This window comes from Sorex araneus, chromosome X, assembly GCF_027595985.1.
Source record: "Sorex araneus isolate mSorAra2 chromosome X, mSorAra2.pri, whole genome shotgun sequence".
NCBI classification, from domain to species: domain Eukaryota; kingdom Metazoa; phylum Chordata; class Mammalia; order Eulipotyphla; family Soricidae; genus Sorex; species Sorex araneus.
The window spans coordinates 147,542,283-147,686,461 of NC_073313.1; the positions used below are offsets into that span (position 1 = coordinate 147,542,283).

General features: G+C 39.4%; 1 protein-coding gene across 1 annotated transcript; it reads right to left on the reverse strand.

Moving 5' to 3' along the window:
• Positions 1 to 19,553: 19,553 nt before the first annotated feature.
• MSN (moesin) lies at positions 19,554 to 113,768 on the reverse strand. Its single transcript, XM_004615746.2, has 13 exons — positions 113,538 to 113,768; positions 50,216 to 50,299; positions 45,457 to 45,552; positions 42,382 to 42,656; positions 39,876 to 39,959; positions 38,917 to 39,063; positions 37,809 to 37,905; positions 35,885 to 36,048; positions 26,367 to 26,497; positions 25,260 to 25,420; positions 23,576 to 23,668; positions 23,005 to 23,229; positions 19,554 to 21,906 (listed from the first exon to the last, which is right to left on the reverse strand). The coding sequence occupies exons 1-13, from the start codon at positions 113,547 to 113,549 to the stop codon at positions 21,742 to 21,744; spliced, it is 1,734 nt and encodes a 577-aa protein (XP_004615803.1). The 5' UTR covers positions 113,550 to 113,768; the 3' UTR covers positions 19,554 to 21,741.
• Between the last annotated feature and the right edge of the window lie 30,411 nt (positions 113,769 to 144,179).

Genomic DNA, 144,179 nt, shown 5'->3' on the forward strand with positions numbered 1-144,179 from the left:
CACTACTCCTTTGTAATAGAGTTTGAAGTTGGGGAAGGTGATGCCACCTGTGGGATGACATTGCTTTGTCCTTTCCCCCCTTGCCACAAGGAGCTTAGGTTTATCCCGTTCACACCCATCAAGGTGCTTCTTGAGTCACTCCCATTCCTTTGTTTCTCTGTAACTACTGTTCCATGCTCTCATCCCCAAACAGTTAATTAGCTTTTCTCCCTTATCACACTTTGTTAATTTGTAGGTCAGATCTTTCTAGGACACTGAATTTATATTATAAGTTAATATTGACTTACTCCTCTCCTTATATCTTTTGAATAGTTTACTTTAAACCAATGTCCTTTTTATAGACACAAGACACAATAGACACAAGAAGACAATATTATGCTTTTGTAAATTGGGCTTTAGTTGGCTTTGAATATAATTCATTCCCAGGCATCTGCTTTCTGGACTTAAGCCTCAGTTGCCCTCAGTTCCTAACACCCCAAAAGCAGGGTCCCGATGAGGGACGGGACGGACCCAGGGCAAGCGGTGAGTTATATGCTACCCTGGCATCGAGATGGGCCTGGCCACAGTGCCTAATTCTTAACTATAAGTTAAGAGCTTGATCATGGACAAATGCTGTCATGATCCAAAAGTAATGACGAGAATAGGACCCTGCTAGGGATATGAAAGACTAACCTGGCCTGAGCATGTAGTCTGAGATCGAGATGGCCCCAGGAGAGCAATTCTATAAGCATAATGCATTTTTCATTGTGTCCATACAAAATGATTAATATTATGAATGCTTATATGTTTGCTGGACGAGAGAGGAGAAACACACCCATGGTATTGTGCCTTGGGTGGGTCATCCTGCTGAAACAGAATATGTCTTAGAAGCAGCATCCCCTAACGGAAAGAACTTTACCCCTGTTAATTGTGACCACACCTATGTGTAAGCCCTAACCCCCTCATGCTGGGGAAATTTAACTAGTCTGGAAGAGTGGGTTGGGGGGCGAGATTCAGAGCCAGGAGAGAAGCGGAAAGAGAGTCAGGAGTGAATGAAATAAATGACAACATATCGAGCAACTGGTTTGGCCTTCTTCCTTCCTTTGCCTACACTTGGCCAACAGCCACACACAGTGGCCCCAGAGCACCAAACGCTCGTCGGTGAGACAGAGCCGCCCAGAGAACCAGCAAAAACTCGCCCCTTGGCTTGCTTAGTTTTTTACATCCACCCATCATCTTTTCCCCAAGGAATGCTTTAGCTATTTGTGTGGGAGTTTATTGCTCCGTATGCAGCGGAATACAGAATCAGTGAGCTTGAAGATGAGCTGCAGGAAGTCTACAGGCAACAACAAACAATGGGGAGAGACCTCAAAATAGCACTAAGGTGAATCAGGTCCAGGGGATGATTTCAAGAGAAACAACATTAGAATCATCGGAGTGCCAGAAGGACAGGGAAGCAACCCCAATGAAAAAGTCACAATCAAAGAATCCATTGCTGAAAAGTTCCCAGAACTGGAAAATGCAGACATCAAGATTCAAGGAGCCCGAAGGGTGCCAGCTAAAAGAGACCCTAACAGAAAAACTCCAAGACATATCATAGTTATAATGATGGACGTCAGGGATAGAGACACAATAATCCAAGGAGCAAGGTCGAAGAAAGAAATCACATACAAAGGAGCACCCATTAGATTCACAGCAGACCTATCAGAGGAAGCCTTCCAAGCCCAGAGACAGTGGTGGGATATAGTGAAAAAACTCAATGAAATTAAAGCTTCACCAATAATAATTTCTCCGGCTAAACTCTCATTCAAACTTGAAGGAACTATACACTATTTTGTGTATAAACAATAACACAGGAAATTCATAGACTCAAAACCAAGCCTAAAAGAAGGACTAAAGGGGCTATTGTAAGACAAGAAAACCCCTACAAGCACAACAAACCTTTACAGAAAGATGGTGTAAAATCCCATAAGAATAATCTCTCTCAATGTCAATGGTCTAAATTCACCAATTAAGAGACATAGAGAGGGAAAATGGATTCAGAGACTGAAACCAACATTCTGCTGCCTGAAAGAAACACATCTGAATAACCAGAACAAACACAGACTCAAAGTCAAAGGATGGAAAAGTATCCTGCAAGCAAACACTTCCTCATAAAAGATTGGGTGGCTTTACTAGTATGAGACAACATAAATTAGAGGTTGAAAAAGATTAGATGGGATAGCGAAGGCCATTTTGTATTAATCAAGGGATATGTAGAGCAGGAAAATATCACACTCCGAAACATGTATGGACTCAATGAGGGACCAGCTAAATACCTACAACAACTGCTAACAGGCCTTAAGATGGAAATCGCGAGCAACACATTAGTAGTTGGAAACTTCAACAAGCCCTATCACTTCTGGATATATCAAGAAGATTAAAACTCACCACGGAAATACTGGCTTTGAAGAAAGAAATGGAAGACATAGGGCTAATCTATAGATCTATACAGAGCTTTATATCCCCCCCAAAAAAGGAATACACATTCTTTTCCAGTGCACATGGAATATTTTCCAGTGTACATGGAATATTTTCCAGAATAGACCTTTTGCTGGGCCACACAACATAATTCAAGAGAATCAGGAAGATATCAGCTATCTTTTCAGACCATGATGAACTGAAGATAGAAGTTAATCGTGTACAGAAGCAGAAAACCAAATCAAACACCTGGAAATTAAACAACTCGATTTTGAACAATGAGTTGGTCAGGAAGATAATCAAGGAAGAAATCAAAGGGTACCTGGAATCAAATGAGAATGAAGACACGAGCTACCAGAACCTGTGGGAGACAGCTAAGGCCGTGTTAAGGGGAAAATCTATAGCTCTGCAAGCATTTCTCAGGAACGAAGAAAGGGCCCACATGAATAAGTTGATTTCACAGCTTAAGATTTTAGAAAAGGACCAAAGAAAGGAACCCAAACCAGGCAGAAGAAAAGTGATAATAACATTTAGAGCAGAAATCAAGGACATGGAAACCCAAAAGACAATCTGCAAGATCAATGACCAAGAGCTTGTTCTTAGAGAAAATAAACAAGATTGATAAACCACTACCAAGACTTACAAAGATAGAGAGAACCATTATAAACAAATCAGAAATGAAAAGGGGGATATCACAACAGAAACCAAAGAAATTCAAAAGATCATCAGAGACTACTTTGAAAATCTGTATGCCACGAAACAAGAGAACCTAGAAGAAATGGATAAATTCCGGAATTCCTATAACCTCCCAAAGCTGAACCAAGAAAACCTGGAGTACCTGAATAGTCATGTTAATATCAAGGAAATTGAAACTGTAATCAAACTTTTCTTTAAAACAAAAGCCCAGGTCTAGACGGATTCACTGACGAATTCTTCCAAACATTTAAAGAGGAACTATTGCCAGTTCTTCTCAAGCTTTTCCAGGAAATTGAAGAAACAGAAACCCACCCAAACAGTTTTTATGAGGCTCATATCTCCCCAATACCAAAAGCAAACAAAGACACACACACAAAAAGAAAACTACAGGCCAATATCCCTTATGAACACCGATGCGAAGATTCTCAACAAAATATTAGTAAATAGAATTCAACAACTCATCAAAAAGATCATACACCACGACCAAGTGGGATTCATCCCGGGGATGCAAGAATGGTTTAACATCCGGATATCAATCAACAGAATCCATCATATGGCCAAAAAATGTAAAAATCATATAATCATATCAATATATGTAGAGAAAGCATTTGACAAGATCTAGCACCCGTTAATGATGAAAACTCTGGCCAAAATGGGTATAGAAGGGACTTTGCTCAATATAGTCAAAGCCATTTATCACAAGCCTATGGCAAGCATCATCCTCAATGAGGAAAAACTAAGAGCCTTCCATCTGAATTCAGGGATGAGACAAGGATGCCCACTCTCTTTACTTCTGTTCAATATAGTACTGGAAGTACTATAAGCCTCCCCAACTTCAAAGTCTACTACAAAGCAGTAATAATTAAAACAGCATGGTACTGGAACAAAGGCAGAGCCCCAAACCAATGGAACAGGGTTGAATATTCTGACACACCACCCCAAATTATGACCATCTAATCTTTGATAAGGGAGCAAGAAATGTGAAGTGGAGCAAGGAAAGCATTTTTAACAAATTGTGCTGGCAAAACTGGACAGCTAAATGCAAAAAAAATGGGCTCAGAAATCCACCTATCACCATGTACAAAAGTCAGATCAAAATGGATTAAAGGCCTCAATATCAGAACAGCATCCCTAAGGTACATTGATGACAAGGTCGGAGAAACCCTCCACGACATTGACGCCAACGGTATCTTCAAAGATGACATGCCACTGGCCAAGCAAGTGAAACAGAGATAAATAAATGGGAACATCTTAAACTAAGAACTTCTGCACCTCAAAAGAAACAGTGACCAAAGTACAAAGACAGTCTAGAGAACGGGAAAGGATATTCACCCTATACCCATCTTATTAGGGGTTGATATCAAGGATATTCAAGGCACTGGTTGATCTCCACAAGAAGAAAACTGTCAACCCGATCAAAAAATGGGGTGGTGATGAAATGAACAGAAAATTTCTCAAAGAATAAATCTGAGTGGCTCAGATGCACATGAGAAAATGCTCTATATCACTAATCAGCAGGGAGATGAAGATCAAAACAACAAGGAGATATCATCTCACACCACAGAGACTGGCCACATCCAGATAGACAAAAGCACCTGGTGATGGCGCGGATGTGGGGGAAAAGGGACTCTCCTTCACTGATGGTGGGAATGCCAACTGGTTCAGCCCTTTTGGAAAACAATACGGACAATTCTTAAAAAATTAGAAATTGAGCTCACATTTGACCCAGCAATACCACTCCTTGGAATATATCCCGAAGAGGCAAAAAGGTATAGTAGAAATGACATCTGCACTTGTATGTTCATTGCAGCACTGTTTACAATAGTCAAAATCTGGAAAAGACCAGAGTGCCCCAAAACAGAATAATAGTTAAAGAAACTTTGTACATCTGTCACTGTCACTGTCACTGTCATCCCTTTGCTCGTCAATTTGCTCAAGCGGGCACCAGTAATGTCTCCATTTTGAGACTTGTTCTTACTGTTTTTGCCATATCAAATCTGCCACGGGTAGCCTGCCAGGCTCTGTTGTGTGGGCGAGATATTCTCAGAAGCTTGCCGGGCTCTCCGAGAGGAGCGGAGGAATCAAATTTGGGTTGGCTGCGTGCAAGCAAACCCCCTACCGCTGTGCTATCACTCCAGCCCTTGGTACATCCACACAATGGAATACTATGCAGCTGTTAGAAAAGACGAAGTCTTGAAATTTGCATGTAAGTGGATCAACATGGAAAGTATCATGTTGAGTGAAATGAGTCAGCAAGAAAGAGACAGGCATAGAAAGATCACACTCATATGTGGATTATAAAGTAGCAGAATGGTCCATGTCACGCCAGCGGGCAAGGGTTTCTCTCTCCAGGCTTTTCCATCTTATGAGCATCACAAAAGGGAAGTAAAAGCTTGCACTGATGCAATTTCTCGCAGAATTTTCCCTGGACTTAATACAGAAATCCAAAACCGTGTGGCCGCGATTGCAGCCCCGTGACCTAATGCCTCTTAATTGTCAGCAATGTGAAACGGTTCTTTTTTAGCAGGTCTGACTTTGGGGGGAAACTCCAAACAATAATAGTGAGTTTTTTGTTGAAATATTGAAGGTAATCAAAGTAGCAGCCATTTCTTTTTTTTAATATTTATTTAGTTTTTAATTAGTGAGTCACACTGAGAGTAGTTACAGATTCACACATTTTCGTGCTTGTTTTTCCCTCATACAATGTTTGAGAGCCCATCCCTCCACCAGTGTCCATTCTCCACCACCAATGAACCCTGTATCCCTCCCACCCCCCCAATCCCATCACCCCCACCCCCCTGCCTCTGTGGCGGAGTATTCCAATTTGATATCTCTCTTTCCTTTTGGGTGTTATGGTTTGCAATAGGGGAATTGAGTGGTCATCCTGCTCAGTCTCTAGTCTACTTTCAGCACGCATCTCCCGTCCCACACAGGAGCCATTTCTCTAGACTGTGAACTAAGCTATAGCCCCACGCCGGCCGAGGAGAGGAAATACCCTTCTTTCTTGGTTCTTTTCCCTTGTTGGGCGGCGTGGTGTCAGCCATATTATGAGGACTATTAAGCAGTCACAAACTTGGTGGAGTGGGAGGGAGGAAAAAAAAAGGTTATGTACTTGGAACAGTGGGACTTCATTCTCAGCAATGGAAAACTAATTATCAAATGCTTCCTTGGCAGTAGGGCTACCTTTTTTGGGGAGAAACTTCAACAACAATAGTGAGTTTTGTGTTGAAATATGGAATGTAATCAAGGTAAAGAGAAAATGAAGTGAAATTTATCAGTTACGCAGGCGGGGTTGTGGGGGGCAGGGGGGAAAGGTATATTGGGGTTTTTGGTGGTGGAATATGGGCACTGGTGAAGGGAAGGGTGTTTGAGTATTGTATAATTGAGACATAAGCCTGAGACCTTTGTAACTTACCATATGGTGATTCAATAAAAAAATGAAAAGGAAAAAAAATAAAGTAGCAGAATGGGACACTAACACCCAAGAGTTGTAGAGATAAGAACCTGGTGATCTGCCCCACAGCTTGGAAACTGGCCTCACATGCTGGGGGAAAAGGCAACTGAGATAGAGTAGGGAACACCAAGTAGAGGATGTTGGGAGGACCCACTCGGGTTGAAAGCTGCGTGCTGAAAGTAGACTATAGACCGAATATGATGGCCACTCAATACCTCTATTGCAAACTATAACACCCAATATGAGAGAGAACAAAAGGGAATGCCATGCTGTAGATGCAGGTTGGGGTGGTGGGGGTTAGGGTAGTGGTGGTGGGAGGGATATTGGGAACATTGGTGAAGGAGAATGGGCACTGGTGGAGGGATGTAAACGATATGCAAACATGAAAGCTCTTAAGTTTGTAACTGTACCCCACGGTGATTCACTAATAAAAAAATTTAAAAGTGGCACAGCTAAATATCCAAATCACAAATTCAACAATACTAAAAACATGAAATACAAAATATTGAAACGAAACTTCAAAATGTGCCTGCCAGCGAAGCAGGCTGAAGGTGGGAGAGAGGGAAACTGGGGAAAGCGGTAGAGACAAGGTGAAACTGATGTTCGGACTGGCGAGGAAACGTTGGATGCCTAAAACTTAACTATAAATAACAAATCACAGTGCTTTAATAAAACAATAATTATTTTCGTAAATGCAAGGCACCTTTCAGTCAGTGGGAAAGACTGCACTGATGGCAATTTGTACTTCTAGAAAGAAAACAAGACTGGCTTGCATTGTTTTAGGTTAACAGGAGGAAACGTGTTTATTCCCGCCTCTTCAACTGGAGAAAAGCATTTTGAGCCAAGATGCAGATAGAGACACTATAAGGCAAAGTGCTGGTAGGAATTGGGGACCGAGTTGGCACACGTGGAAGATGCGGATATTTCCATCTGGTCTGCTCTAGGCTAGTACCCCTCAAAACACTGTGCTCAGTCTACTAAGGTTTTTCTCTCTTCGTTTCTATCACTGCAGTTCCCTGTCATGGCCACAAAAACAGTAAATTCCAGTACTGAAGTCACAGTGCCACCTTCAGGAAAATTGAAGAAACTGACATATGCACATACATGTGGGAAAGAATGTGCTGCTACAATTCTTAGGATAGATGCAATTGTTCAAAATAACAAGTCTTCAGAGAGCACAATTTGAAGATATGTAATTGTGAAAGTAATAAATAATTAGTAGGAACAATCAATGAGAAACTTAATCGAGAATCTCAGCTAACCAAAAAGAAGAGATTCTAAGATATACAAAAAAATTACAATACGCAGAGACCAAATACAACGAAATAATAGTTGAGAATTTCCTAAATCTAAAGGAAAATCTAACTACACAACATTGAGAAATTAAAAATTTTTAAATAACACCGATATTTTTAGACCAAAACATTGACATCAGTAAAGTTAAATTATCAAAAGTATATGTATGCATGTATAAAAAGTGTTGTTGGGTGATAGCTGGAATTGATCAGTCTGTACAATAACTGAGTGCCATAGAGGCAGGCTGGAGATGTGGTGGAGGGGGAAACTGGGGACATTGGGTGGTGAGAAATATACACTGGTGAAAAGCAGGGTGTTAGAACTGAAACCCAATCATACATACACAAAAATTGTAACTGTGTATCTTATAGTGATTTAATTTTAAAAAGAACTGAGTGCTGAAAGGAGGTAAAGAGTTTTACACGATAATATCTCAATACCTATACTGCAAATCATGATGCCGAGAAAGAGAGAGAGATTGAGAGAGAGAGAGAGAGAGAGAGAGAGAGAGAGAGAGAAGAAAAGTGCTTGCCATAGAGGTAGGCTGGGGAGACATCGGGAGGGAAACTGGGGACACTGATGTTGGGAAATGTACACTGTTGAAGGGAAGAGTGTTGGAACATTGTATGACTGAAACCCAAAATCCAATCATGAACTACTTTGTAACTGTGTATCTCAAGGTGATTCATTTTTAAATAATTAGATCAAAATGTCTAAATTTGAATTTAAAAAAATCTGCCCCCAGAAGATCTAAGAAGATCTTATGAAAAACAGATGGGAAGCATCACTTTTCCCAACTATAAACTGTACTACAAAGTGGTAGTAATTAAAGCAGCATGGTACTGTAATAAAAACAGACCCTCAAATCAATGGAATAAAGTGAAATATCCTGAGACAGACCCTAAGGAATATGATCAGTTCCTCTTCAATGAAGGCTGAAAAATAAAGTGGAGCAAGTAAAGCTTTTTCATCAAGTGGTGCTGATAAAACTTGCAAGCCATATGGAAAAAATAATTAATTCAGACCTCTTTCTAACGCTATGCACCAAAAAATCAAATGGCCTAAAGATATTGATATAAAATCTGAATACATAAGGTACAGAGAAAAATGTTGGCTAAATTCCACATTATTAAAGGTAAAGGCATCATCAAGGATGAAACACCACTGACCAAGTAAGTGGAAGCAAAGATAAATAGTGGGATTACCTTAAACTAGAAGTTTCTGCACTTCAAAGGAAACAATTATCAGAATACAAAGACAGCCAAGAAATGTGAAACATTATTTACCTAGCAGTCATCTGATTAAGGGTTAATATGCAAGATATATAAGAAACTAGTAGAAATTTACAAGAAAAACAATATACAAGCCCATCCAAATATGGGAAGAAGATATAAACAGAAACTTCCTTAAAGAATAATTTAAAATGGCCATAAATTCCATGAAAAATTTCTCTACATCACTAATTATAATGGAGATGCAAATCAAAGCAATAATGAGATATCATTTTATACCACAGAAATTGGCACATATCAAAAAGCAAAAACAGGCTGGCATGAATGCGGAGTGAAAGGGACTCTCATTCACTACTGGTGGAAATGCTGATTAGTCCAGCTTTACTGGAAAACAATATGAACATTTCTCTATAAATTAGAAATCGAAATTCCATATGATCCAGTATTACATCACATGAGAATATAATCCAGCGGCTCAAAAACACAATGTAAAAAGTTATCTGCACTCCTATGTCATTGTAGCACTATTCACAATAGCTAAAATGTGGAAAAAACTCTAGTTCCCGAGAACAGATGAGTGGATAGAAAGACTATGGTACATCTACATAACGAAACATTATGTTGCTGTTAAGAAATGGAGTCATGTAATTTTTCTTATGCATGGATAGGCCTGAAGAGTAATGTGCTGAGAAAAATCAGTCAGAGGGAGAGGGAAAAACGTAGAATGATTGTACTTATTGGCAGAATATTAAAAATACATAGTACGTTAATAATACTAAATACAGTAGAAACAAGGGCAAGGAGGGCTGGCCCAATGGTTGGAAGTCTGTCACAAAGGGGTAAGAAGAGTCCATTTAGGACAGAAAAAGAACAATGATAGGCAGAAATGATCATTGGACAAAAACTGCGTGCTGAAAGAAAGTTTATATGCATGATGCTCTTTCAAAGTAACAGTGTTGCAAACCACAGTGTCTAAAAGGAAAATGAGAGAAAGAGAATAAAAATGTCTGCCATAGAGGCAGTCTGTGGAGTATACCAGATGGTGGGAGTTAAACTGGGTACATTTGTGGCAGGAAATGTGCACTGGAAAAAGGATGGGTGTTGCAACATAGTATGACTGAAACTCAGAACTGAACAGCTTTGTAACTGTATATCTCATGATTATTCAATAAACAAACTTTTAAGAAGTCTACTGTCTTCAAAATAGTGTTTGAATATATCAAATATATCAAATTTGATATATCAAATATATTTGATATATTTGATACATCAAATATATATTTGATATAAAATTTGATATATCAAATATATCTATGAATAATTCTAACAAAATTATTAAAAGACTTTTACCCCCAAAAAACCCACAAAAATTTACAAAGATGAATAGAATATGACTTTGAAAAAGAGAAATATTCTAACTTTATGAGATAATCAGCATAGTCAAAATAATCATTCTTCCTAAATCATTAAATTATTATATAGATTCAGTGCAATTCACATCAAAATTGCCAATGACTTTCTTCAGTGACTTAGAATGGTTACTAATCATATTTATATGGAATCTTAAAACATCCTGATAGTCAAAGCTATTCCAAGAAATAAGAAATTGGGGAAGTATTGTGCTATCTGACTTGAGAAACTATATAACTATGCTATAATAATCAAACTAGCATGGTACTGTTAAAACAATTGAGAAAACAAAGATAAATCCTCCAATCTATGGGCAGCTTAACGTACAAAAAATGTGCTGGTTTTAGGAGGATTGCCCCATAGCTGGAAGACTGTTTCATGAGTGGAGGGGAGAATGCAGATGGAATAGAGAAGGGATCACTAAGAAAATGATCGCTGGAGGAACCCATTGGGATGGGAGATGCATGCCAAAAGTAGATAATAGAACAAACATGGTGACTTCTCAGTGTCTGTGTTGCAAGCCATAATGCCCAAAAGTAGAGAGAGAGTATAGGGAATATTGTAAGCCATGGAGGCGGGGGAGGGTGGGAAAGGGGGAGTATAACCAGGATATTGGTGGTGGGGAATGTGCACTGGTGGAGCGCTGGGTGTTTGATCATTGTGAGATTGTAACCCAAACATGAAAGCTTGTAACTATCTCACAGTGACTTAATAATATTTTTTAATGGGCCTCATTCCCCTGAGCCTGGAAGAGCCCCCAGTACAGAAGCATTGAGAAGGATGAACAAAGAGAGCCTGCTAAAATCTCAGGGCTGAACTGGGCTGCTAAACAAAGAAGGTCTAAAATGACTGTCTGCACTTTTAATGCACATATGCTGCCATCAGAAGCATCCATAGAGGACCTGATAGTGTCAGCATAAAACATCAAGTACGACATCATTGGATTGACTGAGACAAGATGGCATCAATCACATCACTCCATTTTCAACCCTGGAGAACAGTTCCTCAGAACATGTAGAGGCATTGGTGATGTCGGTGTCCTTGTCAACACGAACTTGGCCATGAGCATTGATTTGTTCAAATACCTAACAACCCGAATCGGACGCTTATGTTTGAATAGTTGTGGCTCATTGTTGGCAGTTTCAATCATTGTCGTCTGTGCACCAACATCCAACTACGACATAGAAGAAATTGAGAAGTTCTACATGGAGCTGGAGAAGTTCTATAAAGAAGACCACACCTTCTATAAGGTCATTGTCAGTGATTTTAATGCCAAGGTAGGATCTATATTGTCACCTGAAAAACTTCATATCAGGGTCCACGCCTTGGAATGGAACAAACAGAGTGAGAGACTGTCTGAGTTCATCATGTTGACCAATATCATCTATGGTAACTCACAGTTCTAGAAGGCTGAATCTAAATGTTGGACACAGGAGTGAACTGTCAACAGTTCCACAATGAAATAGACCACATCATATTCAATCGACAGTTTTGCCTGACTGATGTCACCATTGTCCCAAAATTTCAAATGTGATCAGACCACTGTCTCCTTTATGCGAAATTCTACTTCACGGGGTTGGGAGAAAGGGCTGCAAGTTTAAGAGAACTCTCAGAACGACCACCAACTTTGAGCTTTTTGGCACTGTTGCAACAATATGGGAAGATGCCGTATTGACAACATCAACGAGGATACAATCGGCTGGTTCAGCACCTCCATGATTGTGTGAGGAATGCTGAGAGAAAGCCAGAAAAAAAATGCCTGTCTTTGGAAACTCTCAAGCTCATTGACCAACTTGGTTTGGCATGAGCCTCAGGCAATCACAAGTTAACATTTGAGCTCACAAAGCTGTGCAGAGAAGCTATAAAGGAAGCCCTTAAAAAGAGAAGAGCCGCAGTGTTGGCGGATGTGGCAGAAGCCGGTAAAAGTATTCGCAATGCCCGTCTGTCCTTTGCCAACTATAAAACCAAGATGACTGCCCTCTGACGTCTTGATGGACCTATCACATCTTCAAGAAGGGCAATGGAAAAGGTTATCCATGACTTCTACTTGGATGTCTTCAATAGCCACATCCACCTACCCTCATACCAAATTCCGCTGGATGGATATGTCATTCCCAGTGTTCTCCTTTTCGAAATCTGACACACCATCTCATTGGTAAAGAAGCGTACTGCAACCGGTCCATACAATGTCAGACCTGACCACCTGAAGAATCTGCTGCCAGTACTCGTCAATATACTGGCTCGGCTCTTCACACACTACTTATCTGAATGTAAAGTTCCATCCCAGTGGAAAACCAGCAGAACCATCCTCTTTGTAATTGACAAAAGTACATTTACACATACTTGTCTCTCCCATTGATTTCTCTGCTTTCCTTTGAAGTTTATCCACTCATGCACCTAGGTTAGAAACCACAGCATTTTGGCTGGTCGTGTCTTCTTCCTTTCCTCTCATATCCTGCCAGTAACTTCAAAAGATTTTGTCATAAGCATTAACTCTTGAAAAGATATCTCAATTTACATCCAATCACTTCTTTTATTGTTGCATTCTCCTACCTATTCATCATTGTATTCCTAATGTGTTTTGCTGCTGCCTAATTTTATCTTTCCCAAGCACATAACTGGTTGAATCCCCTATTACTACTTATTTCAGAGAGTGGCACATACTTTTAATCTCTGTGCCTGAATCGTTTCATGTTCTAGGTTAGAATCTATTAATGTAAAAATTAAATTAATTCAGTGGGTTAAATCCATCTTTAAAATTAAAGCAAAATAGGACAGAACATTTGTAACATTGACTGGGAAGCATTATTTTTAGAATTGTAGTTTTTTAAAATTTTTTAATTTTTTTTTATTGAATCACCATTGGAAAGTTGCAAAGCTTTCAGGCTTAAGTCTCAGTTACATAATGCTCAAACACCCATCCCTTCACCAGTGCACATATTCTACCACCAAAACCACAGTAAATCCCCCTACCCCCCAGATTCCCAGCTCCCCACCCCGCCTGTGTAGCTGATAAGTTTCACTTTACTTTCTCTTTACTTTGATTACATCCACACCAAAAAATCTCACTATTATTGTTTGGGGTTTCCCCCCCAGAGTCGGACCTGCTGGAAGGAAGCATTTGATAATTTGTTTTCCATTGCTGAGAATGAAGAGATATGCGGTCATGTGGCCGCAATAGCAGCTGCGAGGTTCTGTATTTCTGTATTTTAGTAACTAAGTCCAGAGGGATTTCTGCCAGAAGTTGCATCATTGCTAGCTCGTACCTCTTTGCTACTTTATATTCCACGAGTGCAGTCTTTCTATGTCTGTCTCTTTCTTTCTGAATCATTTCACTCAACATGATACTTTACATGTTGATCCACTTATATGCAAATTTCATGACTACATGTTCCATTGTGTAGATGTACCAAAGTTTCTTTAACCAGTCATCTGTTTTTGGGCAATCCGTTTTTTTTCCAGATCGTGGCTATTGTAAACAGTGCTGCAATGAACATAGAAATGCAAATGTAATTTCTACTATACCTTTTGCCTCTCTGGGGTATATTACCAGGAGTGGTATTGCTGGGTCAAATGGGAGCTAAATTTCTAATTTTTTGAGAATCGTTCATATAGTTTTCCAAAAGGGCTGAACAAGTTGGCATTCCCACCAGCAGTGCGGAAAGAGTCCCTTTCTCTCCACATCCGCGCCAACACCGGTCACTTTCATCAGGGAGATGCAGATCAAAACAACAGTGAAATACCATCTCATACCACAGAGATGGGCCCACATCCAAAAAAATAGAATTGTAGTTTTAAGGATTAATAAAGGCTTATGTTATGTAAAGATTACATGCTAATATATCATCTGCCTATGCTGGCTAATGATAAAGACATTTTTCTATTAATTTTTATTTCGACACTGTTAGTTACAATACTGTTAATAATGGTGTTTCAGGGACTGGAGAGTTAGTACAGAGGTTAAGGTGATTGCTTTGCACATTTTGATCACCGGCACCCTAGGAGTGATCCCTTAGCATAGAACCAAGAAAAAACCCTGAGTACCTCCTCATGTGACCTAAAAGAGAATGAGATGGAAGACCTTTGGAAATGGAAAAATTATTCCAGGCACATGGCTTTGAAGAATCAACATTGTCAAAATGACTATCTTACCAAAATTGTTATTAAAATATCAATGAATAAAATAAAAGCATTTCTCATCCAAATCTACATGGCACTGTTCAAGAGTCAGTAATAAAGTTTGTATGTAATCAGAAGAGATCCAAACAGTCAAAGCCACACTGGAAAATAAGAATCTACGAGGTGTCTCTGCCTAACTTTATGTTATAAAATTGAGTACTAATCGAGCACGGTACTCAAACAATGATATACTATCTAATCAATGGGTCAGAACTGAAAACCCAACGACAAATCCCCATATATATGATCACTTAATTTTCAACAAAATAGCTAAGACTATAAAATGGAGTAAATAAAGTCTTGTCAACAAAAGATGTTGGGAAAATGAAATAACCATATATTAAAAAATAAAGCTGGACCCTTTTCTCACACCTTATACAAGTTAATTCAGAGTGTCTTAGAGACCCTGAGATCAAATGAAAAACTTTAATGTATGTTGAGAAAAATATAGGCATAACACACCAAAATTTGGATTTCAAAAGTTTCAATCAATATTAAAGATATATAAAGAATTCACAAATATCATGTATTTTAACCCCATACATGTTCTTTATCTCTCTGGTACTCTGTCTGAACAAAAGAATTGCTAGTCTATAATTGACTCTATAACAGTGACTCTGTTCATGTGATCCATAAAACACTAGCAACTATGGAAATAAAGAAATGTTTTACTTCAGACATACTGAATCAGATTTTAGAGGTGAAGTATAATAATTTGTCTAAAGAAGCTCACAAAGTGATTCTGATACACAGCAAAATTGCTTTTTATTTAGTCACCTTGAATTACGAAGTTATTCATGATTGCATTTCAGGAACACAGTTTCAATACCACTTCCTTCACCAGTGTCCACTTCCCTGCACCAATGCCCCTTCCCATCCCCATTTACCTCCTGTCCATATCTGTGAGAGGCACCTTATAAAATACAGCTTTTTTACCGAAGTTTACAGTACTATTATCAGTACTATTACCAAGAAATGTCATGCATAACAATTTTCTATCTTTCAGCTTCACCTCTTCTTCCTCATTGGTCCCTCTGCAATCATTGTAGCTTCTTTTCCGTCCTCTCTCCGCACCCCCACCCTAAAGATACACAGTAAAATTTGAGAACTATTGTTCTAGATATTTGCAACAGAAAGTCTCACATTTTCATAACCATCATGTAAAGAAAAATATTTTCAAGACTCCAAGTTTCCTTATATTCCTTCCTAGTTATTTTTACACACTCCAGCTCCAGGTAGCTGATGCCCACAGTTCAACTTTATATAAATGAAATTATACACTATGGGTACTTTTTGTGTCACTTGTCCTTTTTAGTACAACTTAGTGCCTATGCACCTATAGTTATATTAATCAACAATTTATTTCTATTGTTACATAATATATACTATGTGAATGCACTATTTTTGTTCATTTTCAAGTTTGGGTTGTGTGGGTCGCAACCCCATAAGGTGTTATGTAATTCAACTTGGAAAACACACATACAGACACACACACAACTGACAATAGTAAAATGTTTTGGGTAGAAATCAACCAAAACATCCACTGTGTAACAGATCAAAGGTGTTTCTGGAAGTGCTTTCCTATGTTGCATTTATTGGGCAAAAAAGGTCATGCCCAAAAACAAAGAAACAAAGAGCGGGCTAACTGCTTCTTAGTAGGAAGATTGCCTCTGTGGCAGAAGAGTTTAGGGGAGGGACCACTAGACAAAAATAGAGGGAAGTGGTTACTCTGGACGAGATTGGGTGCTGAAAGAAGGTAAGGTGATATGCGTGATACCATATCAATAACAGAATTGTAAACCAATTGTGTAAACCAAGCCTGTAAACCAAGCCTAAAGGAAAAAAAGGGAAAAATAATGGCCTGCCATAGAGGCAGACTAGGGGGAAAGGAGGAAAACTGGTGAAGTTGGTGGAAGAAAGAAGACATTGGTGAAAGAAATAGGTGTTGCAACATTGTACACTTATAACTCAGTCATGAATAACTTTGAAACTGTGTGATTCTCAGTAGTTCAATGAAATATTTTTAAAGAGAGGCATATATGGAGAACCTCTGCTCTATTTATGGATATTTATATTGCTTTCAAAATACAGATATAATAAATAGTATTTATTGTGCCTTAAATATACCTGAAAAACAAAATTCTCACAGCGGTTGGGCTTTCGCCTTTCACGAGGCCGACCCGTGTTCGATTCCTCCGCCCCTCTTGGTAGCTTGCCGGGTAGAGAGCCCAGCAAGCTACCGAGAGCATCGTGCCCACGCGGCAGAGCCTGGCAAGCTACCCGTGCGTATTGGATATGCCAAAAACAGTAACAATAAGTCTCTCAATGAGAGACGTTACTGGTGCACGCTCGAACAAATCGATGAGCAATGGGATGACAGTGACAGTGACATTATTGATTTGCATGAAGTTATAAGAAATGTGATTCCATGTCTCCAAAAGGTACTATCTTACAAACTACAATACAGTATCACAACCCAGATATTGACATCGATGTAATTAAGAGTAGCACCACAACAGTACTTCATGTTGCTCTTAGTCGTATCTACTTCTTTTATTTATTTATTTATTTACTTACTTACTTATTTACTTATTTATTTATTTATTTATGATGTATCACTGTGAAGTACTGTTACAGACTTACAAACTTTTGTACTTATGTTTCAGTCATACAGTGATCGAGTATCTCCTTCTTGACTTTTATATTCCTTTTTTAACTACTGGGAACATGTTCTGGTCTCTATCATTTTATGCGGTGATAATTTAGAAAGTAATTCAGACAATGCCTTATGATTCTAGAGGTTAGATATAATTCAAAAAAACAGAGTAACTGAGTCTAAATCAAGATGGGTAGCAGGGATGTGTTCTTTCTTGTGGTTCATGGGGAGAATTTTTTGCCTTTTCCTGTTGTAGGGAACACCTGCATTTCTTGGCTTGAACACTTCTTCATGTTTCAAACCAGCAGCTTTGATCTTTAACTCTCTCTGACTCTGAGTCTCTTCCATTCTTTTCACTTACTTTTTGAGTGCCTGGAGTTGAACCCAGGACACAAGTGCTCCACTGATGATATCCTTTCTCATTTAAGGACACTTGTGAATGTATTGCACCCATCTGGATAATGCAGAATTATGTATTTATCTTAAAATCCTTATTTCATCTTAAAATCCAATCAGATTAGAACATGGACATCTTTGGGGGTCATTCTCCTGACTATTACATCTACACTCTTGCAGAGAAGAAGTGTACCTGACTTTCTCTTAAATAATTATTTACCCACACAGCACATAAATTCTGGTTGAAGTTGGTGGGTATGTAAACCATTTTTATTATCCAAGGCAGCAACATTTGGAACTATCTTAAGGAAAATTCCAAAAGTCTCTTCCTATGCTGATCACCTGAAATTCTAATTTCTACCTTAAAATTAAAACTGTGCAAATATCTTTTCACTCCATACATGTTTGCTTTCCCCAGAACCCTCGTAGAAATTATAAAGAGAAGATATAATGTATCATAGGCTATAAACTAGATAACCTGTGTTCATGCTGAGTATACTATTTCTCACTTCTATATTTAGAAACATTAATTGATCTTGCTGGGCCTCCATTTATATATTATAAAATAGTATAAAATGTGAAGTCTTTTGAGCAGTGATTAGCAAATTTATTTGCACTTTGGAACATTAAAGTTACTGATGCTAGTTTTACACTACCAGAGATTATAATGATCTGACAATGTGATATTAGCTTTGGAATCTTTAAAATTCTAATGTGTAGGAGCTGCAGAAATAGTACTGGAAGTGGAACATTTGCTTTGCACTCTGACCACCCGGGTTTGATCCCCAGCATGCAAAGTGTTTTCCTAAATCCAGGAGTGATCCTTGAGTAGAGAGTCAGGAGTAAGCCCTGAGCGCAGCTGCATGTAATCCCAAAACAAAAACAAACATACAAAAACATCCAAAATTCAAACATTCCAATGTGCAGACAAATTTTGGAGCCAGAGTCTGAAAAATATGTAAGAATTTAAAATTCATGCAATACATATCTCAGAGAGTCCGGCAAGCTACCGAGAGTATCGAGCCTGAGCGGAAGAGCCTGGCAAGCTACCCGTGCGTATTGGATATGCCAAAAATAGTAACAATAAGTCTCTCAATGAGAGACGTTACTGGTGCCTGCTCGAACAAAATGATGAGCAACAGGATGACAGTGATTACATATCTTAAGTTTCCTTGTAAAAATTGGGTCTCCAATGAGTGCTAGAGTTTGCCAGGTTGAAGATAGTTGGGAAGTTTTTCTTGATCTATTTTTCTCATCTGTACTATGGGGAAAATTGTATCTAGATTACAAAGGTGACATTTTCTAACCATAAATGACTGCCCAACAATTTTCACACATTTATGCATATTCTATACTCACCACATGACATTCCTTACCACCTTTTGCAACAAGTGATTTCTGATCTTCATTTGCTCTGCAATAAGTGACAGAGAGGCAGGCCAGGGCCAGACAACTCCAAAATTCCGGAAATATAAACCATTAAGTATCACTAAAGCCCCAGTGCCAAGTGAATCCAGGAGCATCATATAGTCAGTACATGCAGGGTTCATATTATATTGGAATGTTGACCTGGAGCTATGGAAATTATATAGGCCCCTGGGCAGTTACTCTTCTTTTTTGAGAGCATTATCTTATCTTTAAAAATGAGGTCAGTCATATCTATTCTCCATAGAACTGAGGTGAAAATAAAATAAGACCATAGATCAGAGGGTGATTTATAGAGCGTAAGTTATAGTTATGTATTCCTTTACAGCCCACTACTAATGCCACACAAAATATATCATCACAATAAAGTCTTCCTAAATTTTATTGGCACTGAAATATAACAAGGGTTGAACATAAACCCCTCCCAAATCAATGTTAACCCTCCCCCCTAAAATACACAAAAAATCTGAATATAAAATCTATTATTTCTACCCAGCCTCCCTGGGATTGGGAATTGCCCTTAAAGCAGCTAAATTGCCCCCAAACTCCAGGCTTCATTTTAGTCAATATGGGGCATGTCATCAAGGAAATATCAATATAATTCACAACAAAGCATATAGGACTCCCAAAAGCCAGCCAATGGATTCTGAAATCAAAACACTACTTGGAAGGATAGTATGGCCCTCAGGAGGAGAATGGATTTTAGGGACAATAAACTAGTAAATAGCAATAAAACCAAATACCTAGTGCTTTAGGAATAGATTGCATGATCTATCATAACAGGAGATATCATTAATATGGAAAGTGTCTTACATGAATGCTTTAGGCAAAGTATTCTTTTATAATATACATATGGTAAGGCCAAAATGATCCTTTCCCCCAAGAGTTAATCCAAGGGTTCAAGTAGCAAGAAATGCAGAGGTCAATAAAGAGTTAGATAGCACTATATATGTAATACTGGTAGAAAGAAATAGAGCACACATGAGACAGAGATGAAAGAGGCTATATGTGAGTTTAGGGCAAGTTTTGGTAATACTGTATTGTAGCCCAAGCTACAATACCCAACAGTTCTCTGGTTAATAGTTCCCAGGGAAAGACAAGTTAAACAGCAAGGCCTGGTTTTAAAGATTTCTCATACAGAGAAAGGATTCAGTCACCACCTTGTATGGAATGGCAGCAGTGATCTATCACTGTCACTGTATCACTGTCATCCCACTGTTCATCGATTTGCTCGAGCGGGCACCAGTAATGTCTCCATTCATCCTAGCCCTGAGACTTTAGCAGGCTCTCTTTACACGTCCTTCCCAGTGGTGCCACCTGAAGGCTATTTCAGGGTCAGGGGAATGAGACCTATCATTTTTACTGTTATTGGCGTATCAAATACGCCATGGGAAGCTTGCCAGGCTCTGCCATGCAGGCAAGATACTCTCGGTAGCTTGCCAGGTTCTCCGAGAGGGAGAACTAGACAATAGCAATGATCTATAAAGCACTTAAAGGGTTTAAGAAAATATGGGATATAAGTCATCGGATTCTCACTACACTTAGCTTCTTCAACCCACTCACCAAAATAATCAAGGGATATCACGTAACTCAATAAGAACTGTTGCCCAAATATCTCTAACTGGAGAAGTGACCTGGGACACTTGGCAGTAAAAATAAAATACCAAAATAAAATGTGAATATTTCATCCCTTAGGCAAGTATCCTGAACATGGCTGGTTGAATTTTAAAGTAAGCATCTATTTTAACCCAAGGGAATTTGAGGACTGGAATAAAAGGAGCAAATCCTAAAAAGAGGGGAGAGATCCAGAAGAGAGTCCTACATACAGACAACACTTGAAACAGTCCTAGTTTCCCATTAGGCATTAAGGCAGGATCTTTAATCCAGCTTTGGATAAACAGAAGGATCATTACCTTCTAGGATGTTGGTGAAAACACAAAAGGAACTGTCTCCTTCATCTTAATATGGAGAAAAACCTAGTCCCTAAAAATCAGGGACATGGATTATTTTAACTGAGTTATTAACAGGACCAATTCAGGATGTGGAATCACTGAATATCTATTTAGTCATCAATTATACAAGTAACTGTAATATGAATAAACACTGGGAACCTTAATCCTAGGACAGTTGACATCCTAAAGCACATATGCAAGATGCTATCTCTTTCTTCAAACTCTATGATGATCTAATTCTCAAATCAAAAAACCCTAAACATGATTGCAGTGAGAAGTAACGTAGAGGGATTAATTAACTTCATATTATGCTCCTGCAGAACAAGATTAGATATGTGTTTCCCGAATCAAGTGGGAAGTGCCTTTGAGTTGGAGAAGTGGTATCTTGTAAGAAACTAAAAAAGGGAGTTCCATTGTCACTAAAGTAGGGTTAACTCTCTACCTGGAAAAGTAAGTGAGGGCTGAGGGCTGGGTTTGGGTCCATGACTGCACTGAATGCTGGGCATGACTCCAGAACTTTAGTGGTTACAGCACAGTGATAGGCAAGAGTATAGGAGTGTGAAGGCAAGAGACAGGGGGGTGCTGTTCCTAGAGGCTGAGTGCCCTTTACATGGATTCAAATTCATCAATGCGCTGCTTGGTGTTGCCCTGTCGAATCTGACGTAGGGTCTTATATTTATCTCGACCCAGTCGCATGTTCTCAGCATGAATCATGTCGTTGGCAGTCTTCTTGGACTCATCACGGGCATTGGCCAGCTCTGAAGTCAGGGCCTGTGAAGGTGCAAGCGGATGAAGAGTTAATGGCTTTATCTCATTCTACCATTCTATACCTCGTACTCTCCCTTACCTCTTTCTACATACATACATTCACATACACACATTTCATTTTCTGTCCTGGAATATTTTATTTTATTTATTTTTTAAATTTTATTGAATCACCATGAGATAGTTACAAACTATGATGTTTGGGTTACAACCACACAATGATCAAAAACCCATCCCTCCACCAGTGCACATTCCCCACCACCAATATCCCAGGTGTACCCCCCTTTCCCACCTTCTCCCTGCCTCCATGGCAGACAAGATTCCCCAAACTCTCTCTCTACTTTTGGGTATTATGGCTTGCAACACAGACACTGAGAGGTCATCATGTTTGGTCCATTATCTACTTTTGGTACACGTCTCCAATGCCAACTGATTCCTCCAGATATCATTTTCTTAGTGATCCCTTCTCTATTCCATCTGCCTTCTCCCTTCCACTCATGAAGCAAGCTTCCAGCTATGGGGCAATCCTCGTGGCCCTTGTGTCCACTGTCCTTGGGTGTCAGCCTCATGTGATGTTATTCTACACTCCACAAATGAGTGTAGTCCTTCTATGCCTGGCCCTCTCTTTCTGACTCATTTCACTTAGCATGATACTCTCCATATCTATCTATTTATATGCAAATTTCATGACTTTATCTCTCCTAACAGCTGCATAGCATTCCATTGTGTCGATGTACCAAAGTTTCTTTACACACATTTTTGTGAGTCATTTTCAGACCTTTTAGGACTGTAGTGGGGTAAGAATGAAATAAAAACACAGGCTTTGACAGCTAATTGATAATAGGTATTCTCTGAAAGTGGGGTAATATGCCAAAATTCAAGTAGGAATTATGTTTGCTAAATATTTCCTAAATATAAGAGATGACCCTTGATCTGATTATTAAAAGAGTGGTGTTTACCCTTAAACCTTTTCTTTGAGAAAGGTGCAGGTTCCTATACAGCTCTAAGACAGACTCTTCTACCTACAGCCTTACTATGATCTAGAGGGAAAGTTATTAAGTTAATGTACAAGTATTCTCAAGCACATTGGTCCTAGCTAAATACCTTCAAGTGCTTCTGCACACGCTCGTTTTTCTCTGCTTCAGTGGTACGTTCCTCCTCACTGCGATCCTTGGCCATGGCATCAGCCCGCAGATCAGCACTGGCTTCTGCTCCATTCTCATCTTGTCCATCCTGTTCATTCTCAGAAGGCTCTGCTACATGAGGAGTACTCATGGCAGACTTCAATTCAGCACGAGTCTTCTCCAAGTCCTGTTGTACCATCTGAGCCTGTCAAGTAAAAAGAGAAGAAAAAGAACTGGAAGTCAGACCAAGCTAACTTGTGGTTAAGCTACTTGGGCCTAAAAGGGCCCAGAAAGAGCTTGGTAGGCAAAATTGCTTCATCTTTCTTATCCTAAATTTCCTCTGCTGTACAACAGAAACAACTGTACAATTTTTTCTGGGGATACTGAATTCTGCTAAGTATTGAAAGAAGTCTTTAGCTTTTTCTCCCATATTGCTCACTCAGAAATGGACAAAAGTTGGAGGGAATTACAATAAAAGAATCTAAAAAACTGGATCATATACAAGTAGCACCCCCTTCCTACAGTACTTTACTCTGGATAATGTATCTTACCTTCTGCTGCCATTCCACTGCCTCACTCTCCTTCTTCTGTCGAGCCATCTCCAGCTGGGAAATTCGTGCTGTAAGCTCTGCCATTTCTATAGCCTATGGGTAAATTGAATACTTCTGAGAATTATGCATTCAGATCCTTGGGCCCTAGGTGTCCTCAATGTTAGTTCCTTGAGAAACTAGCATCGGACCTACCACTCTCTTTTTGCATATACCTTCATAATTTCCAGATGTCCACTTCTATTCTTAAATCTACTAGAGATATTTATTAACTCTAAACCATTTGCTTATAAGAGCTCCCAAACTAGACCATACACCTTCTAATGAAAAGGCATATCATCTTTTTTTTCTTTCTTCTCTTTCTAATCCTTTTCCTCCCTCTGCCCTACTACACCTCCTTCTCTCTTCTGGTACCCTTCCTGTCTCTCTATGTTTTGACCAGTGCACACTTAAGATCTGTGTAAAACATTGGAACTCATCATGTCATTGCCCATAGTGGCAAACCCTTGCCTTATCATCCTAGAATACTCAGGAATCTACTAAGACTCTTTCCATGGATAAGCATATATTTAAATATCACAACATGAGTTTTCTCCCTAAGAATTAGATCTTAGTCCCTGTACCTCCACTCTAAATAATATAAGGTAAGATACTATGTCAAGGAATTTGAACCACAGAAGTTGAGAATCCTTTAAAATTGTGATGGATGAGAAAATAAAACAATGACATTGTAAGCAAATCCTAAGATTCTGCCAACAGAACTGAGTATCAAGCAAGGTAAATAACAAATGAGAAAGGATGATGAAAAGGATGTTGGTAGAAACATATTGGCACTCTGGTGGTGGATGTGATAAAGTAACATAATGCCTAAGATGCAAATATTAATACTATCATGAATCATAATACATCATTTTTAAAAAAGAAAACTGTACTGATAATATGCACGCTCAGTCCCCCTTCCCTGAAAAAATTGCATACACACAGCTTCTACATTATTTTAAGAAGTATGCCCTTCAATGAGAGGTAGAAATGGGTCCTCAACCTTACTTGGTCATGAGATGACCACTAGTAGGACTTGTAAAGTTCTTATCTGGGCATATTATCTTGAGTTAATATAATCTATAAATTACTAAGTTAATCTCATAAGGTTAATGGAAAGAACAAATAAGTGAGGCAAGGAAAAAGGTTGTTAGGATAGCTTTTAACACACAATAGGTAGAAAATCAAATGTGAATCTCTTCTTTTCTTTTTCCCTTTCCTTTATCTGATCCTAAGTTCAGACCAGTAAAGGCTAGAAATGTGGAATAAAGGTAAGAGTGAGGGTGCCCGAGAGAGAATGCAAAGCTTATGGCAATTTCCTTGCACATAGCTGACCCCAGTTCATCCCTGGAATTGCAGGTGCCCCAAGCACCATCAGGAGGACCCCAGAGCCCATAGTAATCCCTGGAACAGCCAGGTATGACCCCACATACCCCAAATGTAAGAGTTAGGGAAGACTTTGCAGTTTCTAGACCACACCAGTGACTTTTCAGATTGTTTTGTACAGAGGCCTGTACTGGATCCTGCTAGAAGGAGCCAGTCTGGTGGTAAGTGGTAGCTATGAAAATGTAGGCAAAAGAAGAGAAAAACCCAAGACCCACGATCTCAGCCAAATTCAGTTGTATAAATTCAGAATTTATAGCTTTACCAGCTGTTCCTGGGTCTTCTTTTGGTCTCGGGAGGCCTTCAACAGGGCCTCCTTGGCCTCTTCAGCTTCTTGACGCTCCTTGGCCAGTTTTTCAGCTTCACTCTTGGCACGTTTCTGCTCCTGTTCAAGTTCAAGAGATCTGCGGGTCTGTTCCTCCAGTTCTGAGATGAAAGGGCAAAGGGAGGCAAAAAAGTACAGATATGAAAAAAACACTAAACTGAGATTGGAGAGATAGTACAGCAGCTAAGTTGCTTGCCTTGCATGTGGTGCAACCGGGTTTGATCCCCAGCATCCCATATGGTCCGCCAAACACCACAAGGAGTGATTCCTGAGTTCAGAGCCAGAAATAATCCCTCAATACCACTGCTTGTGAGCCCCCCAAAAAAGAAAAACCACTAAACTTCCTTTCTGGAAATGTTTGTCCTGGGGCACTCCTGACAGGAAGCTCTTTGAATTCTTTTTGTTCTATTCTTCATCGATTCTGTACCACAGATAGGTTATATGACCCAAATCTACAACTGAGGCACAAAGATCTCCAACTCAGAGTCAGACGTTGGGGGAAGCCTAAACATCAAAATTACTTCAAGCTTGTGCTAAGTGAAATTAGTCAGAAAGAGAAGGACAGACATAGAATGACTGCAGTTATTTGTGAAATATAAAGTAGCATAATATGAGACTAACACCTAACGACAGTAGAGATAAGGTCGAGGAGGATCACGCCATGGTTTGGAAGCTGGACCCAGGTGCTGGGGAAAAAGGCAGTTGGGATGTAGAAGGAACCAGCAAGTAAATGATGATTGGAGGGATCGCCTGGAATGGGAGATGTGTGCTGAAAGTAGACTAAGGAACAAACATGATGACCTGTATCTGTATTGCAAATTATAATGCCCCAAATTAGAGACAGAGTAAGAAGAATTAAACCTGTCACAGAAGCAGGGCATGGGTGGGGTGGGGGTGGCGGGTTGGACACTGGGAATGATGGTGGAGGAAAATGTGCACTGGTGGAGGGATGGGTGCTAGAGCATTGTGTGACTGAAACATGCAAGTTTTTAACTGTATCTCACGGTGATCCAATAAAACTTCTTAAAATGTTATCCCAAGCCTTACCTTGCTGAGCTTTTTTAGTCTGTTCCTCAATCTGCTTTAACTTTTCCATTAGTTCCTCCTTTTCCCGTTCAATCTTCTCCTTCTCCTTTTCTGCCAGCTCACGTTTCTTCTTCTCATTTTCCAGCAGGGCACTGTTCCAGGAGAAAGAAGGAATGAAACAGGATAACAAGACCACATAAAAACCTTAAGATACCCAAGTTTTCATGGTCCGGGAAACTCAACCTACACCCATTCAATACACTTCAGGCTTGAAATTTGGAGCCATCCATGTTTATCTCTATATAATAGCCCTCTAGAGGCTCAGGGTCCTGGCAATTGTTACAAAGTCAAGAGCTCCAGCCAGGAAGTAAGCAGTGAACCATAGAAGTGACCTTAACTATGTCACCACTTGGCTTTTGTTTCTCGGTATCCTTATCTATCAAATACCCCATAAGTCTTACACTGCTTGCCCCTGAAATTATAGGTAAATTAGTTTTAGCTCTGTGCTGGGATACTGTACTTCATATCTGGCAATCTCTATGGTTAAGGCATTAAGTTAGGCACTGACACTGCCTGCCTTCTGAATGGTATTTTTTACACTAGAATTTGTTGTAAATCTAAGACTTGCTTCCTCTTAAAAGAAACCCTCTTGGGGCCAGGGCAATAGTACGTTGGGTAGGGTATTGCAGGTAGGGCATCTGCCTTGCATGTGGACGACCCAGGTTTGATTCCTATCACCCCCTACGGTCCCCTAGCATGCCAGTAGTAATACCTGAGCACAGAGCCAGAAGTGAACTCCAAGATGAAGAGCAGAAAATCTTCACACATGGCATAATATGGAAAAAGGCCTCAAATAAATGAACAGCTGACAATAGAATGTTGTGATGAACTCAAGAGAAATAACATAAGAATTATCAAGGGCCCAGAGGGTCAGGAAGGCAACCCTGGTGAAGAAGCAACAGTCAAAGATATTACTAAGAAGTTCCCAGAGCTGAAAAGTGGATGCACCCTGATCTAAGAGAAATGAACAGTACCAGATAAAAGGTATCCAAACAAAATGCTCCTAAAAATATACTAATTAGAATAATGAAAGCTATAGAGAGAGAATACTGAAAGCAGCAAGATCAAAGAAGGAAATTATATACAAATGAGTATTGAAGTATTCTTAAGATTTACTGCAGATTTATCACATGAAAACCTCCAGCCTGAAGACAGTGGGAGGATATAGTGAAAAAACTCAATGTGAAATTAATGAAATTAATGCCCCTCTAAGAATACCTTACCCAGCTAAACTCTTATTCAGAGTTGAAGAAACAATACACAGTTTCACAGATCAACAAAAACTCAGGAACTTCATAGTATTGAAGCCATCTTTACAAGAAGGACTAAAGTGGCTACATTAATACAAACATGCCAAATACCTGCATAAAGAGGGCATAGAACTTCAAAATTACTTCGCTCTATGTCAATGGACTAAATGCACAAACTAAATACCACAGAGTGGCAAGAAGCATTAGATAATTGAAATTAATTTCTGCTTCCTTAAAGAAACACATTTGATTAGTCAGAGCAAACACAAACGCAAAGTCAATGGTTCAAAGTCAAAGTCGAAGTTCAAAGTCAAAGACAATTTTTCAAGCAAACAACCTTCTCAAAGAGGCTGAAATGGTTATACTAGTATCAGACAACAGACTTCTAACTGTAAAAAGTTATAAGAGACAGTGAAAGTTATTCTTAATAATTAAGGGATACATACATCAGGTATAAATCACATTCCTAAATGTATATGCACCTAATGAGGGACCAGAAAAATTCTTCAAACAATTGCTAATAGACTTTTAAAAAGACACTGACAGCAACACAATAATAACAGGAGACTTCAATGCCACTTTTTCACATCTCAGAAGAACTAGAGTTTATCTAAGTAAGTAAATATTTGTTTTGAAAGAAGAAATGGAAGACATCTCTTTAACACAAACACACACACATACACACGCAGTTTTTCATAACCCAAAGTTGAATAACATTCTTCTCTAATGCATATGGGACATTCTCCAAGATAGACCACATGGTTAGCCACAAAACAAACTACACAAAGTCAAGATGATATATATCATACAAACTGTCTTTTCAGATCATGATGCTCTGAAAATAGAAGTAGATGCACAAATTAGATGCACAAACAGAAGCAGAGAAACAATTCGAACACCTAGAAATTAAATAGCTATTCCTGAACAACCAGTTAGAGAGGAAATTAAAAAGGAAATTAAAAGATGTGGAAACAAACAAGAATGAGGACATGACCTAGCAGAACTTGTAGGACAGAGAACAAACTTTATAAATTTTAAGAGGACAGTTTGTAAATATGCAAGCATTCATCAGGATGGAAGAAAGGTCTCACATAAATAATTTTACTGCACAATTTAAGAAACTGTAAAATACAGATACTGATTAGTTAGTGTGTATATCCCTTTACCTACTTTTAATACTCAGTTCTTGTCCAGTATGATCATTTCCAACTATTACTCTCATACTGGTCCCTTCTCTATCTTACCTACCCTTTGCCAGCCACACACTTGTGGTAGATTTCAACCATTCACCTGTCCTCCTAGATCCTGTTTTCCCTGATTGTGGATAATAGTCTTCTACTGTATATTTTTATATATCAGAAATGAATGCAATCATTCTATATTTGTCCCTCTCCTTCTGACTCATTTCACTCCTTTTATTTCACATGAAGACTATAATGCTCTCCATGTCTATCCATTTATAGGCAAATTTCATAAATTCATTTTTCCTAATAGCTCCACAGTATTCCATTGTGTAGATGTGCTACAGTTTCTTAATCCATTTGTCTGTTCTTGGGTTTCAGGTTGTTTCCAGGTTCTGGCTATTATGAATACTGCTGCAACCGACAATGCCCAGAAGGAAAGAGAGAGAGACAGATAGACAGAAAGAAGAAAAATGCCTGCCATAGAGGAAGACTGTGGGGGAGGCTATGGGAAGGAAACTAGGGGCACTGGTGCTTGGAAACATACACTGGTGGAGGGCTGGGTGTTTAATCACTAGATAATTGAAACTTACTCATGAATAGTTATGTAAGGGTATATCTCACTGTGATTCAATAGAAAAATCTTTAAAAAATAAACTGTAAATTAATCAACTAAAGGAGACCAAAGCAGGCATGAAAAAGGAAATAAAAAAAAAACTTAAGAGAAGTTAATAAACTGGAATCCCCCAAAACCACCCAAAGGTCAATGAAATTAATAGCTAGTTCTTTGAAAAAAATAAAAAACACTTTGATAAACCACTAGCAAGACTCACAAAGAAAGAGAGAAAGAAACCTAATTAATCAAATCAGAAATGAAAGATGCAACATAACAATAGATACTAGAGAAGTTCAACTGATAATCACATATTATTTTGAGAAATTTTAGGACATTAAACATGAGAACATAGAAGAAATGGATACATTTCTGAACTCCTGTAACATCTCAAGGCTGAACCAAGATGATCTGCAGTAACTGAACAGAACAATCACTATTGAGGCAACTGCTATGGTAATCAAACATCTTTCCAAAATTAAAAGCCCAGGCCCAGATCTGAATTCACTAGTGAATTCTCTCAAGCCTTTAAAGAGGACCTAACGCTAATCTTTTTCAGACTCTTTCAAGATACTTAAGAAATAGAAACACCTCCAAAAATATTTTATAAAGCAAACATCACCCTGATAACCAAAGAAGACAGAGAAACCCCAAAAAGAGAACTACGGGCCTTGATGGACACAGATGCAAAAATCCTCAAAAATATATAGCAAATAGGTTCTAACAATTCATCAAAAGATCATACAATATGGCCAAGTAGGAGTCACCTTTGGGATGCAAGGATGGTTTAACATAATATACGATATCAATAAAATAAAAAATAAAGCTCATATGATATTAATTGATGCAACTAATTAGCTCACAATATCCAGCACCCATTAATGATAAAATCTCATCAAAATGGGAATTGAAAGAACTTTCCCCAACATAGTCAAGGCTATCTACCACAAGGACCTAGCAAACATTATACTCAGTGAGGAAAAACTAAAATCATCCCTCTAAGATCAGGCACAATACAAAATTATCCACTCTCAACACTTCAATTCTATACTATACTGGAAGTACTGGCCCTAGAAATTAGGAAAATATATACATCAAGTGAATCTAGATAAGCAAGACAGAAATCAAGCTCATGCTAGTTGCAGATGACATGATAATTTATTTAGAAAATCCTAAAGACTCTGCAAAAAAAAGCTCTTAAAAATAATATATTTGTAAAGCAGCAGATTACATAATTAATAGCAAAAGTCCTTGGCATTGCTATATACAAATAATGAAAGAGAAGATAGAGATATTCAAAAAGTAATCACATTCACAAATGTGACTGAGAAAATCAAGTATATTGGAATCAATTAAACTAAAGAGGTGAAAGACCTATACAAAGAAAACTATAAAACACTAGTTAAAAAAATTAAGGACAACATGTCACTGTCACTGTCACCCTATTGCTCATTGATTTTCTTGAGCGGGCACTAGTAACGTCTCCACTGTAAGACTTGTTACTAGTTTTGGCATATCAAATATGCCACGGGTAGCTTGCCAGGCTCTGCCATGGGGGTGAGATACTCTTGGTAGGTTGCTGGGCTCTCTGAGAGGGGCAGAGGAATAGAACCCGAGTCGGCTGTGTGCAAGGCAATCACCCTACCCGCTATGGTATCGCTCCAGGCCAAAGAGGACATGAGCAAGTGTAACATATCACCTCCTCATGGATTGGGAGGATTAATATCATTAAAATGGCAATACTCCTCAAAGCATTGTACAGATTCAATGCATTTCCTATAACGATACCCATGTTACTTTTCAGAGAAAAAGATTAAGTACTCCTGAAACTCATATGGAACAATAACCTTACACCCCACCCTGAATATCTACAGCAATCCATGGGGAAATGAAGATGTGAGGCATCACTTTTCCTAACTTCAAAGTGGTAGTAATTAAAACAGCATGGAGTTGGAATAAAGACAGACCCTCAGATCAGTGAAATCATCTTGAATATCCTGAGACAAATTCTAAGGTATAAGATCAGTTAATCTTTGATAAGGGAGCAAAAATGTATAATAGAGCAAGGAAATCCCCTTCAACTAGGAGCTGGGAAAACTGGTCACCTACATGTAAAAATTTAAACTCAGGAACCATGTTGCACCACTGCCATCATGAAAGCTCCTCTACTGGCATTGTTACAGAAACATAAATGAATTATTGAAAAGATTCAACTAGCTATAAAAATTTCTTGGATACCTGGTCATGATTGAGACCTCAGGGATAGGGGCAGACAAAGTTCCTGCCCTATCAAAGCAACGGCAGCTGCACTCTTACCCCAACAGACATCACCATACCTCAGGCTGGACTCCACCACCTTAACTGAGCTCCAGGAAGATGCTAACATGTTGAAAGTACCAAGTACACACAGTTATTTTTTTGGTTGAAAACTCCATTCCTTCTCAGAGATGGGATGGGTATCCCTACCTCAACTTCAGACGACTTCCCCTCACCTCCATGTACTTCCAGAAGTCCCAAGAGTTATACCCACATCCTGCCATGTATGCTCATCTACCAGCCTGTTCCAGACATTCATAAATAAATCTTGAAAGATATCACCTACTCACAAATATTTCTCGGTTAGCTTGTCCCAGCTGGGACTTCTGGGTGATCTCAGGAGTAGAGAGAACAAATTTCCCACCTTATCAAAGCTCTGGCAGCAACTCTCACATCCCAACAACCATCACCATCCCACCGTCCAGACTGCTCGCTTAGAAATTATGGATTTTCTATAGAGTGCAGCTACATTTGTGGTTTTCCAACATCTTCAAACCCTACAATACTAACATTGCAGAAGGAGCACACCAGATTGGATAGAACATAATGTAGAAGAAAACTATTAACGAATAACAAACACATTAACACAGAAGACTTAACTTGTACCAACAACTGAGTAAACCCTCAGACAAGGAATTTAATCTCCCCATGGTGAGATGCAACACTTTCCAAAAGTTTTCCTTTACTGAAATAATTTTTGATCATCCCATTAGCCTTTTAGTGGTAACAAGCAATATAAGATAAATTTTTGTAGGCCTGCTACAAGGGCAGGCTTCAGAGGTGATTGGAAAATGTAGACATTGGTATGCAGAAGGTGACAGTGGTGGTGAGATTGGTGTTGGAATCCTGAATGCTTGTAACAAATCATCATGAACAACTTTGTAAAGCATGGTGTTAAAATAAAGTGGGGGGAAAATAAACTCAGACCTTTTTCAAACACCATGTACAAAAGTCAGATAAAAATGATTAAGGAACTCAATATCAAACCGAAACCCACAACGTACATAGAGGAAAAAGCCTGTAGACAAACTCTCCGTGAAAGTGAAGCTAAAGATATTTTCAAGGATGAAATAAAACTGACCAAGCAAGTGGAATCAAAGATAAACAGAAGGGAATACATTACATTAAGAAGCTTTTGCACTTCAAACATAAGGATGACCAGGACATAAGAATGACCAGTCACAGATGTGAAAAATTATATACCCAACACTCATGTAATAAGGGGTTAATATCAAAGATATATAAGGCACTGGTAGAACTTTACAAGAAAAAAAATTCAACACCATCAAAAATTGGGGATTTGAGATGAAAAGAAACTTTCTTAATGAAGAAATACAAATGGTCAAAGGCACAGGAAAAAATGCTCTACATCACTAATCATCAGGGACATGTAAATCAAAACAACAATGAGATATCCTCTCACACTACAGTGGCACAAGAAAAAGAGCAAGAACAACCAGTGTTACACAGATGTGAGGAAAAAGGAACTCTTATTCACTGCTGGTAGAAATATCAACTGGGCCCAGTTTTTTTTTTTTTTTTTTTTTTTTTATTTTTTTTTTTTATTTTTTTATAGTTTATTTTTAATTAGTGAGTCAACGTGAGGGTACAGTTACAGATTTATACATTTTTGTGCTCATGTTTCTCCCTTACAAAGTTTGATAACCCATCCCTTCACCAGTGCCCATTCTCCACCACCAGTAAACCCAACATCCCACCCCCCCTTCCCAGTCCCGTCTCCCCCCACCCCACACTGCCACTATGGCAGGGTATTCCCTTTTGTTCTCTCTCTCTGATTAGGTGTTGTGGTTTGCAATAAAGGTGTTGAGTGGCCATTGCGTTCAGTCTCTAGTCTATATTTGTGGGCCCAGTTTTTTGAGAAAACAATATAGACATTCCTCAAAAAAATAGAAATTAAATTTCCTCATGACTTAGCAATACTGCTCTTGAAATATAGTGTAGTGGCCAAAAACACACAGCATAAAAGCCATTTGCACTCCTATATTCACTGCAGCACTATTCACAATTGCCAGAATTTGGAAAGAACCCAAGTATCCTAGAATATATGACTGGATAATGAAACTATGGCATATCCAGCCGAGAAGGGGAAATATCCTTCTTCCTCAGTTTTTCTTCCCATTGTGGGAAGAAGCAGCGTGGCGTCCGCCATATTATGGAACTTTTAAGCAGGTATGAACTTGGTGGCGTTGGAAGGAGGAAAAAAAATGTGTTTTGAACTTGAAACAGTGGGATGCTTGGGCAGTCTCGAGCCGGGGCCGATACCGGCTCGTGCTCTGCCGAGATTCGACCCGGGTGGCCATGCCTTTGCACGGCTGCTTTACTGCTGAACGACCAAGATCCAGAGCCAGCTACACTACTTCTGGTCCCAGCAAGTGCTTGCAGCCATGTCTCCAGACTGTGAACTAAGCCTTTGACCCATGCTGCCCCAGGAAGGGAAATGATGCAATTTCCAACATAAATCTCCCTGGACTTATTTACTAAAATACAGAAATCCTAAACCAACTTCATATCCAACTTCATATCTCTTCATTCTCATCAATGGAAAACTAAATATCAAATACTTCCTTGTCAGTAGGGCTGTATTTTTTGGGGGTAAACTCCAACAACAATAGTGAGTTGTGTGTTAAAACTCCAACAATACTGAGTTTTGTGTTGAAATATGGAATGCAATCAAGGTAAATAGAAAATGAAGTGAAATTTATCAGTTATGCAGGCAGGGGTGAGGGGTGGGGGGTGGGAGGTATACTGGGTTTTTTTTGGGTTTGAATATGGGCACTGGTGAAAGGACGGGTATTTGAGCATTGTATAACTGAGACATAAGCCTGATAACTTTGTAACTTTCCACATAGTGATTCAATAAAATAAATTAAATTAAAAAATTAAAAATAAAATAAAATAATACTTTATTATGAACATATAGTCTGCATACAATTTCGTCAGCTGGTTTGTGATAATCTAAACTAATTGTCATTTTCCAACAGATGGCCACTGTAATGGTTACATTTCTAGCAGTAAATGTGAAGCAAAGAATTATGAAGATTTCAGCCAGGAAAACAGATGAAATAAAACAGAATCTTTGGGGAAAAGAAAAAAAAGAAACTATGGCATATCTACACAATGGAATACTATAAGTAAAAATGAAGTCAATAAGTAAAAATGAAGTCATAAAATTTACTAATACATGGATAGACGTGGCAAGCATCATGCTAAGTTAAATGAGTCCGAGGGAGAGGAAGAGACATAGAATGACTGCACTCATTTACCTGATATAAAAATACATAGTATGAGAATAATACCCAAAGACCATATAGATGAGGGTCAGGAAGATGGGTGCATAACAAGCAGACAGCCACAAGTTGTGGGAGAGGGTAGTTAAGGTAGAGAAGAGACCACTATGATAATGATACCTGAAATGATCACTTGGGACAAAAACTGTGCTGAAAGGAGGTAAAGTGATATCTATGATAACATTTCAGTAACAGTAGTGCAAATCACAATGCCTATGGAAAGAGAGAGATGATAGAGAGAGAGGGAGGAAAGTATCTGCCATGGAGGCAGGCAGGGTGAGGAAAACTGTAGACAACGGTGGCAGGAAATATACACTGGTGAAGGATGGGTACTGGAACATTGTATGACTGAAACTCAATCATGAGCAACTCTTGTAACTGTGTATCTCATTATGATTCAGTTTTAAAAAATGAAAAAATGCACCTGTAAAAGAGCCAGGCTTGTGGATAGAAGGTAACTTGCAGACACTAGTGGAGGGAAGGTGACACTTGTAATGGGATTGGTGCTATGATACTGTATGCCCAAAACTCTATTATGAGTGACTTTGTAAATCATGATACTTTAATAAAGAAAAATTTTAAAGTTCCTACAGAGTCCAAGATAACATGTGCTCAGAATACTTTCGTTTTTATTGAAAATTATCTACATCTTACCTGGAATGAACGTGTCTAAGATTTCATCAAATGGGTATGCATATATACCTTGCTCTCTCCACCAAGTTCTAGGATAGTTTTATGCCCTGTCACAGGAGGCTTGTGAGAAGTCTCCATGGCCTGATCCTTGCCCCTACCCTAGCTATGCAGCACATACCGCTCCATCTGCTTCTGGTGCTTCTCCTCCCGCGCTTGTGCCTTCATCTGCTGCACCTCAATTGTGTCAGGTTTGCGGCGTCGCATGTATAGCTCATGGTTCCCCATGCACAAGGCCAAGATCCGCTTGTTAATGCTCAATCGGGGAGCATAGAATACAAAGTCCTGGTGAAAATCCAGAATAAAAAAGTTTGCAAAGATAAATAAAGGTGAACTTTTGTCTTCTAAGTACTGGAATGATTATTTAACCCAGTTTCGCATGTTGCATATGGGAAGATTAATGATATGCCTTGCCAATGTCAAAAAACAGGTTCTCAGAACTAGAACTGGAGCTTCTTTTCTTTAACATCATTACTTTCTACCAATCTTTATCCTACTTAAATGTTTGCTTATTTTTAAAAAATCCTAAAATACTCTCAATCTAATTTAAAGATCCTTACTAACTTTATCTGCTAAGTAGAGTTCCCGTTGAGTGTCAGGATATAACAATAATCCCTTCATATTACTCTGGTGAAGTCAGAGAGGGGTTTAGATGCTTGTGTTGGAGTCCCCAGCACCATACTGCCCTCTGAGCACTTCTATGAGTGATCTCTGAGCAGAGAGCCAAAAATAACTACTGAGTACCACCAGGTGTGGCCCCAAAGTGACCCTTCCAAAACACTCTGGTGTATATAATATGAGTGGGTTCACCATTTATGTAATCCTTAAGGCATATCCTAGACCGAGATCCTTAAGTCTTCTGTAGAGTAAGACAGGTTTTAAGTATACATGAATATATAATTATCTCAAACATAAATGATCCTAGTTATTTTTAAGTGAGCCCTGATCTCAGATAACCTTGTTACTTTTTGATTAAAGATGAAACCAGCTGCATACACTTGGATACACATATGAAAATATGATGTCTGAATTTGTCACCCCACATACTGTTGAACCAAGGTCACCAGCTGATAGCAAACGATAAGCTTCTCTGTCACTGAACCCAAAATGCTACCATCTCCTTTTAACCTGAAGTATAAAAGAAGGAGCAAATGACCCAGGTATAAATTTGAGCTCTATCATTTTTAACTGTGTGATTTTGGGAAAACGATCTCTTTGAATCTCAGTTTCATCACTTATAACCTGGGTCTGCTCCAAACTACCTGACATTGTTGTTAAGAGTTTAAGGAAGCAACATATAAAAAGAGCATAGCAGGGAATATTGGGAGACCTCAGGACTAGAGAACAATATTTGAGACCTCATGAGAAGTGAACATTACCAGTGAGCCTTGTTGAACATGAGGTATACCAAAAAGAGAGAGAAGAACACCATTTTATTTTCTATTCTACTTCGAATCACTAGCTTTCAGAGCTTGTCAGCCACTGACAACTGAGCAGTTCTGAGTAGCGAGACTAGAATGTTAGAGGAATAACTATAATGAAACCATTTTCTTTTTCTTGGATTTTTTGTGAAAAGACTTGTAGACAGTAGCAGAGTTATACGAAAAATCAAGTTTGAAGTATTAGCTATGGATTTGGACTTCCCATAACTCTGTCATTTCTCCATAATTAGTGATAAATTAAGCACATGAAGACTCTCCACTTTCTGAAAGCTATAAGATTTAATACATAAAACATACTTTGTTTGCACTTTAGAGCTCCAGCCAAGGACAGCAAAAGGCAGCGACTAAGAAACAGTTCTTAGTTTCTGTGTCTTTCCCTCAATATGCAATTCCAAAGACAAAAGTGGCAGAGTAGCACCAGATAAAGATGCTTCCTGGACATTTCTTGACATGACCATACTTTTAATCACCAACCTTTTTGTGGCTGCTATTCTCATACACACAAAAAATAACCACAAAAAGCTAGAAAAGAGAGAGAAAATCACAAAGACAGGATTGTAACCAACTCATTTACCATATCTTTGTTAGTGGGAAGTTACTTACCGGAGCTTTTTTGTCAATGGGCTTGATGACAAATTTCTTGTCATTGAAAGAAATATTCCTGATTTCACTCCATGGGAAACCTATTTTTGGAGTCAGTCTGTAGACACAGAGGCAAATTAAATCAAATTAATAGCAAGATAAGATTAATATAGAGGGTTAATGTGTTGTTCTCCAACTTCTCTCAAGTAGAGAGAAGCAGAATCACTGCATAACATGTCACCAGGTAAATTGCCAGAATTGAGAGTATACAGTGGACCTTTGTCACTACAATCACCACAGTATCCACTGCCCTAGTCTCTGAGGTTTGTTTTATTGTATTTTAGTTAAGGAATGAACCTTCTGACAATCTCACAAGAATCCCCACTGTATTTAACTAAAACCTAGGACTGTAAAAGTTGAGGAAAGGTTGACTAATTATAAGCTTCAAGAAACAAAAGTTGCAGAGAACAATAATTTATTCATCTCCATCTTCATCAAGAGTACACTAAGTAAAGAAACAAACAAGTGAGATAAGGCTATAGCAAGAGCAATCATTGGCTGAAAGATACTTAGCAATCAGACAACAGTGAGTTTAATAAATCCTGACACAATAAATTATACGTCATTGTTGTCCAATACATATGAGACATTCATATGTGTAATTCTCAATTCCTATGAAATTGGGTATGAAAACAAGTAAAAAGAGGTAGAATTTTAATAAAAGCTGATTTAAACCAACATATATAAAATACTGTAATTTGAAAATGATAACCAATTATAATAAGTATAATTAACAAAATTTGTATTTTACTTTTAAATATGTTTACACTGAATCTTCAAAGTCCAGTGTATATTTTACACTTGCATCTCACCGTAATTCAGAGTAGGCATATTTCAAATGTATAGTGATCATGTGTGGCTACTGACGATTACCACAATGAATAGTGCAAGTCTAGTCAATACAAGATTTAAATGTGTGATGGAGGTTGTGCAATCATCAAGGCAGAACTAAGTTATATAAACAAATATAAACAATTAATGGTACAGGTAGGACACAACAGGTAATTTATGGGAAGGGTCAACTCTTCAGTTTCAGTAGCCCAAATAAACTGAGAGTTCTGAGTTATACCTGTCATTCTGCTCATAGATGTTGAGACCCAAAGCATCCACCCCAAGCCAAAGTTCTGATCCTTTCTTGTTCTTGATGCTGAAGTAGTTTACTCCATACATCTCCAGGTCCTGGGCAATCTTCAGATACTCTAGTACAGCATCTTCCCTAAACAAATGAAGGGGAATTTATAGAGGCCTGTAAACAAAACCCAAAGAGATAGCAAACCTGTCTTCTCTGTACTTCTGACAAGGATTTTGCCATTAGAGTGACGGGATGAGTACTAAATGAATTTCTATGAATAGGAAGCTAATCCCTACTTATAGAAACCTAAGGTCTTAAACTCTCAAGGAGAATAAGACACTGAGTTTACTCTTGCCAATCTCTGGCATGTTAGTTTCCTACAAGTAATTTTATTTCTCTTGTTCACTGTGACAGACTATTATACTGATACATACTTAGTAGAGCCCATATAGGGTGTTGATGACAACATCTAACTGGTCTATCATGCTCCAGGGCTAGAGCTATAGTACAATGTGAAGTCCATCTGCCATGTATGCAGCTGACCTGGGATTAATCCCCAGCAACACACCATGTGGTCCTTCAAGCCAACCAGGAGTGATCCACAAGCCAGGAGTAAATCCTGAACACAGCTGATTATGGTGCCCAAACCAAAAAAATAATTAAAGAGCACTGTTCCAATTTTTTTGGGGAAGAGCCCCTGGTGGCCTAGAAGCTTCCTAAGGATCCTTTAGTGTCTTCCATATCTCTTAGTACTATCAGTTGCCATCAATCACAAGCATAAAAAATATGGCTTTTTAATGTTTCTAATTTGCCTTCTTTTTATTTTCTTCACAAAGTGCATTTCCTTCCCTCTTCTAGAATTCTCCAGTAATCTAGTCCTGTGACTCTTTTTCCATATAGCCAGTACTTATTTACTCCAAACAGTAGCAGGGCTACAGCTACAAAACCAGGTTTACCTGAGCATGCCCCGGTGTTCCTCATGCCACACCTGGATCCGTTCCTCCCACTGGTCCTTATTCAGTTTGTGCTGCTCCAAGACTCTGGAAATAGTCATGAATAGTTTAAAGCACAATGCTTAAATGCAGTGGGGAAGAAAAATCCACTTAGCACTTTAAGGAATTTATGAAAAGAGAATGTAAAGTTAGCCCACCAAAGTCCTATTGAAAACAGACAGAAATTACAGCAGGTGGTATTAGTTAGACACAAAAAAAAACCTGAGAGCTAGGAGACACACACAAATGGATGACTAAAACAATGGTAACAACTTTCTTTGTATTTTTGTTACTTTGGGGCCATAACTGACAGTGTTCAGGGATTACTCCTGGCATCGTACATAGGAATCAATCCTGGTAGTGATCAGGGAGCCCTATGCAGTGCCAGAGATCAAATTTGGATCAGCTACATGCAAGGGAAGTATAATAACCCCTGTACAATTTTCCGGTCCATCCCTTCATGTGTTTAACAAGAAAACCCAAATATTTTGTGGTCTCTACAATTTTACTGAGGCTCCATGAACAAAGTAAAGATTTCTAGTCTAATTCAGAAGCCTATGAAAATAGCAACTGGATGTAGTAGAAAATAAATCAGGATTAATATATTAAGAGACTAGGTTTCCAGTTCTAGGATTAATATATTAAGAGACTAGGTTTCCAGTTCTAGCTCTACTTCAAATGATATGTGAGCGGTGGGATAAGTCAGAGCAAGAACCTTCAACACCTCACATTACATGAGAATAAGTTTCTGCCTTATTTACTTTGTGTGTGTGACACTTTGAATTCCCTACCTCCCTGGCTTTCATACATCTCCTCTGTGAACGTTGATATAAAAGTCTAAATTAATGAAAAGAATTATGAAAATAGAATTAGAAAGGGGAGGAAATATTTCCATCACTGGCTCTATATATAAGCACATATTTCTATGGTAATTAAGCTCTGTACTCAGGCAAATGTAGTTTTGGGAGATTATTTTGAGATCCTGAGAAACAACAACCAGGATTGGAGCTATAAGCAAATGTCTCTGAAGCAGCATAACAAGGTTTTAAGGCAACCTCTTAGTAGTTGTTGAAAGAGATGTATGAACCTTCAGCTATACACAACTCTGTTTAAGACAGATGGCTAGACCTCCTGCCGGTGCCAGATAATCTGCCATCAGATCACATGGCTTTTTATCCCAGAAGGGAGCAACATGATGCCCACCATAGCCATGCCAGGCTGTTTCACTTGGGGCACCCCAGAGGGGGACAGGAGAGAGCCCTCACCACCCCAAGGGATCCAGCCCCAGCACCCTGAAACCTCCACAACCTAACCACCGCGATGCTCAAGGCCGCTCCTCACATGCTTGGGCCTAGCCTCACACACGAGTGAAGTCCAACAAAACCCAGGTAATATGGAACTTTGTGACTTTGGACTCTGGGTTCAACAGGACTGGGAGCAAAGTTCCTCTGCCCATTTCCCTCTGTCTCCAGTGACCCAGGGGTCATGCCCATAAGCCACCTCCTGCTGGTGCCAGATAATCTCGTCATCAGCCGCCATCCAAATTGCATGGCTTTCTCTCTGTAAGGGAGCAATATGACACCCACCATAACACCATGCCACTGGATCCCACAGGAGGCTATTTCACTTGGGTGTCCCAAAGAGGGCAGGTGAGAGCCCTTCACTCCCCAAAGGACCCAGTCCTGACAGCCAAAAACCTCCACAACAAAACTGCCACCATGCTTAAGGCTGCTCCATCCATGCTCAGGCCAAGCCTCACACATGAGTGAACCTATTCCTGGACCCCATGGCCACATTTGTGGCCACGCAACACATCGCAAGACACTCCCTACCCATTCTCTAAGAGTACCACACCACATTTGATGGGGTTCAAATAGTAGGCAACCAATCACATATATATGCTTATATACATAATTTCTGATACATATATGCAAAAGCTCTCATCACTCAACTTTTAACAACGTATTAGTGATATCCTAAAGAATGTGTTAATGGACCCTGCCAAAATAGAACAATCTTCACACTGTTTCCCCTATGGATACTTTTTTGTAGCATTTTCGGCAGTATTCTACAATAGACAACACAAAATATATTATTTTGGTGTGCTGTTGGACAAGGGATTGGGGCTTGGAATGGAAACATCCCAAATATGGTGGTGGGAAGGTGTAATGCTGGTGGGATTGGTTTTAAATATTAAATGTAATCAAATATTGTAAACTACCTTATAAAATAAAAAAAAATTAAAAAGACAGATGGCTAGAAGGGGCCAGAGTGATAGTAAGTGGGCAGGGCATTTGCCTTGCATGCAGCCAACCTGAATTCAATCCCCAATGTCCCATATGGTCCCCCAAGCACTGCCAGGAGTAATTCCTGAGTGCAGAGCCAGGAGTAATGCCTGAGCATCGCTGGGTGTGATACCCCACAAAAAAAAATAAATAAATAAACACAGATGGCCAGGATACTACCTCACCTCTGTGGCAGCAACTTGTCCCCAGCCAAGTAGCCAGACTTGTGCACCTCCTTATTGAAGTCCCCATATTTGGACTGGACAGCATAGGATGCCAGCAGAACAGCAGTCTCAGGTGGACAGTAAATATCATCATTGAGAATGCCCTCCTTCACTTGCAGGAAGAACAAGCGTTGTGTGATGTCCTGGATTAATTCTTCTGATACATCCTCAGGGTAGAATTTGGCCCGGAATTTGAAGAGTAACGGGCTTTCCTTCCTTACATCCTGGGCAGTCACCTGGAAGCAGCAAGGGTTAATGGCTCAAATAACAGACTTTGGGAACAGAGAGATAGTACAGAGTTAAGGTACGTACCTTGCATAGAAAAAAACTCTAGTCTGACCCTGAGTACCCTAAGCTCCCTAAAGCATAGCTGGGTACAACCATAAAGGTCACTAAGCACTACCAGGGTGGAAGGCCCAGGTAAATCTCCAAAGCCTGAGTAGTAATGCATCCTCAAGTCCTCACACTGAATCACAAAATGTAGTTTGGGGATATGAGAGAATTTCTATAATAGCTATAAAATACTGAAATGTCATCAATTTGACTAATCTAAAAATCTGGGTATGAAACTTTGAGATTTCAAAAAAGAGACAAATAATTTTCACTAAGGACTCACCCCCATGTCCATTCAGATTATAGCTTAGCATGTCCTCCTTAGCAAATGCTTAGGAAAGCTCCTTCCTACTTAAAACTATTTGAATTTATTTTTTTTAATTTAAAGGACTATGATTTTCAAACTTATTCATAGTTGAGTTTTAGACATGCAATGCTCCAGCATCAATCCCACCACTAGTGTAAACTTCCCTCCAACAGTGTTGCTAGGTCCCCTGCCATTGTTCACCCCCATGGGGCCTGTCACCTTGACAGCATATTTTTAATTTGGTTGTTTAAGTCTAATTTTTTATTTTCAGTGTTGTTGACTCTGTGGTATGGATATTTAGCAATACCACTCCTTTATAAGACTGATACACCCAGATTCCCTTGACCTCTACCCCTGGCTGCTTCCCATATATTTCTTCTCCCCCTCCCTTCATTTCTATCTCCTCTATTCTTTCCTTCCCTATTACTTTAGAGCCCAGGGTGGATGTAGGTATTTCCATTTTCAAACATTGCATTCCCTCATCTAGTTACTCTAGATACCGCACATAAATGAGATCATCCTTTGTTTGACCATCTTCTGGCTTACTTCATTTAACATGACATCTTCCAGTTCAATCCACGTCGCAGTGAGATCCTTTTTAAAGATATCACCCAACTTCATAAATCAAAAAGATAAATACTAAGGTTTATGGTTGAGGTATGGGAATGGCTAGGCAAGAACAAAACTAGACTGCTTTTAAGCTTTGAACTGACTCTTAGCAGTTACAATTTTAAAAGTCTCCAGCGTTTGGAAAAGCAAGAAAGCAGGGCATCGATCTTCTACACATAATTCAGGAAACAAGCCACAGGGCACAATAGAGATCTACAAGGACAAAGCGAGCCAGATTGAGGGTACCAAGAATGAATGGTCCTGCAGAGCTGCTGCATAGGAGTAAAAAGTACCATACTAATTATCCCAGTTGGTATTCACTTGGAAATGAAGAAACATGAAAGCATCTGCATGGGGTTCAGGCCTCAATTGAGTCTGAGACAAAATAAGATTACAAAACCTTCAAGATTTTTTCTAATTAAATTAGAGGCTCTAATTCTTAACAAAAATCTCAAAACCCTTGAGATTGAAAAGTAACATCAATCTCCTCCTGAATGGCTGTTATTTCAAACAAGTCTTAGTTGACCATGTGGCTCAGTAGTAGAGAGTTTTCCAGGCATGAAGTTCCAAGTTGGATCCTCAGCCTTTCCTCATATCACCCAGTGTGATCCTGGTAGCACTGCCATATGACCCCTGTCACCACACAATGTCTGCAATTTCCAATGAACACTGAAATCAAAGTTTCAGAGCACTGAACATCACAATAACATCAACAGAGAAGATAGGGGAAAACAAAAAAAAACTTAAAACAAGTCTGAGTTCAAGATAAGCAGGGACTTTTTTCCTTTGGCCACCTGCCATTCTTTCTAATAGATATCAAAATGTACACAGAGCAAACTTTGTCTTGGCTGAATGCTTTGCCCTTAATCTGATCTTGTGGTAAACAGACAGCCAATGAAAAATAATACACTATGCATCTTGAGTTTTCCATCTAGTACGTGTGAACCCCCTCAGTCAAATCTGGTAAATTAATGAATCCCATAAGACTCCCATATGACATCATGATCCCACTGCTTGGTATTTACCCCCAATACACAAAATCATTCATTTGAATAAACATATGCACACCTCTGTTCACTGCAACACTTAGTAATATAGTCAGGAGATAGAAACAACCAAAGTGTCCAATAAGAGAACATTAGAAAATGAACCTGTAGTGTATATACACAATAGAATACTATGCAGCCACAAGACATTATGAAATCATGTAATTTGCTGCAACTTGGTTAAATGGGAGGATCTTATGTTAACTGAAGTCAGTAAAACAAAGAGAAATACTGAGTGTTCTTATTAATCTAGTTTATAGAATAAACTAGACATGCAAGGACATGCAAGGTATCAAAGATGGGCAAAGTATTGGTTCTAGTACACAGAAGTAAAAATGCCAAGGAAGGAGGTGATAGAGGGGTGTACAATAAAAGAAAGGCTGGAAATAATATAGTGGTATGGCCAGAGGTCTTCGGCCGCTGTACTGTATAGAGGAAGGATATCTGTATCTAGCTAAGCCACTAGATGTAACAGAACTGAAAGCATGGGACCACAACTACAATAATTAATCTTTAAAATCTATCTGTCAAGAAATCAGGGTATGGTATGGAAGGAAACTTAGGGTCACTGGTGGAGGGATGGGGTCATGAGGCAGTGGTATAATTGGAAATATTGTATGCCTGAAAATATTGTATGCCTGAAATATTGTATGCCTGAAACCCTACAGTAAGCAACTTTGTAAATTAGTGTTTAAATAAAGCTTTCATTAAGGAATCAATTTCAAACTTGAGTGATGTTACCTTCTTATTGAGTTTCAGCCAAGTGGAGAAACCCTTGGTGTCCTGGTACTGCAAACCAAAAAACCAGACTTCCCTGAGGCCAATAGTTTTCACCACCTGAAAAACAGAATACAAAACAGCCATTTATTGAAAGCCTATGCCATGTCAGACACAGAGGATAGAAAAGTAGAAACAAAACGGTTCTTGATCTTAAAGGCTTACAGAACCTAGTATCTAAAAAGGAAATAAACTGAGTGAGCAGTAAAAAAGTCATCTTTTGGATGTGAGGGCGATCTGGCTGCAACATCTGTCACCCCACTGATTGCCAGGGTTGATCTGGCTGATCTGACTGGCTAGGCAGTTGTCTCTTCCTCCCTCACCACTCCATGTGCATTCTTCCCTAAGCTGTGTGCTTGCTTGAAGAGGATGGCCTTCCCAGAATAGAGACGGATGGGTCTTCTGTCAAAGGTATACGAGTAGCTGCACTCCCCTGGTAGAACCTCCAAACAAGCTCTCAAGAAAGTCATCTTTCAGTACGTATCTGCACAAAGCACTTCTGCTAATGTAGGGATGAATCTGTTATTTATTAGTACTACCACACAGTGATAAATTTATATCCATTATCTTCTTTAATTTTAACAATGGTCCTATAATGTAAAAATTAAGCCCATTTTATAGATAACAAAAGTAAATGGCAGAGAATGAAAGAGCTGTCAAAGTTAGTTGTTTTGTTTTGTTTTGTTTGTTTTGTTTTTGTTTTATTTTGTTGGGGAGGGCACATCCAGTGATACTCCAAGGATACACCAGCGGTGCTGGTGTGGGAGATTTGAAACTAAGGTTTCTTAATTTAGCTACATGCACTCTAGTCCTCTGGGTCATATTCCTAGGCAAAGAAAACTTTTTAAAAGAATACCTTATTTCATCAGAGAGCTAATACGGCCTCAATTAAAAACTTTAATGATTTTCAACAGGACTTCATATGAATGGTGTGTTCCGGTGTAATTGGCAGAAATAACTAAGTTCCAAGAATCAATTCAGTTCTATGAGATAAAGAAACCCATTGTAGATGCTGAGCATGGGTTAGAAGGGCCATAATAATATTAGACCATGTGTGTGAGCAGCATAGAAACAAAACTAGGTATACCAAGTACTCAGCTGAACAAGCTTAAAGACATTCAAATTAAAAAGGATTGTGCTAGACTATGCAGTCAACCCTGGACAATTGAGGAATGAACTCTTTAGCCTCTTTATACCACATTACCACGTATCCTATTCTCATTTTCTTATCAGAATCCAAACACCTTAAGCCTTTTAAGATCAAGAATCATGTTGGCTCTACTTTTCTATTCTCTGTGTCTGACACAGCATAAGTATAATGAGAGGAAGTTTACGGAGCCAAAAAGTTTTGGGATCTACAGGATCTATGAGAAGTTGAACAAAGTAATCGCTAAAGCAAATACGATGTCAGAATCAGTAGGGAATTTAATTAAACTTTTGATTTTTGTTTTTGGACTATAGCTGGCAGTGTTCAGGGCTCACTTCTGATGTTGCTTGTGAGATAATATGCAGTGCTACATATCCAACCAGGTTGATTTTGTGTAAGACAAGTGCCTTAACACTTATATTTTCTTATATTTTCTGCCCCAGTAGGAAATTTTAATCAGCTTGATTAAATAATCTTCTTTTATGATCACTGAAATATCACATGCCATACAAATTTTCAAAGTGCTTAGGCTATAGGGCTTAGAGAGGTGAGCAAAAACTCTCAGTCTCCACTCACGTCCCAAAGTGAGAACACTGTTGAGGGAAGAAAACTCAGAGAATTGAAACTTTAAAAAAATCAGAAATTAAATGATCCCTGAATTCCAGGTAAAAGGAAATCACTCCAATTACATTCAAAGTCCTAAGTTTTATTAGGTAACTTTTGATCTCATTTCTAGGATCTGAAAGGAGACCACACTGTGAATGTTTCCAGCTTTGCTTTCAAATAAAACCTTCACTTTGCAGAAAGAGAAAACTCATTCTCTAATAACATATGCTATCTAGTTTTAATTTTAGGAATAAGATCTATGGCTACAGAAATTATTATTATTATTATCGTTATTATTATTATTCTTTATTATTATTCCACTCTAACAAATTTCTCCAATGCTGGTTTAAAAAATCACTTCTTAACTCTCTTTAACTCTAAACAACTAATAACTCTCTTTAATTCGAAATAACCAACCCATCTTACCCGAACTAGCTTTTCTCAAAACTGCTATGCAATAAATTCTTAAGGAACAGAAAATACTATATCATGAGGGAGGGATGTGAAGATATATATAGATGACAAGTCAGAATTTCTTTATAGACCAAGACTTAACCTAAATTATTTATATAAATTATATTGTTCACTGTCTGTATCACTGTCATCCCATTGCTCATTGATTTGCTCGAGTGGGCATCAGTAACGTCTCCATTGTGAGACTTGTTGTTACTGTTTTTGGCATATTGAATACACCACAGGTAGCTTGCCAGACTCTGCCGTGGGAGCAGGATACTCTTGGTAGCTTGCCAGGCTCTCCGAGAGGAATGGAGGAATCAAATCCGGGTCGCCCTACCTGCTGTGCTATCGCTCCTCTTTAAATATCTATATTTTAATAACAAAATATAAAAAATCTATAAGTAAAGCCCATGTTCCAAGATACTATACCACATTCATCCCACAGCTGTTTACCTTCTAGAAACTGCTGTATATACCTAGAGGGACTGGACTTCAGTTTGTAAGACAACAGTTTTCGTGGATCTTCAGCCACAAAATGCACACACCCAAAATAGACTGACTTTTAAGGTTCAGTAAAGGAAAATGATTTGTCTCTAAGAAAATTCTCACTAATAATCAGGAACATCTGGATGTAAGAAAGAACTCCCTTTGCCTCTGTCATGTACAGAGGCCACATATATCTGAGGTGTGTAGATAGAAAGGAAGATCAGGTAACTTCCAGAGTGCAGAAACTAGCTTAGCATCTTAAACATGGTTAGCAACCCTATATTGGGTCACATAATTGAATGTGGAGGTCATGAAAAATTGGCAAGAGTAAAACAGCAACAACCAACAACTAATTTATAAACAAGTATTTAATGATTCCAGGTGTTATGGTAGCACTCGTCTGCACTGTACTTCTCAGAAGAAAAAGTATTATAAGTGGGACAGTTTAATAAGTCCCACTCTACAGCATAAAACATACTTATTCTAAGTTTGAGGAACCAAACTTTCCTCAAACGCAGGAATGGGTATAGCAAAGGGGAAATTAGATGATAATAGATAAAGAGCAATGGGAAAATTGGATCTACTATATGCCTTTGTTCAAATACCAATACCAGTTCCTAGCTATCTTACCTTAAACAGGTCTTTTCCCCTCTAAGCCTCAGTTATTTACAATAATATAGTAGTATACTATACTATTCTATTATTGCAATGATAAATGTAAATTATATTATGAAGTAATAATGAATGCAAGAGAAGTGGCTGCTGCCTTTGATGCAGAATACACAAATCCTAAGGACTTTTACTGAGCTAGAAAAGCTTCCTGACTTCATGACTCCCTCTTCTGAATTTCCAGGGTAATTTTTAATATATCAATGTAGCCCTTAATAAGAATAACCAATATCTACCAACAACTTTACTTATTTAAAGATTAAGTAAGACAACAAAATTCTGTGAGATCAATTTGATTACCATTTTACTGAAGAAAGTAAAGTACTAAGAAGTTAAATGAGATATGCAAGGTCACACAATTCTATTTAGTTGTAGTAAGATAGAATGTAACCCAAGAATACCACCAAATGCCATATTCTATGTGTCATCCTTATACACATCCCAAGCCTTAAAGATAGCTCTTTCTTCTACATGGGTAGATGTTTCTGGCTTCAGTAAGTAAAGAAGTCCAAGTTTCATGATGTTAGAAATGGAGCTTGATAGGTAGAGAAAGTTTCTTTGAAACACAGTATACCTTAATATACCTTTAATCTAATATTGAATAAGTCACTGAATAGACCTCAACCACCATTTTTTTAATTGCAAGGCAGGTGCCTTGTATAAATTTCTCAAGCACTGAAGTGATTTTCAAAAATTCTTTAATTGTATTTAATCAATGGGCCATGATTTAAAACACTATTGATAGATGAGTCTTAAGCATATGATATTCCAACATCAATCCTACCAGCATGGCCAACTTTTCTCCATCAGTTTTCCCATGGTCCCTCTCGCTCACCACCCCCATCCCTTCACCTGTCAACTTGACAAGTACATTTCATAGATCTGTGGTTGTAGTGCAGATCTCATATTTTCAGCGATGTTGAGTATGTGCTTTGGTTATATAGCTATACATATCTCCCACTTTACTGGTGTAACTGGGGCCTCTGACCCTTCTCCTCCATCATTTTGCTTTCTCATTTTCCTTCCCCCATCAATTTCTTTCCTCTCCTTCTGTCTTACGATGTTTGGGGGTCAGGTGTGATCTAGGTACCCCCTTTATTATGTTACATTTAAAATATCTAGCAGAGGCACATTCCACTAATGTTTCTAATCTCCCATATCCACGACCAGGGAAAGGCTTAAATCAGGACCATATAAGATACAGACTGTCAAAGTTAAGATTTCCTTCTTTTTATATTAAGAATGGGGTCAACATTTGTGTTAACCTACCTTGGAGGAACAAGTACAGGAGATCCCCAAGAAAAGCTTTGTAATGCAAGCTATGGGGAGAAGGAGGATAGGGAGAAATGAGTTGCTTACCTGGTCAAACAGCTGCTTGCCAGTGGTATTGGGCTGGATGGCAAATTCCAGCTCTGCATCCATGGTGGTCACACGCACGTTGATCTAGAATGACATCAAAGGAGGCTAGTTAATTCTCTGATTTTGTGCTTGGCAGAATCTGGGGCCAGTGTCTCTGTTCAACCATAGAGGAAGAAATTATGATGTTAAAACATGAGTTAGATATTATTACAGAATAGGTAGAACACTAAAAAAAATCCAGTTATTATCCTCAGGCAGCTTTGTAAGGATTACAGAGGGGGAAAAGTCTCAGAGGAACAACATTTACCAAGTTACAAATAAATGCAAATACGCCTATTATCAAATGGAAGTAATTGCTGACTATACTTCTTCCAGAATGCTTTCCCCATCATATCAGCAAAGTTCAGCCCAAAATATTCTCTCTGGAGATGCATCAAGATGACAGTAGTACAGCAGCAAGTGGCAAAGCTGGCGGAGGGACAGCAGCTATCACCGCTCTAAACAGCTAATGGGGTGACAAAATTTCTGCATGAGTGCATGTGGGTGCCCCTTCACTATTCTGTCCCAGAGAGAAAGTCATTAAATGAAAATGGCCAGTCGCCCAGCACAGAGCACCAACCTGAAGTGTGATTCATGAGGATGGCAGCAGCGCAGCCACCGGTGTGCAGGCAGAGCTACTGCAGATCTCGGTGCTATGGGCAATGGCAGAGTTTCAACGTGTCTGCATAGGGCTATTTGGGTGCAACCCAGGACCACAGCAGAGCATGGGTCCTAGAGTTAAGGGTTCTCCCCAGGTTCTCTCTAGGGGGCCCTGGCTGTTTCCCACCAGTGGGGATGCCCCTTGCCATATTATCAAGAAAAACCTCCCTGAGCACTGTCTGGAGACCCAAGATGGGGACTGTGTCCCCTAGTCAGGCTCTGCTGGACTTGGGGCTGCAGTCCTCCCAGAGTGCCCAAGCCCTGAACTAACCCTGGTACTATTCCTGGTCCCTGCTGAGGCTACTGCTACCACAGCCACTGGGGCACAGATGGTGCAGCACTACCAGCAAGTCAGCCTGGACCCACGGGATGAGTACATCAGCAACCAACCTGATGATGCCTTCAGGCTTCCTGATACCCCAAATAAATGCTGTACCTCTAGCTCGACTCGAACAGGACCAAGTTTCCTGAGAAATTAAACTGCCAGAAGTCAGGTATGTGGGATTCATGCCCCACAACCCACCTCCAGCTCAGCCACACAAGCTCATTTATTGGCCATGCTTCAGAGACACATAAATAAATATCAAAAGAGATCAAAAGCCCCAGTTAATCTCGAACCTGTACAAGGTTGAACAGAATGGGGTACACTAGAAGGGGGGGGACAGCCCACTGCCCACCCAAACAGAGCGCTCTGCAGCCACTTGCTCCCACAATCCAAAATCACTGCTGTGCCTATGGCCAGACCACCACCTCAGGACAGATCTCACTGACATATTAACCTGCTGAAAATTCAGGCATATGGATTTTGTGACTGAAATCTCCAGGCTTTCTCTCTCTTTTTCTTTTTTTTTTGAAGTAAACAGATTTTATTTAGAGGTTTTTGAGGGAAGGAGGAAGGGATAAGTGGAAAAGAAAAATAGTAGGAGCAATGCTCTCAAGAGAGAACGTGGGCTTCTCCAAGGGTGGAGAGAGCTCCACACACATGCTACCACTAGAAACTAAAGCATGAAAGTACACATCTCAAGAGGGGAGATGCGGGCACCACATGTGCTCGGCCATGTGGGCACAAGCAGCACATGGGCTCAGTCAGCATATACGTGCTTCCCTTGTTCAAGGTGACTTTTATAGGGTTTCTTCACCCTGCCCCCACATGGGGCTCCTTCCAGGTAAAAGTCCGTTGCTAAGGAGATTACCAGGGAGGTTGGGAGTGGTGATGGTCTTCTTTAGGTTGGATCACATTTTAATCAGATTAAGGGGGAGGTTGAGGGAATTGAGGAACTTCATGGGGAGGGGTCCAACATCCTCAAGGTTGGCTGAAGGTCTTATCAGGTCTGTTTTCTGTATCCACAGGGTGTGTCAGTCTCAGGATTCTCCTTCCCAGAGACTTTGTTAATCTAAGTTTCACTGCCAAGGACCTTTCCCTATCTACCTGCCTAAATCATATTCCCTCCTAGAGATTTCACCACCTTAAATCTTTAAGTGGAAAATGGCTGGTGATCCATCTTCTGAAGCTGCTTCATGCTGACAGAGGGGCACAGACCCTGCTCATGTAATGGGTGAAACCTCATGCTACCTTAGTTTAGTGGGCCCCAGGCAATGAAATGGTTGGGTTCCTGAAGTTATCTGACTGAGGGATGGCACTTTGAAATGATTAGACCCTGGAGATGTGGAAGGTCCTTTCTGACCTAGTAAGGACAGAATAGTTTGCTGTCTTAGAAAACATAAGAGTTAAAGCAACAGAAACCAAAGCAGCATAATGCCATACCCATTTCTATCATAAAAATAAAGGAAAGGAATTACTGTTTTACCCAATGTTGATAGAAAATGACTTCTTATGTCCAGATTTTTCTAGTGGCATAGAAGCACCAAGGCACTTCTCAGATTGGAAAAGCTATCCATCCACTGAAACTATCAATTGGAACCACTAGATATTTATACTTTGAATGAGCGTTTAATCATTTGCCTGTCAAGCTGCCAATCCTCTCCTTGGTAAGTTCCTTGATGCTGAAGAAGTGTTAGGAAAGGAGGATCACGATTTCCACTATGTTCATTAATGAAACAGAAAGCACAGTTCTGAGTTCCTCCCCATAAAAGATGGCTTTCACTAGTGTTATTAAAGCAATCTCTTCCCATGTTGGAAGCTTCGTGTAACCCTTTAATTATCAATTTCCTTTTGAAAACCTTGTTCCAATGCCTATTGTTCCTCTTTTGCAGAGTATCTTAGATGAGTATTCTCTGGGTGGGGTATTAATATTTTCAGGCTTTCTCAGAGTCAGTATGGGCTACCCTCCACTTCTCTATACTCTTGGAAGTATCAGAAGTCACCCCCATGAACCAACTCCAGTGCCAACATGTAAGGTTTTTCACTGGCCTTGCTTCTGAAACCCACGAATAAATCTCAAAAGAGAACAAAAGTCACAGTTAATCTCAAACCAATAATGCACAATAGGAGAAAGAGAAAGGAGAAATATGCCTGGCATAGAGCCAGGCAGGGACGGTTGTGGAGAATCATGGTGGGAGGGAAACTGGAGACATTGGTAGTGGGAAATGTACACTGGAAAAGGGATGGGTGTTGGAACATAGTATGACTGAAACCCAATCATGAATAGTTTTGTGATGGTCTAACTCACAGTAATTCAACAACTAAATAAATAACAAAAAAGCCAAGATGCAAGATATTATTATCTCCACCTCTTACTTATATCCCAGGTTATCTATAATTTGTACACAGGTAGGCTAAAGGAAAGATAAAAGATACAACCATATATCTGTGGTTTGTGCAAAGGTTAAGGAAAGATAAAGAACACTAAGTTGTTTATCTAGCACTGTAACCAACTCAACCTTGAATAAGTCTTATCCTTTCCTAGATTTTAGTTACCTTGTTTGTGAGAGGGCAGTAATGAGGGTGAAGAGTCAATCCAATTAGGAAACTTCCAAAGACGATTACATTGTTTACATCTGTGCTTTTATATCATGCCTTGCATTGCTAACACTTCTTGTTTTTATGTTTCATTAGTCTCTCTGGGAACAAGGAGAAGAGGTAGGTGTGGGTAGCACACAGGTGCTACCCAAAGAAGATTGATTGAACAGAGGAAAATGAGGCAGGTATAGACTTAGATTAAAATAGGACATCACCACATACAGTATTTCAGTTACTTTCTCTGCCTTTAGAAATAGATACCAGGAAAAATGGCAGTTAAAATGTCATCATTACAGATTTATTCTTTTGGCTCAAACGTGTTAGTGATAACAGAAATAAACACCAGCTTTTATGTACAGAGACTTAGTACTCACTAGATGCTTGAAATGCACTGCCCCAGTCAATATCAACCCTTTCCCTGTGAGGTAGAAAATACCTCACACTGGAGACAAGTGATAATTGTCTAAAGTCACCTCACTAGTAAGTGGGGAAGATAGAATTTGAATTCAAATCTAAATCCAAATCTCACAAGTTAAACCAAGTGGTAAATAACCCCCTCTTAGCTCAAATTGTAACATATCTACCATTGGGGGGGCAGAAATATAATAGTTTGATCCCCAGCACTCCATATTGTTCCCCAAATCCCATCAACAGTCATTCCTGTGCACAGAGTCAGAAGTAAGCCACAGACACCCTAAGCACCACCAGTTGTGGCCCCCTCAAACACATATATCTCCCATTAAAACAAAAGATTACTTTTTTAAAAAATTGCCCTGGGCTGAAATGATAGCACAGCAGGTAGGGCATTTGCCTTGCACATGGCCGACCTGGGTTCGATTCCCAGCATCCCATATGGTCCCCTGAGCATCACCAGGAGTGATTCCTGAGTGCATGAACCAGGAATAACCCCGTGCATCACCGGGTGTGACCCAAAAAGAAAAAAACATTGCCTAACTCTCATCATGTTTTCAGTTTTGTTGAGTCTTTGGGATATATGGGAACACATAGAGGGAAGCTGGACTGGTGCTGAAATATTATATGCCTAAATCTGAACTATAAATAACCTTGTAAATAACATTTCTTTAATAAATAATTATTTTTTAAATGCAAGGGAGAAAAAAATTCGCTAGACATTTAGCTTAGGCAATCTATATGGCACAGTCATAAGACAGTTCGTTATATGATCATATGAAACCTTGAAACATGCCCATGAAAAATACTTAAATAATATTAAATGAAGAAAAGTAAACAACAAAATTGATGAACTTAATATGTAAAAAGTATATACAGAGAGATGACTAGAATCATGCCCAAGTGTTAATCAAGCTTCTTTTTTGGGAATCAATGTTTTCTTCCTTTATTAAACAAAGAAATACACCTAACATATATTTCTATAATTTGTAGGATGTTCAAATAATACTTATATGGGGGACTTAAGGGCTTAAAATAGAATTTCAAAGATGCAAACCCCCATGGAATGTGTTAAATATTAAATCTTACCTGCATTTTATACCTATGACTCTTCCCTTAGCACAGCAATCAGTTATCAGGAAAAAGGGGTTCAGTAGCCATTTTGTCAGTTAAAGAATTATAACAAGAATTGGGCCTGGGAACGACTTTGTAAATAAATCTCACCAGAGAGCCAGAGAGGAAATCTATTTTGGGGTTGACAATAGAACAGGAAAGGCCCTGAAGACAGGAACCAGTAAGGCAAGTATCCCAGTGGGAGACAATGGATGGACAAGGTTAGCTACTTTAAGGTACCTTGTGCTTCCTGCCAATATAGTGACCTCCATGGAAAGAACAGCCATCAGATAGGAAGAATGAGAGCCAATAGGCTAAAACAGCTAGCCTGAACCATCTAGCCTCATAACAATCTTGATTTCAGTTAGAGAGACTTCAAAACAATGACAGAAGTGATAAGAAAGAATAAAAAACAGTGGAACTTTGACTCCATTTTTTACTTCAAAGGCTTTGTCTTAGAGTTAACCATCAAAACACCCAAGAACCAGTGGATACTTGCAAGATGTTAGTTAAAATGTTATTCACAAGTGAGGATATTATACATCTTAATCTTTAGTGTCATGCACCCTTCTGAGCAATCTGATGAAATCTATGAACACCTTAGAATACTTGAGAATTCATAAAGTAGATACATAAAGTAGATACAAATAAATCAATTATATTGAAATAGTTATCAATTTTAATAAAGCATTTATTTTTATCATAGCAAATAATTATCTAGCACTGTATTTTACTAAATGTTACTAAACTTTCAATTTTGTGTTATGCATAAGTTACATTTGAGAAACCTATAAAAACTAAATCTTGATATAAAAAGTATGTTATTTCATTGGTAACAAAGGCACAGTTACTGTTATTACTAGTGTCATTTTTGGTTTATATTCTCAATTTAAAGAGAAGCTAAATTTCAAAGAAACTATTGAAATAAGCAATTCTACTCTATCCAAGTTCATAGATTCTTACTTATTCATAGTATGTCCATGGACCCCATGGAGGACAAAGCACTCCAGTTTAGGGAGCTTAAATAAACATAAATTTACTTCAATTAACCCAATATTAATATAATACTATGTTTATAAAATGATGATTGGGGCAGAATTATAAGATTAGTCCATCTGATACCAAAGTTCTTTTATTGAGGCACCATGATTTACAAAGTTATTCATGACAGGCATACAATGTTCCAACACCAATCCCTTCACCATTGTCCCCAGTTTCCCTCCAACTCCCCAAGTCGGCTTCTATGGCAGGCATGTTATTTTTCCCTTCTAGGTACTATGGCTTATAATACTGTTGCTGATAGGGTTTCATGGCTAAAATTTTAGGAGCTTTCAGCATTCCCTCCTTCTCCAGAGTGACTTTCTTCCACCTGTGTTCTGTTCCCTGTCCTATTTCTGACAGCCATCCGATCCCCTCCCACTGCCCCACCAGTGGAAAGCCTCCTACTAATGTCCATTTCTCATTTTCTTCCTTTCTATTATTGCCTTTGGAAATCTGTTATTCCCCCACTATATTTCTTTATACCCTGCATAGTAGAGAGATGTTTCTGTGTCTGTCACCCTCTTTCTGGCTAACATCACCCAGCATGACACTCTCCAAATCCATCCACATCGTAGCAAACTGCATGATTTCACCTTTTCGTCTGGCTGAGTAGTATTTAATTTTTACACCAAGGTAGGAGATCTGACTGGGAAATCTACAATATGCAATAGATATCCTGAGAACTGTCACAGAAAAAGAACAGCACAAACTGTGGAAATAAGGAACAACATTCAAATGATACTTGCACTGGTTTCTAATGATAAACTGGATTCTGAAGAAAAAAAAACAAAGGGAGAAAACAGGCATGTGGGTAAGAACATTCAAATATCGCAGATAGAGAAATTAATACATGTCATGACTCAGTGTTGACTACGATGCATTTGTAAGTTAAGCCTAGGGTCCTGAGATAACACAAGGGTTAAGGTTCCTTCCTTACAGACAGCCTACCCCAGTTCAACACCTAGACACCTGAGAACTACGTGAGCACAGAGCAAGAATTATATACTGTTCACTACCAGCTATGACCACAACACAAAACCAAAAATAAATCCAAAGTTGGGAATCCTGCTTAAAAGATCTCCTCTCATACCATGGGAGGCCTTCTAGTCTTTTCCCCTCTATTCTCCTAAAATTTTACCTGAATTTGGGAAAAGAGTTAAGAATGTAGACCTATAAAATGTATAAAAGAGTGGGCAGAGGCATAAAAAAGTAGGTGTAGGGTCTTGAAGGCTAGGCTAGAGAGCTGGACATTAATCTTGCTGGCAATGGTCAGTGAGTCTCAGGTTTTGAAACAAGGTGGGGCAGAATAAGATAGCATTTTTCTAGAAGAAAAACCTAGCTATGAGACATAGGGAAACATTCTACAGGCTTAAATTCCCTTTCTTTAATTCACAAAATGAGGGGCTAGAGCGATAGCACAGTGGCTAGGGCGTCTGCCTTGCACATGGCCGACCTGGGTTCGATTCCAAGCATCCCATATGGTCCCCCAAGCACCGCCAGGAATAATTCCTCGGTGCAGAGCCAGGAGTAACCCCTGTGCATCGCTGGATGTGACCCAAAAAGAAAAATAAATTCACACAATTAGGTAATATTTAAGAAAATAAGGTAGCATCTCTCATAAACCATGAAGATTCCAAATCTCTCATAGATATGTATATTTAAAAAATTCAGAACCTGGCCCCTATGCCCAAATATTTAATTACATCCTTTGATAAAGCTTCTTTAATCAACTGGTACAAAAAGAACCAGCCTGTTTTAGGAATAAACATGGCAAAAAAGGCTAGCGTCCATGCTCTTTTCCTCCTAGATAGAACATCATCCACAGAACAAAGGCGCTCCTAAAATCTGAAGATGTCTAGCTAATCCCTAACTAAACCAACTTCTCCAGAATCCTTTTTCAGTGTTTCTGGAGTGTCTGATTCTCCACGAATAGAAGCCTGAGGTTTCCTGGACTTCATTTTAGAGACAAAAATCATCTTAGATTTTTAAAAATTCACAAAAGCAAAACACAGAAGGACTTCTATTCTTGCCAACATTTGATTCAGAAGAAAATCTGAATCATGAGGATAGGTCTCTGCTCTCCCTTTTTTTCCTGGGGATGTAGGAGAGAAGTAAGGTTAATAACATAATTGAGACCTAAAAGTGATAAGTAGGACAGCAGTCTTATCAAAGATCTGCTATTCTCCTGCAGATTAATATGGGACAGAATTATGTAGGAAATGAGATAGGACCAGATTGACAGCCACACAGGGGTCACCGTTATGCTCATACAAAGGGAGTACCCACTACCCTCTTTTTGGTTTATCCTCTGTAATATCAATGAGAAGGGGATGGTTTAGTTTAGGAGGTAAAATATGTGAAAATAAAGCCTCCAAAGCCTTTGGAAAGTTTTCAAGTGGCTTCAACTTGGTAAAAAAAAAACATCCCCTCTTATTTTCTGAAGACAGATTCTCTCTTGCTTCATGCTTGGTAATAATGAGGGAATGAGCTTGTGTGTGGTAGTATTTAAAGATGTGATCTCGGGCCGGAGCGATAGCACAGCGGGTAGGGCGTTTGCCTTGCACGCGGCTGACCCGGGTTCGATCCCCGGCATCCCATATGGTCCCCCAAGCACTGCCAGGAGTAATTCCTGAGTGCAAAGCCAGGAGTAACCCCTGAGCATTGCTGGGTGTGACTCAAAAAGCAAAAAAAAAAATAAAGATGTGATCTCCCAGGAGTGGAATTGCTGGGTCAAATGGGAGCTCAATTTCTAATTTTTTGAGAAGCGTCCATACTGTTTACCAAAAGGGTTGAACCAGTCAGCATTCCCACCAGCAGTGTAGGAGGATCCCTTTCTCCCCATACCCACACCAACAGCGGTTGCTTTTGATCTTTTGGATGTGCAGAGAGGCAAAAAAGTATAGTCGAAATGACATCTGCACTCGTATGTTCACTGCAGCACTGTTTACAATAGCCAGAATCTGAAAAAATCCTGAGTGTCCAAGAATAGATGACTGGTTAAAGAAACTTTCGTACATCTACACAATGGAATACTATGCAGCTGTTACAAAAGAAGTCATGACTTTCTCATATAAGTGGATCAGCATGGAAAGTATCATGCTAAGTGAAATGAGTCAAAAAGAGAGACAGACAGAAAGATTGCACTAATCTGTGGATTATAAAGAAAGAGAATGGGAGACTAGCACCCAATAATAGTATAGATAAGTACCAGGAGGTTTGCTCCATGGCTTAGAAGCTGTCCTCACATGCCGGAGGAAAAGGCAGCTCAGATAGAGAAGGGAACACCAGGTAAAGTGTGGCTGGAGGATCTGCTTGAGATGGGAGATGCATGCTGAAAGTATACTATAGATCAAACACAATGGCCATTCAATACCTCTATTGCAAACCACAACACCCAAAAGGAGAGAGAGAACAAAAGGGAATGCCCTGCTACAGAGGTGAGGTGGGGTGGAGGGGTGGGAGGGATACTGGGATCATCATCAGGGGTGGAGAATGGGCACTGGTGGAGGGAATGGGTACTTGAGCATTGTATGACTGAAACACAAACATGAAAGTTTGTAAGTCTGTAACTGTACCTCACAGTGATTCATTAATAAAAAATAAAAATAAAGCATTTCACCTTACAATAAAAAATAAATTAAAAAATAAACTTAAACACAGAGGTTACAACTCTAAAAACTAATGATGTGGTCTCCAGCAGTGAACTAAATCTCTGCCTAAACCTATCCCTATGGATCTTGACACAAATTGAGATTAAAGACTGAGAACATAAGGGTGTTAAGAACAACAGGACAGTATTGGTATCACAGTGAGGAGCATGTAATAGGAAGTTACCCTTTAATATATATTGGCCCTTACACTGCAAAAAAAAAACATCCCCTCTTATTTTCTGAAGACAGATTCTCTCATGCTTCACTGGACTATCTTAGTTGTCTTGTATTCAAAGACTTCAACAAAGACTTCTCTCCTGTGTTCACAGTTGGTTAGCCAAGAAACAAAAATAATCAGCTCAGATGTTATTTCTACCTTGACTGCAGCAATTGAGGTACTTAAATCGCTGAATCTAAGCAGCTTCAGATAAGGAAATTTCTTTCACTAGGGCCAGAGACTACCAAGTAATCAGTAATCAGATCACAGTGAGATCAGTTCCGCGTGTCTCTTCACCTGCAGCATTATCACTGAACTACAAGTTGCTCTTTCATAGAAAAGTATTTTGGCGATACAGAAGAGAAATCAGAGAAATGAGTAAAAAAATCACAAATAATTTCCCTGGAGCACTGCCCTCTAAATCAAAGGGAATTGGCATTGTGAATCCCACTTTAGAAATAAGGAAACCAAAGTTATAGAAGTAGAGCACAAAATGATAAAAATGAACACCTACAGGGGCTGGAGAGATAGCACAGCGGGTAGGGCGTTTGCCTTGCACGCGGCCGACCCGGGTTCAAATCCCAGCGTCCCATATGGTCCCCAGAGCATGACCAGGGGTAATTCCTGAGTCCAAAGCCAGGAGTAACCCCTGTGCATTGCCAGGTGTGACCCAAAAAGCAAAAAAAAAAAAAAATGAACACCTACAGAAACTGGAAAGATATTACAGTGAGTAGGGAGCTTGCCTTGCACGTGACCAACCATGGTTCGATCCCTGGCATCCTATATGGTCCCCAAGCATTGCAAAAAGTAATATCTGAATGCAGATAGAAGAGTTAACTCCTGAGCATTGCCAACTGTGGCCCCAAACCCAAACAAACAAAAATTGAACACCCTTGGGGCTGGAGCGATAGCACAGCAGGTAGGGCATTTGCCTTGCACACGGCCGACCCGGGTTCGATTCCCAGCATCCCATATGGTCCCCTGAGCACGGCCAGGGGTGGCTCCTGAGTGACAAGCCAGGAGTGACCCCTGTGCATCTCCGGGTGTGACCCGAAAAGCAAAAAAAAAAAAATTGAACACCCATAGTTCACAAAAGCCTCATTTAGTCAGCCAGCAAACAGTAAAAACAAGTTTTCTATACATTCCCAGAGCTCCTTAAACAAATCCATTCACCTTTCAGGCCATGTTCATTTCACATGTCATCTACATCACTGTAGCATCTATTTTGGTTAGGGCCCAAACACTCTTGAATAAGAAGCAAGGTCACTTTTTTCATGTGCCTTTTCACAATTCAAATTTCTTCTTTGAGAAAGTTTCTGTTCATTTCATCACCCCATTTTCTGATGGGGTTGGATGTTTTCTTCTTGTAGAGTTCAACCAGTGGTTTGTATACCCTTGATAATGGCCCCTTACTAGAGGGGTATTGGGTGAATATCCTTTCCAATTCTGTAGACTGTCTATTTTGGTCACTGTTTCTTTTGAGATGCAGAGCAAAAAAGTACAGTAGAAATGACATCTGTACTTATCTGTTTATTGTAGCACTATTTAAAATAGCCAGAATCTGGGAAAAACTTGAGTGCCTGAGAACAGCTGATTGGTTAAAGAAACTTTGGTATATCTACAAAATGGAATACTATGCAGCTGCTAGAAGAGATGAAACCATGAAATTTGCATTATAAGTGGATCAACATGGAGAGTATCATGTTAAGTGAAGTGAGTCAGAAGAGCGGGACAGACACAGAATGACTGCACCCATTTGCGGAATGTAAAGTAACATAATAGAATAACACCTAAGGATACTAGAGATAAGGGCCAGGATGATCGCCCCACAGCTTGGAAGTCAATCTCATGTGCTGGGGGAAAAGACAGGTAGTATACCTAGTATCATAAGTGAGCACCCACCACAGATACTATTACACAACCAATGTCATGTTCCCCAATGTAGGAAAAACATATATTTTTGTTCTGAAACCAGAACATAAAGTCCAGATACACCAAAAAAGCCATGAAATCTTTATACCCTCCACCATTCAAAATGGGCATAATCATAGCAATCTATCAGAGATATTTACAGCACTAATGTATGCTTCCAAAATTTAAATGATAAGAAGATCCATTTGGTGAAGGGTGTAGTGTTACAGCTATGTTATGAGAAATCAATATAAATGGAATTGTAAACCACAGAATTTAAGCCAATAAACAATATTTAGAGATTCATTTGGAGTAGCACTGTAGCACCGTTGTCCCGTTGTCCGTCAATTGCTCGAGCAGGAACCAGTAACGTCTCCAGTGTGAGACTTGTTACTGTTTTTGGCATATCAAATATGACACGGGTAGCTTGCCAGGCTCTGCCGTGAGGGCGTGATACTCTCACTAGCTTGCCAGACTCTCTGAGAGGGAATGAGGAATGAAACCCAGGTCAGCCGCATGCAAGGCAAACGCCCTATCTGCTGTGCTATTGCTCCAGTCACATTTGGAGTATCACTGTATCACTGTCACCTCTGTTGCCCATCAATTTGCTCGAGCGGGCACCAGTAACATCTCCATTGTGAGACTTTTTTTGTTACTGTTTTTAGCATATCAAATAAGACACGGGGAGCGGGGAGCTTGCCAGGCTCTGCTGTGTGGGCGAGATAGTCTCGGTAGCTTGCTGGGCTCTCCGAGTGGGGCGGAGGATTGAACCCGGGTCAGCCGTGTGCAAGGCAAATTCCCTATCTGCTGTGCTATTGCAGTCCCATTTGGAGTACTAGTTTAAAAATTCAGATACATGGAGCCCATTCCTAACTTATTGTAACAGACTTCCAGAAAAGCTTAGGAATTTCTAGTTTAGTTCCAGTTGGTTCTTATCCTCTGGGAAGTTTGAAGAAACATCACTTGGCATTGATGATATTGGCATGTGATTAGAGGTAGAACAGAGAAATCTGGTCATCCAAAGTGTTTTGTGGTCAGGAGAGTCTCCTGACAGGTTCTTGTAAGTTATATATAAAGAAGACTTTAAAATTCCATTAGAAAGCTAAGCACTTTCTCCATTGGCCAAACCCTCAAGCTATCGTACTGATCTGTCCGACATCTTCCCATTTAGTAAAGAATTATCCTGTGAGAGGAAACAGCCAGTATACACACTTCAGAGGTAAAGCACACTGATCAAAATACTTAAAGTAGGGCCCCAATCAAATAATTCTTTACTTTTTGGCTCCTAAAGCATTCCACATTTCATTTTTCCCAGGAAAACTTTTAGACAAGGAATCGATCTAAAATGACACTCTCCCGAATGCTCTGGGAACTTGGGAAACAAAAGAGACAAAGCAAGAGAATCCTACACTGGCATACAAGTTAGCTACTAAGAAGATTATAGGAGTAAGAATGAAAGTCTAAAATAGATGTAATTAAAAACAATGCATTGGGACCAGCTACACTACATGTGAATCTCTTCATAACTATCCTCTAAAAACATCATGTTAGAAGATTAAAATCAGACACAGTGAAAGAAATTTTACTTTAGGGATTAGAAAATAGTACAAACCTTGACGTTACAAGAGACTTTGTTATTAAATATTTACCAGCATACAATACACGTGTGAACTAAGTATTCTTGGCCCCCATTTTACAAATGAGAAAACTAAGTCTTGTGGAAGGAAAGTAACTGTCATCTTCAATTTCTTGACCTTAGACTGTCTAGATAATAACAAATATTGGCTCTCCCTACCAATACCACAGGGGAAAAGAAAGTCTTTCTTTTCAGCCAAAGTGGTGGCTGACCAAAAGGCTCACCCAACAGCTATGAAACAAGAACACTGAAATGTTTCTTTATACTACCAAGGAAAACTGAAGTGGGGAAAGAGAATCTAGGACAGAAATATAAAGGAAAAAGAGAGAAGAACAGAAAACAGAACAGAGAATATGTTGGAAAAGTCCCAGGGAAACCATGATACATTCTTTTTAGTGAGATACAGTTACAAAGTTGTTCTTCATTGGTTTTCAGTATTACAAAGTTCTAACACCCGTGCCTTCACCAGTGTACATTTCCCACTACCAATGTCCCCAGTTTCCCTCCTGCCACGCCCTACCCCACAGCCTGGCTCTATGTTAGGTACCTTTCTTCTCTGTCTCTCTCTCTAACTCTGTCTCTCTGGTTCCTTTTGTGAATTATGGTTTACAATACAGGTACAGAAAAGTTATCATGGAGAAGGAACCACTCTAACGATAGTTGAATATAGTCACTTTGGACAAGAAGTGAATGCTGAAAGGGATATCCATGATACATAAAGGGATATCCATGATACATTCTTAAGATTTTTTTAAAAACACTTGTACTTGATAGAAAATGTGGGTTCTGGAAACAGGCCATGGGGCACTATAAGTCCCTAGACTTTCTAAATCCTTTGTTTCTATACATACAAACAAAATGGGAGTAATAATGACAAACTCACATGATTGTTTTGAGGACATCACCCGTTCTACTTATATGGAAGTACCTGGCTCAGTGTTATCTTGTATTAGACATTTTATAAATTTTAGCTCCAGATTCTTCCTAATCATTTGACTCACTTTCCACAATAATAATCCCAGCTTGATATGCACAGTGATTTATAATTAAAAATAAAACATTCACATGCATTACCCCACTGAACTAAATTCTAAATGTAAAGCAAGGCAGAGACAACAACCTTTTTTTAGAAGAGAGAAATGAAGTTTAGTGAGGTCAAAAAATAATTTTCTCATACGAATGGCCAAAAGGCGCAAGAAAAAGTGCTCTACATCACTAATCATCAGGGAGATGCAGATCAAAACAACCATGAGATACCACCTCACACCACAGAGACTGGCACACATCCAAAAGAACAAAAGCAACCGCTGTTGGAGAGGATGTGGGGAGAAAGGGACCCTTCTACACTGCTGGCGGGAATGCCAACTGGTTCAGCCCTTCTGGAAAACAATATGGATGCTTCTCAGAAAATTAGAAATTGAGCTCCCATTTGACCCAGCAATACCACTTCTGGGAATATACTCCGAAGAAGCAAAAAAAGTATAGTCAAAATGACATCTGCACTTATATGTTCATCCTGGCACTGTTTACAATAGCCAGAATCTGGAAAAATCCCGAGTGCCCGAGAACAGATGACTGGTTAAAGAAACTCTGGTACATCTATACAATGGAATACTATGCAGCCGTTAGGAAAAAAATGAAGTCATGAACTTTGCATATAAGTGGATCAACATGGAAAGTATCATGCTAAGTGAAATGAGTCAGAAAGAGAGAGACAGACATAGAAAGATTGGACTCATCTGTGGAATATAAAATAACAGAATAGGAGACTAATGTCCAAGAATAGTAGAAATAAGTACCAGGAGGTTGGCTCCATGGCTTGGAAGCTGGTCTCACATGCTGGGGAAAAAGGCTGCTCAGATAGAGAAGGGAACACCAAGTAAAATGTGGTTAGAGATCCCACCCGGGAATTGAGATGTGTGCTGAAAGTAGACTAGAGACTGAACACAATGGCCACTCAATACCCCTATTGCAAACCACAACACCCACTTGGAGAGAGAGAGATCAAAAGGGAGTACCCTGCCACAGAGGCAGGGTGGGGTGGGGGGGAGATGAGATGGGGGGAGAGGGATACTGGGATTATTGGTGATGGAGAACGGGCACTGGTGGAGGGATGTGTTTGTGAACATTGTATGAGGGAAAAACAAGTTCTAACATGTGTGAATCTGTATCTGTACCCTCATGGTGATTCACTAATTAAAGAATAAAATAAAAAAAATTCTCAGTGTCAGAGCAATAGTACAGTGCAGTTGATCTTGGTTTGATCTTTAGCATCCCATAAGGTCCCCCAAAGTCCTGCAAAGTGTGATCCCTGAACACAGAACCAGAAATAAGCCCTGAGCACTGCCAGGTGTGGCCCAATAACAGAAAAGTTGTCTTTTTTAAATTTTTTATTAGTGAATCACTGTGATGTACAGTTACTAACTTATGAACTTTTGTGTTTGCATTTCACTCATACAGTGATCATTTACCCATCCCTCCACCAGTGCCCATTCTCCTCCACCAATGATCCCAGTATCCCTCTCACCACCCCACCCCAACACCCACTACCCCACCCTGCCTCTGTGGCAGGGCATTCCCTTTTTTCTCGCTTTTTTTGGGGTGTTGTAGAACAAACAGAAAAGTTTTCATTTGTTCACAGATAAATAGGATAGGACTAGAACCCAGGTCTGCCCAATTACTATTGGTAGTGGATAATTCATTGATTTCTCAAGTTTTTCTTATTTGTAGTTGTAAGAGGATCTATTCCCAAAACTCCATAATTTAATTCATCCAAGAAATATAGTGTACCCTTGCCTTCACGTTTGTCTTAGAATGCTACAAGAAAAACTCTCTTTGGTAAAAGATAAAAAAACGTAATGGCATGTACTGTGATGAAGGAATTGACAGTAAGCTAGCAGCAATCAACCAAGAACAAGTGGCAGAACTCAGCTCTTGGGCCTGGACCTTGTGATAGTCCCTTTTCCTCTCTAGGTCTTAGTGTTTTAAACTGTACTTCATAAACCTTACTCAATAGTCTTTTGTTTTCCCACTTTTAAGCAGCTTGCTGTATCCTCACTCCCCCAAAGAGGAAAATACTATTAAACTTGAAAATAAGAAGTACATAAAAATAGTACTTTACTTATTGAGTAGGATTGTGACCTCCCAGGCAGCACAAAAAACAGTGTTTGAAAACCATTCAACTAAGGGCTTGAGGAAAGAATGAAAACTCAGTGTAAGTTTCTAGAATTCTACTCATCTAAACACAGTCATAGATTCCTTTCAATATTTAAAAGTCTTTGTGCCTCAGTTCCCCAAACCATAAAATTGTTTAACCTGCCATCCTCTAAAAGAGGCTACTGAACTTAAAAAATAATTTACCAATTCTAGCATTAGAATTATATGAAAAAGAAACCCAATGATTCCTATAGTGGATAACTGTGGAGACAGACTTCAGTAAAACCCCATTTCGATGCTTTAGAAAAGTCCTTAATATAATATCCAGTGACTATGAAATCACTAATAATCAGGGAGGTGCAAATCAAAACAAAAATAAGATACCATCTCACACCACAGAGACTGGCACACATCCAAAAGAACAAAATCAACCAGTGTTGGCGTGGATGTGGGGAGAAAGAGACTCTCCTTCACTGCTGGTGGGAATACAGACTGGTCCAGCCTTTTTGTAAAACAATAAGAACATTTCAAAATAATAGAAATTGAGCTGCTATTTGATCCAGCAATACTACTTCTGGGAATATATTCCGGGGATGCAAAAAAAGCACAGTAGAAATGACGTCTGCACTTGTATTTTTATTGCAGCACTACTTAAAAAGCCACAATCTGGAAAAAAAAAGAGCTTTTTAACAGATGACTGGTTAAAGGAACTTTGGTATATCTACACAATGGAATAGTATGCAGCTGTTAGAAAGGATTAAACCGTGAAATTTGCATATAAGTGGATCAACATGGAGTATATCATGCTAAATGAAATGATTCAGAAAGAGCGGGGCAATAGCACAGCGGGTAGGGCGTTTGCCTTGCACGCCGCCGGCCCGGGTTCAAATCCCAGCATCCCATATGGTCCCCGGAGCACTGCCAGGAGTAATTCCTGAGTGCATGAGCCAGGAGTGACCCCTGTGCATTGCCGGGTGTGACCCAAAAAAAAGCAAAAAAAAAAAAAAAACAGAAAGAGCGGGGCAGACACAGAATGACTGCACCTATCTATGGAATATAAAATAACATAATAGGAGAATAACACCTAAGGATAACAGAGATAAGGACCAGGAGGATTGCCCCATGGCTTACAAGCCAATCTCATGTGCTGGGGGAAAAGGCAGGTGGGATGGAGAAGAGATCACAAAGTAAATGATGGTTGGAGGGTTTGCTCGGGATGGTAGATGTGTACTGAAAGTTAGACTACTGACCATATATGATGACTTTTTCACTTGTATCACTTTTAACTTGTCATCCTGTTGATCCTTGAGTGGGTGCCAGTAACATCTCCATTTGTCCCTGTCACGTTTTAGTGTAGCCTGATAATATCTGCTCGCTCCAGGAACAGGAAGAGCCTCAAATCGTTCATTCAGGGTTTTGACAAAGAAGTCTGACCATCTCTTTGGTGGGAAGCCACGCAGTCTTTTGACATCCTGTGGAATCCAGTGGATAACAGCTCTAGTCCAGCGGTCGTCTCTGAATCGCATTACGTTTCTGGCCCATCTGATTTTCGATGCCTTGGCAAACGAGACAGCGTCCCTTACTCTTGACCATCGATGGAGGTTGGAATTCCAGATTCCTTCTCTCACTTGAGTGAAATGTGATACTCGTAGCATAGCTCTTTGGATTCCTCTTTGTGATACCCGGATAGCGTTCTCATCCTGTTTTTGTAGGGCCCAGGTCTCTGAGGCATATGTTAGTGCAGGAAGAACAGTGGAATCAAAAAGATGTGCCAAGAACTGGAGGGTCTTCATCCTCTTAACAACTTCTTTGATGCTCTTGAAGGTGTTGCACGCTGCTCTCTTCCTCCTGCTCAGTTCTGACATCAAGTTGTTCCTCATGTTGAGTTCTCGACCCAGGTACTCATAGCTGCTACATTCGGAGATGTTCGTTCCATTGAGAGCAAATGGAACATCAGGGACTAGTTCGTTTTTCATGAACATCCTTTTGCTGAGAATCAGCTGCAGTCAGACCTTTCCACACTCGAGGTCGAAGTCAGCCAGCATTTGTGTCGCTTGGCTAATGTTTGGTGTTATGAGAATGGTGTCATCAGCGAAGGTGAGGTGGCGTAGTTGCCCACCGTCTATCTTCACTCCCATTCCTTCCCATTCCAGTCGTCAGATGATGTTCTCAAGGGTGGCACTTAAGAGTTTTGGTGAAATGGTATCACCCTGTCAAACCCCTCTCTTCACGTCAATGATCCGTTCCTTGTAGAATGGTGAGATCCTGGTGATGAATCCGTAATACAGCTCTCGGAGCATCTTGATGTACTGAATGCCCTGTTTGGCTAGGGCTTTGATGACCACTTCCGTCTCAACAGAATCGATATGCCAAAAACAGTAACAACAATGGGCCTCATTTGCCTGACACCAAAAGAGCCCCTAATACAGCAGCGATGAATTCTTAGTGCATATATTACATACCATAATACCCAAAAGGAGAGAGAGAGAGAGAGAGTAAGAGGGAATGTGTCTGCCACAGAGGCAAGGGGTAGGAAGGGGTAGGGGTGGTTGGAGGGACACTGGGAACATTGGTGGTAGGGAATGGGCACTGGATGGGTACTCAAACACTGTTTGATTAAAAGGTAATCACAAAAATTTGTAAGTCTGTAAAAAAACATTTAAAAAAATTAAATCAACTCTATAAGCAACCTACTCTTTACTTCAACTCTGGGTAAATGGCAGCTGGCAGTGGTCAAACAGGCAGGAAGGCAGAGGCCCCACCCTCCCTTGCACAGGAAACTAGCTACATCCTCTTTTCTCCACCCCAGGCAACACATCTCCAAAGGTCCCCAGCAGAAGTAGTGGGGGCGGTGAGAAGAGGATAAACTCTAAAAGGAAACTGACCATGCAAATCACCTCAACGTGCTAGTCATTTCAGAGAAGAGTGATTAGGATATTGAGGGATAGCAATAAAAGAGTCCAATTCTTTACTGGAGCCCAGCTTCCCTGACAAAATCTTTACAAAATAATCTGTGACCACATAAGTCACAGGCCCAGGCACACCCTCTGCTTACCACTGAATTTTTCAGCCTAGACGGCTATGTTATTTACAGGTGTTTACAGGTCTTTCTTAATAAAAGAACACAAATGTGTCATGGGTGGGTGGGTAAATACTGAGATTAATTAACACTTGAAAATACAGGGGCTCTTCATGAATCTCATACTAAGGAGGCAGGCATCAACATGCAGGGCCACACCACTAGCCTACTTTCATTAGCCACCCCAAAACCTTGTGAGTTGGGGCCCAACCCATGCCACATCCTGTTCTCAGAGAACATGTGATTGCCTGGGGAAAGATAAAGTCATTACCACACTTCCCCTCTAAGGAGGAGACTTTGGTTGAGTATAAAGGAAACTACAGTTCTTTGCCTGATCAGGCTGAGTAATCTGCAGTGAATCTCCCAGTTTCACAGACAAAGATAGGAAGGGTGACCAGGTAACAACCTAAGAACAACTTCCACATCACAAGACTTCAAGACAGGTGATGGCTCAAAGTATTTCAGAAGAATCAAATTTCTGGAAAAACTCAAATGGGCAACTTCTACATTTGGAATCTGGAAAAGTGTAAATCTTCTCTGATCACATGAGAAGATAAAAATATAAAAAAATAGTTTTCCCTTCAGGGATTTAACCCAGGGCATCAGGCATGTAAGGCAAATGTCTTACCAGTGAGTCACACCTCCAGCACAATCAAAATTAATTTTTAAGAAGGCTCTTAAACATCACTTAACTCTCATTAAATATGTGTAAGTTTTAGATGCCAGTATCAGGATTTTGGCTAAAACAGAGAATATCAGACAGAGAATATCAGTGGGCCTAAAATGACTTTGACCATTTGGAAAAATAATACTGCAGACCAATAGTTAACAGATCCGCCAACAAACTCAGGAAGAAAATGGTGAAGAGTAACACAATTTGAGTCATAGTTCACTTCCTTCAATCTTCGCTGACCAGTTCACTCCAACTGCCCCTTTTCACCTCCCAGGTGATAAATTGTAATAATTTGTGTTACCATTCCATCTGAAAATGCACAGATAATGGCGTTCATTCATGGTGAAGAATCAGAAGGCTGATACCATTTCACAAAACTGCCTCACTAAATGCAGACTCACACAATACAGCATATTCCTCGGCAAGAATTTTATGGTGGTTCTTAGCCAACTATCCCTATACAGATGCCCCCAGTACCATTCAGTTTTCCTACACCTTATCTCACATACCAAACTTAGCTCTTTTTGTTTGGTTTTGGACCTCACCAATTGTGCTCAGAGTTTAGTCCTGTTTCTTTGCTCAGGGGTCAGTCCTGGAGGTTCTGCGGGGCCATTTGCAGTGCCAGGGATCAAATTGGGGTTGACTATGCACAAGACAAACATCTTAATCCTTGTACTGTGTCTCTGGTACCCCAATATAGCTCACATCAGGAAACAAAGTTTATCTCACAGGTCTTAATATAATACCAACATTTATCACTGGTCTCCAAGGGAATGTACTACAGGCTGAAAGTAGCCTGATAACTTGCACCAGGTATCTGTTTGTAGTCAGTAGCTCTAAGTCTTCATTTTTCAAGGTCACCTTCCTATAAATAGAAGTATAGAGATTCTCAAAATACCCTCAACCTCTGTAGATATTTGTTTTAATTTGGGAAGTGGAGAGATTAAGAGAACATGATATCTAGGTTATTAGTTTTTGTCCCTGTGTGGATATAACTTTTTATTCAAAGATGCTTTAGCTTTTATTCAGTTGATAAAAATTAAATCTTGTTATCAAAGACACAAACTCAAATCTTTCCTTACTAAGACGAGCAAAAACTAGACAACAATTAAAATTTCAAGCACCCTAATATCATAAGCGTATAATTTTGCATGCCCTAATGCTGTTGTGAACATGTATGAAACTATTCACCATCACCTCCCAACAAACACACACACACACACACACACACACACACACACACACCAAAGTACTCTGCTCTGGATAAATTAACAAAAGATAGTCACCATGTTCCCAACTTTTCTCAACTTCCTTCAGAGAGCAGCAAAAAATAGAACCACCAGTATCTCTCACGAAAGTCATTCAGCAGTCTTCCTAATGAAAAAAGCAGTAGACATTTTTTTCCATAATCCATGCAAAAGACCATGCAAAAGTGCCTTCAGTTCTAGTAAAACATAGGTAAGCAATGGGAATTTTAGGAAGGACTCACATCCCTGATATAATTACATATGCATACTAACATGAAAATATTTTTGTTGGGGATGCAGTGGGGAAAAGACACAGACAGGTGAATAGGGGAATTGCCATTTTGTATAGCAAGAGCTGTGATAATGAAAACTGTGGATATGGGTAGCACTAAGGCCATAATGGAGAAAATAGAATGGCAGTAGATTTCTAGAGAAAAAAACTGACCTAAAATGAAAAATAATAAATATTGCCACAGGGGAAAGGTGATAAAGAGAATGGTGTTCTGTTACAGTAACAACATATACAAGGGCACAGACACAAGAAGCACAATGTTAACCCTCTGAAATGCCACAGGGAAATAAATTATGGTATGTAGAAAACTTCCCAAAGATACAGTTAAGAATCAAACCCTCCTTTCGCAGTTCCCAACCATTTTCCCAGAATCTGTCAGAAGATATACTCTACAAAAATATATCTATAGAACATATCTATAGAAGATTAAAATAGGGACAAGAGAGGGTGAATGTGTCAAGGTACATGTCTTGAATTAAAATGACTCCAGTTCAATCCCTGATACCCATTCCCCTCAATATTACCAAATACAGACCTCTATGTACCCAGGCACCATCAAAGTGGGCTGAATAGCACTCAGCACCCCTGGGTCTTTTGCCAAGAATTGCCAAAAGGGGTCCCTAGGTTCCTGAGCACCAATTGGAAAGCCTCCAAAATATAAAGAAAAGGGGCTCTTTGGGCACCACAGAATTAGACAACAGCTCATCAGATCTGGTACATTGGAATTTCATAGGAAGACACAGAAATCCTTGAAGACAAGACTAGTAAAGGTAATCTGCTATACATGATCTAGTTAGGAAGTTGGTTTTGTTCTAAACAGCCTCACCCAAGTAACAGCTTAGCTTAATGATCACTCCCCGAACCCCAGCTCCCATAAAGCTTGGAAAGATTCTCCAGATCTAGAAGAAAAGCACATTTTCAGACCATATGCAAAATTTGTTTAACTACAGATTGACTTAGAAGGGCAATCTTGCATCCATATACACACTATGTATACACACAAAAACACTCACACACAAATAAAAGAGGAAATGAAACCACTAGAACAGCAACAGCTTGAAGTGACTGCCTCTCTTCTGCAAAGGTGTGGAAACCTATTGATTTCATAAACTGTTTTGTCCTCTTTTGCAAGAGTTTCCCTCATTATTTTCCCCTGTATACGTCCACTAATTCTTCTACCTCATATCAATTCTCTCTACCCTAGTCAATTCTCTATACCTCCTCTTTTTACAGACTCCCTCATTCTGAGACTTCTGAGACTTCCTACAGCTGGATTTTTTACAAAGAAACATGAACACACACACACACATACAAATTATCTAACTGCCTCTTGTCCCCTGCCAAAACGTGACAGTAGAAAACACAGTGAAATTCAGCACAAACTGGGATAATCACTGGTATCACTCTTTTTCAAGTTTTCCCATCTACTAAAAAATATCACATAGATACAATGCAGGGAACACGCATAAATTATAGATAAAGCCTAACAAGTATCCTAAAACACCAATCTTTGATCTCGACCATTTAAGGAAAAATTATGAAAGAAATTAGGAGAAATTGAACACTTGTCAAACACCTTCAATATGTGTAGGTAAACTTTAAACTCATGAGCTTTCTTCTCTCATAAATTCTAAGGAAGTTGGTATTGTTCTAATATTCACTTAACATGGAAAACTAAGATTCAGAGAATTTAATGCAATACCCAAAGTCAGACAGCCACAGTCACATAATGATGAAATTTAATTTATGTAACTGGTGCCACACTCTAGCCAGTTCTTAATTCCTTAAGACTTGATGTGAGTGTCTGAAGGGGAGAGAGAGAGAGAAAGAGAGAGAGAGAGAGAGAGAGAGAGAGGAGAAGGAGGAGGAGGAAAGTGTCTGTCATAGAGCTATAGAGACAGGTTGGGGAATGGGGGTGGTAGGAGGGAAACTGGGGTCACTGGTGGTGGAAAATAGACACTGGTGGAGAGATAGATGTTGGATCATTGTTATGATTGAAACCTGACCATGAACAGCTTTGTAATTATGTATGTCATGGTGAATCAATTAAAAAAAAAAGACTTGATGTGAATAAGTATGGGTTCCTGATAAAGATACAACAGCAATTCCATTGAAAAGCCCTACAACACTGAGTATAAGTACAGATGAAACTGAGAATGACTCTCTGGTAAGCCTATCATAATAGTTTGATGTCTGTCTGTAGCACTGTTGTCCCGTTGTTCATCAATTTGCTCGAGCGGGCACCAGTAACGTCTCCATTATGAGACTTGTTGTTACTGTTTTTGGCACATCGAATACGCCACGGGTAGCTTTATTGTCAGTTTAATGTCACCTATACAATTTCAAGTAGTCTCAGTAACTCCAAGTGCTCCAAGAGTAGCCATTATGGTAAATTTGTTCCAGAATTGTCTCCGAACAACACAAAGATTTAATTTAGGAGGCTTAGTAGAGCTAGTGTTGAAGTGAAGGAAATAAAACAGGAAGAGCAAGTTTCAGCTCCAGAATACTCTGTTGAGTATAATTTTGGACTTCTGTTTGTTTACAAATCCCACTTATCAAAAACAGATATGTACTTACCAGACTTGGGACCATCTGAAATGAAAATCTAAGTCTTACATAGAAACAGTGAACTAGAGGAAAACAAAACTCAAGTTCTTTCTACCCCATAAAGCTTAGTTTTAATTCTAAACTCTAGTTAATATGAACCCAAATATATACCAGGAGACAAATTAGTTTATTAATTAGTAACCAATATGGAAGAGGCTGGTTACAAATAGTAGAATCATAAATCAGAATTCAAAGGCATGTCATTTGCCTGGTTCAGAAAAGAAGTGGCTACAAAGTAATCATGAGTTTATAAGAAACTGGTGTAATATGAATTGGCAGTCTAGGATGTAGTTCAGTCACAGAGCATTTCCCTTCCATATGTAAGGACCTGAGTTTGACTCCCAGCACTGCCAAAATATTAGTAAAATAAAGATAACACACATCCCACCATAATTACCATGTAAGTTCATTTACTCGCTCTGCTTCAGAGACTCATAAATAAGTCTTGAAAAAGATCAACTATAAAATTTTCTCAGACCGACCTTCACAGTAATCTTGGTAGGGGGGCAGGCCAAATTCTTGCCTTTCCAAAGGCCCAGCAGCTAAACTCACATGCTAACAGCTGCCACCATGCCTCTGGCCATACAGCTCAACCAAGTACTTTGGAGTGTGTGGCCGAATCTGTGGCCATATGACATCTCCAAACTCTACAATATTAACATCCCAATAAGTTCCCACCAGATTGGATGGAAATGTAATCTAGAAGCCAACAAATTCATCTAACAAAGACGTTAACACAGAAGATTTAACTTGCAACAACAGCTTAGTAAGCCCTCAGACAAGGACTTAATGTCCCCAAGGTGAGATACAACAATTTTACAACTTTTCTATTACTGAAGTATTTTTGATAATTCCATTAGTCTTTTAGTGGTAAAAAGCAATATAAAATAAATTATTCTGGGCCTGTGATGGGGGAAAGGATTGAGCAGTGGTTAGGAAAATAGACATAATGGTGGAAGGAAGGTAACATTGGTGGTGGGGTTGAGGTTGGAATAATGAATGCCTGTAACAAATCATCTTGAATAACTCTGTAAACCACAGTGTTTAAATATGGTTTTTATTCTTTATATTTATTTTTACATATTTTATTAAGACACCATGATTTACATTTTTTAAAATATTTTATTTACAGTGTTCTTAAAATATGAAGTTGTTCTTTTTTTTGAAGCCAATAAAGGCTTCAAAGAAAAGTTCCAATTACAATATTGGCAGGCTAGTAGCTTCATTCACTATCTGCAAAGTCGGAAACTTGGATTAATAGGTCTCTTCACATTATACCAGAAAGATAGGAAGCAAAGGTTTTATCTGAAAGACAAAGATAGGCAAAGACAGCTGATTCAGAAAGTCATACATAGCAATCTATCTCTTTCCTAAGTAAAGGCACTGGGGAAAAATATGTAATATATTTAAACAACCAAGTATTTTTCCTAAACACTATTTCAGATACCAAAAAAGTTTCTGGATCAACTGATTTCCATTAATACCAGTTTAAAGGCCTAGGGCTCGTGATTGAATGTCTAGCCCTTAGGCATCTGGTTTAACTCCCAGCCTTATAAGAAAGAACAAGTCGATAAAATAGGGGGGGAGTTCTCAGTTACCTAGGGTTCCAGAAACAAAACAGTATAAATATGAACCAAGCTTTACCCTATCCCCTCAGAGAAGGGTTAGGATGGAAAAAATAGAAAGAAATTGGAGATGCTAAACTCCAAGGCTAAAGAACTATTACACAGTACAGAAAACTCTCTCTTCTAGACAAACTTTCTCAGGGTCCAGTTATTAATTCTCACAAGTTGTGAGAAGAAAAAAAAACATTCAAGGGCGGCCACCTTCTATCCTCCACTCCATGCCCTGATTCCTCATTTTCCCCACCTGAAGAAACAAAAGTAAATTAACATATGTGAAAACTTATGGGGAATCCTACAAGTCAGTTACTACTAAGAACTGTGGGCTTCTGGCATATTTTTAATCCTCAGATGCAGCATTTTTCTACGTATCAGCTCCCTAATTCTGTCACCAGGAGTTTCTATGGACTATAGTATGATTCAAGGAAGGTGAGAGGAGAATAAATTTCTTAAAACCAATTAAATAACTATTAGCATTTGCAAAGTAAAAGACAGACTACTATTTCTGTGTGAGCACAGGCACAGACCTCTAATTCTCAAGATCCGTTTTTTTTGAGTTAGATGAAGAGATTTCATTTATGGTTGTAGTTATCAACCATAAGATACTAGAATATCTTATAGGAGCTCTTTAAAAAGTGATGACTAAAGCTCTAATCCAAAGCAATCATAATCTAAGAGTATTTTCACAGCTTACAAAGACCAAGATTAAAGATTTCCAGTGGATCAGAAGCCAAGGATCCTATCAGGTGTCACACATAACTCAACACCCCTACTTTTAAAAGGGCAGCTCTAATAATTAAGTTTCACTTTCATTCTGACCTTTAAAATTATGTGGATCATGAATTAAAATAAAATCGCCCTCAAGGTCTGTAGATCCCAGCACGCTCCCCTTCCATCAAGCCCTGCGCTCCCCAAAGCCTACCGCCAGCACCAGAACGAAGCGGGCATCTGCCCTCACCTGTGCCCTGAGTGCCTGCACAATCATCATCGATCCTCTCAACAGGTTTGTGGCCCGGGCATTATGAACTGGACTGGCTGGGGGGGTGGCCTCCACTGAAGGGGGTGTGGCCTTCTGTGGGGCTGCAGTTACATTTTCCACTCCCAGCACTCTTGACTCATATCCCAACCTTCATTATCTAATTCTGTGGAAAACATTCTGGTTACCTCAAATATAATACGATGATAATCTACTGACCTATTCCAATTCCACCCAAAAGACAAGGGTATACAAGAAGTTGTATAAAGCCCAATAGGAAAGAACATCTCCTCCAATGCTTCACTAGATGTCTATCATAAGTCACAGAATAAAGTCCAAGAGGACTTTATTTTTACACTAGACGAAGGGAAGGTTGACCACCGTCGATACAGCTCATTCAGAATTCTTTCCTGCAATAAGAGGGAAAACTTCCAGTGATCTTAAAGGTTTTACCTCTAGAGATCCACAGCAACATGAAGAAACAGCACAAATCTCTACTATGAGTAGAGGAGGAAGAGAAGAGTCCCGAATCCTCAACATAGGGTACCCACAAATATGATCTCTTCGACAAAGAATTCTGAGAGGAAATGCTGAGGATATTCAAGGAACTTAAAGAATCAGTAGAACAGGCATACAGAAAATTAAAGGAAGAAATGAAAGAAATGGGGAACGGATAGCTGAGAAAATACAGGAAGAAATGAGAACAGGAATAAGAAAGCTACAAAAAGAAATGTCACAAATGAAGGATTCAATAGATGAACTTAAAAACTCAGTAAGTGCCCTCAACAGTAGAATGTCTGGGGCCGAAGACAGAATCAGCGAACTTGAAGATGAGCAGCAAAAATCATAGAGACAACAACAAACAATGGGAAAGGACCTCAAAATAGCTCTATTTAGGGTGAATGAGAGACCTAGGAGATGACTCCAAGAGGAACAACTTTAGAATCATCGGAGTACTGGAAGGACAGGGAGCCAACCCCAATGAAAAAAACACAGTTAAAGAAATAATTGCTGAAAAGTTCCCAGAGTTAGAGAATGCAAACATCCAGATGCAAAAAGCCAGAAGGGTGCCAGTTAAAAAGTCCTAATAAAAACACCCCAAGGCATATCATAGTTCAGAATGATGGATGCCGCAGATAGAGACACAACACTGAAAGCAGCAAGGTCAAAGAAAGAAATCACATACAAAGGATCACCCCTTAGATTTACAGCAGACATATCAGAGGAAACCCTCCAAGCGCGGAGACAATGGTGGGATATAGTGAAAAGACTCAATGAAATGAACGCTTCACCAAGAATACTTTATCCAGCCAAACTCTCACTCAAACTTGATGGAACGATACACCATTTTATAGATAAACAACAGATCAAGAACTTCATAGACTCAAAACCAAACTTAAAAGAAGGACTAAAAGGGCTCCTGTAAGACAAGAAAGAAAACACCCATAAGCGCAACAAACCCCTATAGAAAGATGGCACAAAACCCCATGACAATAATCTCTCTCAAAGTCAGTGGCCTAAATGCACCTATCAAGAGACACAAAGTGGCAAAATGTGTCCAGAAACTGAAACTAACATTCTGCTGCCTGCAAAAAACACATCTAAACAATCAAAACAAACACAGAGTCAAAGTTAAAGGATGGAAAACAATCTTGGAAGCAAACAACTCCCTGAAAAAAAGCTGGGATGGCCATACTAGTATCCGACAACATAGATTTCAGGTTGAAAAACATCAGAAAGGACAGAGAAGGCCATTTTCTATTTATCAAGGGTTATGTAAAACAGGAAGAAATCACACTCTTAAATGTATATGCACCCAATGAGGGACCAGCTAAATACTTAAAACAACTGCTAACAGATTTTAAGGAGGACATCATCGGCCATACAATAATAGTTGGAGATTTCGACACTGCCTTGTCACCACTGGATAGATCAATAAGAACAAAACTCTGCAAGGAAACACTTGCTCTGAAGGAAGAAATAGAATAGAGAGGGCTAACAGATCTATACGGGCGCTTACACCCCCAAAAGAAAGAATACACATTCTTTTCCAGTGCACATGGAACATTTTGGAAAATAGACCACATGCTGGGTCACAAAACATACCTCAATAGAATTAGAAGATAGAAATAATATCAACTATTTTCTCAGATCACGATGCACTGAAGATAGGAGCTAATCACATACAGATGCGGAGAACCAAATCAAACACTTGAAAATTAAATAACTCAATGTTGAATAACGAGTGGGTTAGGAAAGAAGTCAAGAAAGAAATCAAAAGATACCTAAAAACAAATGAGAATGAAGACATGAGCTACCAAAAACCTATGGGACGCACCTAAAGCTGTGTTAAGAGGAAAATTTGTAGCTTTGCAAGCATTCCTCAGGAAGGAAGAAAGGGCCTACATAGATAACTTGACTTCAAAGCTCAAGACCTTAGAAGATTATCAACAAAGGGAACCCCAACCGCGCCGAAGGAAAGAAGTAATAAAACATAGAGTAGAAATTAACGACATAGAAACCCAAAAAACAATCGGAAAGGTCAATGAAACCAAGAGCTGGTTCTTTGAGAAAATAAACAAGATTGATAAACCACTAGCAAGACTCACAATGAAAGAGAGAAAGAACCGTAATAAACCGAATCAGAAATGAAAAAGAAGTGATCATAACAAAAACTAATGAAATTCAAAAGATCATCAGAGACTACTCTGAGAGTCTGTATGCCACGAAACAAGAGAACTTAGAAGAAACAGATAAATTCCTGGATACCTATCACCTCCTAAGACTGAACCAAGAAGACTTGGAATGCCTGAATATAACCATTAATATCAAGGAAATTGAAATTGTAATCAAAAGTCTCCCCAAAAACGAAAGCCCAGGCCCAGATGAATTCACTGGCTAATTCTTCCAAACACTTAAAGAGGACCTGTTGCCAGTTCTCCTCAAGCTTTTCCAAGAAATTGAAGAAACAGAAACTCTCCCAAACAGCTTCTATGAGTCACATACTTCCCTAATACCAAAAACAAAGACATCACTAACAAGGAAAACTACACACCAATATCCCTGATGAACATGGATCCAAAGATCCTCAAGAAAATATTAGCAAATGGAATCCAATAACTCATCAAAAAGATCATACATCACGACCAAGTAAGATTCATCCCAGGGATGCAAGGATGCTTTAACATTCGGAAATCAATCAACACAATCCATCACATCAACAAAAGCAAAAATAAAAACCAAATTATCATTTCAATAGATGCAGAGAAAGCATTTGACAAGATCCAATACCTATTTATGATGAAAACTCACCAAAATGGGTTTAGAAGGAACTTTCCTCAAGATAGTCAAAGCCATCTACCAAAAACACATGGCAAGGATTATTCTCAATGGAGAAAACCTAAGGGCCTTTCCTCTAAGATAGGGGAAAAAACAAGGATACCCACACTCAACACTTCTGTTTAACATATTACTGGAAGTACTTGCGATAGCAATTAGGCAAGAAAACGACATTAAGGGCATCCAGAAAGGAACAGAATAAATCAAGCTCTCAATATTCACAGATGATATGATACTCTACCTAGAGAAACCTAAAACCTCTACCAAGAAACTGCTAGAAACAATAGACTTGTACAGTAATGTGGAAGTTTATAAAATCAATACCCAAAAATCCATGGCCTTCATATGTGCAAATCACGACAGAAGAAAGTGACATAAAAAAATCCCATTCACAATCGTGCCCCAGAAAATCAAGTACCTCAAAATCAGCAAAATGAAGGAGTTAAAGGATCTCTACAAAGAAAACTACAAAACGCTAATCCACAAAATATAAGAGGACACGAGGAAATGGAAACATATTCCCTGCTCATGGATAGGAAGAATTAACATTGTCAAAATGGCAATACTCCCCAAGCACTATACAGATTCAATGAGATCCCTAAAAGGATAGAAATGAAAATCTTCAAAAAAATGGAGCAAACCAGAGAAGCGATCACCAACTACATTGTAGTCGAAGGCCATGTGGGGGAAGGGAGTTGCGGGCTGAATGAGGGCTAGAGACTGAGCACAGGGGCCACTCAACACCTTTATTGCAAACCACAACAGCTAATTAGAGAGAGAGAACAGAAGGGATTGCCTTGCCACAGTGGCAGGGTGGGGTGGGGGGGGAGATGGGATTGGGGAGGGTGGGAGGGACGCTGGGTTTACGGGTGGTGGAGAATGGGCACTGGTGAAGGGATGGGTTCCCGAACTTTGTATGAGGGAAGTATAAGCACAAAAGTGTATAAATCTGTAACTGTATCCTCACGGTGATTCTCTAATTAAAAATAAATAAATTAAAAAAAATGGAGCAAACATTCCTGAAATTCATATGGAACAATAAACGCCCACGAAAAGCTAAAGCAATTCTTGGAGAAAAGACAATGAGAGGCATCACCCTCCCTGACCTCAAACTCTACTACAAAGCAGTAACAATCAAAACTGAATGGTACTGGAAAAAAGTCAGAACTGCAGACGAATGGAACAGGGTAGAATATCCGTACACACAACCCCAATTGTATGAACATCTAATCTTTGATAAGGGAGCAGGAAATGTGAAGTGGAGCAAAGAAAGCCTTTTTTTTTAAATGGTGCTGGCATTACTGGACAACCACATGCAAAAACTGGGTTTAGATCTCGACCTATCACCATACACAAAAGTGAGATCAAAATGGATTAATGACCTCAACATCAGACCAGAATCCATAAGGTACATTGAAGACAAGGTTGGCAAAACCTTCCACGACATTAAAGCTAACAGTATATTCAAAGATGACATGCCACTGACCAATTCAGTGGAAACAGAGACAAATGGGACTATATTAAACTAAGAAGCTTCTGCACCGCAAAAGATACAGTAACCAAAATACAAAGACAATCTACGGAAAGGGAAAGAATATTCACCAAATATCCATCAGATAAGTGGTTGATATCAAGGATATACAAGGCACTGGATGAACTCCACAAGAAGAAAACTGTCAACCCAATCAAAAAATGGGATGATGAAATGGACAGAAACTTTCCCAAAGAAGAAATCCAAATGACTGAGAGGCACATGAGAAAATGCTCTACATCACTAATCATCAGGGAGATACAGATCAAAACAACAATGAGATATAATCTCACACCACAGAGACTGACCCACATCCAAAAAAAAAAAACAAAAGCAACTGGTGCTGGCGCGGATGTGGGGAGAAAGGGACTCTCCTTCACTGCTGGTGGGAATACCGATTGGTTCAGCCCTTTTGAAAACAATATGAATGATTCTCAAAAAATTAGAAATTGAACTCCCATTTGACCCAGTGATACCTCCCCTGGGAATATATCCTGGAGAGGCAAAAAGTTATAGTAGAAATGACATCTGCATTTCTATGTCCATTGCAGCACTGTTTACAACAGCCAAAATCTGGAAAAAAAAAAACGGAGTGCCCAAAAACAGATGGCTTGTTAAAGAAACTTTGGCATATCTACACAATGGAATACTATACAGCTGTTAGAAAAGATGAAGTCATGAAATTTGCATATAAGTGGATCAACATGGAAAGTATCATGTTGAGTGAAATGAGTCAGAAAGAAAGAGACAGACATAGAAAGATTGCACTCATATGTGGAATATAAAGTAGCAGAATGGGACACTTACACCCAAGAGTACTAGAGATAAGAACCAGGAGGTCTGCCCCACAGCTTGGAAACTGGCCTCACATGCTTGGGGAAAAGGCAGCAGAGACAGAGAAGGGAACACCTAGTAGACAATGTTGGGAGGACCCACTTGGGTTCAAAGCTGCGTACCAAAAGTAGACTATAGACCAAACATGATGGTCACTCAATACCTCTATTGCAAATTACAACATCAAACAGGAGAGAGAACAAAAGGGAATGCCCTGCCACAGAGGCAGGATGGTGTGGTGGGGATTGGGGTGGGGGGTGGTGGGAGGGATACTGGGAACACTGGTGGAGGAGAATGGACACTGGTGGAGGGATGTAAACAAAATGCAAACATTAAATTTCATAAGTTTGTAACTGTACGTCACGGTGATTCACTAAAAAAAATTTAAAAGATAAAAATAATATAATAAAATACAATTGCCCTCAACTGTAGGAACCAGTTGGGATGGGAAATGCATGCCGAAAGGGATAATGCACCAAACATGATGACTTCTCAGTATCTGTGTTGCAAGCCATAATGCCCAAAATTAGAGAGAGAGTATGGGGAATATTGTCTGCCATGGAGGCAGAGGAAGGATGGGAAAGGGGAGTAAACCCAGGATATCTGTGTTGGGGAATGTGCGCTGGTGGAGAGATGGGTGTTTGTTCATTGTGAGAATGTAACCCAACATGAAAGCTTGCTAACTATCTCACGATAATTCAATAAAATAAAGAAAATCTCCTTCAATTTCCTATCTTTTCTCGAATTTCCCAAGAAAAAAAGGCTAACTACATCAGCAGCATTTTAGTAAATTCATCCTCATATTTTTAACATCAAGCAAGCATTGTGGCTTTTCCTTTTAAAGGACCAGACGTATCTTCCATGTGAATTGGGATCTTCCATTTTTGCATCCTATTTCAATGATCCAACTTTAGTATCTACCACCCTACACAGGGGGTACAGTGACAAGGGAAAGTTGTTCTCCCTGGTTCTACAACTTTTGAGTACTCTAGTGACACATTTCCAGAGGATAGTATCAAACTTCACAGGGATTACCGATTATTTGTGACTATGGACATTTGCTCAGAAACTGCTCTAGCCAGTATCCCTTGATGTCTATTTCTTATGGGCTCCTTAAGAACTCATCAGAGCACCTCTTCCCTCTTGCCTTATAACTCAAATCAGGCCCTGCCCACCCCACTGACCAACCCAATTTTGGCCCAATCACTCCCAGGTTATTATGTCTGATCATTCCCAGAGTTTGTAAGTGTCACATTTTATCTCAGGGAATAAGAACACTTTCCAAATTTGTGCTACCACCTTCCTAAGCAGGTTAAGATAACTCAACCTCCATTGCTGGGGAAGATAAAATTTCTGGATAAATCCATGGTTTTAGAATAAGAACATTTCTCAGAAATTATCCAAACTACTTGTAGAACAAACTGTGACCTCAAGAGAGGCAAAATTTTGGCCACTATTCTAAAACCTCCCATACGCCACCCCCCAACAGAAATTCCAGCAGCTCCTACACACACTCACTATCTTGCCTGAAGAGAAGCAGCCCAGTATCACAGCTTCAATAGAACATGATACTGATGAATCTTTCCAGGTAGACTGCTCAGGACTGAGAACTGCTTGGAATGGGAGAAAACTGCCCTCTTTGCCTAAAGGCATGACAGTCTGCAGCCATACCCAAAATGCTCCAACTTAGAAATGGCACAGCTTCACAAATGAACATCAAAATGCCAAGCCACCAAATTGTTCCAGGTCTATAGTTTGTGGATCACATGACCGTAGATATCTCAAATTTTCATAGAACTCTCAACCCACGAAGATCACAGCAAATCTTATCACAAAATTGCATAGAAAACCACCAAGCTCAATGAACCAAAATAGCACAGAAGGTCCAACTAGCACTAACCAGCAATTAAGTCAGTAACATATAACAATTATAACAAATTGACTCTTATTGATCTAAGACTGGAAGATTCCATTTGCCTTTGAGTTGTAATAAGCAATATGAAGTAAAGTTGATTGTGCCTGCAAGGGCACAGGCTGGGGTGGTGAGTGGGAAAAATCTGGCCAAGATTATATAGGAAACTAGCAGCAGAACTCTATCTAAACTCCAGTTCTTCAATTAAAGAAGGATTCTCATGCCAAAATTCCTCTATAATCCTTCCACTTGAAAATTTGGCTCAATGCTTATAGTATCACCAAGGTAACAAACAATATCCAGCATTAACTAAATCTAAGCAGTTTCCAAATAATCCTTACTTTTTTTACTTTCTTTTTTTAAAATTTTTATTTTATTTTATGTTTTTTAATTGAGACACCATGAGAACAGTTACAGGGTTTTCAGGATCAAGTCTCAGTCATACAAATATAAAACACCCATCCCTTCACCAGTGCACATGATCTGCCACCAAGAACCCCAGACATCCTCCCTTTCTTTCCCCCTCTGCCTGTGTGGCAGATGATTTTCAATTAACTCTGTCATTGCTATGATAACATTCAATTTTTGACTGAAAACTCACTATCATTATTTGGAGTTTTCCCCCCAACAGTCAGACCTGTCAGAATGGCATCATTAGATCGTATGTTTCCTATTGTTGATAGCAATGAGCGTATGATGTTGCACGGTCATGAAATTGGCCGCCCAGTTTTGGGATTCTGTAGTAAGTCCAGAGGTATTTCTGCCAGTGGCCGCTGCATTCCGAGATTGGTTTGAGTGCCTCTGGGATCATGGCTGTTCAGGAGCGGGGGAGCTGTTCATGGGAGGCCATGGGAGGCCGCTGGGGTCTCATTAGGGCAGGAAGCAGGGCCAGTTCTGCCCCTGCCCCCATTGCAAGATACCCCATGCGTCCCATCATTGCAAGCTCCAACCTCCCTGTCCAATTGGCACTAAACGGTGGTGGTCGCCATGCTGCCGAGAGGGAAATACCCTTTCCCTCCCAGGGCTGCACGGGACTGTAGTTTAGTTCAAAGTCCATGAGTGGAGCTGCCAGCAGCTTCTGGGCTTCTCTGTGCCTCTAGTATAATGGTCGCTCGGGGATGGCAGAGCCGTTCCTGAATGTTTTCTTTAGATATCAGGAAAGGTCACGTGGCCGCATAAGCAGCCACGTGGTTTGGAGAGATATCCCAGTCCCACAAATTGGAGCTGTATTAGTAGAAGCTCAGTGTCACCGGGACTCCATCTGGAGAAGGTGTGGAATCTGCACCTTCTCCATATGGCACCCCAATGTTGTTGGCCTGGTCTGAGGTCCAGAGCATTCTCCGGCTTGCGGTGCCTTCGGCCCAGGTTCTTGCTCCTGACTGTTGCAGCAAAATGGCGCCAAAGGCGGGTTGAGAGCGTGACTTCTGGCAGCAGGGGCGCGCTGGAGACTGGGCTGGCATCGCCCCGTTCCAGTGCTCCCACGCATTTTGGAGAGATATCCCAGTCCCACAAACTGGAGCCATGTTAGTAGAAGCTCAGTGTTGCCGGGACGCCATCTGGAGAAGGTGGGGACTCTATAATCCTTACTTTCTAACAAGTAGTATCTATGTGTTCAGAAGCAAGGCAAAGTCAAGTAGGTTATTGGGACAACCAGGTGGAAAGCTCAACTTGTCTTGAGGGCAGACTAGTGAAGATTAGTCTGACAATACAAGGGCAAGAAAGGAAGTCTACTCTAAAAGAAACATAAGGTCAAGCACACAAACAACATACATGTGGCAACCTAATACCTAATACCATTGACCCCTAACTACTAAATTACTCTCTAAACTTTATTTTTGACTCATGATATTTTAGAAGAAGAGACTGAAAAGAAGTTATTGGGCTATAATCAGAAATTTTCTTTAAACTTCTAAATGCTGCCATAAATTAAAGAGCTTAAGTCCAGGCCTTTATAAAATATTTTTCTCCACTTTGTATACTAAACTCTATGCAGAATTTAAAACCAAGGTCTTAAAACTCTAAACAAAATAGTGTCTAATGTTTTCCACAAATGTCCTGTCCTTATTCTGCAGAGAAATTTATGCAGTCACATAAACATGAGTGTTACACCATAAGGAAAATCTGGGCATAATAATTCCCAGGCTTCTAAATGAGAAAATGAGTATCACATGACATAATACTATTTGTACTAAGAATATTTTATCGAACAACACTTTTATTTAGATTTTAACAATCTATACAGAGCTTCACAGATAAACACAGCACAGAAAATTCATAGACTCGACAACAAACTTTGCAAGAAGTATTGGGGTGTTGCTTCTTTAAGACAAAAACAAACCTCACAGCACACCAAATTTATGCTGAAAGATGGCAAAGAAACTCCATGATAATAATCTCACTCAATGCCAATGATGTAGATGCACTAATTAAGAGACACAGACTGGCAGGATGAATTAGATGATTTGTACCCAATCTTCTGTTGCCTACAAGAAACACAACTGGATAGTAAGGAGTGAACACAGACTCAAATTCAAAGTTCTGGAAAAAATATTTCAAGTAAATAATTCCTGGAAAATCGCTAAGGTGGCCATACTTAGATCAAACAACATAAACCAGAGATTTAAAAGTTGTAAGAGAAGAGATAGTCATTTATAAATGATCAAGGAAAATGACATCACAAAGAACTCACAATCCTAAACATTTATACAATCTTATGAAGATATATAGATCTTATGAAGGATCAGCAAAATACTCAAAGGTTTTTTTTTTTTTTTTGGTTTTTGGGTCACACCCGGCAATGCACAGGGGTTACTCCTGGCTGGCTCTTCACTCAGGAATTACCCCTGGCGGAGCTCAGGGGACCATATGGGATGCTGGGATTAGAACCCAGGTCCGCCGCGTGCAAGGCAAACGCCCTACCCGCTGTGCTATCACTCCAGGCCCTCAAAGTTTTGAAGTAAACATTGACAGAAGCACAATAATAATTAGCAACTTGAACACCATACTATAGATGAACTAAACTAAAACTCAGAAAAAATACTGGATTTGAAGGAAAAAATGGAAGAGAGGGGTTTTGCTATATGTATACATATAGAGATAGATAGATAGATAGATAGATAGATAGATAGATATAGATAGACAGACAGATAGACAGATAGATAGATAGATAGATAGATAGATAGATAGATAGATAGATAGATAGATAGATAGATAGATAGATATGCTGAGGCACAAAACAAGGTTCTCCACTATCATCACTTCTGTTCACTACAACTACATTGAAAGTACTTGCCATAGTAATTAGGCAATAAAATGATATTAAGAGCACTCAGACAGAAAAAGAAGTAAAGCTCTCACTATTTGCAGATGGCATAATACTATACTTAGAAAACAATAAAGACTATACAGAAAAGCTTCTAGAAACTATAGACTTATGTAGTAAAATGGCGGGCAATAAAACCAATATGCAAAAGTTCCATCACTATACACAAATAATGAAATAGAGTAATTAAAAAGCAATGCCATTCACAACTATGCCTCAAAAGATCAAGCACTGAGGAATCAACTTAACAGAAGAGGTGAAAGACCTGTAAAAAGAAACCTATAAAACACTACCAAAATAAATAAAAGGGGATATAAGGAAATGGAAACATTCCCTATTCATGGATTTGTAGGATTGACATAATCAAAATGGCAGTATGTCCCAAAGCACTATACAGACTCAATACAGTCCCTAAAAATTTATCCATGACAGTTTTCAAAGAAATAAATCAAACATGTTTCAAATTCATATGGAAAAATAACCCCCACCCTCTCCCCAAATAGCCAAAGAAATCCTTGAGAAAAAAGATGATAGAAAACAGATTTCCCAACTTCAATCCATACCAAAAAATGGTAGTAATTAAACCAGCATGGTACTGGAATAGGGGTAGAATGCCAGATTAATGTAATAGAATTAAAATCAGGAGTCTCAGTTACATGGTCAGTTAATCTTTGAAAAAAGGGACAAAAACTATGAAGCAGAACAAGGAAAGCTATGTATAAAAACAGCTATGTATAAACACATGTATAAACAGATGTGCACATGTACACCTCCATTTGTGTAAGTCTGCTTGTGTGTGAGTCTGCTTTTGTGTACATCTGCATGTGTGTGTATCTGTGCGTGTAGTCTGTGTTTGAGTTTCTGTTTGTGTACATCTGAATGTGGTGTTTGCATATGTGTGCACCCATTTGTGTATGAATCTATATGTGTGCATATGTGTTCATGTGTGTGTGCATGTCTGCATCTGAACATGTACATGTCTATGTGTTTGTGCACTTTTCAAAAGTGTTATAGGTGAAACTGCTTGGTATCATGCAGAAAAATGGCCTGAGACCCCTGTCTAACACCATGCACAAAAGTCAAATCAAAATGGGTTAAAGACCTCAATATTAGACCTAACTCCATAAATTACATGGAACAAACCAAAGACAGAACTCTGCGTAACACTGAATCTAGAAATATCTTCAAGTATGCAAGGTTATTTGCTAAGCAAGTGGAAGCAAAAATAAACTAATAGGACTACACTAGATTGAGAAGCTTCTTCATCTCAAAGGGAACAAGAACTAGAATACAAAGATGCTTGAGAGATTGAGAGAAATGATTTTCCCACCACTCACTGGATAAGGGGTTAATATCCAAGATATATAAAGCACTGATAGAAATCCACAAGAAAAAATATCCAACTGCATCCAACGCCATTTTTAATGGCAAAAGAGATGAACAGTAACTTCCTCAAAGAAGAAATACAAATGTGCAAAGGTACATGAAAAAATGCTCTACAGCACTAATTATCAGGAAAATGCAAATCAAAACAACAATTAGGGACCAGAGCCATCATACAGCAAACAGGGCATTTTCCTTCCACATGGCGGACCTGGGTCCAATCCTCTGCATCCCATATGGTTCCCCAAGCTCCATCAGGAGTAATTCCAGAGTGCAGAGCCAGAAGTAATAACTGAGCATTGCCAGGTGTGACCCAAAAAGACAAAAAACAAACAATCACAACAATGAGTTATCTTCTAAGTCTAGAGAGACTGGCACATATCAAAAACAGTAACAACTAGTGTTGGCGTGGATGCAGAGTAAAAGGGGACCCTCATTCACTGCTGGTGAGAATGTCTACTGATCCAGCCTTTCTGAAAGACAATATGAACATTCCTCAAAATAACTAGGAATTGAGCATTTATATGACCCAAAAATTCCACTCCTGGGAATATACCCCAGGAGCCCAAAAGCACAATGCAGAACTCCATCTGTACTCCTTTGTTCAATGCAGCACTATTCACAATAGTCAAAATCTGGAAATAAACCAAGAGTCCAAGAACAGATGACTGTATATAAAGAAGAAACAATGGAATACTACTCAATCCTATGAAAAGGTCAGGTCATGTACTTTGCTATTATGCAGATGGATCTGAAGAGTGTCAAACTTAAGTGAAGTTAATGAAGTGAAGAATGAAACTTACACAGAATGCTCTCTCTAATATGCTATAAGGCTATAAAGAAACATAGTTGGGGATTAACAAATGCCCAAAGGCAATAGAAAGAAAAATCCTAAGGTCTGGTCTTTCAGTCAGAAGCTTACTACTGTGGAGGGCTAGTCAAGGAAGATTAACATGAAACAATGGTGAAAGGAATTAGTCACTTGGAGAAGGACAGAGTGATCTCTTTCTCTCTGTGTCTCTCTGTATCTCTCTCTGCCCCTTCAACAATAAATAATTTATGTTGAGCTGGAGAGATAGTATATCATGTAAGGCACTTGCCTTGCATACAGCAGATCCCCAATATCACATGTAGTTTTCCCAGAACCACAAGGAGTAATTTCTGAGCACAGAGGCAGGAGTGCCCCCTGAGCATCACTGGATGTGGCCCAGAAATAAAAAAAAGGAATAAAAATGGGAAACATGAAAAAACAGAAGCAGTTTGATAACAGTAATGCATACCAAATCAAAGCAACCACCAGGTATCATCTCACACCAGTGAGTATGGAATGTACCAAAATTCCTGTCATAGAGGCAGGCTGAGAAGATGGGTGATGGGAGAGAAACGGGGATACTGGTGCTGGGAAATGGAGACTGATGGAGGAATAGATTGGAACACTCTATGACTGAAACCTAATCGTGAAAAGCTTTGTAAGGGTATATCTCACTGTCATACAATTTAAAGAAATCTTTAAAAAAATTCAAGAAACATCCAGTGCTGTGGGAATATGGTGAAAAGGTGTCCTTCATTCATTGCAGTTGGGAATGTCATCTGGTTCAGCCTCTATGGAAAACACTATGAAGACTTTTCATATAAAGAATTATGGGCCTAGGTACAGTGGGCAGAGCATTTGCCTTCCATTCAGCAGACCCAGTCTTGATTCCTGACACAACATATGCACCCAACGAACGAGTCAGAAGTGATACCAGAGCACAGATCCACGAGTAAATACAGGTATTATATATATATGTATGTATATATATATATATATATTTGTGTATATGTGTGTATATATGTATATATAGGATATATAGTAAATATATATATACATGAATTGCGCTTCCATATGATATAACAATGCCACTTTTCACATCTATCCCAAGGGCACAAAAGCTATTTTATACTTACCATTTTATTGGGGGCTAGAGTGATAGCACAGCGGTTGGGCATTTGCTTTTCACGCGGCCGACCTGTGTTCGATTCCTCCGCCCCTCTCGGAGAGCCCGGCAAGCTACCGAGAGTATCGTACCAGCACGGCAGAGCCTGGCAAGCTACCCGTGCGTATTGGATATGCCAAAAACAGTAACAATAAGTCTCACAATGAGAAATGTTACTGGTGCCCGCTCAAACAAATCGATGAGCAACGGGATGACAGATAATATTTTATTAAAGTACCATGATTTATAATGCTATTAAATATCTTTCATGTACCTAACATCCCAACACCATACCCACCTCCAGAATGGTTACTTCCCAGGATACCACCCTTCCCTCCATCCCATGTGCTCTCAGTTCTATTGATCAATGCTCCAATTCTGTTATCTTTGGTTAATTGTTGCTCCCTTACTATTTCCTTTTTTACCGAATATAACTGTATGGTGTTTTTACTTAAAAATCATTTGGTGGGGTAGGGGGAAGGTTGGAAAGATGATGTGATGTATGTAGTACAATGGATAGAGCACTTGTACATGCCCAACCCAGATTTGATCCCCAGAAATTCATAGATGCCCACCGCCCCCAAGCTTTGCTAAGAGTGAACCCTGTATCCCTGAGTGTCCTAAGCACTATAAGTGCAGCCAAAAAAAAGTCTTTTCTATCTTTTTGCTTATTTCCAAGTATGCGTTTCCCTCCATTTCTGATTGTGATTAATTCCCATTTTCAAAGCATGATAGTCTGAGAGAATAGCTGATATGATTTCTAACTTCATTATTTTATGGAGATGTGTTTATGATAAAACATCATCTGCCTCAGAAAATATCCTGTATACACTGGAAAAACATACATGCTCACTCAACTATTTGGCGATTGAGGGCCCTATATGTCTCATAGACTCATCTCTTTCATTTCTTCCTTCAAGGCAAGTGTTTCCTTATAAACATTGTTTTCAAAAGTGTTTTGCACTACTATATTCATTAGGGTGCTATACACAATAGCCAAGATCTGGAAACAGTTCAAGTGCCAAACAATAGATAAGTGGTACATATATATATGCATATATATATATATATCACTGTCACTGTCACCCCGTTGCTCATTGATATGCTTGAGGGGGCGGGGGAGATATATATGTATATATATAAAAAACGGAATACTATTCCAATGTAAGAAAATATGAAATATTGCATTTTTGCTACAACATGGATAGAACTAGAGGGTTTGAAGTTAAATAAAATAAAGTCAACGGAAAACAAAAAGTATCAGATGATATCATTAATGTATGGAATATAAAGAAGCAATGCATCCTAATAGACAAAGTCCAATGAAACAAAATCCTTTTAAGCCTCTTGACTCTGACCAGAACTGGGTTTACCAAGTCAGGGAAGAAAATAATGGTGGGAGAGAATAGGGAAAAAGTGGGGCAAGAGAAGGGACCTAAAGGCAGTGGTGGAAAAACAAATCAAACAGTTCTCAAATTTATATGGACAATAAACCCCACACCATCTCCTCAAATAGCCAAAGCAATCCTTGTGAAAAAGATGGGATATATTTATGACTTAGGGATACAATGTTACTATACCACACCTATCACCAAAATACCAGTATTTCTCACATCTGTCTGATAGGGGATATTTTAAACAGTATACTATTTGGAAAGCAGGCAACTATCTGAAGTTCCCTGCCAACTTTCCTTTTATAATTATTTTTTATTAAATCACCGTGAGATACAGTTGCACAGCTTTCATGATTGAGTTTCAGTCATACGATGATCAAACACCTACCCCTCCACCGGTGCACATTTTTCACCACCAATACCCCAAGTATCCCTCCCACCACCTCATCCCACCCCCTGCCTCTATGGCAGAAAATTTCCTTCTTACTCTCTCTCTACTTTGGGGCATTACGGTTTGCAATACAGATACAAGAGTCCACCATGTGTCTATTTTCAGCACACATCTCCCAACACAAGTGATCCCTCCAAACCATCATTTTCTTAGTGATCCCTTCTCTACCCCAGCTGCTTTCTCCCTCAGATCATAAGGCAGGCTTCCAATTGAGAGGAATCTTCCTGGCCCTTGTCTCTACTGTACTTGGGTGTTAGTTGCATATCATTTTATTTTATATTCCACAAATGAGTGCAGTCATTCTATGTCTGTCCCTCTCTTTCTGACTCATTTCACTTAGCATGATACTCTCCATGTCCATCCACTTACATGCAAGTTTCATTATTTCACCTTTCCTAACAGCTGCATAATATTCCAAATGTACCAAAGTTTCTTTAACTAGTCATCTGTTCTCAGGCACTCGGGTGGTTTCCAGATTCTGGCTATTGTGAACAGTGCTGCAATGAATGTATAGGTGCAGATGTCATTTCTATGGTTCTTTTTTGCACCCCAAGGATATATTCCCAGAAGTGGATTGCTAGGGCATATGGTACCTCAATTTCTAGTTTTTTGAAGAATGCCCATATTGTTTTCCAGAACTGCTGGATCAGTTGTCATTCCCATCAACAATAAAAGATAGTCTCTTTCTCCCCACAACCGTGCCAGCACTGGTTTTTCTTGTTCCTTTTGATGTGTACTAGTCTCTGTCCTGCCAGCTTTCTAACCATAGTAATCCCTTTTCAGAGATGTTTCACAACTAGATTACAAAGAAACCTACCCAGAGAGGTTTCTAATAGCTTTTTAAAGATTTTTTCAGTTCTGACTCTCTCTGATAGTAGTCAAATACCAGTGGAGTGTGAGAAAAGAAGAATTATACAGAAACATGCTTACCAAGCCTAGAATGAAGTCCATGTAGAGCTATTTCATACAAGGTCTTCTCTACCTCCACTCTTTGAAGGATTACCTCACAATTCCACCCTCAGAAATTTGTCACCTTAACTTGAATTCAAAGTATGAAAGTAAAGGTCAGTGGGGGCATGAATGACCTGGGAAGAAGATATCACTCTACTTGCTCTAGAGGTCAAAGGAAACGTCAAAGTTTCCTTGAGGTTAAAACCAAGTGTGTTCATACGAGTTATATGCCATGGGCTGGAGCATTATTACAGTGTATGGGAAGCTTGCCTTGTTGCCACTAACTCAGGTTTGATCTCTGACATCCCTATGTTACCCTGAGCCCAGCCAGGATTGATTCCTGAGTACAGAGTCAGGAATAAGCCCTGAGCATCACCAAGTGTGACCCAAAAACAAAAAAGTGTTTTATTCCATTAATAACTCAGCAACAACTATCTAAACTATCTAACACTATATACTGTGTATGTTTTTACCTAATTATTTCTCATCTGAATTATCAAATGAGACAAGGAAATTTTCATTCCCTGGGTTCACATGACTTAGGGAAGTTCAGGATATCTGGGAGAAAACACTTTTATTAAGGATAGATGAGAGTGAATTACAAAGAAATCCATAATGAATACTCAATGGTCCATAAATAACATATCTTTTAAAAATCATAACCAATTTTTTGCAGTCCTGGGGATTAAACCCAGGACTTCACACATGCAAGATACTCTACTACTGAGCCATTTCCGTTGCTTAGGATAACAATCATTCTTAATGGTAAGGTATTCTTTCATCCACTGATACATTCTAATACCTTTGCCAACAAAGACTTTTAAAACATACTTTCTTTTTTTAAAAAAATTATTGAATCACCGTGAGATAGTTACAAGCTTTCATGTTTGGGTTACAATCTCACAATGATCAAACACCCATCCCCCTACCAGTGCGCATTCCCCACCACCAATATCCCGGGTATACCCCCCCTTTTCCACCCTCCCCCTGCCTCTGTGGCAGACAATATTCCCCATACTCTCCCCCTACTTTTGGGCATTGTAGCTTGCAACACAGACACTGAGAGGTCATCATGAAACATACTTTCAATTTCTCTAAGCACCCGAATCCTTGATTTTACACAGAAGTAACAACTGAAGTCTTTCCAATGTTATGTCTGTATATATCTCTTTGTCCCCCAATTTTGAGGCTAACACTCACCACCTTACCAATTGAAAAAGAACACCTTAGGAGCCAGGCAGGGAACTTATCTTGTGCCATTATAAGTTTGATTCCTGAGTGCAGAATCAGGAATAACCTCTGAGCGTTGCCAAGTTTGACTCAAAAATGAAAGACTTAGGGTAGTTAAAGGTAATAAAAGTTGAAATGGATTTTCCTACAAACCTGCTGTACAATAAATTCCTGAAGACACACTGCATCCAAGTCTTTTTAAATGTTCCTTAATAATTCTGAAACACAACATTACCTTTCCTATTTAGAAACCTAATTTCAGATTCTTGTTTTCTCTGATTCAGTAAGATTCAGAGAGCTCCCATCCCTCAGAATCCGGATGCAGCTTCCTGTTTGTCTAAAAGGGAAGATAATAATGTTTGCAGTGACCTGTAGACCTGATTCGGTCAACCTCTGGTGGCAGAGGGTACAGGTTTAATGGCTGAGGAGGCTGAAGTCTCTAACTTCTAATACTCCGAGAGTCTAGAAAATAAGAACAAAAGAGGGTGGGTCATACCATGAGTGGGCAGAATACAGCCTGCATATCTGGTAATTCTGTTTCTCTTCTCCTGGCCTGATTCATTCAACATGATCAATATCCTCAAGCCATCAAGCTTCTAAAACCAGGAAAAACTACTGGGCTAGATTTTTCCAAAAAAAATATATTGCATAGTTCTATGTATTTCATAAATCAGTATTTCCTCATCTTTTCAACTGGATGGATGTTAAAACTAAAATCTATGCAAATTTTTACTTTCCTGCCACAAGATCCAAAATAAGAGTGTTGATAATTATGGAAGAGAGGGTTCTTTCATCGCACCATTATTTACAATAGCCAGAATCTGGAAAAAACCCGAGTGCCCTAGAACAGATGACTGGTTGAAGAAACTTTGGTACATCTATACAATGGAATACTATGCAGCTGTTAGAAAAAATGAGGTCATGAACTTTGCATATAAGTGGATCGGCATGGAAAGTATCATGCTAAGTGAAATGAGTCAGAAAGAGAGAGACAGACATAGAAAGATTGCACTCATCTGTGGAATATAGAATAACAGTGTAGAAGACTAACACCCAAGAATAATAGAAATAAGTACCAAGAGGTTGATTCCATGGCTTGGAAGCTGGCCTCACATTCTGGGAAAAAAAGCAGCTCAGATAGAGAAGGGAACACCAAGTAAAATGTGGTTGGAGGCAACTCCGGAGAAGGGTGAAGTGTACTGAATGTAGACTAGAGACTGAATACAATGGCCACTCAACACTCAACACCTTTATTGCAAATCACAACACCTAATTAGAGAGAGAGAACAAAAGGGAAGACCCTGCCACAGTGGGGGGGGGGATGGGGGGAGGGATTCTGGGTTTATTGGTGGTGGAGAATGGGCACTGGTGAAGGGATGTGTTCTCGAACTTTGTATGAGGGAAACATGAGCACGAAAATGTATAAATCTGTAACTGTACCCTCACTGTGACTCACTAATAAATAAATTTTAAAAAAAGAGAGAGGGTTCTAATCCAGCTTCTCTGTTCTTTAAGGAAGAAGACCAGAAAAGGATGTACCCACCAACAACACATACACACACACACATATATGTGTGTGTTCATGGACTGGAGCGATAGCACAACGGGTAGGGCCTTGCATGCAGCTTACCCAGGCTTGATTATTCTGTCCCTCTCAGAGAGCCCGGAAAGCTACCGAGAGTATCCCGCCCGCACAGCAGAGCCTGGCAAGCTCCCCATGACATATTCGACATGCCAAAAACAGTAACATCAAGTCTCACAATGGAGACGTTACCGGTGTCCGCTCAAATAATTTGATGAACAACAGGACGACAGTGCTACAGTGCATATATGTTAACACAACTTCATTTCACACAGAGGTGTTCTGAGGAGCAATATGCTATCTCAGCCAGGTGCTGTGTGAAATCAAACTCCCCCAAAGTGGTAAAACCATAGAAATGCTGGAAGGGGCTCTCTCCACTCATAAATGTCATTTAGGTATAAGGAAATAACAAAATCTTGCTAAATGTGGGGCTACTGAATTTTAAATAGGGAGCAGTTCTCATTATCTACCCTTCACTTGTACAGAAGGGTCCATAATTCTCATCTTTTCTATAAAGGCTTCTTTCTCTGAGGTAGATAAGCCCTGACACTGTCCACTTCATTTTCCACTAAATGAAAATTACAGGCCTTCTCATTTAACCTTTTTTGTGAATTTTAAGTATATTACTTACTTAACAATTTGCTTATTTATGAGCCCATACAGACTTTAAACGTGACTTGAGATAAACAAAATGGCTACAACATAGGAATTAAAAGACACAAGTTGCAGAACAGTAAGAATGTGTTATATGATTAAAGTTATGTGTGTATAGCTTTAAAATGAAAGTCATATAATGAACATACTGATGATAATTCTGGAGAGAAGTGTGACGGGCATAATACTGGGAAGTCATATTTTTCAGTGCTGTTTCATTTCTTATATCAAGCTTTCATAATGAAAAACCACAAATCAAATTTGTCCACCCTACATTCTTTGCACAGCATCTAGATCAACTGAGAACATATGGGAAAAGTCTTCTTAAGATAATCTTCAGTGGATCTTAAGGCATTCAATATTACCTAAATTTAAACATCAAAAACACTGACCACATTCCCTCTCTTGGGAATGGGTAAGAAGAAACACACCTCCTATTATTCCCCAAATTAGCATAACTTGTCAAAAAATTCCAAAATATGCAAAAATATACAGTTCTGGGCCCTGAGACAAATTGACTAATAGTGGTAGAGATTGGGCGGAGCAGCAGCTGAGAGCTCTATCTACAGCATTTCCTTTCTGTCCTTTCTGATCTGTTCCCAGTTCTGCCCATTCCTGAGAACAGGAACCAATTCAATCACTGATTCTCTGGAAAAAAATCTCTCAGGCCCAGATTACACAATACAGTCATGCACGCTGGCCATGCCCCAATGAGCAGTGCGCATAAAAATTAAAATTAGAGTATTAGGTAATGCTCCAAATATGCATTCTAGGCCCAAACTCTAGATTGCCTCACAAAGACAGAAAGAAATGCTTACCCAAAGCACATTAGAATACACAAAAAGTGGTGGGGAGGTACACACCCAGGAGCTCAAGATTTACTACTGGCTTTGTCTTCAGATTGCACTCCTAGAGGTGCTCAGGAGACCAAATGCTGTGGATCAAAATGGGGTTAGCTGCATGAAATGCAAGTGCCTTTTACCCAGAACTATATCTCTCTTGCACAAAAATCCACAAGTTTAATGAAAGATAAAGTGAGGGAATAAAATAATCATTAATACAACAAAGAAAATTATCATAATATGAATTCTTTGGACCAGAATAGGCACATAGAAGATGGTATGTAACTAATAGTAGCCAGGAATGTTAACAAAAACATTTCTTGTGAGGAAACATGGAGGGAAGAAGTGAAGAGGCACTTAACAATTCAAGCTGAAAGAAAAAGGTTATGCTAGAGTTGATATGTAGAAGTAGCATGGTTGGGACACGTAAAGAACTCAACAGACCTAGAGCATGCTTTGTATGTAGGAGGCCTGAGTTTGACCCTTGAGCTATATGGCTCCAAGTACCTCCAGGAGCAACCCCAAACACAGAGCTTGGAGTAGCCTTTGAGCACTGCCAGGTGTGCCTCCCCCCGAAAAAATCAAACAAAACAAAGAAACAAACAAAAATAGTATGGCTGGTTTTCTCTTCAAACCCATGTTCTCCTCTATCTCATTTGTTTGTCTCTATGTTTCTTTGCTTACCTATTTCCACTCTGAAGAGATCTGTATTAAACACACAATTCTCTTTTTCTCTCCCTGCACTTCTTTCTAAATAAGTATCATTAGAAACTATCTTGATTTGCCAAGAAAAATGGTATGGCTTACTTTAGGAACTTGACCCTATGAAGTTACAGCATAGTAGACATGTTGGATCAAGTAGAAGCTGAACTAGGATGGATCTTTCCCTATCAAAGGACTCTACCTACACATAGCATGCTACAAGATTTATATTTTCTCTTCACTTAAGTTTTATAAATACTGATAAGTGCTGAGAGCAACCTAAATGCCCCTAAAATGTTTATTTTAAATCTATTTACTTGGGTTGTTAGTGAAACAGGGATAGTGGGATCAGAGAAATAATACAGTGATCAGGGCATTTGCCTTGCAGGCAGCCAACCCAGTTCGATCCATTGGCATCCCATATGTACCCCTGAGCACTGCCAGGAGTGATTCCTGAGCACAAATCCAGGAATAACCCCTGAGAATTGCCAGGTGTGGCCCAAAAAGCAAAAAATAAATAGAAATAAATAAATAAACAAGGATAGAGAAGTAATATTTTTTTAAATCTACTCTGACTGCACCAAAGAAAGGTAAGATATGTGACAAATAGGCACATAAATATTAATTCCTATATGAGTGTATAGAAAATATCTCCTATTTACAAAACTGCATCATATGCCATGTTGGGTTTCAAAAAAGGGAGTAATATAAAAATAATAACTACTCATTCATTTAACTTTCCATTTCCAGAATTTTCTTCTCTCCACATCTCTATATACTTTCCCTCAGCATCAAACTTTCAAGTCTATAACAGACATCCTCTACTAGCCATGTCAGAATGAAAAGACTGCTGTCAAAGAGAATCCTTTAAGTAGTGCACACTTCCTTGGCCCAGGAATGCTGGGTAAAGCATTCCCAGATATACCCACCTAAGTCTTACAAGGTTAAACCATCCCAGATATTTTTCCTAATGGATATCTATCATTTTTTTTCTATTGGCATTCCCCAAGAGGACTCAGGGCAGATAAAATACATGTTCATGGCTGACTTTTTGGTGGTTGAGATACAGGTAGGTTCCTTGATTCCCAAGTGTTAATATGGAGAAAAAAAAGAAACAATTAAAAGAGATAGTGCTGTAACGGGAGATATAGTACAGTGGAAAGGGTGCTTACATTGCATATAACCTACCCAGGTTCAATTCTGGATAAGATTCAATCTGAGGGGGACCACCCCAGATAGCCCCTGAGCCCACAGGAAGTGATCCCTGGGTATTCAAGAGCCAGAGTAAGCCCTGAATACTTCCATATATGGTCCAAGAAACAAACAAACAAAAGAGATCTAAGTGTACCCCATCTACACTAAATTGCTTTGGCCCCATCAGGCCCTTATAGAATTCAGAAAAGTCCTCTCCTTTGAGCTATAGGTCTAATAACAAAGTAACATATATTCACAGAATGCAATATTATTTAAAGGCTGAACATGTGATGGCTGGGAACGTGGAGATCTCCCTCACTAGAAATCTATCACCTTAACTCTACTTAAACACATATCACCAAGCACTCCCCATCCAAAGGCAACACAGACATCCATGACTCAGACAAAGGAAGTGGACGGAAAGGAGAGTTTAGCAATTTAACATTCTGCCAAAAGCAATTTCATAGCCTTAAGGAGAAAGCTGTGGTAAAGGACAGTAAGAGGAAGTAAAATCTCATTTGCATTCAGTTTTGGTTTGGTTCTTGTTCTTCCCCTTCCTGCTGACCAAAGTGTCTTCAATTCTTTGTAGACTCACCAAGACCCAAATTAGCCAGAAACTATGACCTGCAAGCTCCTCTCTAACGTCCCACCCAACACTTTGGTAGTGGTAAAGATGCAGTAACTTTGTACAGCAAAACCATTTCCAGGCTAGCTATTCAAGTCCGTGTTTTACCTTGAAAAGTATCTCTTGAACACGCTTGGTTCTATGTTTTTTGCTTGGCTATTTCCACTCTGAATAAAACTGTATTATCACTTTCTTTCTCTCATGAATTTCTAATAGATTTCAATAAAAACTATCTTGCTTCACACATACACACAAAGCAAAAAATATCCAAATATGAACACCATTGTAAGCACATTACCAAAATTACATAAAAAAATAAAAGTAAACAAAGAGACCAAAGGCACTCAGTCAACAGTTGTCTTTCTAAGTCTGAGTGCCACAGTAAACTCTGTGATAAGTATGTCAAATATAACTCAGAAGAACCCACAAAAAAGAAAGAACCAATGTACAGATTGATAAAAGTGTGGGGGGAAAGATAGTGGGAGGAGCAGGGGAACTACAGTCCCAATCTCACTCTTTAAAGAGGAGATGGCAACTTTTCCAAATAGTCACTGCTCTAGTTTGTCATGCTAAAAACTTAAATGTCTGAACTCTGGCTAAAAGAAAAAAATGATTTTTTCAGTACCACTCTGAGGAAGAAGTCTAAATTGATTCTGTATCTTCTTTCCAAGTTAAACACAGATTTGGGTTTATAAATTTTGACAAGATAGTACGGTTTCAGTAGAATAGAAAGTTACATTTAAAGTCAGTTAGGAAGAAATAACTATTTTAACAGGCATGTGGAAATTTGCACATCCTTGTAGATCAAAGATTGCATTTATAGAGTGAAAACTTGAGATAGGAATATTCAAGTTATAAGCAAAAGTCATATTTTAAAATAATTTTAACATTTATAAAATTTTAAAAAGGATGCTGCCAGGGAACAGCTATTAATAGCTGTCATAATCACAAAAATGACTTCAATAGGTTTGTATTGTAAATTGGGTGCAAGTTTTTCAGCAATTCCATACTCAATGAAAAGGTTCTTTTGCAAGAAATCCCTGTGAGAATGCATGAAAGTCCCAAATAAACTTCATTATATATTGTCCTTTAAAGACTGAACATATATAACAAAATATAAAAAACAAATATTCTCATGATACATATATATGAAAAACTAAGTCACATGAAAGCTATTAGCCCAAAGTACTGCAAGAGACTAAACACATGGTATATTGATTCAGCTCAATATATTTTTCATTGTACCATTTCTACTGATTTTTTTAAAATCCAAAGACATATCACAAGCTGTAAACATCAATACATAAGCTCTTGTAATCTAGGATTAGACAGAACTGAATATAGGTAGAACAAATCCTTTTCAATACTCAGGAAATTCAAGTGAGAGGGCTAGGTGTACACAAACAAACAAAAAGTCCTTGTAAAGAGAAATGATATGGCTGGTCTCTCAGAAATTTAGGCAAGAAGTTTGTGGGGATGATCCAGCAGAGACAAAACAGCAAGCAGAGATCGGGGTAGAGAAAGCCCAATCATCCCAGAGTTCTTCCATATGATTCTCTCTTCTCCCACTCTCCTCTTTTCCAAAGAGCCTTAGCTCAAGTTCTAATTAACCCTTTAACAAAAAGAAATTTTACGGATGATATATAAAATTGGAAAATCGGGCCTCTTTTGCCCAGATTCCCCAATTTCCAGTAGCTAGGCAGTCACACCCAGAAACTGCTCCTGGCGCAGTGTAATCCCATCAACAGCCAACATCCAGAGACTATAAAACCAAACACTCAGACATCTTATAGCCTAGTTCTCCCTCTCAGAGAACCTGACAAGCTACCGAGAGATTTCTGCCCGCACAGGAGAGCTTGGAAAGCCCCCCGTGGCATAATTATATGCCAAATACAGTAACAATGATGGGTCTCATTCTCTTGACCCTGAAAGAGCCTCTAATGCAGCACCATTAGGAAGGGCAAGTAAAAAGAAGCTGCTAAAATCTGAGGGCTAGGACAAATGGAGACATTACTGGGCCTGCTTGAGCAAATCAATGATCAACAGGATAATAGTGATAGTGATTGTGATAGTGATATAAAATTAAGGATAGCATTCCCTGTACCATGAGAGAATGGGGGACTAACTGTTATTAGGAGCAATTGAAGGGGAAGAAAATAGCTAAATAAGGCAGACTGGACTGGTAAGGAAACATCAGGAAAGGTTCCAGAAGCTGACAGCACAGGGAGGAAACCTTTAGTCATTAGTTTCCTCTGGCAACTGGCTTGAGGCCAGGCGGCAAACTCCCAAAATATCCAGGCTATGGCGGGAAGAAAGGCAACCAGGCGTGATTTCCCCTGAATCCACCTCAGGCACAGTTGGAGCAGCTGTCCATGACCAGTAGTAAAGTGAGTTATAACCCTGAAGTAAAACAATAAAATAGTGGTAGATGTTCTTACTAACTATATGCTAAGTCTACCACGGCCCAAGTGTCATGAGAAAGAGAAAGAAACATGGGAAAGGAGACTTCATTATATCTCATGTACATATTTCTGATAGTGCTGTTATTTCCATGTTAGAGAAAAGAAATATTCAATCACAAATTAAGTGGCTTTTATTGTGGGCAAAGGGAAATTCTTTGAGGTGTTCAATCTACCAGAATATCTGCAAAGATGTTTAGAGAGGATTTCAAGTCACTTAAAATCCCCGAAGATAGCAAAGTTTTGTACAATTTACCTAAAACCAAAACTGGCTGTTACCTAGATGTCCATCTTCTAACCCTAAACCACAGATCAATCAACCTTCATCATCATCATCATCATCATCATCATCATCATCATCATCATCATCATTATCATCATCCCGTTGATCGTCCAATTTCTCAAGCAGTCTCAGTAACATCTCCATTCGTCCTAGCCCTGAAATTTTAGAAGCCTCTCCTTACTCGTCCTTCCCAAGGATGCTACATTGGAGGCTCTTTCAGAGTCGGGGGAATGAGACCCAGCATTGTTACTGGTTTTTGCATATGAGTACGCCATGGGGAGTTCCCAAGGCTCTCCCACGTGAGCAGGAAACTCTCAGTAGCCAGCTGGTTCTCCCACTGGGAGAAGTAGGCCATAAGATATCGCACTAAGATCAAGCTTAGTACTTCATATAACTGTCAGGCTAAAATTTCAGGAAAGGATTAATAGGAGTAAATTAGACCAAGGCAGTAAAATTAAGAAATTTTATAGTAAAGATATTTCACTGGGGAAAAAAGCCTTCATTTTTCCCAGGTATTTCAGGAAGACTGGTATTAAGGATCCTGATCAAGTATGATAGGTATGCTTTGTTCCCCCTCCTACCCTCTGATCCTTGTCACCTTCTAAATACATACTCAGAAAAAGGATTCCTTGGGATGATACTCTACTTTTGTATGATCAAGTGTCCACATCTCAACTTTCCTTTTGTGAGGCCATGATTGGTTCTCTGCCACACAAAGTTATCTCCTAAATTGCACAAAGTAGAAGGTTCACTTGAACTGGAAAGAATTTCAACTTGTGAGGTTATTGATCACTGGAGCTATCTAGCAAAACATTACTACTAAACAAGCACAATGGTAGGAAAACATATCAGCTATGTCAAAACTTAACTTATGGGGGGCTGGAGCGATAGCACAGCGGGTAGGGCGTTTGCCTTGCACGCGGCCGACCCAGGTTCAAATCCCAGCATCCCATATGGTCCCCTGAGCACCGCCAGGAGTAATTCCTGAGTGCAGAGCCAGGAGTAACCCCTGTGCATCGCCAGGTGTGACCCAAAAAAGCAAAAAAAAAAAAAAAAAAAACTTAACTTATGTCAGAAAAAAGAGCATCAACTCTGGATCTATCATCAGGCACATAAAAAGAGTTGTGTTCTGAAATTTACCCTGAGGACTCTTTCTTCAAGTTCAAGGCCCAGACAATACAGAAATACCCTAGCTAAAAATGTCACATTTGAAAGCCCACCATAGCCACACATTAAGAAATCCCTCAGATCAGTTCTATTCTTTCCCAAATGAATTTGGAAAGTCATTTGAAGAAGTGAAAGCTGTTAGCGAAATAATGACAGAATGAGAGTAATCACTATACTTTATTCTTTGTTTTAGCTTATATGATTATATAAAGGAAGGAGCATCTAATGTAACTATTTAGACAACAAAGACAGCAAAAATTATTTTACTTTACCCAATTCTGGAAAACCCAGAATATTGTTTCTTCAACAAACCCCATTAGAAATTTTGATAAGTCAGAAAGGATCATTGTTTCTAACTAACCCTAGAAAAGGCAACTTGGTTTTTGCTCACATGTATTACTCTGTGGCTCCCATTAAAACAATAAGGACTGCAAGCTATTTTAATTTCAGATAAACTAAATTTCAAGAAAGCACCAGACTAAACTCATGTACCAATATGACATCATTTTCCCATCCAGTATGTATACACATACAGTACATACATATACAAACATATACAGTATATACATATACTATATATATACGTACTATATATACTATACACATGCATACTATATATACGCAGTATACACACAATATATACATATAGTATATGCATACATTATACACATACAGTACATCTACATATACATATAGTATGTACACACATGTTTATAATATTTTAACATATTGTTCATAGTCCAATGAACCCCTTCTCTTTACTCAAAAGGTTTATTTTTCTCACAGTTCTTTAATGTAAGCATTGTTTACAGCAATATTCCTTCCAACTATTTTATGTGCATATGTCCTTTGCCTCCAGTTAAATAAATTAACAAAAGCAGAAGTTGTGTAGCCTACTCAACTATATGTATCCGTTATAGTAAATATATTTTTAAAAATGCAGCTTACTGTCTTCTTGGCCACCTTACATACCACAGGATTGGGTATATAGTAGCTGCATAATTATAATAACCATATCTGAATAGCACTTGTTGAATGATAGTTCTAAGAACTAAACATGAACCGCTTTCTGTAATCCTTGTGAAATAGGTACTGTTATTATATGTGCAGTTTAGAAAAAAATGAGGTATTGAAATTAAGTAATCTGCACAATGCTACTGAATTACTTGGTCACATAGTTGGGGTCTGAGGCCAAACAGATTTGTTCCAAAGTCTCTTCTTCCCACCACTACTCTATTTCCCCTTTCTCTGAGGGACACAAAGTCCTATTTCATGATAGCAATATGCTTCAGACTTGATCAACAAGCTTCTTGAGGTAAATACTGAAAGATGAGGCCAGGAGATTCCATCTACATTCAAATGATTACTATAACATCAGCAGTAATTTCTCAGTGTAGAGCTATGAATAACCACTGAGCATCACTGGCTGTGACTCAAAAATCAAAATCCAAAAATAAAAACGTAAAGGAAAGTACCAAAATGTTATCTTAATTCAAGGGAAAGGTGAAGCTGGAGCATTGACTCAGAATACAAAGAGATTATAAGTAAAATTATTAAATGGCAAAGGAAAGGAAGAGAATTTGGATGAGAGATGGCAGGAAGAGGAAAATCATTCTGAGGCCCTAGAAGAACTGAGTCACCCACTGACTGAAATATGTTACAGCATACAGTGTTCCGGGAAACTCTAATGCAGATACCTTGTTACTGTAACTACCACAAAGTCAATTTTCTCAGTCTTTGTCCCTTAGGTGAAAAGAGTTATCCTTATAAAACAGTGAAGTTCAGCAAGATATTTCTAAGTTTGGGATCAGAAAAGCCAGGTCTTCCTTTCAATACTGTTATCGACTTTATGTGATCAAACACACTGGCTGATAATTCTAACAAAGAATATAGAAAAGAAATAACTGGACTCTATTAAAAATTTTGAGGACAGTGAAGTCTAATCTCAAACAGTAAAATGTAGCTAGCCTTTGCTCCTTAGCTCCCTTCAGTGCACAGTGTGCCATCCACTACAAAACCCTTACTCCCTGGGAACTGCTAAAAAAATCCCAAGGCAGAGTCCAAATTATTTCCATGTTAAGCAACCTTTGATATGTAAAGAGTAAATCACTCTTCCCATGACCATGATAAAACTATGGTCAGAGTCTAAGAATTAGCTCATCAGTAGAATGCTTGCCTTACATGTGTAGTCCCTGACATCAATTTCTGACACTGTAAACAAATAAATAAATAACACTGAGGTGAGTCAAGTCCTAACACAGAGGGAAAAATCACTATGCACCTTGCAAAGATCGCCATCTAGAAGGCAAACATTCAAATTTTCTCCCCTATAATGGAGGTTGGGCAAATTGTCTTTAAGTTCCAATTCTATTACATTTATTCAAATTGCTCCTTTTTCTGGGATTTTGTGTCTCCATGTAAAACAAAGTTTCTATTGAAATGTCTAGTGCCAGCCCTATTTTTCTATGGTTCAAAATATTCCTATAAGAAACCTTAGCCATTTATAATAATGAGCTAAAAAATAAGGCTGAGGAAACTCTGGATTATCCAAAATGCAGACATGTCTGAAATATTAAGTCCTTAGCAAATGGTGGTATTAATCTTAGAAAGTTAGTTTATATAAGATCAGATCTTCTATGTCTATTACTAAAGCTAAATACCACACATTGGAAATAACAAGCTAATTTATATACTCCAGATATTTCATTCTGCAGAACTCTACAGAAGGGTCTTATGTTAGTAATTGGCAGGTGGGCAGTGAAAAAAAGAAAAGAAAATCTGTGAAATATTCAGTATTTGCAGAGATTCTTCAGTCAAAACCAGAATATTCCCAATATAAACTCAATTCATTTTTCTTATTTCTCTGTAAAAAAAGACATAGTACTTTCTCCTCCATAAGGCAATAGGTAAAAGAAAAAACAGTCATAACCATTCATGTCAGTTTTCTTCATAACTTTAATTGGAGGTTATTGTAATAAACCAACTCCCAAACTACAAACTCTCCACTGTGACCTTAATATTCAGGAAGAAACAAAACTCTAAAGGTGTAAGGGGATAAGAAGATACATTTTAGCAAGTGCTATTTAACTTTGTATTCCCAGCATAGTCTGGCACACTGCCTGGTACATAGAAGGCACTCAAATGTTGAGGAAAAAATGTTTGAATGAATAAATATACAATGTATAAACATACAATTTAAGGCTATACCACCAAGGTTCTCCCAAAGGATAGGACAAAAAAGTCCCCTTCAAATGTAACTATTATTAACAGAGCTGCCTCATAACAAGCTGGAGAGACTAAGGAACTGAAGAAAGGACTTACCTAAAGGGCCACTTCATTTGGATCACTTTACGGAAGACAACTTTTCTAGAATGTTTGCTTTTTATATGGAAATAGAAGAAAAATCCACAATCCAATTTACTTGCCATACTAACATCAACCTCCCTAATCAATGGAGTCCAAAAGCTAATCCACTAAGTGACTATTTTCATACCACAAATCAGAGGCTGAACTTGAAAAGCTTCTCAGTGCTTTCAAGCATGAAAAGGGAAGCAGGATGAAAAGCAAATTCAGTCAATCATGACATGACTACCTTGTTCACTTGACAAACAGACTGCCCCAGCTTTGTACTGCTTTTATTTTCTTTGGGAAGAGAAAACAAGGATAAGTTTTTAAAAGCAGAAATGATTGTGAATTGGAACATATAAACGTGAAAAAATTCAGTTCTCTTTGAAAGATCAAAAGCAGACTTTTCCCTTAGGGTTGGGAAGTAGTTTAGTGGTAGGGGCTGCATATCCTGCATGTGCAAGGACATAAATTAAATCCCTGGAACCATGTAGTCCTCCAAGCACCATTTGGTGTAGCCCCTGACATCTCCCAAATACTGCCAGATATGGTTCTTTTGACCTCTTTTACCAAAAAACCCAAGCATTCAACTGTCTAACCCAGTTAACCAAGTATCGACAGGAGTGGCCCAGCACTGCTTGGACACTCATCTACCTAAAAATACTAAATATAAGCATTAGCAACCCTCAATTACAACAATTTTCAGCATTTCTAAACATAAAACTCTAAACCCCTAACACTCTAATAGGGTTAATATCAATAGCCAGATATCACTTTTGAAGGCCTTAAATCTAGAAATTCCAAGGGAATGGGGACTTTCAGGATGATACAAAGGGATCTAGACAGACCAGTGCCAACACAAATAAAAGTGAATACAGAATAAAAGTAACTCTCATGTCATACAGACAGAACCAGATGTGAAGTCAGAGAGACAGGCCAATCAATCTACTGACCAATCCAGCTCCAATATCCTGTAAAGCTAGATTCAATAAAGTCTTTTAAGAATAAGAAGAGAGAGAATACCCTTAAATCAAGTTACTGTTATAGGAAGCTAGAGCATAAATGATATCAGACTAGAAATCAATACCATATCAGTTACCCACTAACAGAGTAACCTTCTCTCTAACTTAAATGAGAATATAAATTAATTGATGCTTTCAAGGGTCTGGCAATGGAGTTATAGTTCCACCAGCCTATCTATGCCCAGAGGAACTTCAAGGAGTTGCCTAAAGGAAAAAACCAAGATGGTTCTGTATTGCCTACAGTTTTACAAAGAACCAAGTGAAATGTAGAAACAAACACAAAATTGGAAGGATGTAAAACCCCTTTTCACATAATCTCCATTCCTGTTTCCTTGCCCCACTTATCTGTAGGCAGGGCTGGTTCAAGTGTTAAAAGACTCAGATTTTGCCTGTCACCAAGTACCACTTTAGTGACACTTGAGTGGCACAAGCAATGCTAGGAATGGCAGGAGAATAAACAATCCACAAAACCCCAGTTAAAATTTAGCTGAAAGTAAATTCAGAAACATTCAAATACTTCAAGGAAATGGGTTCTACACTAATGGCCACTTTCTTGACATTGCATTGATATGTTGAACTAAAATATAACCAAATTGGAGACATTTTTCTTAAACTGAATCTCTAATGAAAACCTAGATTCAAGTTCTACCTTTACTACTAACATAACCCATCATTCTAGGTCACTTCCTCTCTGTCTGTTAGTCTACACTTTCCCACATACTCAATAACAAAATTTGGGGGCTAAAGAGACAGTACTTTGGGTCCTTGCATTGCATTCAGCTGACCCAGGTTTCATCCCGGGCACTCACCTTGTCGCCCAAGCCTCACTAGGTGTGATTCCTGAGTTTAGAGCCTCCTGAACATAGACAGATGTGACTCAAAAACCATAAATAAATAAAATAATAAGATTTGACTTGCTGACAACTATTTAACAAACCAAAAATGTCTGCCAACAAACCAAAAATTCAAAAATACCCTTAGAATACTAGACAACCTATTTTTAGAGTACCCAACTGAGTTGCAACTGAGTGTTACTCAACTGTGATGTAAACCTTTTAAAGTTTTATAACTGTCTTATCACCAGAAGTATAGATGGCAATCATAAGCTTCTCCATTCTGGCTATTAAAACAGAACCAGGAAACTGGCAACTAGAAGTAGAATCCAAGAATTGGTAGGCAGTGTTGCATATATTTACAGAATTAAGGGAGCCTGGGTTGTCTAAGAAAGACTATTGGCTATAAAACTGAAACCAACTCTGAAAGAGATTATAGAGTTTATATGAAGAAAAAGACTTGAATTTTCTATTAACCTCACCTATTTTTACACTTCGAAAATAGCCTAGAGCACATAATAAAGGAAGAGCAGAAAGTGGGGAAATTTCTTCCTTATTAAGGATGGTGATTTAAGGTATGCCCACTAGATGTCTCATCTTTCGGATGTAGAATCAGGAAACAACCAAAATAACCATCAACTCTAATCCGGAAACCACACAAATGCCAACATCCATTATTTTGCCCAAATTAAGCACTTTCTTCTCTGAGAGGATCAGGAAACCCCAGACTGCTTGAAATAATTTGTTTCTTGAACCACGGTATCAGAATATGTGAACATTTTGAGTCAGAATACTGACAGGGAAAATTTCTTCAAGAACCATGATGTAGTAGACGCATCTAAGAACCTGAACTCCAACCTTGGTTCGCTCGCTGTGTAGGTCCTTTCTATAGGTCCAAACATTTTCATGAGAGGAAGCATGACAGAGAAAAGTGAGTGCAGTTTCTCAAAAGGAGCTTATACCCCTATAAGCCTCCAGGATATTCAACGGAGGCACAGGTTAAAATCATGTAAATAGAACCTTACAACACAAAACTGGGAGTAGGGGGGAGGAACAAGTAAGACAAGGGGACACAGAAAGAAAACAAGGCTGGAAAAGGGGTCTTGCAAGGTTTCTCAACCTTAAGAGAGGGTTTAAAACATAGTTACTATTTTAGATAGCTAGCTTCTGAGATACTTTCAGGCCAGAGGTGAGTCTATGATCTTAACATATGTGACAGAGCTGACCATTCCTTAGAGTGAAGAGCACTACACAAGTCCCCAGCTTCCAGTCTATCAAAATTTAGCCCCCTCCTGATATTCATTTCAATATAAACAAAAATACCTTCAGTATTTTTCATCCTAAGCCTTACCTTATACTTACATTCTAGTATATCTCCAAACTCAAACAAAGGGTTACCTTGATGTCTTCATCCTTGACATCTTTGACTGAGATGGGATTATAAAAGCAAGTTTGAGATAATTCCCAGGCCATCAAGTGCTTAAAGAATTCAGAATATGTGAACATTTTGAGTCAGAATACTGACAGGGAAAGAATTTCATCAGAATTCAGATGAAATATGCCCGTGGAGAAGAGAGGTCATGGGCACAAGTCTATAGTGGAGAGATATGCCCACTTATTCAGAAAAAAAAAGCCACAACTTTGTAATTCGGGAGTCAATCACAGAGATATAAAACAACCTGGAGGAAACTTTATATTCCTCTCAGTTGGCAATAAAGAAGGTCTTTTCCCATTTCTTTTCAGACCCACTTACTCTTATTTCGGGGAAAGCGTGGAGGAGGGGAGAGACAGAGAACATGTGGAAAGCCCCATGCCATAAAACTACTAACAGTTTAAAAGATGTGGTAGAAGAACATACTTGCTAAAAACTTGGTGTTTCTGAAGGGCCGAGTTCTGGAAAGGCAAGAGTAACTTGGCAATCGGATTAGAATACAGCAATGTGGCAAACCAAGTTCAGCACACAACCAAAGAACTAGACCCACCACTATTCCTCTCATACTAGTGACCCTCTGCCCTTCTTAAGGCAGAGAGTCACTATCTCAGAGCTCCAAGGCTATAGAGAAGCCATCCAGAGCATAGGCCAGCCCAACAAACTCTGGGAAAGGATTCAAGCCAGGGTGGTCACTAGGCCTTCCTGAGGGAGTGAAAGGCAACTGCAGCCATTTGGCATGACTTGCAGGAAAGCAAGCAAAGCTCATTATTCAGGAACACCCACCCTTGTCCCTCCCTTCTAGGCATCCGGCCCCACTAGGCCCCACTCCCGGGAGGTTTCTGCTCTTCTCATAGCTGCCTGTGGAGTGAAGATCCCAATAGCGATCACCACAGTAGAAAGGTGTGGCCCAAAGGGAGGGGAATCCTCCGAACAGTCCAGAGATGATGAGGAGATAGAATCATTAAGTAATGGGAAGGGCAGGGATTTGGTGAGTGGAGAGAAAAAAGAATAAACCCTTTTCCTCTTAGAGGTGGGACACGGCTCTCCTCAAACCCGTGTCTGGTGAAATGCTGGCATTTCTAGGCAAATCAAACCGCCTCTGGGAGTCCCTCCACAACTGTGTCCCCTGCTCCTAATGGGAAACACGGGAAGCCACCTGGGAAGACTGTAAACATGGTAAATGGGGCTGCGGAATCTGTCCTGCGAAGCTCCCTCCTCGATCCTTGTTTTTCTGTTCTAAGCTTTGTGCCCCAGAAAGGCGCCAGTTCCTGGAATTAGAGGGAAGTGTTCTCCTTCGAGTCTTCTCTCAGACAATGGCCCGTCCGACGCCAGAGAAGAACTTGGGCCGTCAAGTAAACCTTTAACACCCCTATCCATTCAGCCCGGAGGACCGCAATCGGAGGAAGAGGTCGTGCCTACCGGGAGCCCATCACCCCGCAGGGCACCCTAGACCCAGACCACGCCGCTACTTTTCCCCACCCCAGGCCTTCCTGGAGTGCGCGGCGTCGCGGGCTGGCGGATCAAATCCCAGGCTCCTGGCATGGGGGGGCTCCAAAGAACAGCTAGAGCCCCCCCCGGGGGGTATGCAGCGCCCGACCCAGGCACTCACCGTCTTGGGCATAGTGGCGACAAAGGCGGCGGAGTTGGGAAAGTTTGGCTGGAAGCTGTTGGGCGAGGCTGCTCGCGCAGGACACACTGTGTGTAGACTCTGGAGTCGGGAGGCTTGGGCTGAGTCCCTTGCTAGAATCTGGGCGCTGGCTCGGCTTCCTGCTAACGGGCCACGACTTCACAAACCCCACCCAGGAAAGAGCCTCCTCGGCGCGCCGGCTGCTGCTTTATGTGACCCGGCTTCCGCGTAGCTCCCCGCCCTCGCGCCCGCCTACTTGCTGCCGGGGCTTAGCCCCGCCCAGCCTAATCCGACCCAGCGACACCCAGCCCAGGCTCCGTGGATCCTGGGCGCCAACGCGGGGCTCTCCCTACTTCTCAAGTCACTCTGATCCTATATGCCTTACGCATCTCGCCAGTCTAGCTGCACTGAAACAGTACTCTCCCCAAGCCGCACCCTGGCCACGCTCACAGTGCCCCTGATGGTGATCAGGAATGTAGTGCTTATCAAAACTGCCTATCAAAACAGCTCTGACTCTTCAGACCTTTTTCCTGTGTGCATTTGTACTCATTTTCCCTGTGACTTTCTCCCTGAGAGCTCAGCACTGTTCCTGGGACTGTCAAACCTAATATCTCTAACAACTCCTCAGAGGCCTTAACATTCCGTGTCTCCTTGAAACTTTTCTTGGCTAAAATGTCTGTTTTTCCAGCACTTGATCTGCCACCTTCTGTAGCAATCAATTCCCCTTTCCAATCACATTTCCTCCTCATTTTTTACCAAATTCCCACTTTCATCAGAATCGGATTCCTCCTACCATATCTTTCCTTGAATCACTTTTCCTTCATCTTCTTCAAATCAACTCCCCGATCCTTTAGCCCTCTAATTCAATATAATTACTGATGCATATGATTTACGTGATGAGTTATCTGGTAGGTTCGGTGCACCCAAAGTCCAATCCCTTGGAGTGTTTCTTCAAGCTTCCATTCTAATTTTCCTCAAGGTCACAGACTCTCAGGGCGTCAGTGTTGTAGACTATAACAGTTACCTGGTTAAGTCTGAGCTTTAGATGGAGTGACACGCCATAGCTTGTTTTTCTTCTATGTGCTGCAATTATGTGGGGACGTGGTTTATCCCACAGGAACAAAAGCACAACATGCCTCAGAGGTTATGAGCCCAACTTGAGGCACAGCCTCGAAGGATATATAAAAAAGATACTTGGGATAGGTGGTCAGGGCATTTACTTCTAGTCATAGCTTTGGCACAAATTCACTCTGTAATCACAGCATAGCCTTGGGTAAGCCCCATTCTCTGTGCATTTGTTTCCCTTTCACAAACAGTAGTGGATTGGAATTCTGGGTTTCCAAGGTCCACTGTGACATTGTTAAAGCTTGAGAAAGGAAGGAGAATCCCTATAACAAAAATGAGTCTAGAATGGTGCATAAGAACTGACTTTGCACTCAATGAGTCTGATGAGATATTACACAGGGTAGAGTGTTTGCCTTATACGTGACCAACTCAGGATTGATCCCTTCTATCCCATATGGCCTCCTGTGCCTGTTCTTTGACAGGAGTAATTTCTGAATGCACACCCTTGACAAAGCCCTAAGCATCACTGGTGTGAGCCAAAACCAAAACAAAATATTAAAATGAGCTGACCTTGAACTCAATAATTAGCTGTCTTATTTCTTATTCTTCTGTCTTCCCAGTTCAGCATTCATGAGACAATGCAGCCAATATTCTTTGATGTGTATTTAGGCAAACAGTTCCTGGGCTAGATAATTTCCTTAACTAAATGCTTGGCTGAAACACCTTCCAGAAAGACGCAACTGGACTAGCATTAGCACTAATCTTATTTTTATTTAAATTAATTGCATTGAATCACCATGAGATACACAGTTACAAAGTTGTTCACGATTGGGTTTCAGTCATGCAATGTTCAAACACAATCTGTCGTCAGTTTACATTTCCCACCAACAATGTCCCCATTTTCCCTCCTGTCACCCCACCCCATTTGCTCCTGCTTCTATGGCAGGCACTTTCCTTATTTCTCTTTCTCTCACTCTCTCTTTATTTCTCTTTCCTTTTGGACATTGTGCTTTGCAATAAAGGTACTGAAAGGTTAACATTTTTGTCCCTTTACCTACTTTCAATTCTCTGTTCTTGTCCATAGTGATCATTTCCAACTATCATTGTCATAGTGGTGCATTATTTATCCTAACTGCCCTCCCCACCACCATGTATAGCAAGATTCCAGCAGTGGAACTCCTGACTGTGTTTCTACTGTCCTTGGGTATTCGCCTCATACTATGTTTTATTTTTAATATTCCACAAATGCATGTAATAAATCTATGTCTGTCCTCTCCTTCTGACTTATTTCAATCATCATGATACTCTCCATGTCAATCAACATACAAGAAGATTTTATGACTCCATTTGTCCTGGTGGCTGAGTTGTATCCCATAGTGTAGATGTACCATAGCTTCTGTATCTGTCCTCTATTCTCTAGCTCTCTACTTTTTTCCCACATTCTAGCAATTGTGAATAGTACTGCAATAAACATGGGAGTGCAGATGACTTTTCTGCTGTGTGATTTGGGGCCACTACCCACATTCTAGCTATTGTGAATAGTACTGCAATAAACATGGGAGTGCAGATGACTTTTCTGCTGTGTGATTTGGGGCCACTAGGATAAATTCCCAGAAGTAGTATTATTGCTTAGTACGGAAGCTCAATTTCTAGCATTTTGAGGAATGCCCATATTGTGTTCTAAAAAAGGTGGACCAGTTGGCATTCCCACCAATGATGAGTGAGTATGTCCTGCTCAATGCATTCACACCATCACTGGTTGCTCTTGTTCTTTTTGATGTGTGCCAGTGTCTGTGGTGTGAGATGATATCTCATTGATTTATTTTTTCCATCTTCCTGTTGATTAACGATGTAGAGTATTTTTTTCATATGCCTCTGGTCATTTGTAGTTCTTCCTTAAGGAAGTTTCTGTTCATTTTTTCTTCCCATTTTTTGATGAGGTTGAAAGAATTTTTTTCTTGTAAAGTTCTATCAGTGCCTTATATATCTTTTATACTAATCCCTGATTAGATGAGTATTGGGTGAATGAATTTTTCCATTTCATGGGCTCTCTTTGCATCTTGGTCACAGTTTTTTTTTTTGAGGTGTAGAAACTTCTTAGTTTAATGTAATGGAGTTTCATCTTTGAATAAGCCTTTAGCCTCAATGTCATGGAGGGTTCTGCTTAAGTTTTCCTCCACGTACCTTATGGATTCAGGTCTGATATTAAGGTCTTTAACCCATTTTGATCTGACATTTGTGAGAGAGAGGTCTGAGTTCATCTTTGGCATGTAGCTTTCCAGTTTTCATAGAACCACTTGTTTAATATACATATATATACATCACTTGTATCACATGTATCACTTGTCATCCTGTTGTGCATTGATTTGCTCGAGCGGGCGCCTGTAACATCTCCATTCATCCCTGTTTCATGCTAGTGTAGCCCAATGGGGTCTGCTCGCTCCAGAAACATGAAGAGCCTCAAAACATCCATTCAAGGTCTTGATGAAGAAGTCAACCATCTCATATATGGACGGCCAGGCATTCTTTTGACATCCCATGGAATCCAATTGGAACAGCTCTAGTCCAGTGGTCACCTCCAGATCTCATTACATGTCCAGGCCATCTGATTTTCGACACCTTGGCAAACGAGACAGTGTTCCTGATTCTTGATTGTTGATGGAGGTCAGAACTCCAGGTTCCTTCTCTCACTTGAGTGAAACGTGATATTCCAAGCATAGCTCTTTCGATTCCTCTTTGGGAGACCCGAATAATGTTCTTATCCTGTTTTCCTAGGGCCCAGGTCTCTGAGGCATATGTTAGTGCAGGAAGCACAGTGGAGTCAAAAAGATCTTCCCTGAGCCGGAGGCTCTTCATCCTCTTAATACCTTCTTTGACATTCTTGAAGGCTTCCATGCCGCTCTCTTTTTCCTGAGAAGCTCAGGTGCCAGGTCGTTCATCATGTTGAGTTCTCGACTTAGGTACATATAATTGCTGCATTCGGAGGTGTTCTTTCTGTTGAGAGCAAATAGAAGTTTCAGGAACTAGTCCATTTCTCATGAACATTGTCTTCATGAGATTCAGCTGCAGACCAATCTTCCCACAGTCACCAGCATTCGCGTCACTTGGCTAATGTTTGGTGTTATTAGAACAATATCATCAGTGAAGCAGAGGTGGTGTAGTTGCCACCATCTATCTTCACTCCCATTCCTTCCCATTACAGTCATTGCATGATGTTCTCGAAGGTAGCACTCACTGAAGAGTTTTGGTGAGATAGTACCACTCTCTTTATGTTGATGATAACTTCCTTGCACAATGGTGAGATCCTGGTGAATCCATAATACAGCTCATGGAGGATCCTGATGTACTGAGTTTGAATGCCCTGTTTGGCTAGTGCTTCAATGACTGCTTCATTCTCAACAGACTCAAAGGCCTCCTTTAAATCAATTAATGTTAGACAGTGCAGCATCTTGAACTCTCGCAAAACCTCAATGAATTTGGTCAGCATGTGGATATGGTCAATCATGTTGAATCCTTTTTAGAACCTGGCTTTCTCACATGGTTGTCCTTCTAGTGTTCTGCCAATCCTATTCAGGATGACTCAAGTGAATAACTTGTAGATGACGGACAACAGGCAGATCGGGTGATAGTTGCCGATTTCGTGGATGTCTCCCTTCTTGTACAACAGAACAGTCCCGCAGGTTTTCCAATGGGCCAAAACCTTGCATTCAGACAGGTAGTCTGTGAAGACCCAAGTCAGTGTATTGACGAGTACTTCAGGTGTTCGGGTCTGACCTTGTCTGGACTGAGTGCTGTACACTTCTTTACTGACAAAATGGTGTGTCGGATTTCAGAAGGGAGAATGCTGGGAATGACATATCTATCCTGCAGAATTTGGTATGTGGGCAGGTGGACCCATGGCTATCAAAGAGATCCGAGTAGAAGTAGTGGATAACCTTTTCCATTGCCCTTCTAGAAGATGTAATAGATCCATCAGGATGTCGGAGGGCAGTCATCTTGGTCTTATAGTTGGCAAAAGATAGGCAGGCATTACGAATACTTTTCCCAGCTTCTACTGCCCCATGGGCCAACAATGCTGCTCTTCCCTCTTTGAGGGCTTCCTTTATCGCTTCTCTGCACAGCTTTGTGAGCTCGGACATTAGCTTGTGATTGATTGCTTGATGCTTGCGCCAAACCACGTTGGCGAATGAGCTTGAGAGTTTCCGAAGACAGGCATCTTTTTATGGCTTTCTTTCTTCCATCATTACTTGCACAATCAATCATGGAGGTGCTGAACCAGTTGATCGTATTCCTCATCAATGTTGTCAATGATGGCATCTTCCCATATTGTCACAATAGTGCCAAAGAGCTCACAATTGGTGGTCGTTCTGAGAGTTCTGTTCTTAAATTTTGCAGTCTCTGCAAACCCCCTCAATGGTTCACCTTGATGATGAACCCCCTCGATGGTTCACTGCCTCATCTTAGCTAGGGGGTGGCAATGATGCCATCTGGCAAAGAGTGAACCAACAGGTGCTGCCCAGAGATTCAGGCAGGTGCAGGGCTGGAGTCCTTGCAACAACTGTGTTGGTCTGGCCAGTACTTTCTGTATGTGAGCAGCATGTCCATGCACAAGGCATGTGGCATGTTTGTCAGCTTGCAGATAGTTACAGCATGTCAACCACATGGCAGAGCCTGGCAAGCTACCCATGGTGTACTCGATATGCCAAACACAGTAACAAAAATAGGCCTCATTCCCCTGACCCTGGAAGAGCCCCAAATACGGCAACGTTGAGAAGGATGAGCAAGGAGAGGCTGCTAAAATCTCAGGGTCGAACTAAGCTGCCAAAACGAAGAAAGATTAAAATGACTGTCTGAACTTTTAACCCATGTATGCTGGCATGGGACGCATCCATCAAGGACTTGATGGTGCAGCACAGAAGATCAAATATGATGTCATTAGATTTACCGAGATGAGAAGACATCAATCACATCACACCATCTTTGACACTGGAGAAGAACTGTTCTTCAGAACATGCGACAGTAGAAGTGTCAGTGTGTCGGTGTCCTCATCAACATGAACTTGGCCATGAGTATTGATTCATTTAAATGCCTAAGAACCCAAATCGGGTGCTTACATTTGAATAGATGTGGCTCCTTTCTGGTAGCTTCTATCTACGAACGAACAACCAAATACAATGAAGAAGAAATTAAGAAGTTTTACATGGAGCTGGAGAAGTTCTATAAAGAAGACTACACTTTCTGCAAGGTCATTGTTGATGAGTTTAACACCAAGATAGAACTGAGAAGGTCTTCCAAAGAACTCCACATCAGAACCCATGGCCTAGAATGGAACTCACAGGGTGAGAGACTGTCTGAGTTCATCATGTTGACCAGGACCATCCATGGTAACTCGCAGTTCCAAAAGGCCAAATCTAAATGTTGGACATGGGAGTCTCCTGGTGGACAATTCCACAATGAAATTGACTACATCATATTCTTTTTTAAATTTTTTAAAATTTTATTGAATCACCTTGAGATAATTACAAGCTTTCATGTTTGGGTTACAATACCACAATGATCAAACACCCATCCCTCCACCAGTGCACATTGGTGGTGGGGAATATGCACTGTGCATGTGGACTACATAATATTCAATCTATGGTTTTGCCTGACCGAATTCGCTGTTGTCCCAAAATTCCAAATCGGATCAGACCACGATCTCCTTCATGTAAAATTCTACTTCACGGAGTAGGGAGAAATATATATGTATATATGTGTGTATATATATACATATATTTATATATGTATATATTCATTATATATCTATATATTCATTAAAATATCTATGTATATATACATAGATATTTAATGAATCACCGTGAGATACAGTTACAGACATAAACTTCCGTGATTACGTTTCAGTCATACAATGATCGAGTACCCATCCCTCCACCAGTGCCCATTCTCCACCACCAATGTTCCCAGGATCCATCCTGCCACACTCACCCCATCGCTCCACCCCCAGATCTGTGGCAGGCACATTCCCTTTTACTCTCTCTCCTTTTGGGTCTTATGTTTTGCAATACAGGTAGTAAGTGGGCATCATGTTTGGTCTATAGTTTAATTTCAGCATGCATCTCCCATCCCGACCGAACCCGCCAAGCATTATTCACTTAGTGGTCCCTTCTCTATCCAAGCTGCCTTTTCCTCAGCATGTGAGGCCGGCTTCCAAGTCAAGGAGCAATCCTCCTGGCCCTTGTCTCTATTATCTTCGGGTGTTTGTCTCCCATTCTGTTACTTTATATTCCACAAATGAGTGCAGTCATTCTATGTGAAATGAGTCATAGAGAGAGGGCCAGACATAGAACCACTTGTTGAAGAGGATTTCCTTGCTCCATTTCACATTTCTTGTTCCATTATTAAAGAATGACCATATATTTGAGGGTCTATGTCAGGATATTCACCTCTATTTTCTGTAGATCTGTCATTATTCCAATACCATTGCTTTTTTAATTAGAACCACTTTTTAGTACAGTTCGAAGTTGGGGAAGTTGGTTACACCCATCTTCTTTTCCCCAAGGATTACATTAGCTACTAATAGGGGGTTATGGTCCCATATGAATTTAAGGAGTGTTTTTTCTATTTCTTTGAAAACTGTCATGGGTATCATTATAGGAATTAGTGCATTTTATTTTTGATTTGATGGTCTCTTAGCCCAGGATTGAGAGTTTTGATTATCTTGAGTATTTAGATTCCAAATTATTTAAGCACTGATCTTTACAGTTGGCTTGTACAGAAACAGCAAGTGCCTATTGCTTTCATCACCATTTCTTAGATTTTTTTTTCTTACTGTGGCAAGTGGACCTTCAACTAGTTACTCCATTAATTTAACTAAGATTTATGGAGCTAGTCTATCAGTGAATTAGGACTTTCATATTCCACTTGCTCCCAATGTGAGAAGTGGGTGTCATTTTGTATTTTTTATGCAATGGCAAAGCTAATCATTAGTTTGTTTCCAGTTTTGACATCAATAACCAGAGATAAATTGTAAAAGAACTAAGTCACCACAGGATCTGACATAGGTCCCATTAGATAAGAAAGTATATGAAATTTTGGTTAGACTTAAAGTCTTGGGGCTGGAGCGATAGTAGAGCTGGTAGGGAGTTTGACTTGCATGCGGCCGGCCAGGGTTCAATTCCCAGCATCCCATATGGTCCTCTGAGCACTGTCAAGAGTAATTTTTGAGTGCAAAGCCTGGAGTAACCCCTGTGCATTGCCGGGTGTGACCCAAAAAGCAATAAATAAATAAATAAATAAATAAATAAATAAATAAATATTCTAAAAAAAGAATAAACTCTTTTTTTCCTGAGAAAGAAGACATCTGGTAAACATGATAGCTTAAAATTGTGTTTGCTCTGTCACTGGTATGTTCCCCTTATGTATCAGGCACATGGTTGGAGAGAGTAGTGCAAGAAGAAGGGGAAATGAGAAAATAAATCAGAAATGTCTCAGCCCTAGGGAAATTCAATTTAGATGGATACAGCTGGTTGAATGATATCTCCTCTGTGTTTGTTCTCCAATTCCCCTTCACTCTATTTCTTTCCTTCTCCTATCTATACTCATTAACAGTTTAAAAAGTTATTTTGCTGCTATCTCAATAGATGCATATATTTTTAGAGGTTGAGTCTTTCTGATGTAAACAATCATTTATCATTAAGTACTCTCCCTCTCCATATCATAAAACTTTTTAAATTTTGATCAATTTTCTGATATCAGTATGGCCTCCATTGACTTTTTCTGTGGGTCATTTGCTTCAAGTATTGTATCCCAACTGTTGGCTTTGAGTCTGTCTTTGCCCTTATTTTTCAAATATGTTTTTTTGTAGGAAGCTGAATGTTGTATTCAATTTTTATAATCCATTGTGTCACTCTGTGTCTCTTAGTTGGTGCATTTAGGCCACTGAAATTGAGTGAGGTCATTATCATGGAATTTTGTCCCGTCTTTCTGCAGAAGTTTGGCATATTTATAAAATTTTTCTTGCCTTAAAGTATTCACTTTACTTTTGTAAACATGATTTTGAGTCTATTAACTTCCCAAACGGTTGGTTATCCATGAAGTTCTATATTGTTCCTTCAAATATGAATGAGTAACCAGCTGGGAAGAGTACTCTTGGAGAAGCAAGTGGAAACAGAGATAAACAAATGGTACTATCTTAAGCTAAGAAGCTTCTGTACCTCAAACAGTGACCAAAATATAAAGACAGTGTACAGAATGGGAAAGGATATTCACACAATACCCACCCAATAAGTGGTTGCTATCAAGGATATACAAGGCACTGGTTGAACTCTACAAGAGGAATTAATCTAACTCCATTAGAAAATGGGGCGATGACCACGCCGGCTAACGGAGGAAATAACCTTCCTTCTTGGTCTCTCTCCCCTCCGGGAGAAGGCGTGGTGTCCGACATTTTGTGGGTCCGTTGAGAAGGTATGAACTTGTGGCGCGAAAAAAAAAATGTGTGCTTTGAACTTGAAACAGCCTCGGGATACAGGGCCAGCCCAAGCCAGGGCCGGTGCTCGGCTCCGGCCGGCCGGATTTTCGGCCCGGGTGCCCATGCCTCTGCAGAGCCGGTGGATGTGGAACGAGCGGGAACCAGAGACAGCTTTAGGAATTGGGGTTCCAGCAAGTGCTTGCACCCATGTATGGAGACTGTGAACTAACTTTGGCTACATGCTGTTCCAGGAAGGGAAATGATTCATTTTCAAACTTAAATCTTCGCGGACTTAATTACTATAATACAGAAATTGTAAACCACGCGGCCGCGGTAGCGGCCGTGCGACATTTTATCTCTTCGTTCTCATCAGTGGAAAACTTATTATCAAATATTTCCCTGTTAATAGAGCTGTATTCTTAGGGGATAAATTCCAACAAAAATAGTGAGTCTGTTTTGAAAGTCTAACAACAATAGTGAGTTATGTGTTGAAATCTGGAATGTAATCAAGGTAAAGAGAAAAGGAAGTGAAATTATCACTCACGTACGGGGTGGGTTAGGGGGTGAGGGGTGGGATGTATACTTTTTGTTTGTTCGTTTTGTTTTTTCTTTTGTTTTTGTTTTTATTGGTGGTGGAATATGGGCACTGGTGAAGGGATGGGTGTTTGAGCATTGTGTAACTGAGATATAAGCCTGAGAACTTTGTAACTTTCCACTTGGTGATTCAATAAAATAAATTAAAAAAAAGAAAATGGGGCGATGAAATGAACAGAAACTTTCTCAAAGAAGAAATCCGAATGGCTAAAATACACATGAGAAAATGGTCTACACCACTAATCAAGGATATGCAGATCAAAACAACAATGAGATGTCATCTCACATCACAGAGACTGGCCCACATCCAGAAGAACAGAAGCAACCGGTATTGGCATGGATTTGGGGAGAAAGGGACTCTCTTTCACTGCTGGTAGGAATGCCGACTGGTTCAGCCCTTTTGGAAAACAGTATGGACATTTCTCAAAAAATTAGAAATGGAACTACCATTTGAACCAGCAATATCACTCCTGGGAATATATCCCGGAAAGGCAATAAAGTATAGTCGAAATGACATCTGCACTCGTGTGTTCATTGCAGCACTGTTTACAATAGCCAGAATCTGGAAAAAACCTGAGTGCCTGAGAACAGATGACAGGCTAAAGAAACTCTTGTACATCTACACAATGGAATACTATACAGCTGTTAGGAAGATGAAGTCATGAAATTTGCATATAAGTGGATAAACATGGAAAGTATCATGTTAAGTGAAATGAGTAAGTGAGAGACAAACATAGAAAGATTGCACTCATCTGTGGAATATAAAGTAACAGAATGGGAGACTAACAATCATGAGTGTAGAGATAAGGACCAGGAGGTCAGCTCCAATGATTGGAAACTGGCCTCACATGTTAGGGGAAAAGGCAGCTCAGATACAGATGGGAACATCAAGTAAAGGATATTTGGAGGATCCGTTTAGGTTGAAATACGCGTGCCAAAAGTAGACTATAGTAGACCGGACAAGATGGCAACTCAATACCTCTATTGCAAACCACAATACCCAAATGGAGAGAAAACAAAAGGGAATGCCCTATTTCAGAGGCAGGGTGGGGTGGCGGTGGTGGGAGGGATACTGGGAGCATTGGTGGAGAATGGGCACTGGTGGAGGGATGGGTAAACGATCATTGTATGACTGAAATGCAAACACAAATGTTCATAAGTTTGTAACTGTACCTCATGGTGATTCACTAATAAAAATGTTTTAAAAAAGAGTACTCTTGGTGAGGTGTTCATTTTGAACTTTTTTCTTTTACTATATATCCCTCCATTGTCTTCAAGATCATGTGGTATCATCTGATAAATCTGCTATAAATCTTTGTTTACTTGTTTTCTGGGGGACATGCCCAGTGGTGCTCAGGGCTTACTCCTGTCTCTACACTCATGAAACACCCCTGGTACACTCAGGGCACCATGTGGGGTGCTGGGAATTGCTTCATGCCCTACACACTGTGCTATATTTCCCTCCCCATATCAGCTGTAAATCTTTTTAATTTTCTTTTATCGAATCACCGTGAGGTAGAGCATCACAAAACTGTTTATGATTGGGCTTCAGTCATAAAATGATTCAATACCCATCCCTCCACCAGTGTACATTTCCCAGCACCAATGTCCCCAGTTTCCTGACCACCCAGCTGCAACTTTCCACCCCCACTCCACCCTGCCTCTATGGCAGGCATTTGCTGTAAATCTTAAGGATGATCCTTTATATGTGATTTTATTTTTTGATCCTGCTGTTTTCGACATTCCGCCTTTATATATGGCTTTTATAATTTTGATTTGTATGTGTCTGGGAGTGGTTTTATTTGGGTCTTTTCGTGCCTCTTGAATCTGGGTGTATGTGCTCTTCAACTTTGGTAATATGGTGATGGAGTGATAATAGAGGGAGTATGTGCTGACCTAAGTTCTATCTCCAGCACTCCGTATGGTCCCCTGAGTCCATCAGGAATAATTCCTGAACACAGAGCTAGGAATAAATCCAAGCACGGCTGGATGTGCTTCCCCTCCAAAAAACCATTTATGAACTAGATTATGATTTAACTTTTGCTTCACCATCTAAATTACTTTCTTGGTCTCTGAAACTCCAATGATTTTAATGCTTTTCCTCTTGAACTCATCCCAGAGTTCTCTTGTCCACTGTTAATTTTTGAGTCTTTTTCCCATATTCTTCTGTTGTCTGTAGGTTTTCTGAGTCTCATCTTGGAGCTCACTGACTTTTGTTCTCAGCATATATTACTCAGCTGCTGAGAGTGAATTTTTCCATTTCACCTACCAAGATTATTTTAGTTCTGTCATTTCTGCTTATAGTTTTCTAAGTTTTGCTTTAATATTCTCCTGTATTTTTTTGGCTGTTCATTCCATTGTTTCTTTGAGCTCTTTAAATATCCTCAACATTTCCTCTCTAAAGTACTTATCATAGAAGTGATGTAACTGATTATTACCAACTGAGCCTTCAGAGCTATCATCTTTGTCCATAAACATGGTAGAGTACTGCATTGCTTTCTCATTGTGACTTGCTGTCTGGAGGTGTGTTTGGTGTATTGTGTGGGTTGGTGATTAGAGTTAGGCTGTCAGTGTATGCTTTCTGTGAGATATGGTGATGTGAAATATTGTGTTGCTGCTAATGTCACCACACACTTTGCACTGGTCCTGATCTTAAGATAAAATGGCAAGTTCTGAGTACAACTTTCTAGCTAGGATCGGAGATGCTTTGTGCTGGAGTAGAGCAGATAAGGTGCTTTCCTTGCCCATGGCTGACCCCATATATTTACTCTGAGTTTGCCAAGAGTAAACCATGATCACAGAGCCAGGTTTTAGAGCTGGGCACAACAGGGTGAGTTCTCCTTCTCACTCCCCCGCCGCCCCCCAAAAAAAACAAAAATGCTTTGGTTTCTCTGGGATGGGCCAACCTCAAGACCTACTTGGGACCTCCCAGAGCAGAACTAGGTCCTAACTGGGTGGTTGGTAGTCTTCACTAGTATTCTGCCTTGTGCTACCAAACTATAATGAGTTATTCCAGCCACCAGCTAGACAATCTGCATATATTAATATTTAGAATGTGTATGTGTATTTTAAAATACTGTTTTTTAGCAAAATGGTAGCAGCATTTATATACAATAAAATACTGTTCAACTGTAAGAAAACTTAATATCATGCTATTTGCCACTATGTGAATGAAGGTGGAGGGTATTAAGCTAAGTCAATCATAATGAGTGGTATGGATACAAAATGATCTTCCTCATGTGTGAAATATAAAGAAACATATTAAGGGAGCAACAAATCAAAAAAGGAAATAGTACTGAATAAGTAGACTGCAGCACTGAGTTTACCTGGGTATATGTGGCTTGAGATTTTGGTGGAAGAAAGTGGGCCCTTTAATGGTAGGTTTGGTGTTGGAATATTGTATACATAAAGTCTTTTTCATTGACAGTAAAAACAAGGAGTTATATAATTTTCAATGGAAACAAATGCTGAGATATGGTTAATAAATCTGTGGTGTGAATATGTTATATGTGTGTAGGTATACTGATGGTGGGTTCTTTACCACCATTCAATCTGTGATGTGAATATGTTAAGTGTAGGGGGGTAAACTGGTGTTGGGTGTGGTGTTGTAGAACTGCAAATCAAAAAACAGATATTTCTACTATTGTAAAAATAAATTAAATAACCTAAAAATAACATATTGTTAAAACAATTAAATTTGAGGTGTAGGAAAATTTCTCAACTGTGGAAATAATGTTATCATAGTCACTCTCAGAACAGTCAGTCTATCACTCAACTTTCATCCACATTCTACCAAATTTACTGTAGCAGAGATCCTACTGACTATACCCTCAGGAAATATAACAAGAGGCCTCTTGTTACTGGTGACAATATCCTAGCACACACTTCTTTCAGAGCCCCTCTCATTAGAAGAGGAGCATGGAGGGGCCTATGTTAGCACTGGTCTATATGTCTGGCTCTCTTGAAGTATTGTCTTCTGCTTCAGCTATTCGAAGGTTGCATTATCCTAGTGATCTATCTGGATCTGTGTTTTCAGAATATACCAATAGAGGGCGAGTACTGCTATTTTATGAAGAATTATTCTAGACATGGCTTTTCAAGTTATTTACTTTTCAATTTTTTGCAAAATTATATAAATTTCTTTTCTTTGGTCAGTTTCTCAGGGGATACTCATGTTTCAGTGCTTGTGGACTGCTTCTTGTGATGCAAAGGATCAAGCCAGTGTTTCAAAAATTCAATAATCACAAGCTGTTCATATCAGAAATGTTTAGAAAAGGGAGGTTAACATGGCTATGATAGAGAAACTGAGGTCCAGAAAAACAAGAAACAATTATAGACTTGATTATTAACCCTATTACCATTTGAACTATAACTCAAATTTCCTGAACATCAGTTCAAAACACTTGAACATAATAATAAGCACTTAATGAATTAATGCCCATTTTATATTTGCAGAAATTAAGCCCTAGGAAAGACTGTCAAAGTAATGTTCATTATGATATAACTAGAACTTGAGCCCAACTAAATCTTAGTTCAGAATTCTTGAAAGATCTTGTTTAGATTCTAGATAATCTGATATGAAAAGAATAAAAGGGGATTAGAGAGGAATGCAATTTGCTTGAATTCACAGAGCAAATTACAGTAAGAACTAGATCTGAGGGCTGATAGAAACTGGGGGCTAAATAAAAACTGGGGATTATGATGTCTAATTCCCCCAGAGATGATTTGGTACTTGGTATTTGAGAATTAAATAGAGTTAGGGGAACAGTCTTCATTTAAGCTATATAGTTAGTCCATCACAGGGCAGATTCTAGTGTGTGCATTTATGTGTGTTTACTCCTTTACCACCCCTGTTCATTAGAAAAAACACTCATAATTAAAGAAATGTTGCTCTATTTCTTCCCTATAAAAGCCTCTAGTTTTAGAGCAAGAAGATGACACATTTTGTGTCCACAGTTGCCACTACCGAGAACTTAATTTCTAGTTGGTACATCACCATAGCACCAAGTCATAACAGTTGTAGTCTTGTTTTTTCCAATACCCTTTCCTATTTTTTTTCATTGCAACTTTTATAGAAAGAAAGATAATACAGACATCTTTATTACTTTTACGGAGAAGAAATTGGTTTTGGAAGAATGAGGGGAGAGAAAACTCTTGTAGAACAGATGGAAACTAAATTCTTTGATCTTTCCAGAAATTTTTATAGAAATTCCAGAATGTTTCTCAAGAACCCAGATCATTAGAGGGAGAAGCAGTGGCCACAAGTAACCCAGTGGAAGCTCCCTCCCTTATTTATTAATCATTGAACTGGTACCAAACATTTTGCAGGTTTTCATTATAGAAGAAGGGGAACTAGACTCTAGACTCTTTTTTTTCACTATTTTTTTTTGTTTGGGGGTCACAACCAGTGGTGCTTAGGATTTGCTCTGGTTTCATGCCTAGGGATCATTTCTGACAGAGCTTAAGGGACTATATGAGATATTGGGGAATTGAATGTGTCTTGGCCACATGCAAAACAATCTCCCTAACCTCAATACTATTACTCTGGTCTTGCAGACTCTGTCTTTTACATCTCATTATTTGCTATCAATTGAGGCTCAATTAAGGCATCAGTATCCTGCGCCTTCTCTCTTGCATATTCTTGAATATTCAAAGTACATTTATCTGAAAAGTGCCTTTTACCTGATGGTGTTGATGTTGAATCGATTTCATAATCTTTTAGAGCACATGACATGAGGTCAGGGATCCATCTACCTATTTCCAATGCTTCCGTTATTGGTGAATTGCAAGTAATTTTACTTTTCTGTCTGTGGGTCTCAATTTTTCAACCTATAAGTGATAGAAGTAGGAAAACGGATCATATGGTTCTTTAGAGCCTCTGCATTGAATCATTTTAAGATAGAGAGTTTGTGATGAATGGTCAGTTTATTATGTTTAGGTGAAAGGTTGTGAGTTGAGACATCTGGCCCTGTTATGAGACCCTTCTATTATCTTCTACTCTACCTCTTTTAGTCTTTATTGAGAGAAGGAAAAAGACAGGAGCTTCCTGAAGCCTTCAGATGTATTTCATTTCTGTGTGCATTCACCAGTTTCACCTGGAAAGCATTAGAACTTTTTGATTTGACGCTGTTAAAACAGAATTACACTTTCACATATGATTGAGAATAGGATAATGGTGGCAATAGAAATAAACAATAAAAACAGAGAGAGAAGTAAGATAAACAGAAAGGAGAAGGTTGAGAGTCATATATAGAGGTAGGAGAGAGGGAAGGATAGAGAGGGACCAGAGAGGCAAGGAGAATGAGGCACAAAGGAAAATGCAGAGAGTGTGAAACAAGATGTGGATATAGGTGGAAATAAACAGAAAGGAGAAAAGATAAACATAGACAAAGATAGATACCATTTAGATACAGGGATAAACTTGAAAATAGAGCAATAGACAGAAGATGAAAGAAGGTTGGTATAAGTAACGATAGTCACATAGTGGACACACCTATTCCCAGGCATTCCTATGGAAGGACAGGCAAAGCATTCTGCATTTTTGTAAGAATGGAATCTATAATTGGAAGGAGATGAAAAAATGAAATCCAGAGAGCGATTACAACTTATTCATAATCATATAGTAAGCTATTGACAGTGTCAAAACTAGAACACATGACTAGAATAGGGTAGTTGAAAAGAGGCTGGTTTAAGTGTTCAGCAACTAGGCTTTGACAACTTGTTCTTGTAGGATGTTGAAGAAATATATTAATGCAAAAAAGTTGACATATTATATGCCCCAGAGTTGGCGTTAGTACCAGGATTTATATATTTCTCCCTATCAGCTGTCCTCTGAGGACTGAAACAAACATAGATGCAAAGGATGCATGCGCTGTTAGGTTTTCTTTTTCCACATTAGTTAAACAAGGTGGTTATTCAAACAACAGTCTTTCATGATGCATTTGTTACAGTCATTCAATATTCCAGCACCATACTCACGATCAGTATGACATTTATTCCAACATTGTCGATATTTTCTCAGCCACTCCTGCAAACCTACCCCAATAATTATTGTGAAAATTGTTATATTGCACCATGGATTCATTAAGTCCTTGTCTAAGTGTTTACTAAGCTGTTGTTACAAGTTGAACTTTCTGTGTCAATGTTTTTGTTTATTGAGCTTAATTGTCTTTAATGTTACTTTACCATCTAATTTGGTATGTTCCCTCTGGGATGTAAGTATTGTAGCATTTGGAGTCATGCTGCTACAAATGTGAACACATGCTCCAGAAACTCCAGAATATCTAATTGGGCAATATTTGAAAAAATGGGTCAATAGATGAGCTAACATTTCAGTGGTTCCAGGATGTAGATGTGTCTGTTTGGGTTTCCAGAAGTCTAAGTTAGGTTTTCTAATACAAAGGTGTTGGAAGCTTTTGGAGACAGCTTTCATGGTGGATATAATATTAATATTGGGCCTCCAAAATCTTCCAGCGGATCTGTATTAGAAAATGAACTTAGTTCATTCAGTCTTCATAATTATGTTTGTCAGAGGAAAGATGGTAGACAAAAAGGTTGGACTTCTATTTTTATTTATAGTATATTGTAATCACAGTTTAGGTAACATGATTACAATAGTGTTAATGTTTATCATGTTCATGTAAAAATTACTGCACCACTTAGTAGTCGATATCCCTACATCACTGATTCTTTTTTTTTACATAATTTTATTTTATTTTTTTACAGTTACAGATTTATACATTTTTGTGCTCATGTTTCTCCCTTACAAAGTTTGATAACCAATCCCTTCACCAGTGCCCATTCTCCACCACCAGTAAACCCAACATCCCTCCCCCCCCCCAGTCCTGTCTCCCCCCACCCCACACTGCCACTATGGCAGGGTATTCCCTTTTGTTCTCTCTTTCTGATTAGGTGTTGTGGTTTGCAATAAAGGTGTTGAGTGGCCATTGTGTTCAGTCTCTAGTCTATATTGGGCCTGCATCATCTTTCCCCCACATGACCTCCAATCACATTTTACTTGGTGTTCCCTTCTCTGAGTTGCCCAGAATGAGAGACCAGCCTCCAAGCCATGGAGACAACCTCCTGGTACTTATTTCTACTATTCTTGGGTGTTAGTCTTATAGTCTATTATTCTATAGTCCACAGATGAGTGCAATCTTCCTATGTCTGTCTCTCTCTTTCTGACTCATTTCACTTAGCATAATACTTTCCATGCTGATCCACTTATATGCAAACGTCATGACCTCATTCTTTCTAACAGCTGCATAGTATTCCATTGTATAGATGTACCAGAGTTTCTTCAACCAGTCATCTGTTCTAGGGCACTCGGCTTTTTTCCAGATTCTGGCTATTGTAAACAGTGCTGCGATGAACATATAAGTGCAGATGTCATTTCGACTATATTTTTTGGCTTTTCTGGGATATATTCCCAGCAGTGGTATTGCTGGGTCAAATGGGGGCTCAACCTCTAGTGTTTTGAGAATCGTCCATATTGTTTTCCAAAAGGGCTGAACTAGCCGACATTCCCACCAGCAGTGTAGAAGGGTCCCTTTCTCCCCACATCCTCTCCAACAGCGGTTGCTTTTGTTCTTTTGGATGTGTGCTAGCCTCTGTGGTGTGAGGTGATATCTCATGGTTGTTTTGATCTGCTACATCACTGATTCTATATCATCTCTAGTTCACCTCTTCATTCTCCTCCTCCTGCCTCCACTGCTGGTAATCTGAACTAAAAAATTCAACGCCAAGGGTTTGTCATTGTTTGATATTTTCTGTCCCCTTCTTTTGTGTTTCTATGCACTTCAGATATGTGAGATCATCCAGTATTTGTTTTCCTCCTTCTGAATTAATTTGGTTAACATGATACTAAATTGGGTAGGATTTTAATAGGTACAAAAGGAGTGTTTTTAGTTCAGTGAAATAGCACTGGAACTGATGATTTTAAGATATGAATTGGTAAGAACTTAAGTGGATTTTCATATGCCTTCTAGAGGGTAATTTATAAGAAAATGTGACATAGTTTGGTCATCCTATACATGTTAGGTTATTGGGGTTTCTTGTGTTGATAGTGGGAGGAAAGAATGATTAGCAACAGTAATGAGGAAAGAGTATAATTGAACTCTAGAAAGAATCCTGTGACAGGCAGTCTCATGGAAGAAGGATTAGCGGAAATGTACTGAAATAAAGGAACCCTTATACATTGTGTTTTAGATCAGTCTAGTTAATAGGATACTGGTGCAATGGAGAGTGGATATAGATGTAGTGGGATGAGGGGTGAGTTTTTTAGGCTTCTGTATAGAAAGAATTCTCTAGAATTTGAATCGGGATCATTGTAGATAATTGCAAAATTAAGTAGAAATATATTCAAGGAAGATGAACAGCAGGGAATATGAAGGCGAAAAGGAAAGAAAGGAGCTCCCAGAACTCAGACATCTGTCTTTTCCTAGCTTCTGGTATGTTTGTATGAACTGTTTTTCCCAGTGTCTGCTGCTGAAAGTGTGTATATGTCTTACTCTGTGTGTTTCCAAATGTTCATTTCCCACCTCCTATCTGTTCCTACATAAGCAACCACTCCCTGTGTTTTCAGGCATATAAGTCTTCAGACTTCAATATCCATTAAAAGAAGTAAAATAACTTTCCTGGTTTGGAAGACATTGCTCTGTCTCATAAGCCGCTAGGTCTCTGGGAATCTATATTTTCTATTTGTATTTTATCTAATTTATGTTGTGTTTAAATTAATTAGCTAACAATATGACCTCAACATTGCCTTTGTGTGTCTCCTAATATTTATGAGCAACCTCCTACATATGCAAATATTCTAGGTCTTTAGACATATAAGTGCAACTATAATTTCATCACAACTCATGTTGTTACAAAAATAACTACGAATTTGCATTGCCTTGTGTATATTTAGGTGCAGGAAGAAACATACTTTCTCAGATGAAGTCATGAAATTTGCTTATAAATTTAGACGGATAGACATGGAGAGTATCACGCTTAGTGAAATGAGTCAGAAAGAGAGGGACAGACATAGAAGGACTGCACTCATTTGTGGAGTATAGAATGACATCACATGAGGCTGACACCCAAGGACAGTAGATACTAGGAACAAGAGGATTGCCCCATAGCTGGAAGACTGCTTCACGAGCGAAGGGGAGAAGTCAGATGGAATAGAGAAGGGATCACTAAGAAAATGATGGCTGGAGGAACCAGTTGGGATGGGAGATGCATGCTGAAAGTAGATAGTGGAACAAACATGATGACCTCTCAGTGTCTGTGTTGCGAGTTATAATTCCCAAAATTAGAGAGAGAGTATGGGGAAAATAGTCTGCCATGGAGGCATGGGAAGGGTGGGAAAAGGGGGTATACCCAGGATATTGGTGGAGAGAATGTGCACTGGTGGAGGGATGGGTGTTTGATAATTGTGAGATTGTAACCCAAACATGAAAGCTTGTTACTATCTCACAGTGATTCAATAAAATTAAAAAATAAACATACTTTCTCATATATATGCTTATAAATTATACTTGCTAAATCTAGACTATAATGAACTTCATTGGTTAAAAAAAGCTATTTCAGTGTGTGTTTCCTTTGTGGCAGAGATAAGCCTTGAAATGTAATTACTACATTCAAATTTTCCAGACAGTAATTTTGCGTCTCACCATTTCTCTAGGCAAATCTCCCCAGCTATATAAGATTGGAACTAGGGACCTTTTTTGTAAATAGAACTCTGGCCAAATGAGACTTTTTTCTAACCTATGAAGGAAGTGGATAAAGGATTACATCCCTTAAGGACTCTAGACTACTGATAAAGATTTGATTCTGCATAAGGACAGAGATAAGAAATATAGAAAATACTTAGATCTTTTAGGAATTCAGTCTTCTCTTTCATTTTATTTCTTTTTCAGCTGGTGGATTGGAGAGTATTCTTATGCTTTCTTCTGAACTCCAGAATTAGCTGCAGCTCTATCAAGAACAGTTGACTCAATATATATTTATTTGCTGCCTTGAATTGAATTATAGACATCTAGGTCAAGGCCTAGAAAAAAGGGTGAAAATTTATTTTAACTCACAGAAAAGAATTTACTCTTGAATACTGTTTCTGAATCTCCTGTCAAGAACTTTATTATCTTGGGTCTGGAGTCATAGCACAGTGGGTAGGGCGTTTGCCTTGCACGCGGCCAACCCGGGTTCAAATTCCAGCATCCCATATGGTCCCCTGAGCACCGCCAGGGGTGATTCCTGAGTGCATGAGCCAGGAGTAACCCCTGTGCATTGATGGGTGTGACCCAAAAAACAAACAAAAAAAGAACTTTATTATCTTGTCTCATGATGGCTCAGGTTCAGATCTCTGGCTATAGCTGACTTATATTGCACTGATCAGGCACTTTTTTATTTTGGAATCAATGCTCTCATTTTCACTATGAGAAAATCAGAAGAGATCTGGAGATAGACATTCAAAGAATTGGAGTACTTGCCTGGTATTCATGAGCTCCCAAGGTTTAACACCAACATCATTTGGTTTCCTGAGTACTACTGAGTCTCAGTACCTCTGAGCTCTACATTGAATTGTCCAGTCCAAATAACCAGACTGAGTATTGCCAAAAATAGCCTCTGGGTCACTTGAGCACTGCTTGAGAGACTATGCCTTTCCTTGTGCCTCCCCCACCAAAGTCTTGAAAAGACCATGGCAGGTTTGTTTCTAGGAATTTCTGAGTAATGCTGAGAATATAATCCTGTATGTCCTTGGTTCAGGAGAGGGGTGGAATTAGTTAGGGCATGTTTCAGAGTCTTAATGTCATATCCTCTACTTCTTCAGACTTCAATCTCCATTAAAAGAAGTAAAATAACTTTTCCGGTTTGGAAAACATTGCTCTGTCTCATAAGCCACTAGGTCTCTGGGAAGTGAGACAGCATGGCTGGTCTGCAGTTTCCAATGCCTTATAGGGCTAGAATAGTCTAAATCTCAGTCTGGGCAGGTGGTGAATGGCTGACTGGGAGAGGTTTTCCAGTTCCGGAGGATCTTACTCTAGTGAGAAAGCAGGATGGGGGTAGGTGGGGTGACTATCAATCACGAAGCAGGATAGCAGGCTGGACCAATCCAGTATGTTCTGGAAAGGCCAGGAATGATGTAATGGTACGCTTTGGGTTGCAACAACAGGAAACCACTCAGTGTTTACATTGGCTTAGAGAGACCAAGCAGCCTGTTTTCCCCACTATTTCCTTAGTCTATCTGTTTCCTCTGATTGAATGACTATGAAGAGAGACTCACTGCCCAGGCCAGGAAAAGCGGAAGGGAGGTCCCCAGTAGAAACAGCTCTCTTCCCAGCCCAAGAGGTCTGAATAATTGGGAGGGAAGTCTCAATTTACCCTAACTGGGGCCCTGCCCAGAACAAACTTTAGGGTAGGGGAAACAAGGTAGTTAGGACATGATTTGAGAGTTCTATGACTCCAAAAGTATTTGAAAAATTTCACTAAGACTCAAGTTCTAAGTCTGGAAGCCATCTTGCTGTTTTTCTCAGATCAAATCAGTTATGTGGTCTTGTGAAATTAATTTATTCAATCAAATTTAACCAAGACCGGAGTTTTTAAGGCAGAATGCTGTCTTGTGCGTGTTTTTATTATTGTGTGTAGACTGCAATGATTAAAAAATGAAAACTCAGTACTTATCCTCAACAGGTTGACTATAGAGTGATAGAGTGGGGAATCATCCATCTGTTCTGTTCTCTTATTCCTAAATTCATTATCATAGTTCAGAATCCCCCATCATTTTAAACCTCCATTCAACATCTCTCATAGAAGACTTTCCCTATTTATAACATTTCCCCCCTTCATGTAACTCTATCTCTTTGTAATTCTATTGGAGTAACTGTGACCCATCTTTCCACTCCAAATTTCTCTCATAAAGCCTACTAGTACGAATGACAGGGTGATTCAAAATGTTGACTTGGAGCCAGGCAGATCTGTATTTGACTCTACGATACCACTGACCACTGGCTGGTAGAGTTCAGGGGATTTTTATTCACATATTATTTTCTGGGGGATAGTGGGGACTGAGACCATATCCAGCAGTGTTTAGGAAACTATTCCAGGTGCTTACTTTCTGGGAGATAACTGGCAGTGCTCAAGTGCACTGCCAGGGATAGAACCAGAATATGATGCTACTTAACACATGTACTATCCATCTCTTAGGTCCTGAATTTGCTTTTCCAAATTCCTATTTCCTAGTTTTATTCATTGACAAGTGAAGATAATTCATTAACCTATTCATGTACTACATACAGCTGTTGTGAGAATTAAATCAAATAAAGTATTTATAGTGCACAACATTGAATAAACACCTGAAAAATTCTATTCTTCACATATCTCTTACTCTTTTCTATCTTAGCTCCTTTATTATAGAAAAACTGGATTTTTTATTTGAAAAATACTGTAATTGGTAGGGTAGAGGCACTATCTAGAGCAGTGCAATCTTCCTACAGAAGTAGTTAGTGGAAATAATGTGCCCAAGAATACACAATAATAAATTACAGAGTCATGACTAGAACCTCGACTGGAACTACAACTATGATAATCCAGAATACTATATCAGTTATGATTTCACTACAATGCTGTATCCACACAGCACCAAATGCTTGAATAAACCTTTATCCCTTAAAATTTATGTACTGTGAATGACACATAACTCTCTGAGAGGGTATATGTGTGCATGTGTGTTTGTATGTATATGATTAACACTTTCACTCTCTGTAAGATATTTCTAAGATCCCTACTTAAAAACTATAAAAATGCATTGAATATTATAATGTGTGAAATATTGATCTGAACAATTTGTACTTCTTGATTCTATGCTTTAAGGCAGTCTATTCTTTAAGGTGGATAATATTAAGCTCATTTCATATGAGTTCAGATAAGTCATGTGACTTGTAGTAGAAAATACAGGTGAAAGATACAAGACATAAATCTAAGTAACCTGAGTCCAAGGTGAAGGGCACTAAAATTGTGGTTACAATTGCTAGAGAATTTACTTTTTAAAATTTATTATTTTTATTAGTGAATCACCGTGAAGGTACAGTTACAGATTTACATATTTTCGTGCTTGTGTTTCAGACATACAATGCTCAAATACCCATCCCTCCACCAGTGCCAATTCTCCACCACCGATGATCCATCCCCCGCATCCCACCCTGCTTCTGTGGCAGGGTATTCCTTTAGAGGTGTTGTGGTTTGCAATAGTGGTATTGAATGGCCATCGTGTTCAATCTACTTTCAGCATGCCTCTCCCATCCTGAGCGGGTCCTCCAACCACACTTTACTTGGTGTTCCCTTATCTATCTGAGCTGCCTTTTCTCCCAGCATGTGAGGCCAGCTTCCAAGCTGTGGAGAAAATCTCGTAGAACTTATTTCTAATATCCTTGGGAGTTAGTCTCCCATTCAGTTATTTTATATTTCACAGATGAGTACAATCTTTCTATGTCTGTCTCTCTCTTTTTGACTCATTTCACTTAGCATGATACTTTCCATGTTGATCCACTTATATGCATACATCTTTTCTAACAGATACATAGTATTCCATTGTGTAGATGTACCAAAATTTCTTTTTTTTTAATTTTTAAATTTATTTATTTTTAATTAGAGAATCACCGTGAGGGTACAGTTACAGATTTATACACTTTTGTGCTTATACTTCCCTCATACAAAGTTCGGGAACCCATCCCTTCACCAGTGCCCATTCTCCACCACCCGTAAACCCAGCGTCCCTCCCACCCTCCCCAATCCCATCTCCCCCGCACCCCACCCTGCCACTGTGGCAAGGCATTCCCTTCTGTTCTCTCTCTCTAATTAGCTGTTGTGGTTTGCAATAAAGGTGTTGAGTGGCCTCTGTGCTCAGTCTCTAGCCCTCATTCAGCCCGCAACTCCCTTCCCCCACATGGCCTTCGACTACAATGTAGTTGGTGATCGCTTCTCTGAGTTGACCTTTCCCCGGAACGTGAGGCCAGCCTCGAAGCCATGGAGTCAACCTCCTGTTGTACCAAAATTTCTTGAACCAGTCATCTGTTCTCGGGCACTCGGGTTTTTTTTTTACCAGATTTGTTCTTTTGGATATGCGCCAGTCTCTGTTGTGTGAGGTGATACCTGATAGTTGTTTTGATTTGCATCTCCCTGAAGATGAGTGATAAAGAGCATTTTTTCATGTGTCTTTTGGCCATTAGGATTTCTTCTTTGAGAAATTTTTAAAATTCATTTTAATTTATTTATTTATTTATTTATTTTTACAGACTTACAGATTTGCTTACAGACTTAGAGAAATGCTTACATTTCAGTCATGCAAATGATCGAGTATCCATCTCTCCACCAGTGCCCATTTTCCACCACCAATGGTCCCAGCATCCCTCCCACCACCCCACCCTGTCCCTTTCACCCCACCCTGCCTCTGTGGTAGGGCAATCCCATTTGCTCACTCTCTCTTTTTGGGTGTTATGGTTTGCTACAGAGGTTTTAAGTAGGCATCATGTTCGGTAAATAGTCTATTTTCAGCCCGTATCTCCCATCCCTAGTGGGCCCGCCTAGCGCCCTTTGCTTGGTGATCCCTTCTCTATCAGAGCTACTTCTTCACCTAGCATGTGAGGTCAGCTTCTAAGCTGTGGAGTACTCCTTTTGGTACTTATCTCTACCATTCTTGGGTGTCAGTCTCCCATTCTGGTTACTTTATATTCCACAAATGAGTGCAATCTTTCTATGTCTGTCCCTCTGTTTCTGACTCATTTCACTTAACATGATACTTTCCATGTTGGTCCACCTATATGCAAATTTCATGATTTCATCTTTTCTAACAGCTACATAGTATTCCATTGTGTAGATGTATCAAAGTTTCTTTCACCAGTCATCTGTTCTCAGGCACTCGGGTTTTTTTTCCAGATTCTGGCTATTGGAAACAGTGCTGCAATGAACATATAGGTGCAAATGTCACTTTTACTATACTTTTTTGCATCTCCGGGATATATTCTTAAAAGTGGTATTGCTGGGTCAAATGGGAAGCCCAATATCTAATTTTTTGAGAAGCGTCCATACTGTTTTCCAAAAGGGCTGAACCAGTTGGCATTCCCACCAGCAGTGAAGGAGAGTTCCTTTCTCCCCCCCCATCCGCGTCAACACCCATCACTTTTGTTCTTTTGGATGTGGGCCAGTCTCTGTGGTGTGAGATGGTATCTCGTTGTTGTTTTGACCTGCATATCCCTGATGATTAGTGATGAAGAGCCTTTTTTCATGTGTCTTTAGCAATTCGGATTTCTTCCTTCAGAAAGTTTCTGTTCATTTCATCGCCCCATTTTCTGATGGGGTTGGATGTTTTCTTCTTGTGGAGTTTAAACAGTTCCTTGCAAATCCTTGATATCAACCCCTTATCCTATGGGTATTGGGTGAATATCTTTTCCCATTCTATAGTTCTGTTCATTTCATCGCCCATTTTCTGGTGGGGTTGGATGTTTTCTTCTTGTGGAGTTTAAACAGTTCCTTGCAAATCCTTGATATCAACCCCTTATCTTATGGGTATTGGGTGAATATCTTTTCCCATTCTATAGTTCTGTTCATTTCATCGCCCATTTTCTGGTGGGGTTGGATGTTTTCTTCTTGTAGAGTTCAACTTGTATATCCTTGATATCAACCCTTTATCAGATGGGTATTGGGTGAATATCCTTTCTCATTCTTTAGATTGTCTTTATATTTTGGTCACTGTTTCTTTTCAGGTACAGAAGCTTCTTAGTTAAAGATAGTCCCATTTGTTTATCTCTGTTTCCACTTGCTTGGTCAGTGGCATGTCATCTTTGAAGATACCTTTAGCTTCAATGCTGTGGAGAGTTTTGCCAACCCTGTCTTCAATGTTCTTATGGATTCTGGTCTGATGTTGAGGTCTTTAATCCATTTTGATAACACTTTTGTTCATGGCATTAGGTAGAGATCTGAGCCCACTTTTTGCATGTAGCTGTCCAGTTTTTTCCAGCAACATTTGTTAAAGAGGCTTTCCTTGCTTCACTTCACATTTGTTATTCCCTTATCAAAGATTAGATGATCATAGATTTGAGGGTGTGTCTAAGGATATTCCACCCTGATCCATTGCTCTGTAGGTCTGCCTTTGTTCCAGTACCACACTGTTTTAATTATTACCACTTTGTAGTAGAGTTTGAGATGGAGGAAGGTGATGCCTCCTAGCTTCTTTTTCCCAAGTATTATTTTAGCTATTCATGGGGGTTTCAGTTCCATATGAATTTCAGGACTCTTTGATCCATTGCTTTGAAGAATTGCCTGGGTATTTTTATAGAGAATGCATTGAATCTTATAATGCTTTGGGGAAAAGTGCCATTTTGACAATGTTAGTTCTTCCAATTCATGAGCAGAGGATCTGTTTCCACTTCATCATCTCTTCCGTTATTTCATAAAGTAGCACTTTGCAGTTTTCTTTGTACACATCCTTTAACTCCTTAGTTAAACTGATTTCGAGGTACTTGATTTTATGAGGCATCATTGCGAACAGGATTGCTTGTTATGTCATTTTCTTCTCTCTCATTATTTGTGTATAAGAAAGCCATGGATTTTTGGGTATGATTTTATAACCTGCAAATTTACTATACAAGTCTATTGTTTCTAAGAGCTATTTGGTAGAGGCCTTAGGGTTCTCTAAATATAGTATCATGTCCTCTGCAAATAGTGAGAGCTTGATTTCTTCTTTTCCTATATGGATGCCTTAATATCTTTTTCTTGCCCAACCGCTATTGCTAGTAATCCCAGTACTATATTGAACAGAATTCGTGAGCGTGGGCAACCTTGTCTTGTTCCTCATCTTAAAGGAAAGGCCCTTAGTTTTTCCCCATTGAGGATAATGCTTGGTGTAGGCTTGTGAGAGATAGCTTTGACTATATCGAGGAAAGTTCCTTCAAAGAGGATTTTGGTGCTGTATCTTGTCAAATGCTTTTTCTGCATCTATTGATATGATCATATGGATTTTTTCTGTTCTTTTGTTGACATGATGGATTATGTTGATTGATTTCTGAATGTTAAACCATCCTTACATCCCTGGGATGAATCCCACTTGGTCGTGGTGTATGATCTTTTTGATGAGTCATTGGATTCTATTTGCTAATATTTTGTTGAGGATCTTCGCATCCTTGTTCATCAGGGATATCAGCCTGTAGTTTTAATTTTTTTTTGGTGTGGTGTCTTTGTTTGTTTTTGGTACTAGGGAGATGTGTGCCTCATAGAAACTGTTTGATAGAGTTTCTGTTTCTTCAAATTCCTGGAAAAGCTTGAGAAGAACTGCCAATAAGTCCTCTTTGAATGTTTGGAAGAATTCACTAGTGAATGCATCCAGAACTGGGCTTTTGTTTTGGGGAAGAATTTTTTTTCTTTTCTTTTTGGGTCACACCTGGCGATGCACAGGGATCACTCCTGGCTCTGCACTCAGTAATTACCCCTGTCAGTGCTCAGGGGGCCATATGAGATGCTGGGAGTTGAACCCGGGTCGGCCACGTGCAAGGCAAACACCCTACCCGCTGTGCTATCGCTCCAGCAGCTTGGGAAGAATTTTGATTGCAGTTTCAATCTCTTTGAAAGTAATAGGTATATTCATGCATTCCAAATCTTTATGGTTCAGTCTTGGGAGATTATAGGAATCCAGGAATTTATCCATTTATTTTTATTAATTTTTTAATTTTTATTTTATTATTTTATTTTTTATTTAAATTTATTCATTTTTAATTAGTGAGTCACAGTGAGGGTACAGTTACATTTAGTCTAGTTTCTCTTGTTCGTGGCATATAGACTATCAAAGTAGTCTCTGATGATGTTTAGAATTCTTTGGTTTCTGTTGCAATGTCCACCTTTTCATTTCTGATTCGGATTCTCTCTTTCTCTTTATTTGTGAGTCTTGCTAGTGGTTTATCAATCTTGTTTATTTTCTCAAAGAACCTCCTCTTGGTTTCATTGACCTTTTGGATTGTTTTTTGGGTTTCCATGTCATTAAATTGGTTCTAAGTTTTATTATTTCTTTCCTTCTGTCTAGTTTGGGTTCCTTTTGTTCGTTAACTTAAAAGATCTTGAGCTGTGAAGTCAAGTTTTCTATGTAGGCCCTTCCTTCCTGAGGAATGCTTGCAGAGCTATAAATTTTCCCCCTAACACGGCTTTAGCTGTGTCCTATAGGTTCTGGTAGCTCGGGTCTTCATTCTCATTAGTTTCCAGTATCTTTTGATTTCTTCCTTGATTTCCTTTCTGACCTATTCATTGTTCAATATTGAGTTGTTTAATTTACAGGTGTTTGATTTGTTTCTCCGTGTCTGTGTGTAATTAACTTCTATCTTCAGTGTGTCATCATCTGAAGAAAGAGTTGATACAATTTCTATATTCCCGATTCTATTGAGGTATGTTTTGCGACCCAGCACGTATTTTTGAAAATGTTCTGTGTGCACTGGAAAAGAATGTGCATTCTTTCTTTTTGGGGTGTAAAACCCTGTTTATTATCCCTCTCTCTTCTATTTCTTCCTTCAATCTGGTGTTTCCTTGCTGAGTTTTGTTCTTGTTGATCTATCCAGAGGTAATAAGGCGGTATTGAAGTATCTAACTACTATTGTGTTGCTAGTAATGTCCTCTTTAAAATCTGTTGGCAGTTGTTTTAAATATTTATCTGGTTCCTCATTGTGTGCATATATGTTTAGGAGTGTGATTTCTTCCTTCTGTACATATCCTTTGATTAATAAAAATGGCCTTCTCTGTCCCTTCTAATCTTTTTCAACATAAAATCTATGTTGTTGGATACTAGTAAGGCCACTCCTGATTTTTGAGGTAGTTATTTGCTTGCAGGATTGTTTTCCATCCTTTGACTTTGAGTCTTTGTTTGTTCTGACTATTCAGATGTTTTTTTAAGGTCTTTTCATCACCTTTGCAAGTGTTTTATTTTTTTTCAGTCTTTCTTTTTTAAAATTTTTATTAGAGAATCACTGTGATGTACAGTTACAAACTTATGAACTTTTGTGTTTGCATTTTACTCATACAGTGATCGTTTACCCATCCCTCCACCGGTACCCATTCACCTCCACCTATGATCCCAGTATCCCTCTCACCACCAACACCCCATCCCCCACCACCCCACCCTGCCTCTATGGCAGGGCATTCCCCTTTGTTCTCTATTCTTTTGGTTGTTGTAGTTTGCAATAGAGGTATAGAGTGGCCTTCATGTTCAGTCTATAGTCTACTTTCAGTTCGCATCTTCCAACCCGAATGGGTACTCCCGACATCCTCTACTTGGTGTTCCCTTCTCTATCTGAGCTGCCTTTTCCCCCAGCACGTGAAGCCAGTTTCCAAGCCGTGGGACAGACCTCCTAATCCTTATCTCTACAACTCTTGGGTGTTAGTCTCCCACTATGTTATTTTATATTCCACAGATGAGTGCAATCTTTCTATGTCTGTCCCTCTCTTTCTGACTCATTTCACTTAACTTGATACTTTCCATG

What these genes read in the sequence shown, in the direction of transcription:
- MSN (XM_004615746.2), bottom strand. An exon ending in CCATTGACAAAAAAGCTCCG is followed by an intron (nt 36,049 to 37,808) that starts GTAAGTAACTTC and finishes GATTTTCACCAG; the next exon opens with GACTTTGTATTCTATGCTCC. An exon ending in GACTAAAAAAGCTCAGCAAG is followed by an intron (nt 25,421 to 26,366) that starts GTAAGGCTTGGG and finishes CTTTCATCTCAG; the next exon opens with AACTGGAGGAACAGACCCGC.